The following is a 136498-nucleotide window of genomic DNA, read 5'->3' as shown; positions in this document are numbered from 1 at the left end:
TCATGGGGAGAGGGACCTTTGCCATGGAGCTGAAATGAGGGTGCACGCAGGAATTAGAAGTGAGCAGCACCTGCCTGCATGGTTGTTGGCCAGGAAAGCAGAGGCTCAAGATGAAAAGTGAGCTGGGGAAACCAGAAGAGACAAACACAGACTGTCTGAAGGAGCTGGCCTTACATCAGAGAACAAGGTGATTCTCTGTAAGGACTCTTTGCCACTTCTGAAGCAATGCATTAGGCAATCAAATCAGTTTTGAAGACATACCCTGCCGAGATCCAAAACACCCAGGACAGAAGGTTCAAATCTTAGTGGGAGTAACTCCCGTGAATGTTAAAATTACTTGCCAGGACATGGCAACAGTAGGGCACTCACAGTGCCCATCACACAGATTGCTCAGTGCTCTGGGGTGCTTTGGATATAATTTCAAAGCAGCTCCAGGCAGTGTTTCCATTAGCAAAGTGCAGTTTCAATGCACTGAATAGCGTATTATTCACCCTTTGAAGAAAAAATGTAAGGAGAAAATTATGGAGTTGGGAAAATGGTGCAGGCTGTCCTTGGAGCTTTTTAATAACAGTGCCCTCTTTGAGATTAATATAAAGGAGCAAATAAAACCTAATCAAAGAAACAAAAAAGCTTATCTGTAAATTGTTCAAATAGTTTCAAGTAAAAGTAAAGACAGAAACAAACTCTCTTTATTGTATGTACATTTCCATTTGGGAATTAGCAGGATAGGAACATTCAGATATTAGGCACTGACACAGCAAGCTGTACCTGCTCCATCTGATAGACGAATCTTAATTAAATGACTGACAGGAAAAATGTGGTTCTCAAGCCTGGCAATGCAGCCTGGAAGAATGTGAACACTTTTCCTGGGCCCTGGCACAGCCTACCGAGTCCTTGGGTGGGTATTGTCTTTCTGACAGCTTATACAAAGGCAGGAAATTGCACACAACAAATGGTCATGTTGTGATTCCTTCAAAACCCAAGAGCTACAGCATGTACTCTTGAGCACTTACTAGAGCCTTAGTACTTGTTATTTAACCACACAAACAACTTGCTGCTCTGCCACCCACTCTCCTTCCCATTTTGTGCCAGCGTGTGTTGGGCAAGTGTATTAATTTGTTGCTGATAATTGCAGTCCCACAAACTATGGAGCAAACAGAGGGAACCACAACTCTGTCAAACCAAATGTTATCTATTCTTATGTGCCTTCCCATGTGGTGCAGTGTCTCCTTTGCCTAGTACAGTTCACTCACTCTTAGAGCGAAATCACTGTCTAGTCACAATTCCTATTACTGACATTTCATTTTCTTTACTTTGGATGCGATGAGTTAACAGCAGTTTCTTGTGACGAATGTGATTGTTGCCAATGCTCTGAGGTGTGGAGGTGGTGAAATGAATGCATAGCAACGCGTACTCTGCAAACACAAGTACAGCTAGTGAAAAGATTAATCAACTAAGGATGGGAGTAAGAATATTTGTCACAGGAAAAAAAGTGGCTCCGTAGAGCTAAAACCCAGAGTGATGGACACACAATGGGACAGGAATAAAAGACTGGAGTAGACTGTCGGGGTGGATGAGCCTTGTTCTCTCTGCTGCAGCCAAGCACGTAATACAGCCCTTTCAGACGCTGAGCAGGGCTATGGTAACAACACAGTGATAATATGGAATCTGACAGTCAGATGGTAAAGGTGTCTCAGATGAGATACATGCAATTAAATTTAAACCATGCTCTGGAGCATCTTGTAAGCGCTCTTCAAGTTGGCCAACTATAAATGACTATGTGAACTAGATTTACATGTTTTTGTCACATTCTCAGTAACCTATGGTCACTGTAAAACTGGAAGGAAGCTTGTGAAGAACTAAAAGCTGTTTCACACTTTCTGTTTGAAGTCTCACTGAGGGCCTGACCAGACCTGAAGCTTCAGAGGAATCAGGCAAAACTGAAACAAGTTTTCTGAATGATGAATCCCATCATGGTCTGGTAGAGGATAGGTTTTGAGATATTCTACTTGCCATCACAATTCACAGATTTTTCCAGTGTTATATGGGATCCTCAGTGAAGCATTCCCCTAAACATTTTTATTCTTTATTTCTCTGTCTTATGTATACAGAGTTCTTCAGTGATCTCGTTTTCACAGAATCTTCAATTTGTTGCCTCGCAAGTCACAGGACCTTGGGTTTCCAGTGGTCCTTGTGCAAGTGTTGCAAGACTGCAAAACTTCTAAAATAAAGGGGCACTCCAGCCAGTGTGGCTCAGAGAATAATACATTCAGAGAAGTCTAGAGAGAATATTGCATAAACTTCCCATTTCCACTTGAATAGATCATACTGTTGAGTAAAGTTAGAAAGCCAATAAAATGGGGCTGAAGAAAAATTTAAAACCTATTAGAGAAATACATGGACCTGTGTACTGGTCTGTGAAAAACAACAAAGGTAATAGATGCGAATGAAGAGGCAAAGCTAAGTTCATACATAAATGGCAGAAGAAAAAAGTGACACAATTCTTTTTTGACTTACAGAATAAAAGTATTGTTAGGCTAGCAAGCAAATATTTGGACAACTCACAATGAAAATAAAAATTCACCATTTCTGTGTGTTTAAAACACATTACTGTCACAGATCAATAAATGTCACAGATTAATAGAGCAAAAGTAGGCATGAAAGCAATTTAATTCTACTTTGGTTGATTCACTAATGCACATCCATTGTGCATTAATAAAAGACAAAATAAGTAAACAATTTTACAGAGATACAAGAAACCAAAGATGTGTAATATGATGTTTCAGAATTGCTACAAATAGATTACATCCTTGATGCAATCCCTGTGCTTCTCATGTCTGAACACGTGAAATCATGGTTTGAGTATATAGAGCTCCTGAGGATGGACCAAAAAGAGTCAGTCTCAGTCTCAGAGCAAAGGATCATCTGGAGGAGCAAAGGGCCTGTTGACCACTTGGAAGACACAGTAGTTGTAGCCCCACTCAGGAGCTAGTGAAGGACAGGTAGGAATTAATGAGCTGTCAGGCTGAGGTCTCCTCCCTGGCACAGCACATGTGGAGCCTTTACTGGCCTGCAGTCACCAGGAGGGAAAGGGCCAGCTCCGGATGTCCCTGGGCTGCTGCTTCCCACCTGCAGTGCCCACACCAGTGACTCAAGCTGGTGACCTGGCCGACCCCACTACCACAGGTTTTACTGGCCAGCCTTCCTCCCCCTTCAGGAGCTCATACTATGCCATTTTCCCTTCTGAATCCCCGAGCACCTGAGCACCCCTGAGTCAACAGGCCTATCCCTGACTGTGCTTGATTGTTCTAGGGTCCTGCTGACTCTCACAGCTGTCTCAGCAGTCTGGGCTCAGGCTGTGCAGTGGGACATGGCTGAGCTGGCCCTGCTCTGCCCAGGGCAGACTGGCTGCTGGGTGCCAGGCACCTGGACACCACTGTGGGTGCCTAAGCTTTGGACACTGGGGTGGAGGAGACACCTTGTGCCTCCCTGTGTGCCCCCACAACGCTGAGCACTGAGCTGTGTGATCTGAAGGAGCCTTGACAGAGCCCATACAGCTCCTCCCTGCTGTGGGCTTGGGATTGCCACGTCACCACAGGTTTCTGCCCACTGATGGGCACAAACCAGCACAGTACCAGCACTGTGCTGTCACCATGTTGTGAGAGCTAAAGTTACCATTTATTTCCCACCCTGGTCATACCTGAGACATAAAGGACATGTTTCTCCCTTCATCAGCCCACAGATTGAAGACTACAGCCCTGAAACCTCTGTGGCTGCTGAGTGCCAGGTGTCGTGCACATGACTGACTCCTGACATTGCCTTTTTCAGGTGTTTTCCTGGGTTGTTATTCTCTTCACTTTCTTGCACGCTTGCATGGAAAGACAAAATCACCTCCAGTAATCACACATCAGATCTGGGAGATGTAGTACACCTGTTATTCTGTACAAAAAAAACCTAGAAATACTAATTATAGAATGAAGGTATTTAAAGGGAAAGTGAGATAATAGACTACCCTGGAGGGATACCCTGTTCACCTCTATGAAAAATCCTGAGAGAGGGAGAAATGTGCTGCCACAGAGGGAAGCCCAGGTGAGGCCACTTAGGAGAGAAATAAAGAAATCACCAAGGAGATTTTAAGCAAGGGATTTAAAGGATAGAGAACAGTGCAGGAATAAAAGGGAACTGCAGCATAATATGAGGAAATAATAGCTTGATCCATAAAGCTGGGGTGGGGGGGGGCAGTTATACTGAGTCTGGAAACAAAAATTACTCTTAGGTCTTGCAGTACACATAAAACCATGGGTGAAAGAAGAAAGTGAAGGCTGCAGTTTCTGACAAGGCAAGGACACACAATCTTCAGTAATATATATATTGCTGGTGACAGAATGAGGTTTTATAGAAATTATCAGGAATAGTACCCAGGGATTCTATATTATCAGCATGCATTAAAGAGTTTCTTCAACATAAACATCAAAGATGTGTTCACATTAGAGAGGTAATGCTGATAATTTGTGGAATTTGCCTGTGTTAAAAAGACTAAACTTAAAAAAATAGTAAAACCTTCTTCTCTTGGTAGCACTTTATGTCTACATACTATAAAGTACATTAAAAAGCTGAAATCAGTATTCCCATTTTAAAGGCAAAGAAGCTGAAACATAGGAAACTTGTGTATTTGTTACAATCTAGGCAACACAGAACCAAAATCAAGGCACCAAAATTAAGATGAAAGAATTGAGTCTTGAGCCTTGTTCCTCATTCCACCTGTTTTAGCCAAAGGCCAAGCAGTGACTTAGGAGGGAGCTCAATTCTTTTCTTCATACCTAAGGAGAGAACCACTGGTATGAGGGAAGAGAGACGTAGAACTATTTTAAGCTCATAAATCATAGCATCAGAGATGTGCCAGGAAGGTGTATCAGTGGGGCTTTGAAGCAGAGCTAGGGTCCATGCTGATTTCTTGTGGTGATATTTGTATCTAAATTAGCAGCCATAGCAGCCCATATTTGAGAAAGTTCAAGGCAGAGCTCTCCTCCATCTCTTCCTCTCTTTAACAGTCCCTTAAGCTGACTATCATGCTGAATTTATGTGTGGAGGAAAGCCTTGCCCATGTGTCTAGTCCTGGCCCCATCACAATCACTATAGCATTTTTGCAATCAGCTTTAAACAGGCCAGGATTTCTTGCTGTCCTTCCTCCATCCAATGGTGTTGAGGTTCCTTCTAGAACAGTGTCTGCAAGGAGTTGTAAAAAACCCTGGTGGAATACAACATGCTAAAACCTGGGTAGATAATCCAAATGGGAAAAGTAAGACTAATCACAGTAATACAGGCCCTGACAGGTCTGCCTGACTCTTCCAAAGGCAACATTTCTTCTACAATACTGAAAAACAGTGAACAAAATGCTACAAAACAGTCTGCAAGAAGCAATCCTTCTACACGGTCACGTGAATGAGCTAGACTATCTATCTATGCATTTTCCTCTCTGACACCCAGTGATTTGATCCTGTTTACTTTCCAGGGGGCTGTGATCAGACTGAAACTGGAAGGAAAAATATTTGATCTTTTTAAACAGTCAAACCTTTAAAGTCCAGCCTGTCGCCTGAATTTTGAGGTTTTTAAACAAGACCTCTATTGATGTTAGTGGCAGGCATTGCAGACCAAACACCCACAGAGCAATAAACATTTAATTCATCAGATATGGCTAAGGCTTTTAACGTTCTTTTTCTTGTCACGTAGGCACTGTCCATATTCCTAAATTCTACTTGCTGTCCTCCTTTGATTGACTTGGAAGAAGGAGGAACATTCTTATGGCTGAACTTAAGAGAGGTATCTGGAATCAATAGTGAAAAATAAAACCTGACCTGATGGTTTTGGTTTTATTTTAGTTAGAAGGCATGGAAGGAAATATGATGTCATGCTCTATATTAAACCAGCTCTCTGAAAGCTTTTAATTGCAGTGGGTTTTGAAGCCATATATTCAAATGGTGACAGCACACTGTGTTGGCTCCTTCACAAGCAGAAGTCTTAGAGAGTCACATGCTGCTAAAGAAAATGTTTTACACTTTTCTGTTCTTGACACATCAGAGTCATTTTTATCTGGTTACTATGTTATGCATGCAGCAGAACTGCAATGATAGTAAAATCTGTGACGTGCAGGCAGAACTGCAGGCACAGTATGATAAAAAGGCTGTCACTTACTTGAGCAGTTGAAGAGTTCCTAATACATTATTTAAGGGAAATCAATATTTTTTGTAATAAATACATACATGCATCTATCTATCCATTCAGGAAAACAAAGATGTCTCTATCCCACAGTTGGTGAAAAGCAGAAAGCAAAACCATAGAGACCTTAGTTCACATTGGCTAATTACCAAGTCTTCCTCTGGCAGTGTCTGAGGAGCCAGCACAGACAGGTTGGGCTTTGCAAGAAGGTTGGCTCTTGAAAAGAGGAAGATAATTTTTAACTTAAACTTTTAACAAAGACCTGGATCCTCAGCAAACAGGTCTCCATTACAGAGCCCTGAATGCTCTCTCCATTGCAATGGGATTTATTTTAGTGTGAGACAGGGACACGTAGCTGAGTGTCTGGTGAGAAATGCCTTGGTGTGAAACCTCCTTGAATTGAATCAGAACAGGAGTGTTGTTGTGAAGGAGCTAAGAAAAGGTCTGTATTGATCCAGGCACCCCTGGGGAGTTCCTAGGGTTGATCAGGGCAGTGCCTGATCAGGTTGAGCAGGCAGCTTGTGGGTGCAAAGAGATCCCTGCAGATAGATAACTTCTGGACAATGGGCATCTGGTGGTGGATGAGCAAGTAAGGAGGATTTGTTCTTACTGCATGCTAAATGTATTACTGTTTTGTCTTTCCTTGAATAAAGATTTACTTGTTTGTACATTTTCTCAGTCCTCAGGAGTAGGTAGGTCAGACCTAATGAGGGCTTGTGGTTTTCTGGCACTTCTTAGGTGGGGATTAAGCTTGGTTTAATAATTTGCTTTGAGAGATGTCAAATACATTGATGCTACTGGTTTCTGTTCTTATTAACCACCTGGCTGAGAATTATATGTGCACATTATATTGAGGTAATAGGAGTTCTTTGGTTGATCTTACTTCTGAGGCATCCAGGCATGTATACACACATAGGTACTCACAAATAGCTACGTGGAGTTTTTCATGGAGAGTGGGAGATTTGGAAATGAATTTACACTCCTTTTACTCCAAGTGACACACTCTCCCCCGCACAATATTATACATAAAATGAACCATGGAGAGCTATTTTCCCAAGCAGACGGAAATGATGTTTTTTTGAGGTGGGTAGCTGCATTTCAAAGCCAGAAATCTGCATGGATGATATTTGTGCAGTGCCATCTGGACAAGTTTTTAATTAACGTGGAAAATGAAAAATTAACAGAGGGACTAACAGTTTCTTCATGTTCAAAGACATAATCCTGCAGGGAAAAAAATACCCATGGTTATACTTCCATAGGATTAATAAAGAGCTTCTAACAGGGGTATATAAAAGTAAAATCAGACTAAGAGAAAAATATTTAAAACATTTATCATTAGTTTTATTAATTTATTAATTGTATTAATCTAGAAAAAAATTCTATTTCCTTTAAGAAAAAATAAAATGAAAGGATAATGATAAGTAGATAAAGATACAATTCTGTGTATTATGAATGAGGGATTCTTTCCATCTAATAAAATAATAATGGTAACATTAGAGGAGGAAAGAGGGAGAGGAGCATCACTCTGATTTGGGGCACATAATAGGAGTTTCCTATTTGATTGCATTTACAGTGCAATCACCCTTTTTGCTACTTGAACAGACAGCAATAAAACATGGTAAAACTGGAGACTGAGTTTTCTGCCTGTCTTCTGAAGTTTTGAAATACAAAGTGTATGAAGACTATTTAAATTGCATTGCTTTTCAATCTTTGAGAAATGTTGTCACTTTTAAACAACTGATCTGCTTCTTCATCTGATTTTCTGGTGATCCTTTTAAACCAGTAGCATTAAAATCATTATTTTTGGATGATAGGAGAAATCAAACAGATATAACCTTCCATAGCCATATATATCCACATATTCTTCTTGTCTGCTGAGACTTGTTTAATGAGTTCCAATCTAAGAGGGTGTTTTTATATCCTGTATTAAAATTCAGCAGTTTTGTGCCTTGCTACAAATCTGTCTTGTCCTTTTCCTTCCTCATCATTTTCTGTAAAGATTTTATTAATGTTTTAATGATTTTGAGATCTTGTAATAATATTGCAACTCACAGTTAAACAGATATGATACATTTTTTTCATGTTAGAGAATAAACAAGCAGCCAGTAAATCTGCAAGTGTGAACCCAAAGGCAGAGAGAACATATGTCTCCCATGGGAGCAGGAGTTAATTGATTCAATGTGAGTAAAGGATGGTAAAATTTCATCATGAGGCAACATCTCGACTTAAAGTGAATCACTCCCCAAACTGACCAGAAATTGGAGCAGAAGGAGAAAAGATTATGACTCTGATATTTAGGTTATCATGAAGATAATTCTTTATTCTGCACTAACACTATTCTTTAAATAACTTAATAAGCACAAGCATCTATGGCAAAGTCTAAATTTAGGAAATGTACTTTAAGCACCAAGACAATGAGTGTTCAGGAGAAAAATCTAAATTTATTTTTAATATGATTCAAGCTTGAAAATGACATTGTGTTTATTTAGTATGTTAAAACCCATGAAATGTAGTCTATGGATTAGTGCAAGAAGTTTCCGTGGCCTCCAGTATTTCCTACCTACTTGGGTATCTTTATTCTGTGCAGACAGCTAAGACCATCTTCTGTTTCCTGCTGAAATTTTCTGGCTGTATTTTTAAATGCTGATTTTTTCCTGACTTGCTCTGCTTCTCAATCTCAAAAATGATCTGGATCCAGTGGAGTCAGGTTTGGCAGTCATCTGACTAAATGTGGAGCTGGAACACAGACTTCTACTTTGAACCAGCTGTCTTGATGGTTGTAACTGGGAAGACCAACACAGTCAACAGAGTTAGAGATGAGGTTCATCTGACCAAGGGTAGGCACTTCCACTGGGGTGAATAGTGCACCTAACTGACTGTGATTGCTGCTCACGTTGCTCTGTCACACACTGTTATTCTCACTGTAGACAGATGTGTTTAGATCAATCCCACCATAATTGGGTAGTTATAATTAATTTTCAGGAGACTAGGGTAAAAATCTCATTTTAAAAATGCTGCCTGCCTGCTTGCCAGTAAGGATCCCCAAGCCTCATGCCTGATCTGGAGTGAGGTGGCTTCAGTTTCTCTCGGAGCTTCTCCTCTCTTTCTCATGGTTCACCAGTTTTCCCTCTTGCTCTCATCTCTGCTTCTTCCATGCTTCCCTCATATGTTGAATATGACTTTACAACAGAGAAAAGGGAATGTTTCCACCTCTGTGAACCACCACATGAGAGATGTTTTGCTGAATTTAATCTATTTGAGCCAATATCTGAAGCATTACTTTGAGGAAGAGACCAAATCTTCTTGTGAAACCCCACCTGGAGTACTGTTCTGGTATCCCCAGCATAAGATGGACATAGAATTCTTGGAGCAAGTCCAGAGGAGGGCCACAAAGCTGATTGGAGCACTGGAGCACCTCCCATATGAAGACAGGCTGAGAAAGGTGTGATCTGTTCAGCCTGGAAAAAAAAGGCTGTGTGGGGACCTCCCAGTATCTGGTCTGGGGACCTCACAGCACCTTCCAGTATCTGCAGGGGGCCCTTACAGGGTTGCTGTGGAAGGAGTCTTTGTTTGGAACTTTTGCCCAAAGTTCAAAAGAGTATTGGGTACAAATTGAAAGAGAGGAAATTTAAGTTATGTATTAGGAAGATATGTTTTACTTTGAGGGTGGTCAGACACCCTTCTGGGAACAGGTTGCCCAAAGATGTAGGTGCCCCAATCCTGCCACTGTTCAAAGGTTGGAAAAGGCCTTGAGCAGCCTGGTCTAGTGGGAGGTGTCCCTGTCTATGTCAAGGAGTGTTGGGGCTAGATGATCTTTAAGGTCCTTTCCAAACCTTTAACATTCTGTGATTCATTCTGTGAGTCTGTGATTCTGTGAAATGGGTATGTGGCAGTTCCTCTAGAATCTAGAATTATGCATAAGAAATAGCAGTTCCACTGTTTTGCAGTAGTGAATATATTTTATCGACCCATGACTTGTGTCCTACTCACTGCCTGTTCCACTGTTGAGCTTGTAAATTCCTCAGGGCGAGTGTAGGGTTTGTGTTCATCATCACCTCATCATCCACACCTCCCTCTAAAAGATGGGTGGGTGGGTGAAAGATATATTACCTGACTACTTTGCTCTCTCTCTGTATATATTTATTCATATTTGATCCTTATTCTGGAGAGCATAGGTGCAACTAACTAAGGAGGTAATCAGTACTTTCACAAAGGCACATGTGACTACAAATTTCCATTATTTACTATTGCAACAAAAATGAGTGAATGGATTTTGTAGGTGCAGAGATGCCATTTTGAAGATGTGAGCATTAAATAATAGAGGTTGCCAATTAGACAAGGTGTTAAAACATATGTATAGTTGCCAGCATATGTATAGTCTCACTCTACTTATGTGTTTATAGTGCCTTTTGGATATGAGCCTAGAAATTACATTTTAAACTAAATGTATATTCTTATACTAAATTGCATTTCTGCTTAACAATATTTTTTTCTGCTTACAACTTTAGCTTTTTATTTTTTCCCCATAACAAAAACATAAAATTACCACTTTGAATTATGAATATATATTGATGGGAGAGCACCACATAAAGCTTACTTACTACCCAGGCCATACTGAAGCTTGATCTTAAATTTTCTATATGTATGGACAAATGGTGATTTGATCTAGATGCATTGAAAACATGCTTGAATCTTGCAGATTATATTGAATTACAAGAACATGTAAGAAAATGTTTAAAATTATTCTTGGAAAGTATGAATTGTGAAATTAGTTTGGTATAGATGGTGTTACATCATAAATATTGGTGTACATTTAAATGTGCATTCACTTTTGTGCAGGTGTGGCAAGGATGATTTATGCATTTCTGGAAATGCAGACATTCCAATTTTTTTTGAGTCTGGAGGTAGTGCCAAATGCCTGCTCATTCCAATACATGCTGTTTGTGTCTTCAGCTGCAGCAAAACAGCAGCTTGATTTAACTTCTCTCTGCAGGGTCCATTCTAACACCAATTACTGGAGAAAATAGCCTTTTTTTCAGATGTTGAATTTAACTTTGCAAATAATTCTTCACAACTAGAAAGTAGAGGTATGCAAGTAGTTATATTGTTCTGCCTCTCTACTCTGTGTAATGTCTATCCATTCTTCATTTAAGAATAAATTCATCTGCTATTGTGGAAATATGCTATTAAATAAAGCTGATCTTGGGGCCATGAGGTTATCTGAACATTGTTTGATAATGTTCCTGTTGTTCTCAGTCTATATAAATTGTAGGAATTTATTTCTAAAATTGTAACCTGGAAAAAACTGCAATATAAAATTAAGCCACTATCTTTGATTTCTTCATTTTAGGTGATGCTTCTCTAGAAGCAAGAGATGTAATTTGATGGAATAATTGAGGTTTCAGAAAACAAAGTTCTGTAGAAACTTACAGAAATACTAATCATATATTTAGGTAGATGTTAAACTATGATTCTTTCAAGCCTCTTAGATAAAAAGTTATTTTGTATAGATTTTATGATGTTTAATAATAAATAATTTATTTAATAAAGAGGCCTTTGATACTTGAATATTGTCACAAAGAATATATTTTATAAGGGAGGGAAATTGTAACCATTCTTTTGTTAGAGTTCCACTGAGAACTCTAACCAGGTTTTTACCCTTTGCAGAGGCATGCTGAAAATAAAGTGGATCAATACTAAACAATGAAGAAAAAGAACAACCACACAGAGATACAGGGTTAAAATAGCTTCACAGTGATGTTCAAACATCTCTGAAGATGATGTTAGAGGAAAGGACAGAATGACTCATTCAGGTATCTCAACAGACTTCTGTTGTTGGTTTAGCTACCAAATAGCAGTCATGACAGCAAAACCCAAAGTGTCTAGAACAATTGCTAGCTGTAAAACCCTATAGCATCTAAAATGGCACTAGACATCCATATGGCAACTGAATCCCACCCAGAGAGACTACCTTGATATGACAAACAATTCCAATGCCAGTTTAGAAAACAGATTTAAGTAGATAAAAGATCACATTTAACCTGGAGATCTCTTTTGGTCAAGGTATAAAACAAGTTCTTGAATTCATGTGTCAAAATGATTATCATTCTCTGAAGAGCTGGAGGAAGTTTGGAGGCTGCAAAACCAAAAGATGAATTTAACCATGATGCAAGACGTGCCTGGGGCCTTGATAGCATCCCTTTTCATTGTGACTGAGTGCCTAAACAGGCTCATATTCATCTAACAGAGCAAAGACCTCTTTTTCCTTGAAGAATTCTAAATTATTATAAGACAGGGAGAAAGCAAAATGTGCTCAGAAATGTTTGGGCAGTTTGGTGGACTAATGCAGTGAAAGGTCAAAGAATGCCTAAGAGAGAGGAATTAATCTAGCTAAAAGTTTGAACAGGTATGAAAGGTTCTCATGTTGCTGGTATTTTTTGGATGTATTTTTTAAATTATGCTTTTAAATTTTTGTCAGTGGCATTTAGAGCACTCACAGGATATCCTACAGCATGGAATTTTTAAATGGGAGTAAGTAAACACTACCTTATTTGATGGAGCATGGTGATGTTTCAATAAATGTGACAAAGCAAAGTAAGTCATCTCACAAAATGTCGTGCTGGCCTCTTATGCTAAGGGAAGAAAAAAATTTCCTGCAGAATATCCTTCTTAACTATTACCATCTTCTAATAGATGATAAATCCCAAGTGGAAAAAAACCAATACATTTTAGCCAAAACAAGGGGCAACCCTCTAGGACAGCATGTGATGTTGAGGTCAGCTGGAAGCCAGATGTGAAGGTCTCCCTAGATTTTCAGTTGTAAAAGACTGGGGAAAAATCCCTATTGGAGAAGATGCATTGGCTAGCCAAGAGCACCTTTAATTGATGCAGAGAAATGTCCTTCCTTGGACCTGCATGGCTTAGAGAAGCCCCGTGTGCTTCCAGGAAAAGAGAAGCCAGTGGATCTTTAGCAGTGGTGATCCAAAATCTGTGGCTTTGAAAATTCCACCGGGACTTAACTGATGCCACAGAAGTTCCCCAGGGCAAAGTTAGATTTTGTTGACTGGAGACAGCCTAGCTGGGCAAATATGAGATGATGGGAGAAGGGGAGAATGGGAGAAAGGGGAGAAGGAAAAAATCCATGTGCTTGCTGAAGGGATCAATATGGGAATGGTAGATGGGAATGGTCTCTTCACCCTTACTGAGACCCTCATACTTTCTTCATTTCTGTCTGCCTTTGACTTTAGGCCTCTGTCTGATAACAGTAGCATGTTTCACAAAAGATCCTCCTGCTTTGCTTTCCTACTCCTCTAAAAAGGAAGAATTAAATGTGAATGTGTATTTTAATGTTATTTGGTTGTTCCAATGCCACTACCAATTTAGATGCAGTATATTGTCTTTTTTAACGTTTATGCAATGCTATTGATGTGTGGATTTCTGGTTGTAATTTACTTAGTATAATGAAGACAAATCAGGATAGAAAAGCCCAAACAAATGACTAACAGAAAATTTAGATTCCAATTCTAACATCTGTATTAATATAAATTCAAATTATTTCACTGCAGCCATTGAGTTATATGCCTATGTTTGTTAAATAACCAATGATTGAATGACATTTTGATTTTCATCAAGAGAATGTTATTCCACTGAAGAAGATATGCCATTACTACCATTTAGTGTTGCAATGGATGGAGTTTTTCCAGTCCAGAAAATTTCATGCTGATATTTTTTCAGGTAGAAAATTAATCAGATAGAAGATAGAATGGAATTTTTAAAACCCCAAACTAAACATCTGCTAATATTGTTATTGCCAGCATTGAAAGTGTATGTTTTTCACAGTGGAAGATTTTATTTTTCAGTTAGTGGATGCTCTGAATGAGCTCAGAATGAAAAGCTGAACATGCATTGCTGACATCCATTCTGAGCAATAGAAATAAAATAATGGTACTTCTACATCTCTAATCCCCAAATCCACCCCACTGCCTGAACATTGCTCCACAGATAAGCTTGCTGATGCAAAGTGCAAGTATGATCATCCTCTCAGTCACATGGTGACTTCCATTTGAAGTTTTTTAAGGATGTTGTCTGTGCTGTGAAGCAATCCCAAGGCATCACAGGAAAATAAGAGATTGCTTTGACAAAGTGAAGAGATTATTTGGTCTACCTGCTCATTTTTCAATTTCTCAAACACATTTGATAATTAATAGCCTCCTCTAAAGCTTGCAGCTTTTTTTTTTCCCCACTGGTATTCTGACAATGGGTTGTGTTAAGACCTCTGTAAAGTGGCATCATAGACTGACTTGCTTCTAATGGTTTGAGGATCCTGGGCACACACAGGCTCAGGTTCTGTCTCTAAGCCTTTCCCCCCTGCCTGCAAGTACCTCCTCATTTTTAGAGTCAATCAGTGAGTACTGGTGTTTTGGTAGGGTTTCAGCTGCCTTCATCTGGTCTCCACTGTCCCTGTTGTGCCTGGTGGACACCTCCCTGATTTTACTGTGTGCCTTAGCTTCTGCCAGGAGCACCCTGTGCTGTGTGCTGGGGAAGGGGTGCAGCACATGCAGCTGTACAGAGGATCTGTGGTGCTGAGCAAGGATAATCTGAAGTGGAAAGGAAAGCCACACTATTGTTCAACACTGGCCTGAGACAATTCATGTTGGATTAACTGGAGAGGAAGAGAATTGTTTAGCCTAAGTTCATAAGGAGCACAAAATAACAGCTGGAGATACAAGGCATTCTATATGATAGTGCCATTTTGAACACATGCTACAATTATTTCTGCCTTTTTGAGTATACTCATGCAAGCCTCAGAAGGGACATTGTTAAGAAATTAACTTACACTGGAGTGAGGTGATGTTATGACCATGTCACTCTTCAGCTCCTGCATGGTGCACTATGCAGTCTTCACACAACTGTTCTGCAGGGACAGGGCTGCAGCAAGCAGCAGATCTGGTGTCCAGGGACTCAGTGCCAGCTCTGGAGTAAGCAGCTGGTAAGGTAGCATCACCATGTCATTTATGGACAGGTTTTTCTCTACAAACATTTGAGAGATACATACAACATGTTGGACAGTACCACCACATTTAGGCCTGAAGTTAATGGGTGCTGTCATGGCTCAGCATCCCTGAAAAGCAGCAGGTTGAGGGAGCTACCGATGGGCTTTGGCTGGTGTACAAAAGCTAGCCTGTTGGGGAATATGAAATAGGAAAGCCTTATAAATATGATTGCCTGGCAAAAGATTTGGAAAATACAGAAACTATAAGTGAGATTGAGATGAGAACAAGTTTCGAGATACCAAACCTTGGTCACTAAACAACTAGAAAACAATAGTACAGCCAGTTGAAGGCAATCCACCCTTTGATAAAACAATGATCTCTACCTACAGACAGGTCCATCTGTCCCAACTGTCCAGGAGTTCAGTGTTCCCTACACTAGCCCTGTTTGAAATAGCCTTTGTAACTTACTTGAGTGTTCAGGCAATGTGTATAGGCAAAGAAAATACTGGGAAATGCAGAAAATAAAGGTAAATGCTGAAAATACTACATTTATGAGTTAATACACTAAGTAAAAACAACAATCAGTTAGCATATTAATTAGCTAAAATTATACATTTCTTACTAAATATTATGTATTTTTTTGGTGTTTGTTCTAGAAAATACTAAATACCAGCCTTTACAATGCCAAAGGAGTGGGCAAGCAGACCCAGGCAGGACTGTGCTTGCAATGGCAGTGGGAAGGTGGGGCTGCACAGTCTGAGAAATCTTTGTGAGGAGAGCAGGATCCTGACAGCAGCATCCCAGGGCTGTATCTGCAGGGAAGGATTTCCCAGCCTCCATACCCGGGAATCAGTCATCCCCACATCCTTAAAGCACTGCTCCTCCCGTGGGCCGTGCCAAGCCCAGCGTGCCACCCTGTGCCAGCGAGGCGAGCCTGCTCCCAGGCTGGGAGTTCTCACCCCCAGTGCATCTCAAGGACCTATGCCATTTCCAATTATTTGAAGCAGATGACAACCAGATGAAAACCAAGGGAGGGAGGCTTTTAACACTGCATGCTGAAATTGTGCAGTGACTTGTGTGAGGCAGTCCCAGGCCAGAGCCCCCACTGGCACTGCCTGAGACTGGCCAGGGGCTGCAGAGACCTCCACAGTGGCCAGGGGCCAGCACCAACTGGAGCAGAGATGGGCTCTCCTCTTGCCTACAAGCAGAACTGAGATATTACTTTTCCTCAGAGGATGGCATGGCTTCAGGAGTCAATGTCCAGGGTAAAATGGTAATACAGAACTATTTGGAAAAGTTCTGTAAGAAGAATTGCCTGCTTCATGTGTTTAATCCATGAAGAAAGTATCTGTGATTTATTTAAGATTCTGGTCTCTTTTTAATTATGTTTCAATTAGTTTGCTTCATGAGTACTTATAAATAGATTTTCCCTGAAAAATGTAATGACTTCAACTGAGTAATAGGCAATTCACTGAAAAAAAAATTAATGGTGCCTTAAAAGAATAAACTGGTAATGAAATTCTTTTATTAAAATCAGATATGAGGCATGATTTATATGTATTGCTACTGATGCCAAAATAATATGCTTTTCTTCTCTCCTGAAAACCTTCAGACTTGTGACATGGTGTCCAAATGCAAACTTTACAGTTATTGCAAAAGGGAATCAATGGTAGTTCCAGCTTTTTTGATATTTTGAGATAATTATTTTTTTTTAAAGACTATACAGACTCATAGAATAGTTTTAATTGGAAGGGGCTTTTAAAAGTCATCTAATTCCAACCCCCCTGCAATGAAATCAAGATCTTTGTATAATCAGCTGAAATTATGCAAATATATGCATATGTTTTCTTCAAGCAAAATCTACAGCTAAGTTAAAGGTTTTTTGGGATGAGAAAATTGTGAAATAACACTTGTCTTTTTGTAAAAAAAAGGAAGACAAAATTGTCACAGCTAAAGATTATTTTCTGTAGCTGGGTAAGTTGGTTATTAATTTCTAAGTGACAACCTTCAAATGGTTTTAGATACTTCAGAGAACTCACCTGATATTTAAACTCTCTCTTAAGGGAAGTCTTTAACACTTTTTTTCATCAAGGTTCATGCATTCTGGCTAACAGGGATAGGCATAAAAAGCCAAGTCAAAAACCAAACCAACATCCAGCAATTGCTAAAAGTTTACTGAATTGCCTAAGCTACACAGATGTTGTGTGACTGAACACCACTGAAGTTAAAAAGATAGTTTAGCTGAGGAGTTTATTAACAAGACCTTTCTGTGCTGCAGAAAACCTTGGAAGTGCTGGAATTGGTTGAATTGCATGGCTACCTTAAACAGAGTACATCTTGTCAGCAGCTTTTCCTTCAAAACTAATTGAGCAGGGGATACCAAGAGGCTTGTATTGGCCTTCAAATTATCTACTTGTCTCATTCAAACTTATTTCACATGCTGATTTTCTGGCATGGACATGCTTAGACCCATCTGCTAGAGTGTCTTTTTGATTTTTTACATCATAAACTGATGCAGCAGTTGCAGATGAGCAAAGCACTAAGCCCACTTCAATATATGTTTTGGGATAAATGTGCAAAATTGCATATACAATCCTGTTAGGAACAATGGGCTGTAAATTTTGCCTGTGTGCTTCCTGAAAAGGGTCACAGCAGTAGCATTTTGGCTTGTGCGATTAGCAAAAGCTTTTATCCTTAGCTGCCTTTCTGCACATTTCTGGTTTGGGGTTTTCACAGCAATGAAGCAGTTCTCTGAATTCACACAGTTATTTGGGAGCTCAGCCCTCTGCACAGCCACTCTCTGTGACAACTAGAAATAACTGAATTTTCAATGCAGTTTTCAATATGGTCTTTCTTTTTCACTCTGCAGGATCACTTAGAATAGCAAAGTTTTGACATTTTTTGTCAAAAACAGAAAATGCCAAAACATGACTATCACATGTTTAGGATGACTCATGCCCAAATCTATGACTTCCAGTCCCAGCTACAGCAGAAACTTCCTTCTTTATTCTCTCTCTCCTGTCTTCCTAGAAAGAAGGCAAAGTATTATTTTTCCTCTCTTCCTCTCCATTTACCCAATATAAATGACTGTTTCACTAATGGAACACATCTGCACCTGATCAATATTTCCCCAACACAAAAATAAGACTTGGAGAATTCTGAATAAACTAGCATAAAGACAAATTAACAAATAAAACTGATTATCCTGAAATGCTTCATGGAAAAAATGAAAACATAAGGAGATGGAACTATAATTCAAATGGCAAGGAGAAATGTCTATCTGCTAACTAGTTCAGAGTTTATTTCATCAGACTCCAAACCTGTGTATGGAAACCCATCCCAAAGCAGATCCTAAGATGGACATTCAAGTAAAAAGGCTCTTTAGATAACCCTTCGAGGCAACTACTTTCTATTTGATTCTAAAGGCAAAGATTGGCATCAGGACCTGTCAATATGCACCCGGATGACAGCTGAAAATGTGTGTGAAAAACTCTGTGACAGAAAGGATGGCAGTGGATGGATCAGGGAAAGAAGTTCACATATTTTTGCCCAAGCATAAACCATGCTTGGGTGATACAGCCCTGTTTTGTGTCCTCAGTTCATTTTGCTTGTCAGGGGGATGATCTGTGCCTTGCTGCAATGGCTTCCAAGAGGAAAGGATTGCCACCCCACCCAGGGACTGTGGTGTAGGCTGTGCAGCACATAGTGGGGGGTGTCCCCAGGATCAACAGGTGATGCAGTAATATGGCTCAGAAATCAGTGAGAATAAGCAGAATCCAACTCCTGAGGCATCTAAAATCCCACTTTTGCTAACTAAAACAGTATAAAAGGGATAGAAAATGTGATCTGGCTCCAAATATGTTTTCTGTGAGGTCCAGAGGGAATGATTCTGGTAAGAGGGGAAAATATAAAGGATGTTTTTCTGAGTTATTTGTTATATTGAAATATGCACAGGGAAAAAAAATAGCCCCAAAGAAATAGGGGGATTTTAAAAAAAAATATTTCAGCATCTGACTGAACTCACTAAATTCCCTTTAAGACCCATATAATTGGCAGTGGAGTGGCTTCAGATGTGCCAACTGAAAGACAGTGAAATTCAACATCTTTATTAGGAATCATTTGTTTACATGAGGAAAGAAAATGGGACATGGTATTTCACTTCATTTGCCTCTAAGAGAGATGGTCTGAGCCATGAACTCTAGTTCAGGCTCTGACATTTTTCACTGCCAATACCTGTTCCAATGGCACAACAGACCAGTTACTGTCACATTAGTGAAAGAATAGATGAAAGCAACACAGAATGTAGGATTCAGTCACCTTTGTGCTTGTGATGTGTGACTACAGTTCACTTTTTGCAGAAGTCATGCAATGTTGTTCCTGCTCACCCATGGCTGCCATAGTCACTTTTAGGCACCAGCTCTTTCTAAGGCACGATGATCAGAGAAGGCTCATTAACTGAAGATGTAGCTAATGACCACAGAAGAAGCTGTTGCTGCCTCAGGTTTTAGTCTGGGATGTGCCCCATGGAATTCTGATCTCTTTAGCTCAAATGAGCCACTTTGGGTGCTCAGGGTGGTTGGTATGCCTAAACAGGGGGACGAAGGCCCGCAATGGGGTTAATAAACCCAACATGGAGCATGAGGCCAGTGCTCTTCTCCTCCTGATCCCATCACCACCTCCATGACCCAGCTCAGGGAGTACAACCTGTATGTAACATGTAGAACTTATAGTTGAAGTGACAACAGCCTTCAAAGCTGGACAATTAGAAAACTTGCACATGACAAGGCTGGAAAGTGCCCAGGCATAAATTCAGCTGATTGCACAGACTATCTGTCTAAGGAAGACTTTGAAATCCATGCTAGGTTTTCATCCTGGGCAGAACAATACTTCTTAACAGCATGTTCTGGCTCTGGGGCAAAATACATTTATATTTACTGAACACTAAGAAGTATTGAGCTAGCTTAAATTATATGAAAGAGAAAGATGTATTTATGCCCTAAGGTTTCACTTCTCTTAATGTAAGACTTGTATTAAAAACACCCTCCACCTGACAGTTTCCTGCATTTTGGCCCAGAGATTCACAGCTTGGGGGTTTGTAATGAGCTGGAGAACAGGAGAAGATATGCAGCAAATCATGCCTTTCTTTCCTGATGATCACCACTTGCACAGAGAGCAAGGAAGGCAGTTTTTTTTTGTTTTTTTCACAATTTTGTCTCCTTTCAAATTCCCAGGGCCCATAAAAATGATGATGAAGAGATCAGCAATCCAGTTACTGGATTAGTTTTGGGTTTTTTTCCCAGTAAGTGACCCTCTAGCCCTTTATATTTTACAAAATAGAAGAGCAAAAATATTTAAAAGGCACAGTTAAAAATGAAAAGATGAAAAATAAAATAGATGTTTTCATTTAACCCCTGGGGTTTATTATTCTTAGAGTGATCTTGAACATATATATTTTCTTCTCACATTGCTCTCACTAGTATCCACATAATGGAGAGAAAAAAAAAATTATTCCTGCAACTTTAAAAGTGCCTCAAATTTGCAATGACTTTTGCAAAAAATTAGGAGACTAATAACCATTAAACACATGACCCCCATTTGTCTACTACTCCTTCTATGTGAAGAAGCTGAGCAGCAGGTGGTAACTTCAGCTAGTCTTTGTTAAGCTTGCTTTATTTACATATAAATTAATGGTTTCTTGTGTATTATTTTTTTGTCACCTTCTCTCCTCAGATTTGGCAAGGGGAGAAATACGAATGACTTTGCACTACTGATATTGCTACCATAAATTAAGCCTGCTGTGAACCCCACCTTTTTATTCCAGATCAGACATTGAAAAGTTAATTAGATCTCTTCCCCCTTCCCTGTAAGAGTGCTTGTCTTTCTGTGAAGGATGATGCATGCCCAGATATTTTAGTGGAACATCTGAAATCAAGAACAGAAATTATTTTAAGATCAAATATTAAGCAAAGATAATAGTGTAACAAATATTTTCTGTTTAGAGGGAGTGAGCCTGCCACTTCTGAATGTGAAAATGTTAACTTGTTCTAGTGATTTGTGCCCTTATTTTTTGGACTGATGCATGGGCCACATATTTATTCAGAAGTTTCTCTGCAAGGAAATAAGGTCTACTGCTGAGCTGATATCAAAACCTGAACTAATAAGGCACACAATATGTCTAACAATCCTATACAACTACTTGTGGTTTGGTAGCCTTAAAATGCCTCAGAAAGAGAAAAAAATATATAAATACAGAGTTGAAGCATTCTTCCCATCATGTAAAGTAACGTCCAGAAAGTTCCATTCTCTCCACCTAGTCCAGGTCATCTCTGGTATAGATTTTTTTGGTGACTAAAGGGTTGTTACCTTTATGTTGTCAATTGTTCCCAATCTGGAGTTTCAGTATCTGTGTGGGTCAGATATGACTGTGGATGTGCACCCTCTGTATTTGTACCAAGGCTACATCTTTTGCCTCACTGCACCTCTCTGAATGTTTCACCCTCTTTCCTTCTCTGACATCTATTCCAATTGAAATTTTTAGGACAGCAGCTCTCATTTGAATGTGTATAGATGAAATCCACAAGAAGGTTCTTTTTTTTTTTTTTTTTTGTAGCAGCAGCAGAACACAAATGCAGAAACATGCTCCAGCATGAGATTACTCTTGTTTCATTTCTCACATTCCCATTGAGCCCTCTAACAATTGCTTGGAACAACAATTTGTTTTAACACCTTCCTTGTTGCTGTTTTAATATTTTCACCTTTAATATTTCAGTATTAAAATTCTCTCACAACTGTAGTTGATTGTGGCTTTTTGAACTCTCTCTCATCTTGCTATTTTATCTGTTAGTTATAGATATATATTGAAATTATAGGTTTCCATGTCAACAAGGTTTCTCTCTTTCCATCCAGCAAGTGAGCTCTTCTTGAAAGCTGGCCAGCTGGCTTTGGGTTTTATACCTTGGCCTGAGTTTGTGGTGAAAGTAGAAGGCTTGTATTCCTTTTTAACTGTGTGGAGGTTGGCTGCAATTGTAATGAGTGTGAGCATATTACCTCATATTAAATATTTGTAATAAGCCGAGGACAAAGGCAGCATCTTTCAGCCTTGGCTGTCCTTGGCTTCAAGTGTGTATTTTGTGTACCACTGTAGTAGAGAAAAGAGGAGCAATCTCACACTCAAGAATGTGTGTGGGGAGCTGTAACTATGACTAGGTTCTTCATAAAAAGTGAGATGCATATAGAGAGAAGGTTCAACAAATCTGTCCTCCCTGGTTTATATAATTCTAAAATTTTGAACCATCTGTCCCGTAAGAAATGTTCACAATTTCAGAAACAAATCTTTAAAAATACCAAAAGAGTGGTAGAATAAAAAGAAAAATATACTTGGAAACAAAAAATACACTCAGAAAGATTTCTTAGGCTATTTTCCTGAGTTGGGCAGCTCTTGAAAGGAACCTGTTTCCAGTCAGTGTCAGATCAGGGATTTCCAATCAGAACAATATTCTGTTGGGTCATGTTTGCACCCAAATGGTTTATTAAGACAGAAAGGTGGCTGGCAAGGTGGAGAGCAAGGCTGAGGGCAGTCAGAGGTGGGGCCAGGGCGGTTTGGTGGTGCAGCAGATCATGCTGGGCATCCTCTGTGACACCAGAGGCCATGTCCAGCTCCCACTGACCATGAAGCAGGAGGAGCACCGGGACACCAGAACCCATGGGAAGGGCAGTGGCCTAGGAGGGAAAGTGTGTGGGGTCACCATCTAGAAATGTGAAGGGTGACACTCAAGCAAAAGAAAAACCCAAAACTTGTAGTCCTTCTGCGGTCTTGAGATTTGATTAATTTTGTTACATTTATGAAATGCAATCTCTGTGTCTCACACAGCCTATATATATGTAGCTCTTGATATAGGTTTTGCCAAGTATCCAAGTGAAAGGCAGTGGAAGTGTGGGGCTTTCAGAAGTATGCCTCCTCCTCTGGAGCATGCTCAAGGACAAATGTTTTCATTCCTGCCTAAAGGAATACAGAGAGTTAATAGATTAGCACTCATAAATGCAGGATGAAGCCTATGAATAAACTCTATGCCAATGCATTTGTATGAACAACTAATGTAGTTGCAAGCAAAATACATCACAAATTAGAAGTGCAGGGCTTACAAGGATATTCATAAATGTAAATAGCTGTAGAAAAAAAAATGAAATCTTTCAGAAACACAACTGAGGAAGTAAAAAGATACAAGTAATTCAAACAAGCATCAAAGGCCTGAATTTCTGAGGAGCTGGTGCTAATGAAGAAACAATTGTCTTCACAGAGCAGCCATGTTAATGAACTGTGTTTTACAGATGATAATGAAGTATTTTTTATGAATGCCTAATAAAGACAAAACTGGTGAGACAGTGAATAATAATGGAAACTGAAAATCTCTTAGAAATTAAAGGAATTGTTAACAAATATGCTTATGCTGTACTGAGAGCAATAATTACTTATGTTCTTTTTGCATTTTCAAAAGCAAGAAATATAAAGTCCTAATTCTTTACAGTATTTAAAAATAAATTTAAAACAGAGCAGCAGATTAAATTTGGATGTTAGCAGGCAGAATGGCTTGGTATCCATGGAGAGTAACATATATCCATAGATAACCAAGTGCAAGGTCTGATATGAATAAGCATGATGTATGGTTGCTATACTGGACTCTGTGGGAGGCCAGTGGGCAAATACACTGTGCTGCATGGCTGGCACTGGGCAGGTCTGCCCCAAAAGTTTGGTAACCACAACTGCTGCAGAAAGATGCTGCAGACAAGGGTAGGTAATGGTCTGAAAACTCACAAAATACAACATGGTGTTTCCAGTCAAGAGGTTTACAGGATTAAAATACCAAAATACCATGCTCTGAACACAGGAGGAATCATGCAGACTCCTGATCACAGATTATGGATTTTATGGTCAAAAAATGTGGATTTAGGAAATATTAAACCTGCATACATTATAATTTAACTTTTTTAAGATTAAAGTCTTTTGCAGTGCATTTAAGGATATTTTGTCAGCATCTGTAATCATGGGAGCAGTTACTTGGCATTTTTTTCCCAGAGTGACATTCAGCTGTATACTTAATCTCCTTGCATTGTTAAGGCTTCCTACTTTCGAACTTCTAGTAAAAATATTGTTCCTTATATCAATGTTGGTTCCAAGCACTCCTCAAAAATAAAATAAAGCTTATCAAATGAAAAACCTCACAGAACACAAGACCAGAGACTTGATGTGCTACCACCAGGTGTCAGAGTCTGCCAGTGCTGGCTTCACAACAGCTGCCACAGCTGGAAACAAGGCACGGGGCGAAAGGAGAGGGAGTGGGAGCGCTGGAGGGTTTGGGGGTGGAGGGAGCTGATGGATGAGATGGGGGATTTTTTGCAGTCTTTTCTGTAAAACTACTATTTTGTAGACACAGCTGTAGCATAAATACTGAGGCATTCAGTATTCTTTCTTAAACAGTAAAACCTCTTATGTGGAAATAATCTTATATGAATTATTATGGCTGCCAAAGTAAAAACAAAAATGTGTTTACCAGTTAAATGTAAAAAAAAAAATCTCATGTTAACATGGAATTTAAAATGTCTTTACTGGGAAGCCAGTAAGCTTTTTACTTCTTGTTGATGAATCATAATATTTTTTCTCCAAAAATCTCTAAATCCCTGCTAGTTTCTGGATTTTTTTTTTCCCGTGTTATCTTGCAATATCATTTGGAAAGTTTATTTGCTCACAGATTTTTACTCATCTATTGATATGTTTAAAAAAAAATAAAATAATCTTCTACCTCTTCTTCCTATAAACATCTTTTCTGCAGAGGAGAGCAGTGCTCACTCTCTGGGTCCATTAATATTTTCTCCAGCTCAGCATTTATCCTGTGCTGAGGAATGTAGGACAGCCTGTGACAGAGCTGTTGCAGCAGCAGGGTCCTCGGGCCTCAAGAGGAGATGTAGGTACTTCTGTAGGTTTAGAAGGAGAAATTTGTTCCACCCAGAGGATGTCATGCTCACCTTATAAGAGAGGGATGAGGCACTAAAAGAGCACTCCTTTCCAGAGCACCTTTGCATGGACTCCTGCAGCTGCAGGGATTCCTGTTTGCCACAGGTGCTACCAGCTTCTCTGAGCACATGATGAGCTGCAGGAGCACACTTGGAACCCACCAGGCACACGCCCGTGTCTTTTTAAAGATGAGAAAGGTTAAATTTGACCACCTTCTGAATCAGCTGTTTATGTTCTTTGCTGTCCTGGAGTCACAGGTTTGGTGTCTCCAGCAGTGAGCTTTTTAACTTTTATTTCTGCATTTGATCTAAGCCATTTGTTGGTGCTGTTTAAGTGATCAACTGGGAAATGTTTCATCTAGGAAATAATGTAAACCTTTTTTCTCCTGTATTTAGATATGGCTTCTTTATGCAGACAATGAGGGTATCAAGTATGTCAACAAGATATTGACTGCTACTCTAAAATCAATATATGCCCTTTGTCACATCACTGAAATATTTGTTTATCCTAGATATTGCTCTCAGCCATTTATGCTTTAAATTTGTCCAAAAAAAAGTTAATATTATTCTGAGCTTCTTCTCAGCCTTCCAGCTGGATCAGCAGTCACCCATCATGTTCTCTGTTAAAATCATATTGGATTGTGATGGGGTGCAGGGGGGCTGTTCATTTTAATCTAATGAAAGCATCCTATTAGATATTCACTTTTCAGTCTGAGGGCAGCCTGGAAATGAATAGATGAGACTAATGGAATTCTAATGGCCTGCAAAAATGAATCTTCTATTGTGATATTTTAAAGTTCTAAATGTGTTCTCTTGCTTCTCTTGCTCTCTGGGTGCAGAATATGGGCACAGTGCTTCAATATGTGAGTGAATTTGGTTTTGTTTTCTCAGTATGCATTATGCAGGTGCCTTTAGTCAGACTGCATTCATGGAAGTTGGTAAGCAAATAAACAGAAATATATTTAAGGCACATATTTACACTCTGAAGAGTATTTATGGCAGTTGGGAGACTAGTAGAAACCAAGACTATAATTGCTAGTTACCTGTGTGTGTTCATGCTTAGGATGAGTAGACAGGACTTGGGACATGCTCACTATATGCCCAAAAAAGGATTACAAGTGACATTTTAGAAGTTGACAGCTTAAAAAATAGAGCAGGATAGCCAAGAATTACAGTGTGACTTCAGTTATTTAATTTATTGACTGACTTGTCTAGTGCCAAACTAGAGCAGTAAAGCACTTAGCTGAAGTGAGACAGATGGTCAGTGAAACAACATTTCTGTGGAGAGTGTTTTTAATCCACTTTTTCATTTCTCTTAGTTTTATTATCACAGTATTGATCCAAACATCGTATTTTGTATCAATTTACATCCCCTGATACATGATCAGAATAAGAACAAATGTAATCTTTCTCCAAGAAAGATGCAATTTTAATAAGCCTTCTGGAGAAAACAGATATGGCAATTTTCATGGAAAAATAGAGGTCAACCCACAGTTAAATACATATTTAAATCCCTGAAATGCATTATTCTGCATACACATTTCTGTTACATTACCTTTCAAAACATTTTGTTCTTTGTTGCTTAGGAAGATACTAGTGATCCATAATGCAGAAGCTCCTGTTTTGAGTTCCACTGTACTAAATGGTACTAAACACGTTGCTGCTAGCCCTGTTTTACAATCTTTCAAAAACAAAGCGGTTTAGAGTTTGGAGATATTTTCATCAGCACAATGAAACTTTGGTATTCTTTTGAATAAGCTTTTAAGATGGAAAATGTTACACTATATTTTTGTGACCAAGTTTACTACTCTGGTTCTAATGAGTAGATAAGCTCAAATGGGTTTGTTTTTTTTTAGTGTTCTCCACATCCTGCATCTGAGCTCTGGGGCAGTAAAATGGGAGTTTTGGATGCCTATGGCAGCTGGTGGGAGTGCACCTGCACCAATGGCTCCCCTTGGCCTGCCTGGAACGGGCACAGACCCAGTCATGGTCTCTGAGATCAGCCAAGGTACAGCACACCATGATATTTGTGCAGTGGGTTTGACTGCAATCTTTATCTTATCTCTCTCCTCTACAGGCATGACAGTTCTCAGTGCTCAGAAAACTCAGGGCTTCAGAAAAGCTCTCAGGGCTTCAGAAAACATGGACTAACAGATTCTGGTTGTGTAACTTTAACAAGATATCAAAAGCAACTCTTCTAAGTCTAAGAGGGATGAGATAGTGCTAGAACTGTTGCTTATACAACAGACCATGTCTCTGCTTTGACTAAAGTTTCCTGAATTGAAACTCAAGTAAAATGATAGCAATTATTTAAAAATTACTGTACTATAGAAAGAGTTTCTTGAGAAACAATGCCAACTGCATGCACAAAGTAATGACAACAAAAATTCCCTCCTCCTTATCATAAATATTAAGTTTTCCTTTTCTTTCCCCTCTAAAAGAAAAAAAACCACAAAGAATCCTAAAAGATTTCTTTTTTCCTTCACTAATATCCATTATTATCATTTAGATAATTCATTTTTCCTGGTATTTTTTCTTTGCTTATAGTTTTTTAGGTAGGAAATTTTTGAGATTCAGAAAGCATTTGGTTATTATGTTCCTCCTCTGGCCAATAGATGGGACTCTTACCTCTGATATCCCTTCTCTCTTTGATCTAATTGCATCGATAATCATGCAAAAATCATTCTTCAAATCTGAAACATGAGAGATATGTTTCATCTCTGAAAAATGTATCTAGAAGGGAGCTCTGCAGTTGTTGACATCTCAAATGAGCCAGACATGAAGGAGATTGGAGATAGCAGAACTTGAGGTTAGAGCAGGTTTATCTTTCAGACAAAATGTTTCATTTACAAATTAAACCACTTATTGTCTGGAGGTTTTTTCCTCTGAGAAAGATGCATATTGTAACAGCCAGGTAACATAATGAATAAAAACCAAACCACCAAAGAGGTCAAGTTAATTAGGGGAGTTAGTCATGACTATGTTCCTGTTGCTTTTTACTCTCAGACACGAGACTGACACACAAATTCCTAAAGCATATTAGGAACTGGCCTGCACTGGAATTGCAAAACTGGATTTTGTTGGAAACACTGCTTTGGGTGATAGATAGTTCCAAGGTGAAATGGTTCATGGAAATAGCTCTTTCCTCTTATTTCTGGTGAAATGTAGGTGGGTTTCAGCCTAATTGGAAATGCACCAGCTCCCATGATAGACCTAAGGACTCCTGTGTTCCAGCTTTCCTGACTGAGAAGTTATTGGTAGAAATACTGGAATATTATCAGTGACACTTAGAATCGGTGTCCTAAACTTGATGGCAGGGAGTCTGGGATCTCTTTGTGGCTATTGTGGTGTGTGGATAGTTCTTTTGCAGACAGAAACATGAGGGCCTGGAAGACCTGCTGCAATTAACACTGTGTTCAGAAATTTGCCCTTCAGATTTAATTTCCATTGCTTTTCCTTTTTCCAGTGAAATGTTTTGATTAACTTATCTTTCTAGGTTTTGGAATAGAAAGAAGATGAAATCCTAAAGCAAAGCTGCAGTGTCCCACAGTGGCATGCATTTTATTTTATAGCCCTCAAGATGGCTGTGAAATGGTGAGCAGTTCAAGCAGTTCAAGGCTGTGTTGCTGTCTGCTGCCCTTGCTGCAGCACTGTCCCTGCACATTTCCTTTTACAGCGTTCCGTGTGTTTGGTTTCCCTGTGGATTGTGCCTTGTGCCTGTCGCCTGAGCGCCTTGGGGGATGCTTAGCAGTGGCCTGGAAAACACCACACATTAGGGCACAAATGTGAGCATATGCAGCAAACACACAGCAGTGCCCCCGGGGCATTTGCCCAAAATTGATCACACGAACGGGGATGAAGCCATCAGGCCCCATCCAATGGTGCTGAGGTGTGAGGTGGCCATCAGTCAGACTAAGCAGCAACCAGGGAATTGTGCATGATGTTTGGCACAAAGGAGTCACACAGAAAAGATATGAAAGGCATGTAAAAAGTTGTGACAGAGCTGGGTTTGACACAGCCAGAAGCTGCCCCACCAGCACCCGCAGCTCTGCTCAGCCACACAGAGCACCATTCCTGGGTGCCCTGTCCAGGACAGCAGCACCCTGGACAATGCATACTTGCAGCATGCAAGCCTGTAAATGTGGAGTGCTGGCATTTATGCATTTATTAGCAGTTCCTTATGTGCTGAAAACTGTGGATATTACTGATGTCATCCTAATTTTACAAGAGACTGTCAGGAGGCTTTGCCTCAGTGTGTGCGTGGCTGGACCTTGTGCTTTGAACGCCCACAGGCAGCTGGAGAGCAGTAGCTGCACTCCTGGAGTGTCTCAGCTTCCATTTCATCCAGATGGAATCAGTTCCACACAGAAAGAACTCGGCAGTCCAAACCTGTTCCCAAAGCATGGGAAATAGGCAAAGGGAAGTGTTGCTGACTCACCCAGCAGGGCGCTAGGGCAGTGTGTCCCCAGCTGAGCACAATGTGTTCCCATCACATGGATGTCTTGCCACCAGGTCAGAAGCACGAATGAGCTGCAGCAGAGGGGCATTGAAAACCCCAGGGCTGAGCTGCCTGAAAGCAGCACAGCTTTTCAGTGGTGTGTCTGACTCTCACACCCATGTTTCACTGGCAAAATGAATAATGATGTCATGTTTTCATTCTGTTCTGCAATAAAAATACTAAATAAACTTGATGGGTATTCAAACTTATTAGAATTTTATCTATTATTTTTTAAGCTAAAAGCCATCCTATTTTTAATTGTAGATAATTCAAATCTTAAAAGGCAGGGAGGAGTATTTCTTGGCTACAAAACATGGCAATCCCTTACTGAGCCATTGTCACTGCTGTAGCTCCCCCCAAAAAATCTTTTTTATGTTTTTTTGAGATAATAAGGTATGTCAAGTTATCCTATCTTTGTGCAACAAATGAGCTATTGCAGTTCTGCACTACAGGCAAACCTGTCAGCTGGTAAAAAGAAATATTTCTATTTTTTTGAGTTTACAGTCTCAAAAGACTTTCCTTTGAAGCAAGCAAACTCCAGCACCTGCAAGCTGTCAGGTGTGCCATTAGTCAAAGGGCTTTTGGCAAGTTGTGCAGCATCCCTCTCAAAAGCACGTGAAAAGGAGTGGAGGTTGATCATCTACTGGTTATAAAAGGGAAATAGGAGAAGGGCATTTCTTGATCATGTTGAAATTCTGCAAGCAAAATGTGTCATTCTCTTTAACAAGGACTTTCATTTGTCCCCAGGCTGTCAGCAGGCTGACCAGACTGCTGAGTCAGATCAGATGTCATCTCAAATGATCAAAAGTTGTGTTCGTTCACGCTCTCTGCTCTTGGTTTCCCTTTGCAACGCTCTCTAAGTGTTGTTTGCTTGGGAATTGCTTTAGTGAGCAAATGGGAAAGTGTATGTTCTTTACAAGACAGCTCAATGTCCAACACATAAGTACTGCACAGCAGTAAATTAGAATAGAATAAGCACAGCATGTTTAGGAAGCACACATGTCTCCCCTGTCCCTGTTAGGTAGCACATGTATCTCTGCTGTGGAGGAAATGTGCTTCCAGCTCACAGTAACACCTCTTCTTGTCACATTTTGTCTAAATTATTTTATTCATTTTTTAAACCAAGTCAACAAGGTTACAGAATATTGAGTTTTCCTGAATTTTTAGGTTGTTAAATATTTCTCTTGTGTCCTAAGTGATGGATTTGTTTCTCACCTCCTACTTGCCTCCCCTGCATTCCCCAAAACATGATGAAATTTATGACCTGAACATTTAGAGAGATTAAAGGAAATGTCTCCTTCTGTTTGACATGATTAACCTCTATCTTCAGCAGCGGAAGACAACATTACTTCAAGCACTACAGGTGTACTTTGAAAAGAGCAGAACAATTTAAATGCCTAGTAGCTTCACAAACAAATTCAATTAATTGAGAGTAGTCTGTCATTATACTTTTAAATGCTGCATGGCTGTATTGGAAGAGAAGAAGCAATCGAGTTTCTTCTAGAGAGAGAACTGCCCAACATATCAGTGATTTTTCTATTATACTTTCTCCAGAGTATAACTGTCAGTGTTGATAGCTTGAAGCTCAGTTTATTGAAAGAATAATCTGAAATGTAAGGAAAACCAGTTCTGCTTTTCATGGCAACTTGAAACCATAATGAGATGCTTCTGACCTATGATGCACCTGTGTGTGCCTTTTCTGGCCTCCATGCCTGAGAATGATGAGTAAGAGCCTCAATAAACTGCTTGGAGTCTGTGGCTGTTTGCATGAGGGGTTACTTCTGTACTGTAGCTGTGAGTCTGGCAGCTTAGAATTCAGGCAGGCTGCACTGCTTATCATCCTCTTGATTCTCTGTGCCTTTTGCCTCCCTCCAAGAGCTCCACAATAACCCTCGGTGTGCAGAATGTGAGGATATTTTACAGTGTTTTGCATTCCTGGGGAAATGTGAGTGCTAGGTCAAATGATGTTTTCAGCTCCCTCTGGCTAGATATATTGATTGAAGTGTAGTCCATTAATATAATAATTATGAATTCATGACCCAATGTTTTGCTCTCCTGTACAGAACAGTTACTGTTTCATAATGGCTTTTGTTGTTTTCCAAGCACATTTAAAACCCTTTGCACTATCTACTAGAATGGATGACCTTCTTTGGCTCTGAGTTCAGATAAATGATATAACCAAACATTTCTACCCCAATTCTCCAAAACTGGTAAGAGCTGAATCAACCAAGCAATGACAACAGAAATGCCAAATAAACTAAGGACCCGGGATGTCCTTACACAAAACTGAAGCTGATCTGTTTAATCCAGGATAAGAAAAAAACTTTGTCAACTTTATTTTTGAGAGCTAGAAGAGACTGCTGTTTTACCATGCTCAGGTGGTGAGGTATGCAAGGATGTGCTTCCAAGAGAATGACCAAATTTGGTAGGAAAAGAGGGCTGAATTGCCCACCTCTACTGGCCACAATAGCTGGTGATAGCATATTCAAGAAAGGTAAAATTGAAAAAGATGAAAGCATCTTTTCTGAAGATTAGAACCCACTGGAGGCAGACTGTTAAATATGTCTGTAGAGATTTGGCCTTCACCAAGAGAAGGCCACCCACTTTCCCAGGTTCCCTGATCTTTTATCAGTCTAGAGGGAAGGAGGAGCAGGTGGGCTTCTGCTTGCCCTGGCAGCCAGCAGGGAGGAGCACCTGCAGGTGGAGGCCACCTCGCATGGCTGAGCCTCCTGTGCAGCTGGTAGCTCCAGCCCAAGAGGGAAAGGTGTGATCAAAAGTACAGAGTAGGAATCAGATTTGGTGTTCTTCTCCATGCAGAACAGTAGGGAAATTTGTTTCCAAACCCAGGCTTCTCTTCTGACAGTGGGAATAGGAGATCGCTTAACCTGCAGCCTGCTGCCCCTGATGTGTGCCCAGTGTGCACCACACCTGCATTGCTGCACCCTAAGGGGTCACTGGAATGAAGGTGAGACTCAGAAACACTAATAATTTTTGCATGCAAATGAGCTAAGAAGAAATTGCTCCATCTGCAATGCAGAAATGTTTTTTTCCTTTTTTTTTTTTTTCACTTGCTCAACAAGCCAGCAGTATAAAATAACTTTGGAAGAATATGTTGTTATCAGTTCTGCACAGCTGTAGTTTAAAAGAGAGAAAACTCCCAGCTTTCAAAACTGGCAGTCCATGATATGGTGGAGGAACCCACTGCAGAAGGTGCACATCCTGGTGTGGGTCTCTACCCTGACCTCAAGAAAAATCCTTGCATTGCAAGTGAATCCAAGAACTGGAACAGTTTCACTGAGCGGGACTAGAAAGGACTGTCTGTGTCACAATAGCTGCTGTGCAAGTTTCTTACACTGGTGTCAGGTCTTTGGGATGGAAAGAATTGATTGTTTTTTCAAAAGAGGGGAACAGAACAGCTTTACATTTTCACATTTAGAGGAAAATATGTGGTCTTTTCCACTTTCTATAACATAGTTAGTTTAATTAGCAAATTTCTTGAACTTTTATTTTCCATTCAATAGACTAACTCTTACAGCATCCCCTCTTAGTTCTTGGTGCTATACAAACATACAATAAGTATGAATACCTGACAGAGGGTGGTCTAAAGAGGCAACAGAGACAAAAAGTAGGACATAATATCTTCAGTTATAGCTGGGTATTAAGGCACAGAACAGCTAAGTCATTTGCTCAGGTCATGATTGGTGTGGATTAATGTTTCTTGGTCTGTTTTAGCTCTTAGTCCAGTGCTTTATACATTGGCATTATGTACAAATTGAAAAAATGCTCTTGTTAGATTAATTTAGTATGATGAACAAATTAGATTTAATTGTCAGATTTGGGACCAGAAGTATCATTATTACCAAATCATTTTTTTTTCTGTGGGTATGTTATAATGGGACATAGTCATGAGCAGTCATATATTTGTCAGATATTCTCATAAAAGCTGCTTTTGTGATTAGCACCATTCTCCTTAAAGCAAGGAAAAGTATTTCAGCCACAGCTATTCTTTTCTAGGAAGCAGAACATTATAATGAATGTGTCTGTCTTATCCTCCTGTGAAAAATCAGTATGACATAAAATAGGGACATATAGTACCGATAAAAAAAACAGCAGTGCTTTTTAGAAAAAATAAATTATTACTTAGGTGGATTTTCAAAAGCATCTTACTAAGGCAAAAGAAAATTAAAGTAGCCAAAACTATTTAAATATTCAAAACCAGTGTTCAGTCTCTTCTGAGTTATATAAGAGAGCCCACTAAGAGAAGGAAAGCACAATTTATTTGAGAAAACATTTTTTCTCTTTTCTATTTTTTCTCCTACTTTTTTCTTCTTTCCCATGTCTTTTTCAGTATTTCTGATACTGAGTTGAATGCTGACGAGTCAATACTTGAAATAAATATATATGACCAAGGTGAAATACTTGACATTTATCACCACCTCTGACTTTCCTGGCTGGAAGCTGGGAAATTTAGCAAGGTCTGCGGTTTTTTGATGAATTATAAAAAATCAAGGTCTCACTGCATGGCAGCACAGCCTTCAGGTGTATCGGCCCCAGTTTCATAACATCAGGAAACTTGCTGAGGGTACATTCTATCTGTTTGTCTCTCTTGTGTATTCACAAGTTAAAAATAAAAGCACCAAATCATAAAAAAAAAAAAAAATATGTCTCTAAAATCATTACATTGGCAGTGGAGCCAGAAGCAGGTGAAATACCTTAAATTAGTTCCAACTTATTTAATATCTTTTTCTTTACATCTGTGGTAGACAATTAAATAAATTAAGAACATGTGGGTGCAGACGCGAACTTGTTTTCATGCATTGGTCATTAAAAAATTGAGGTCTGCCATAAGAAACAAAAAATAATTTTATGTTCTTTCAGGCTCTTTTCAATTATGCAGGTTATCAAGTTAGCAGGGAGGAAATCCAAGTTTGAAGGCTCTGAACTGGCTACTCATATTCATGAGGCAGATTTGGGAAGTATAACAGATCCTTTTATGTTTTGTTTCAGTAGTCAGGAAGAGTTAACCAGATGAAAGAAGGATGTAATATATTTCAACAACTAAAATAGCAGTTGAAATGGGATGTTATAAGTCTGTCTGATGGCTAACAGAAGGCAAGAGATAAAGGAAGAGTTGTTCAGTGCCTTTTCTGCAAAGAGAAGAGGATCAGATGAAGCAAGAAGCTGGAAAATTAAAAACAGGAGTGTGGACATATTTATTTTCATGATGGTCTGAACTAGTATGGCTGTCTTATATTAAAACCTATTTCAGCACAAAACATCCAAGCCCAGTTTCAACTTTTAAAGCATATCAGGAGGAAATATTTTCCAATAGGGTAAAGATCCTGTAAATCAAACAGAAAGGCAACCATGTCCTGGCTGCATCCACAGCAGTGCAGCCAGCAGGGTGAGGGAGGGATTCTGCCCCTCTGCTCTGGTATGACCCCACTGGAGTTCTGTGTCCAGCTCTGGGGTCCCCAGCATAGGAAGTACATGGACCTGTTGGAGTCCCAAGGATGGACATGAAAATGGTCAGAGGGCTGGAGCACCTCTGCTGTGAGGAAAGGCTGAGAGTTGGTGTTGTTCAGCTTGGAGAAGAGAAGAAACAAAATCCCACAACAAAAGAGGTCTAGTTTAAAATATTTGAGTAAATTTCAAATCTTCCACAAGATATTTCCTCCACGAAGGAATTCAGAATGCAGAAACTACATGTAAAACTGTTTTGTTTTGGGAAAAAATTGAGAAAGTAATTGCTTCCTTTCATTAAACTGACATATCACATGGAAAAAATATCAAGATTAACTTAAAATCATATGTTATTCCTTATTCTCCTTTGACGATTTTGTGTCATTCACATTTTTCTTTGAGGGACATTTTACTTATCTGAATTTTTTGGATGCATAAACATCAAGTCTGATATTACTGCACTTTTAGCCCAAAAGACCTCTATTCTGTTTTAGGAAAATAACAAACTAAGAACTGCCAGCACTGACTCCACTTAAAGATCCCCTGATCCTTACAAGATCAGGATCAATGGATTTCGTCAATAGTTAATGACAGATGAATACCATTAGGTTTGGATATAGAAATGAAAGCTTCCACTAGAGCAAGAAGCAGCTATTTCACTTGGTTAAGATGTAATATGTGATAGAACTGCACAAAAAATACTGTTTAACTCCAGTTAAATATTTAGACATTCCTCTTGTTACTTCCATTTTACCTCATAAATAGACTGCTGACAGCAAAACCCACTTCTCCTCGAAGTCAAGTGGAGGAGTGACTAAAATCTTTGGATTTTAGGGAAAAGGCAGGACCTAGTGTTACAGTTAGTGAGTTAAGAAGAGGCAGTAAGGAGAAAACTGGTGGGTCTGTCTCCCTGGGGCTGTTTTTTATTATGAACTTCTGCAGCCCACATGAATAGAAGTCACATGGAGAAATTCATATCTCTGTGGGGAGCCTCAGTCCGACTCTTCAACATGAGCCCTGGCCACACTCTTCCAGTACATTTTCATATTATGTTTTGTTTAGAATAAATAAGCAATTTTTTGAGGGATATATGTGTCATTTAAGTGTTTCCAAACCCTTTGATACACAGCAAAAAAAAAAAAAAAATTAACTACTGCTTGCATTTTGACAGGTTTCTGATTTTTCTGGCAGGCTGTGCTTCTCCTGTAAAAGAAGAGGTGTTTTAGAAGGACATCTCTTCATTTGTGACTCATTCTGCATAGTAGTATCTTCATTGTCTTGAGGCTGATAAAATATTCTGTTTCCCTTTTATGGCTCCAGGGCTTATTTCCTTTTCAGAACTGGTTTGGGTTTGGGCTTTTTTTCTATAATACCATGAACCCATGTTTTGTTGTTCGAATGGGTTTTTTTACCTTGATGTGGGAACTGCTGTCTGTTCAACCACTCTGCCTCTTTCTTCTCCTGCATTTTTGGATTGGAACCTTCAGTGCAATGTCATGGAGGGATGTCTGCTGTAGAACCTTATTTTGCCTTTTGTCTTTTCCTTATTTGCTTTGAGAGCAACAGAACTACCTGCATTTCCTAGGTATGAGATGTTGATGCAGACTGATCAGAGCAAACCTACAAATTATATTCTGGAGACTTCTCTGGACTTACTATCAATTGATTCTGATACCTGCTTTTTGTACTCAAACAAAGCACTATCCTAATCCACTTATTTTTCACAAAAAGCATCATGAAATGGCCTTACTGATGATTTTTAGTAGCCATTTAAATTCCTCTGAAACTATTTTATCACTTTGGTCTGAAATTACCCTTCTCAAATAATTTATCCTGTGAAAGTAATGATATATTTACCATAACTGGCTTGCTAAATAAGTGTTGAGTCCTTTATGATGAATGTGCTTATTCTTGTCAGCAGAATTAAAATGTAGTCTATGCAAATATATCAGACATACCATGGAGCAATTTCTATAACCTTCTGGAAATCCTTTTGGTGCAATTCTGACCTGCTCAGAGAACTTCATCTAGGTTTATCCTTTTTGCCATGCAAGTGATGATATTTGCAGTTCTAAGTTAGTGAATGTTGTGATTAAGGAATGTTCTCCAGGTTATTATTCCTGCTAAAAAAACACTGCCACTTGCAACTCCCCTCCAATGGGAAGAACAAAAAGCAGAGATCAGGGGTAAAAAAGAACAATTTACTGGAAACAGCAATGACAGAAGAAAACAAGCAATAACAACAACAATATTAATAACAAAAGTATACAATAGAGGGAGTGATTCCCATGCAAAAATGTCTCCCGTGAGCCCTGAGACAATGAACAAATGGTAGACAGTTTCCAACCTCTGACCACCTTTTTCTCTATTGAAAGCCACACCTTTCTTCTTAGAAGCCAGACAGTCCCTTAGCTCCTGCCCTGGAAATGATGTGAGTTATGGAATAACCTCCTGGCCATGTACACACAAGTCTGGGCTGCACCAGATTACTGCAAAATAAACACCTGGAAGGAGCCAGGACAGACTATTGGCTTTGTGAGGCAATAGTTTGGTAACGGGGTCTCTTTGGCAATGGAGGGAGCTACAAAAGTGGCTTCTGTGGGAGGTGTTGGAAGCTTCCCCCATGTTTGACAGAGCCAATGCCAGCCAGCCAAGACAGAGCTGCTGCTGGCTGAGCCCATGGCTGTGATGGTAGCACCTCTGGGGTTACATATTTAATGAGGGAAAGAAAGAGGTTCAACATTAACTGAAAGAGAGGACTGAGAATATGTGAGAGAAACCTGCAAACAATGCTTCAGGGAAGAAGAAGGTGGAGAAGGGACCCCAGGCACCAGAGCAGAGATTTCCCTGCAGCCCGTGGTGCAGAGCATGGTGAGCAGCTGTGCCCCTGCAGCCCCTGGAGGTGCACACGAGCAGAGATCCACCTGTGCTCCATGGAGGACCCCGTGCTGGAGCAGGTGGATGCCTGAAGGAGACTGTGACCCTGTGAGAAGCTCATGCTGGAGCAGGCTCCTGGAAGGACCTGTGGCCCCATGGAGAGAGAAGCCCACGTTGGAGTGGATTTGCTGGCAGGACTTGTGACCCTGTGGGTGACACCTGTGCCTGAGGGACTGCACCCCACAGAAGGGACTCTGCTGGAGCAGTTTGTGAAGCACGCTGGTGTGTGAGAAGGATTCATGTTGGAGAAGCTTGGAGGAACTTCATGCTGGAGCAGGGAAAAGATTGAGGAGTCCTGTGCCAGGATCAATGGTCTCAGGTTCCTTGTCTCTACTACCAAGACTGGCCTTGGGTGTTCACCATGGTTTTGGGACAAGGACTTTTGGAGGAGTACACTTGCTGAAAGGGACCAGCACACACACTGCTTGCTCTTCACAGTGTCAGCCTGACTATTCACCACAAGCACATCATAATTTGGACCAAAATTATGCAGAGATGTGACAAGGGAAAAAAGCCCAAGTGTCATCCTGTTCTTTTTATAAAGTTCTTTTAAAAGTTTTCTATTCTTTCTGATGTTTACATATTTCTACTGGAGTTTCTCATGCATGTTCATGTAGATAATGATTGTTTTGCATTCTTCTTTGTGGGAGGAGAGAATTGATGGACTGTTGGTTTGACCAGTGTGGTTGGGGAGGTGGCAATTTCATCTTCCAATCCACTGTCACTTTTGGAATTCTGTATATTGCGAGGTCAGAAATAAAAGTTGCTTCCTTTTGCTCTTTTGATCTTAGTGTAAGTGCGAGAGTTATTTTGTGTTGTAGTGCAACACCCAAGTATTTTGCTTATTTCATTACTACAGACTCCCAGCAAAGGCAAAGAGTCACAGAAATTCAGATGTATGAAGGTTGCTGGCTCTGCTCCAGCTTTGAGCATCTTTCAAACAGCAGCATGCCACAGCAGCACTGTGCCCAGTTACACTTCCACACAGAGTTCATCTTTATTTTGAATCCTTTTGGTAGCTCCCACAGATTTTAGCTACTGTTTGTCTGGTGTTCAAACAATGATTAAAAAAGAATACCTCCAGTTTTTGCTATAACTTCAATCATAAAAAGTCTTCATGTAAAGAAAAATGGCTGTTTCTTTGTCTCAGAAAACTGAATGACACTTCCAGAAAGAGACATAGCCTTTTTCAAGAAGATTGATTCACTGTGAATGAGGAGAGCTTCCCTGCTCTGCAGGGCCAAGTAAGATGTCCTTGATCTGCATCACCATCAGAACAGAGAGGGGAATTCTGACAGATAGCTGCTGCACTTTTATTTTTGAAAGATAAGAGATGTCGTGCCTAAAACTATTTTATCTCTCTTCACATCCATTTCTGTCTCAATCTTGAATGTGCTGCCTCAAAGCCCCTGGATTTTTCAGTTCTGCTGTTGTGAAAATGCCTTGTGAAGCAAGATTAAAGCTTCTGGTACCTGCTGTCTTCAGCCTATATAAATTGCAGAGGATGCAGGTTTCAATGTATTACAGGTATTTAGAAAATCCACAGAGCCTCCATGTGCCTTAGCTGTATGTATTTCAATATTTAACATAATTTCAGCTGTGATAAAATGATCTGGCTACTAATGCTGTGTTGTCAAGGAGATTATCTGACCTCTTTCAGATGGAGTTCACTATGTGGAAAGCAAAACGTTCAGCATAAACAATTTTAAAAGAGCATCCATGCATAATCACTGATGCTGTACAAAAAGCAGTATGCATTAATTCCTTCTTTCTATCTCCATGAAAATCAATTATCCTAGATGAAGTTTTACAGTCCCCAAACTGAATGGGGTTTGACCTCCTAGAGAAGATATCTGACAAATTCTTCTAGGTTTTTTATGACTGAAGTCAGGAGTAAAAGATGGGAAACAAATTGTGACTGCAAATTATTGCAGTGGCAACATATGACAATTTATGAGAATTATGTGTTATAAGAGCAGTCCAGTTAAAAAGTTCTCATGCCTAAGAATAACAGGACAGAAAGACTTTCTTTGTGTTTTTGCAGTCAGGCTCTGATTTGATGTCTTCTTGAGTCAATGAGGAAAGCTCCCTCATTTTGAGTCCAGTCTGTGTAAGAAAAAGGATCATGACCAAAAAGAATAATAAAGACCCATTCAAGAACAAATGTCTTTAAAATCTGTAAAAAGAACAGGCTGTACATGCTCTCAGCATAACTTGTTCAATTTGAGGCTTTATAAGAAATTGTGGAAAGGACAGGTAAAATGAGGCTGGAAGTATCCCAGCCACTGTTTTGACATGGTTAGCCACTCTGTGCTTTTCCTGATGTATAAGGAAATGCAAAATCAGTTTGAGACACTGTGGATATTCTGACATATCCAGATTGCAAACAGTTGAAAAACAGGTGAAACAGGAAAACAAGGCTTAGAGACACAAGGCACAACCTCTGAAGAGAGCCAGGCCTTCATTTTGAAAGAAAGAATTTCCCCTGGCATAATATGAAACTGATTGAAACAATTAGCAATCATAGTAAAGCTCTCCAACTGACACCCTCCAGCAGTCTCACTTTTCAAAGTTACTATTTTGTTACTTTATCAAGACTAGACATCTCCAATGGAATTGGACTTTATGGGCACTTGTCAACACAAAGGGCTGTGGCTGCATGTGTCCTTCTGGTGTAATGAAGCTGTGACAGGACATGCAATTCAAAATGCATTTTCTCAGTTACTCAGTATATGAAAAAATTGCCATCCTATAAAAGATCATGATTTAAAACTGTGGTGTCAAAGCTGGAATGCTGAACAAGAAATGTACCTGTACAACCTGCTGTGCTGGGCATAGATGCTGAGGTAAATGTAATCTTCTTTATGTGCTTTCCATCCACAGAACACACACAGTGTTCAAGCATCAGGGTGAATCACTGAATTAGTTTTCCTCTTTTCTTTTGGCAATGCAGGGAAAAAAAAGCTTTTATTAAAAAAATTGAGCTTTGTTTTAAAGTGTAGATATTCAAAGATATTTGCAGTTCATAATTTCCAATGCTCTTTTTTTTCCAACTGAAAATCATTTGCACAGGATTTGGGCCTGTAATTGATCCAGGAAAATGTGAGCACTAAATGGATGCAAAATTAGATTGATTTGATCTGATTTAGTCTGTGTTATATTTTGCTTTTATGCAGTTTGGACACCTATTTGTAATGATAAAGCATCAAATAACAGTGAATACCAAATGACACCCAGTATGTGCTGACACAGACATGGAGATATGAAGAAACACTTTGTTCAGTGTGTATTATGAATACCCATTCTTATTTTCTGAATTCATCATGTTTCCAGACATCTTCTGATGCATATATACCAGACAAATAGCTTATTTGCTTTGAAACAGTTTATAAAGTGCCTATTGCTAGGTTAGCTGTACCTTTTTCAGATATTTGTAAGGATGGAAGCTTCCTCCCTATTTGGTGTTTCAAAAGCAGTTAAAAAATGAGGACTCTTTTCCTCAGTGCACAAAGGGATGTGCACAGCATTGAAAATCACAAGCCTGAAAAATCACAAGCCTTAGAACGTTTTTAAGTCTGACTTGCTGTATCTTCATTGCTACATGCAGCCAAGTACTGATCCAGCTGAATGTATATACTCAACCATCCTAATTTTTAAACTTAATTTTTAAATATCTGGGGCCTCAGAACCTTAGGTGTTGATTTGATACTGCTTTTACGTTCATTCTCTGTTTTACACTGTTGGGATCCATGTGCTTTGGTGCTGTTCCCTCCAAAGAGCTTATGACCCCTCCCCTGGACACCATTTCAACAAATGGTGTTTATACCATGTCTCTTCAAACTCAAGTGCAATGCTGTGTCTTGTGCAGCCATTTCAAGGTTTCCTACTACCTTGATGAGCTAGTTCCATCAAAAAGTATTACAGTGAACTGAAGGACTATATCTTTTTCCTTAATAACCTTGACAATGGTGGAAAATGCAAAGGAAGATCAACAACTTCTATGGTTGCAAATGGCCATGGCAATTAACAAGCTGGTTGAAAAACTGAACATGTGGCAACATGAAAAAAATACTATTTTAATCCATGCTAAAGAAAAAAAAAATGTTTTAGAACTTGTGTCTTTGTGTTGTCCAGTTTTGTGAGCGTGAAGTGATTATAAGATTCAGAAGAGCTGTTTGAAATTGGCTAAAAGAGCTTTGTTTCTTGGAGTGTTAAATGAAGACATAAATATATACAACTCACACTTTACCTCAACATTCTTGCTGCTGCTTCACCTCAAGGTTAGCTGTTCAAGCAATGAATGTTGGGGCCAAGAGTCACAAATTCTCACCTTCTTTTAGCAGTGCTTATTCTGAGACATATTTTGTCCTTGTGTAGTTTAAGCTCTGGGCTTGAACTCCTTGTTTATATGAACTATATTTCACATTTTGTGGTTTTGTGGTTTTGACATTCTTGTTGAATGTCATTTTCCATGATCCTTGCATCTTCTGTGTGTGTGTGTGAACGGGGATACCACTGAACTGTCTTCCTAAGGTAGAATGTGGTTTTAAAAAATGACCAAGCCTTGTCACCAAGCTGCGACTTACCTGCTATTAGCAATTACATAAAAAATTGGAGAGGGAGCCAGGGGAGGGGTGGGCACCTATGGGCTGCACCCATGGGACAGCTGAGGCTGTGTCTAGCACTGTCCCCCCCGTGTCCAGCACAATCCCTGGCTGTGTCCCTCGCTGTGTCCCTCGCTGTCCCTCGCTGTGTCCTCGCTGTCTCCCTCGCCCTGTCCCTCGCTGTGTCCCGGCCTGCCAGCGCGCAGCCCGCAGCAGGCCGGCATGAGCAGCGTGTGGAGCAAAGCTGCTCCTCCTGCAGTCCTTTCCCGTCTGTAAAACACTTCCAGATTTCCTCTAGGGCCTCCGAGAGGAAAAGCAGGAGGAGCTGGAGTGCTGGATTGTATAAAAGCACAAGTGAACAGGACTCTCTGGCATGATGGGGAGATCAGGACCCTTCCCAGCCCTGCTCCAAGGGCTTCACACTGGTTTCTAAAAGCCTGTGCTGGTGCTCTGCCAGCAATTTAGATACTAGTGATCAGCCAGGCACAGGATTAGCATTTCTTTCAGACTATGACATCCATTTTCACTGCCACTTCTGTCCTCACTCACTGTTTTTTGTGTCCTTCTTCCTTGTTTTATTCCATTCCCATTTTTCTCTCTGTCCTCAGGAACAGTATTAACCCTTTTAGACACCACACGTGAAGCAACAATCTGCAGTGTGAAGCATCCCTTCTGTGGTATGTCATACCCTCTGAACCTGTTCTTGATGGTTGCTTTTTCTCAGTAAAGCCATTTATTCTCCCAAGATACTGGAAAACAGTAAGAAGTGCTGCTTACATGCTCTTAGGACCTCATTGTCTTGGTCTGGAAAGACGCGTCTGCTAAGGAAGGCAGGAGCCTCTCCTGAAATGGAAAATATGAATTGTTATAGATTTGAAATTAAGGGGGGCTGTCAGGCAAAAATATGGGAGCAGGAACAACAGTTCTTTATTAGGAAAGAAAATAAAAAGATAAAATAAACAATGCAGTGAACCAAAACAACACTGACAGAGTCAGAGTACAACCTGACACCCTGTTAGTCAGGGTGTTGGCAGCAGTCCAATTGGGAATTATGGCTGCAGTACTCATGGAGTGTCAGGTGTGGTTCTGTTGGAGCAGTAATCCTGTAGAAAAGGATGTAGTCTTCCTCTGAAGATGCAGTGGAAGAGGCAGCTCTTCCTCAGGGAAATCCAGTGCAGAAAAAGCCATGCTGGTGTTCCAGAACTCAAGATTATATCCAGGTAGAAATGTTTGGCTGAGGGCGGAGCATCTCACAATGGGATGTTACAGTTCTTATCAGTCACGAAGTGACATTCAATAGCCCATTATCAGCATATGTCTCCCCTGAGAGAGGAGAGATAAGGAAAACTGCCCACGTAACAGAAGACAGCTGCCATACAGATGGCAAAGGGAATGCATCTTGCCTTGCAATCTGGGACTCTCACTCGTCAAACATGAACAGTGTGCAAGTATTACCACCCTGTTTGTATTTATGGAGAGTTGATTTTAGTCTGTGGTTCTAACAAATTTTTCTGCTAACAGTTCATTACTAACACAAGACAGCTGAGTCTGGCAGTTCACCTTGAAGATAAAACCGAGAGATAACAAGAAACGAATGAGGAGAAGCTCCACTGAACTCTGAAATCTCCATACATTATAAAATTACTGGAATAGGTGCTAGGGATTGCACTGATGCTCATTCATTTCAGTGACTGAGCTCTGGCTCAGGCCTTCTTCACTTTCTGTCCCATTTGAAATGTTTGGCTGCCCTGTATTTACCTTCCGCGTTGATGGGTTTAAGCTACACCTGAGCCACTAACACGCCACTGTGCAACTGATCCCTTTGGGAATAAAGGTAGAGCACTGTAGTCAGCTAAACCTCCACAGGGGGTGATACCAGGCTGAAGTCAGTTCAGCAGGTATTTTTGCCAGCTGTTTTCACTGACTTCAGCTTTGCAACCGAAGAGGTGAGAACCTCATGTGCCTGTTACAGCTCCCACCATGTCACATCAGGGGCTGATGGAGTGGGTGTGGGGTGAAACCACGACAGACTTCTCCCTTTCTGCTCCAGCCTGCTGGGCTGAGAGCAGCTGCAGGAGAGGGAGAGTTCTCCAGCTGTCAACCTGTCTCTGATAGTGCAGCCTCTGATCCTGCCTGCTAAGGTAATTATGAAACATGCCCACAAAATGTAGCAGGCCTATGGAAACAAGGGCAAGGGGGAAAATCTCATGGAATTGTGTGTTGTAGCACACACAGCCATAAAGGGGTTTATGGGGAAAGAAGGATGAGAGAAGGTGGGAGAAGAGGGAAAGAGCTGTGTGTGCTAGGAAATTGTCTTTCAAGCTATGCTATCCATTAACAAAAACATGGTTTTACAGTCTGGTAAACTAATACATCAACTCTTAATTATTAATTCCATAAAAATCTCTAGAAATATATCCAATTAATCCAAAAACTTTGGTCTTGCATTCTCCTAATGAAGATATTTCCTTTGCATAAAAGATATTATTATAGCCATGGTGTAATATAATGAATTAAAGCTATTTTCATATGTTAGATACATGTTCACTGCTCATTCCCAATACAATTATAGCAGGAGTGAATGAAGTCCAAAAGGACCAAACTTGCCATTTTTTGCCTTACTGCATTCTAAGCAATAAAAGATTAAAAGTGAACAAAATCAAACCTCTAGGAAGGAAACAGCATTTTTTTGCTTTTATCCTACAGAGTTACTGCTTGAGTAGGTTTTGATTCAGACCTATGTGCTCATCTCTAACTAATAACTTCAGTCATTTTTTTCCTCTGATCCTCTGATATCATTGTGGTGGTTTTAATTAGCTGTTTCACACAGATAAGTCACTGCATTGCCCTTAGAATTGCACATCTCATCAATTTTATCAAACCTACACTTACAAAAGTGAGGGAGCAATTGTTAGAGCAACAGAAAAAAGTAGCTGTCTCTTTACAGAAATGCATCTTTTGGTTAAACTCTCTGGTATCTAATGAGCCATGAATTCTGATCCAAGTTTCTCCTATGTTTTATGGTATATGTAATGGATTTTCCCTGTATTTTTTTCCTAACACCCTTGTTCTCAACTTACTCCATTCCAGACACATCTGAAACCTTCTGACCTTTATGTATGTACTGGTAATATTTGCCAGGCTTAATTTATTTGAGATTGATAGCCTGTCTGTCAAATGTATCAGAAGTCCATTAAAGCCTCTGAGAACTACTGAGGGTGAACACAGGAGCAGAAGAGGCACAAGCCTCACTCCTTTCTCATAGCAGACTGAAAATCAACTGGCTAGATTCTGATTTGGTACAGACCCAAGAGAAGGCATTCCTGCATCTTTTGCCATGGACTCATCCTAATTCTAACAACCACTCACTCACTGGTTGTACTCTACTGCATTTCCAATTCTACTGTTTGTTCTCCTTTTAAATCTAAATGGGTAAATGATTTTGAGATTCACTGTTACCATTAAAGAGCAAACATGCCCAGAAAGATTAACTGAAGTGAAATAAAACCAGCCGTTTTCAAAACTTTTATGAAGCTCAGATGTTATGAACAAATAGATTTACATTTTCAACTGCGGAACATGATTCTTTTCTGAATTACTAAATTTTTTTCAACATTTTGAAATTACAATATGCAACTGCTGATTTTTTTTTCTTCCCAACAAAAGTACTTTATTAGGTTGAAAAAAAAATTGGAACCAGTCATCCTGGTTCTATTTGTTTCTACACTAAACATTCCTAGAGATCACTTTACTCAGCCATAGCAGTAGTTTTGTATCCTTCCAGCAATGCCTCCATTCCATGATGGAAGTGGTGCATGCAAGAGATCAGGGTATAAACCAATTTTCCACTGCCTTTGTATAATAAATCACACAATAGGGAGCCAAGGATGTACAACAGCATATTGTATTCTTATGTTTGAACAAACAGCTTTCAGCCTGCCCCAGGTTGTACTCAAACAACCAGCCACCATAACCAGCCATCTCAGACTGACAGAAACCTTCCCTAAGACTTTTTGCCATGCTCCAGTAAAGTCACTGCTGGGATAACAACTCCCATCTTCCACAAGGGGATCTCACATCTTCTGCCATGGATACAGGGATCAACAGCGAATAGCTGAGCACACCTGGTTAGTCAGACACCAGAGGCTTCCATGCTGCTTGGTGTTATTCAGCTTTTCATTGCTGGTTAGGGAGAAGTAACCAAGCTGTACATCAATTAGGGGTCTGGGCCCAGAAGGCTCAAACTGATCTGATGTTCTCCCTCCGTGCTTGGAGAGCTGTGGTGGGGCTATTGGACTGTGCCTGGTCAGGACTCATCCTAATAATGCATGAGCTAAGAGTTGCTGTCCCTGACACTCCTTTTGTATTACTTCTTTTCTAAGATTTTGTTGAGTTATTAATTCATCAAGGAAAAAAAGTGCTTAGCTGTCAATTGCTTTGCAATACCAAGTGAGTCAACCTCCATCTCAGCTCCCAAATTATCATGCTGAACTCACTGAAAATCTCATTATACATATGCCAAATTGCCTGTTGGTGATCAAGGTGCTCAGGTGAGATGAGTAATTTTCACAGCTAGGAAGAATTTGCAATAACATTATCAAATATATAGTATGTTAATGAGTGAATTAATATCCTTGTGTTGCTTTTTTCCTAAGTATAAAAAGGTGGCATTGTGCTGAATTATGACAAACCTTTCTACTACAAATTTAAATTAATATCCTGAAATTCTGTCCTATCATTCATTACTTTATCCCCTAGAACAATAGACAAGCAACTACATTCTTTATGAAAAAGCTCTGTTTAAGGTCATGGTAGAATTAGTATTTATTCTCCTGTCTTGAGGCTGTCTAGAGACACAAACAGATGAGAGAAAATTGGTTTTACATAGGAACTAGGAAGTTCTGTCCTTCAAGTAGAACTATTGGATCTGTGAGACCTGAAACTCATAACCACCAAAGACAAGAGCTCTGCTTTGATCTTTTAGGCAGTTATGTTTTTAATTTGTTTCAAATATTGTATGTCTTGTATAGACAATTGGTGTTAATGCCTACAACATAGTGCACTCATAGAATCTGAACCTTAAAGAATGAGATTCCAGCATAATTTAAAAATAATTCTATTTTTATTAAGAATTTGGAATGATAATCTTAATTTTATCCATAATCACAGAAGACTTCCTGTGGTGTTTTTTAAAAATAGAGGCAACAATTTTAACGCGGACATATATGAAATAGATGCATAAAGCAGACTTTGACCATATACATTTTCTTCTCTGAAATTATGCATTATCAAATAGCTTTAACATTTGTGTTTAAAGGATGGAAAGACATTATATAAGCTAGGAAGGAGAATCCTCAGCTTTCTGCTGAAACACTTTGGGTGAAAGTTGGATTTCACATCAGCTTCTCATCAACCTTTATACCAATGGTTGCATGGCTTGGGGTCAGATGAGCAGCTTCTACAGAAGGGGGTACTTGCTTGCTCCTGCCAGTGTACCACTTTGTGTTTTTCCCTACTGAACTGCACCTCCTCTTTCTTCAGATCACCTTTCAGCGATAATTATGGTTTAGCTGATAGTCCCTTAAGAAACAAAGTTGAAGGGAATACAAATAATTAAGTGATTAAAAAAACCCATAAAAGCAGTTTTCCTCACTCATTTTTTAATTTTTGTATTGGGCCATCTTTCTATATTTATTCTGGAAAATTTCCTGCTCCTTCATAAGACTCGTGTACACTTTATCTCCACCCAAGTTGATAGAAATCAGTGAAAAAAAAGAGCAGCCCTCTTAAATTTCTTCCAGTCTCCTTTGCCACATGATCCCAGACCTGTCTCAACAAACCTCAGTATCCAGTGATCTTGTTGACAGGCAAAAGATAAACCAAATTTTCCATGTGAACCAGCTGATTGCTTAAATCCATTTTTCATACTTTTTGTGGCAACTGTTTTTTCAGAACAAGTAAATTAAAGATTCCTTATCACTTGCCTTGAGCCAATACCAGTCCAAGATAAAGAAGAAAATAAATATGCAAAACCCCTCACCTTTGAAACACAATTTAAACTCTTGCAAAGATTAAAAGCCCTTAAATCAAACATAATTTGTCAGACACAGTTATGATCTCCACCTCATCGTAAGTCCAAGACCACTTAGGCTTGTCTGGAAAACCCACCCAGGCTTTCAGCAGTAGTTCAGTGCTTTCCATTGGTAGGCAACAAAAAATAAGTCAGAAAGAAGGATCCCTGCCTCGGGTAATGAGATTTATCTCACAGAAGATATGTTTGGTTCCCTCACAATCTTTACTTACAAAAGGTTTTGCCAAGTGCAGGCTTCTCCCACAAAGCAAACACTTATCCATGAGCTCACTGCATCATCACAAAAACACAGCTACATGGCACAGCAGGTGTAGGACAATAAATTATAGCTGACCACAGTATTTAACCATGCCAAGTGCAAATCTCCCAAATGCATTTGGAGCTGATTGTTTCAGTAGCTAGTATGAACTTTGAAAGCCAGCCTCTGGATGGTAATAAAGCAATTACCAATGATGGCTTCTGTTCTCAAAAAAAATGCAGCCTTGGAAATACTTGTACAGCAGTAAGTGCTCAGAGGTGGACACAGAGTAAAGAATCCATCTTAGCTGAGATTTTTTATGGACCCTGAGTACAGGAGGTAATAGATTCTGAAACTGCTTTTTTTTTTTTCTTTTTTGAGTTGTTTATCAAAAGAGAAAAAGCCCACTGGGGAAATGATCTGAGTTAGAGAAACAAAATTAAGAATAATTTATAACAAGTTGAATGAACTGTTCATAATGATTCACTGTTCCACCTCAGTGTGCACTTAATGTTATCAGACAGTCTGTTGTGGGTTAGTTGTGACTCAAGTGAGCAGAGACACATTTTAATTGAGACAAATGGGAAAACAATTTGGACAAGGATACTGTTGGCTATGTGCATGTGGAACAGGTGGTGTCAACATGTCTTCCCCTCTCCCTCCTGCCCCAACAGTTGTACTCAAAGAGGTGCATTGGCAAAGGTGAGCACATTTCTGGGGCTTGTTTTTCTGCTTGCTGTTATTGACTTGCAAATTGTGTCTGTCCTCATTTCTACATTCAGTGTCAACTGATGCTGGACCAACAAGTACAGGCATAAAATGGAGTAACAAATATGCAGTAAAAGTTGCACAGCAGTCTCTGGGCCACCTACTGTCAAAATGTCCCTGGCACAGCTGCTGGGCCTGCATGTATTCATGTTGAGCTGCTTTTGAATCTAGCCATCGTATTTTTAGAATTGCATTAACACAGCATCAGCTGGGAGAAAAGATTGGTCTTTTACTGATTCCCAGATTCAGTATCTGATCTCTGATGGATAATCATGCTGAAAGGATAATTTGAATGTATCAGGCAAAGTGTATCATATGACGTTTCAATGAAATGCACAGGGGTAGATGCTCTAATTACACAGAAGATATATTCCTAGTCTTGAAATTCCTTCTGCAATTACTGCAGGTTTTACAGAAATATTGTAGGTTGTGGAAATATTTTATGAAAAGAAAAGGGAAATGTTTCCTTATGCTAATACTGGTATGTTAATGTTTCAGTATGTTAATACTGATAGTATTTTCATCAAATATTTTTTGATAAAATACTTAAAATTTTGATTTTGATAAAATCCTCTGAATGCCTACTGTAGATTGACTTCCTTATAGCCACACCGTGACAACTCTACAACTTTTTCACTACCAGAATGCAACACATGATAAAAAGTCATAAAAAGAGACTGAGACAAGACAATCTATCCTCTTTCTGATACAGACCAGAAGCAGATGCAGAGGAATGAGGCAAACATCAGATAATACATGTCTTGCACATCTTCCAGAGCTCCAATATTCATTTCAAAGTCCTGGCCTTTTAAACACACCACAGCTTCTCTGCAGTTCCTGCACTGCTAACACTTACCTGCTCCCAGATGTGCTGATTCTCAGGCCAAATCAGAACACACACGTTGCCTACAAAAGCTAGCAGGATACACAGAAACAGGAGCAGCAAGAATTCACTGTGTGATGGTGTGGCAGAAAGGCAACAGTCACCCTTTAAAGATAAATCATTCTGTGGAGGTGCCAAAAACTTTTCATTCAGCTGAGGTCCCTGAGGGTTGAGGAGTTTATCCACAGAGCTATCTCACTCCTTTTCCTGGTTTGAATCCCTGATTCAGTGCCCTGCTGGATTTGATCCCTGCTGGGTCCCTGAGTGCTGACTGACTGTGATCTCTCAGTCCTGGGCTCCCTCGTGGTACATTTTATGCTATGGGCTTGAACATCAGGGGCTACCCCTGCTATGGTCCCACAGCTTTAAAAGCATGGATTCCTAGGGGCAAATCTGTTCATTTTGAAGGACAAAACGTTGTGGAGTGTAGAGGGGCTAGAAGGAATATTTTTTTATGACACCCAGGCATTACGGTAGCACTGACCTTCTTCCTCTTTTAGCTGTGTCCAAAATAACAGGATCTGCAGATGGTATGAAGGAAAATCAAGATAATATGTTTCTGCTGATATACCCTTGGTCAAGTAATCAAAAACATGCATTTTTCTCCAGGTAACTGAAAGACCACTGGCAAAACAATCTAATTCTTTTCACCCTTGTTTCAAAATCTATTGAACAGGAATAAAGATATTTGCTTTACTTCATTAGGTATTTTTGGATCTAGAGATAAAATATGATCACAACAGGAATGTAAAAAGGCAAATGGAAAAAAATTACTGAAAAACTTAACTGAGTAGCTTCAAACCTCTGGAATTGTTTAAGTCAGATTTTCAGCTCTGATTCAGGTGATACTCTCTTTTTGTCACCACCTCTTAAGTCTACTTAAAATCCTAGTTTTGCAAACATATGCTAGTGCTAAACACTACAGACTCCTTTCAAATCCAAGATACCTTTCCTCAGTTGTGTGACATTTTATTTTCTTGAACCTTTCCTAAGCAAAGAGCAAAAACAATTGCTCTAAATGTAGAAAAATAAGGGATTTTAAGAAAAATTTGCTCTTCAAATTTTTAACACAAGAGTATAAGGAGAAATGGTGAGCTGAGGGACTGTGATTGGGAGTTGACGAGGGCACTTTCACAGAGCCTTACAGAAGGGTTTGCTATTGTTTCTGTCACTAAAGCATTTAGATACCAAGTGAGACAGGAAAGTGCAGTCTCCAGGTGCAGCTGGGCTACTGAATTGGTAGGGTTTCATCTGCACTGCTCAAAACAGTTATTTCCACCAGTCTTTGGGTTGTCTGTGGTTTGACATAACCTGACTGACCGTGGAGTTTACTCAGCCAGAGAATCTACACTGAGGAAAGAGTGGTAGATTGTGACACTGTGTGCACGTGTGTGATCTCCTTAAGAAGCAATTTGTGTTGTGATCATTTTATTGTTGCTCTGCCGCAATTCAAAAGAGTTGAAAGGACTCAGGAGTGATGACAGCAGTAGAGGTTTTGAACAGAACTTTCTATTAAGTAACAAAGATCCCTACACTTTTCCCTGCTGTTTTCAAAGGCTGGGATGCATTTGTTTCTGTAATGCCCCGAAGGGACTGTTACATCTCCTTGCAAAGCAGGAGGCGAGTGTAAATCGCCCTTACCTTCACAATGGCATGGCGGCAGTCAGGATTTTAAAAACCAGTGCAATTTTGTTGCCAGTCAGCTCTCCTTTGTTTGCCAGCGTGGATCAATGTGATCGATGCTGTCATGATAGCTGCCTGAGAGCAGAGAGGGAGAGCGGCGTGAAGCAGAAAAACTTCACGATTCCGTCTCGTTTCACCTCCTGCTCTGTCTCCACCCTCGGAGCGCGGCGGCTCCTCCTGGCGAGCGGCGCTGCGGGAGCGGGACGGGGATGGGGCCGGGATGGGGACGGGGATGGGGGCCGGGATGGGGACGGGGATGGGGGCCGGGATGGGGACGGGGATGGGGGCCGGGATGGGGACGGGGACGGGCATGGGGACGGGCATGGGCATGGGCTGAGCCCGGGCGGCGCTCAGCAGCTGCCAGGGCAGGGCAGGGGCTCCGCTTCCCCTGCCGCTGCAGGCAGGAAACTCCCACCTCCGCGGGCTGGGTGTCCGTGAATGCCTCAAAGCAGCTGTGAGAAAACAGCCTTTTAGCCTGTGCAAGTGAACTGGGGCCTTAGAGGATTAACCCATCTGATAGCTGACTTTACAAAGACTGGAAGTCCAGGTGCCTTAGGGGAAGTGGACGACGGTACAGGAATGGGACTGTGACTACATGGAGAACAAATTCTGGGGGCGGCAGTTCACCCACGCTCTGCTCCAGCGACCCTTTTGCAGGGGACCATGGAGAGCAGGTGCTGAGATCGAGTGCTTGGAGAAGCAGCAGCGGGCTGGTGAAGATGGAGAATGGCACAGGAGACGAGCAGAACCAGACTGGGCTGCCACTGTCAAGCCAGGAGACCATTACAGCTGAATACCAAGTGGTTACCATCCTCTTGGTCCTCCTCATCTGCGGGCTGGGCATCGTGGGCAACGTCATGGTAGTTTTGGTGGTCCTCAGAACCAAGCACATGAGAACTCCCACTAACTGCTATCTGGTGAGCCTGGCTGTGGCAGATCTCATGGTGCTTGTGGCTGCAGGACTGCCCAATATCACAGAGAGCCTGTACAGATCCTGGGTGTACGGCTACGTCGGGTGTCTCTGCATCACCTATCTCCAGTACCTGGGAATCAACGCTTCTTCTTTCTCCATCGCTGCCTTCACCATCGAGAGGTACATAGCCATCTGCCACCCAATCAAAGCTCAATTCCTATGCACTTTTTCAAGAGCCAAAAAGATCATTGTTTTTGTTTGGGCTTTCACCTCCATATACTGTATGCTCTGGTTTTTCTTGCTAGACCTTAATACAGTAGCCTACAAAGAGACTACTGTGGTGTCCTGTGGCTACAAGGTCTCCAGGAGCTATTACTCTCCTATCTACATGATGGACTTTGGTATATTTTATGTTGTGCCAATGGTATTGGCAACTGTCCTCTATGGCCTGATTGCTAGAATACTGTTCCTGAACCCCATCTCTTCAGACCCAAAAGAAAACTCTAAGACCTGGAGGAATGATGTGGCTCACCAAAGCAAGTCTGTGAATTCCAAGATGACTAGCACAAGTTTCAATAGCACTATTGCTTCTCGAAGGCAGGTAGGAACAAGTATTTGAAATGGCTTTCTGAAACCTAAACAATTTGTTTTAAAGCTCACTTGTCTGCAGCTGTGGAAAGAGGTAAAATATATTCTTCCTTTTTTCTAAGTAGTCAAGTTTAAAATCAGTGATACACATACATAAAAATAAATATTTTTTCCTTGATTGTACATTATTACTTACTGCAAGGACAAAAAAAAAAAAAACAAACAAAAAAAAAAAACCAAAGAAGAACCCAGTATTTTATTTCCTATATCAGAAAGCAATTATAAAGTGTCAGATATGATGGAAACATTTTTAACTATAATTTCTTTACATTACAGATTGTTAGTAATCTTGTCAGATATACAAAGTGACTCTTGACTTATTTTTGAGATTTAAAGGGAAGGAACTATCCTGGGAGTCTGGGACACTTGAGGTTGAGTCCCAGCTAAGGCATTCTGTCACTTAGCAAATGCACTCAAGCTGTAAATTTTCCTGTCTCTAACTCTCCTGTGAAAAGTCTGTTTAAGGAAGTCTTTATATAAATTGCTTTGTAAGTTCTAAATATCTTTGTTTCTCTGTCTCTCAGAGAACATTTTTTGTACTGATGTCTCAAAACTGAGGCATAGGTTTGACTAGCTTCTTTTTGTATTATTGAATATGTATGCTGCTGTGTGTAACATTACCAGTGGAACATAGCAGATTAATTGCTGGCTGTTTGCAGTAAACCACAGCTGGTGCAGTGATGGGAAACACAGAGTGCATCTTTTGCAGATGGCTCTGGAAATAGTCTTCTTATTTTGCTTCAACTCCTACTGTTTATGAAAGGGACCATGTTCTCTTATCACAGAGATGGCAAAACCCTCAAAAGGTAACTGAGTTGCCTTCTAGAGCACCAAGCCCTCAGAGAGCACTAGAGCTGTGCTTGGAAACACACAAAAGAACTATGAGGGCTAGGTTAAATTTAATTATGTTGCCAATAGTTAATAGTCAGGAAGTGTGTAATGTTGTTTTTCTTTGTCTATGAATTAGTAGAAGATAACCTGCTCTTCAAGTTAATATCACTTTATACTTGATTACATGTGCATAGACACATAGACAAATCTTTTACACTGAACACTGATGAATATGGATATATACTTGATTACATGTGCATAGACACATAGACAAATCTTTTACACTGAACACTGATGAATATGGATACTGTTATATCATAAAACCAAAAAGTGAAGATTATAATGTGATATCTTTTATGTCTTGTAAAGACAGCAAGACTTTCTCTAAAAAGCCTAAGCAACCTGTTTGCTTAAAGCTGCTTCATTGTAAGTAAAGCTAGAATTTGTATATAGTACAATACAGGAAGTAAAGCAAGGACAGCGTGGCATAATTAGTAATACTTTTTGTATAATAGCAACATGCAAAAGATAGGCAGTGGTGTAAAAAACAAGAAAAAAAAAACCAAGTACATATTTAAAAAACCTAGAATCTCAACAGTTAGTAAGACACAAAAAGGAAAATTTCCTGCCACACTTACAAGGACACGTATAGCTGACAATACAGTCTGGCCTGACAGTGAGTCCTGCTGAAATGTGAAACTCTGTGTCTTCCTGGACCTGTGTTTGCACTACAGGGATTGAGCAGTGTACAATATCCAGCATGTAGAAAAGGTGTCTGAAAATGTGGTGTGAACTTCCTACTTCTGTAGCAGTTCTCATATTTATCCAAGAACATTTCTATGAAATTAAATATATGCATGTTTCTGTAGGGGGGTTGTCTCCAGTTGAGAATGGGAGAGAAAATGGGAAATGCTCTTATTCTTCATGATCGAAGGCAAGGACAGGGAAACAAATTATCACTTATTGTCATGGGCAGTGCAGACTAAACTTGGGGAAAATTAAAATTGCCAATTTATTGTCTGTTGTTGTAGCCACGAGTTACATTCAGTCCCTTCCCTGCAGCAACCAGGAGTGTGGGGCCAGAGAGTGCTGCAGCCAGGTTGCAGAGGTTGGTCCCTTGTCACTCCTTCTTTCTCACCCTTTTCCTCTGTTTCAGTGTGGGTCCTGCAGCCCACAGATCACAGATTTTTTTTTATTTTCCATTCACAGTATGAATATTGAATTACATGTTTGCATGTGAGTTTCATACTTTCCCCAAAGGAATTCCTACTTTCCTCGGATATCAAGGTGACTGAGAAAAATAAAATGCAGCCTTACATAGCAAACATGTTGGTTTAAACTTGAGATGGAATCCAGCTCACCTAACGTTATGTGTATCTCACAGAGTTAGTTGATTAGTCCAAGCAAATAATCTAAGGTCATCATGGCTATTGTGTCAGTAATAGCAGGCAGATTGCCCTCTGGAGAAAGTCCTCTCTTAGACAGTGCTGCTGTCATGACCTGCTCACCAGAGAAATCCTCTGTTCTCTCACAGCACTGCAAGCACAGATTCCAGCTTGCAGTGTGAGATAAGTTTTACACAGTTTACATGAAATCCTCAATCTTATCACTTGGTTTCACTTGTGGTGTTAGTATATCAAGACCTTAATCCTTTTATTTATTTAATTCTCCTCCTTATTGCACAACTTCTTTTTGATTAGGAAATAATGGACTGGGATATGCAATCTCTGTGTGTTGCAATGAACACGACCAGGCACAAGAAGAAAGATGTTATTACATGGCTTTAAAACACCAGAGTGACTATTGCTTTTACCTATCAGTGTAAGAAAGATTAGTACTCAAAGGAGAAGTAAGCAATACTAAATTGTTTGTACCAAGATAGTGAAAATGTTTAAGAAAAACCCTTCCTTAGAATAAGAAGCTTTTGGAGCATGAAAGAAAAAGAGGATACTAGTTCAGAATCAAAATATTGAGACTCTGATTAGTAAAATATGTTTTATATATTCTTTAGAACATCCTCAGAAATAAAAAGATAAGGCTTGAAGAATGTTTATATGCAGGCAGAACCATATTCAATCTCAAGCTCTTTTGTTATCATTCAAACTACACTTAAAATTTGGACTAAGCTGAAATTGTTCAATCTTCCTAACTAAGAATAATTTGTACCCTGAGCATAGGACATACAGTGCACATCAACAAGAAAAGATCAATCTGTGTATGCTTACCTTCACCTGAGCAGTGAATTGAGAATGTAATGCTGCTGCTTTCAGGGAGCTTTGGTGTATGCTTACAGCTAATAAAAATCATGTTCTTTTAAAATTTGTCCTCTTAGCACTCCACTAATGTCAAATAATTCGCCTCTTTCCTATATATGTTTAGTTCTGTTTCATATGAAGTGATTTTAAAAAGGATGTGGCTTTTTGCTTAAACAAAGAGGATGAAACTTTCTTCTAAATTATTTATGTTCAGCTATAATGACTTTTGGTGTGGATAAGAATGGAGCTTTGGCCTCAGTTATGCATTTAGATAATGGGTTCACCTATAAAGCAAATTGAGGTGACTTTGTGTCAAAAGCCCTAAGTGGTGCCTCACCTTGCAGAGGGGTGACAACCCCCATGCTGGGGCTAAGTCAGTCTTGCCAGAGCACCCCATCAGACCTGCACACAGGTCATGCTCTGAGGCAGCTGAGCATGAAGAGCCCTTCCAGAGCCAGCTTAAGGAGGCAATGAGCAAATCACTACCTGAATTCAGGGCCTCGTTGTGTGTCTCAGAGACAGCCACAGCCAGTCAGATGGATCAGGAAACTGAGTTTCTGACAGGCAACAGAGATCTTGTGGGAGTTTTGTTATTTTTGGCAGCTTTGGAAGGATACGTACTGCAGACAGTACATATATATATATATATATATATATATATATTGCAGTGTATGGGATACAGTCAACTGAGGAATAAAAGTGGTTTTTTCACTGCTGTACAATGTTAATTGCGTGACTCTGAATGACCCTCCTTGACAGTAAGAATAATTTACTTCTAGTCCAGATTCAAGTTGATAGCTGCAACACTGCAAATGATCCTCTGAGCAATTTTTCCTGAAAGAAATGTAAATGGCCAATGACTGGTAGGTACCATAATGGAGTGTCCTGCTGAGCTTCTGGTAGCAAAGTACTCTGATGCCTGTGTAGGCTGCTATGCCCTGAGTGCCTGAGCTGATGGAATACATCTGGTATGGTTTGGCTCTGTCCCATTGTTCACCCAGGCTCCACAAATCGTGGCTTTCTTCCTTTAAATGTGGATTATTTCCTACAGTGAATGATTGTTCTCCAAGGAATGGATTTGCTCAGTTTGGAGGCACAGGCTGTAGCTGAACTGAAGGGATGAGAGCCAGAGTGGGCCAGTACTGGGTCAACCCTCTCCTTGCCACCGTGTTCACAGGAATGGTCCTTTCAGAAGTGGAGATAAAGAGAGATCATCCTTTGAGTTACCTGGAGCATTCATGTTTGTATTCTGTCTATTACAACAATTGTGCACTGAAAATTAGAAAAGAAACAGTGTAGAAGTCATAATGAAATGTATCAGTCAAGTGACAAAAAAGGAGATAGCATTTCTCAGTCTTATTTTTTACTTCCATTGAACACAGCTGTAGAGAAAACAAAAGTAAGGGTGAGGGAAGAACTATAAGATAAAATGGCAGCCTTTGAATATGCACATTTAAAGACCAATAAATAGATAATGATATATCAATTTGTAGAGTAACTTTGATTTTCATCACATAGTTTATTGTAATACTTATAACAAACCAAACAAATTGGCTTAAAAGTGTGTCTTTCTAGAAAGATAGGAGAAAATACATCCATGAGGCATTGTGATGGCAGGTTTCTATGTAATGAGCTTATCTGGTCAGAAGACAATAGAATTATATACTCACAACTTCAAACTAAAGCCCACTTCTAAAACTAACATGTGTGAGTGATCTTAGTGGAGTTATCTCCTATTGAAACTCTTATAAATCTACAATCAGAAGAAACAGTTGTAGCTCATCAAAATGTGTGCCAATACTTTCTATTTCACATAGTTAATCGAGTCATCTCCTGACTTCCATGAGGCTGTACCAACATATTGTCCCATGTCACATTTCTGTGTGCCTTCTATTTTCTTTGTTAATAGCTTTCAAACTTTCTTTAATGTAGAGACTGTTGAATAGTGTCTACACTAGAATTAAATTATTTATAAAAGAAAGATTAGTTTTAAAGTGGGTTTAATTTTTTTTAATTATTTCTCGTTCACTTCATTTCAGCTATCCTGGGTATTCCCAATGGTTGCTCTTTTCTTTTTTCAAAAGAAAATTACATAATAGAATAAAGTTCTTATAACAATCAAGTTTGACTGATAATCCTTTTTTTCCCAGGCTCTGTAAACTTTGACTTTTCAGAGTAAACATCAAATAATAAAGACCTAATTAAATATTGAGGATTTGAGGAAAATAAATGAATCTAATTGTTCTCCTTTTTTCCTTATTTTTGGCTTTGGGAAAGTGTTGTAGATGATTGTTAAACCAGATAACCTAAAAAGGCCTTATGCTCGATTACTCTACAGGTTATACTAGTATAAAGGTAGAGATCTAATGTGTTGGAAAAAAAAAAATTACTCTCTATCCTTTTTTCCCATTTGAATCAACACCTCCTTCCAGCATATGAAGTGGAAAAGTCTAAGGTCTACAACAGTTGGCTTACTGTGATATCATATGGAAAGAGTAATTTAACAAAAACTAGGAAGAATTTGAAGCCAAGGTTTTTGTACTCCCTACTGTAGAAAACCTTTCTGAATCAAATATTCATCAGAAATGCCCACTGAAGGATCTGTCCAGGGGTTTGGTTTGGCCCTAGAGGGTAAGAATGCACATGTTCATTCCAAGGGGAGTACTGACCCTGTGCCCCTGTCTGTCTCTTTCTGTGTTCCCTCAGGTCACCAAGATGCTGGCCGTGGTTGTGATCCTGTTTGCGTTCCTGTGGATGCCCTACCGCACCCTGGTTGTTGTCAATTCCTTTCTTTCCAGACCCTTCCAGGAAAACTGGTTCCTGCTATTTTGCAGAATCTGTATTTATTTAAATAGTGCCATCAATCCCGTAATTTATAATCTCATGTCCCAGAAATTCAGAGCAGCCTTCAGGAAACTGTGCAACTACCAGCAGAAACAGGAGAAGAAACCTGCCAGTTACAGCATGGCCCTCAATTATAATGTCATCAAGGATTCTGATCATTTCAGCACTGAGCTAGAAGATATTACCAACACCTACCTGTCCTCTGCAAAACTGTCCATTGGTGATATGTGTTTGTCATCCAAGGTAAGAGTTAACACCTTTCAGTGCTGTGGGTCCCCAGGAGCAGAGCACGTTGCTGGGCATGGGGCTGTGCTGGGGTGGCTGTCAGCCAGGGCAGCCCTGCAGAGGGCTGGAGAGGCTGCCAGTGACAGGGCCTGGCAGGCAGGGACAGCTGCCCAGCTCTGGAAAGCTCTGTTTTCAAAGTCCCTGTGCCAGGCGTGGGGGGACTTGGAGGATCAGAAACATGCAGAAGGATGGGGAGAAACCATCAGGTTAAGCCTGAACAGTGAGCTCCAGTGGAGCATCAGAAAGTGGTTCTCAGGTGTGGTGCCTCAGGTGCACATCTGGCAGGAAGGTGGTGATGGTGTCTGAGCTCAATGATTCCTCTGGGCACGCTCTGGCTGGCTTCAGGGAGGGCAATGGGGCATTTTCTTGTGCCTCCCCCTTGACTCCAGCTGGGGATTAACTAGTCCAGTGCCACCACACAGCTGGTGCTAAGGAGGCTCTCCCACACACCAGCACTTTCATTCTGTACTGTGAAGCACATCACTTTAACCCACTTTTCTTGATGATGCATATTACTGTTTTTATTATGCTTTTTTTACACAATACTACCTAAATTCTGCTTGTGAACCCATACATTTAGATCTTAAAAATATAGATGATCTACAAAGAGACTTAGTTTTCATTTGTTTTTGCAGATTATATGAGAGTGTAAAATATTTTTTCTCAGTTTGCTTCTTCTCTCCTCATTTCCAGGCCTGAGGCCCACCTTGTTCTGAGTGTGCAGCCATATAAGACGTTTGGATGCTCTGTTCCCACCAACTGTATGAATTTTAAGGACATTTCTGCTCACAGAATTGCAGAAGCTACCATAAATCTTTACATACCTGCCTGTGCCCTACAAGAAAATGCAGCATTTTGGGGAGTAAAGAGTATATTATTGAGGCTAAGTAAATGAAGTACTTAATACAACCTAACTTTAGGCAGGGGAGTTGTCTCCAGGAGAATGCCTAAGTCCTTCTTCCCATTGCCTGGCCAAAGAGTGGTCTGATCTCAGAATGAGCAAGGCTTGCCAGGACATGTCCATGGACACAGAGTGGGGCAGGGGATGATAATCCCTGTAAAGATGAGAGTTGAGGAGAGGAGCTGCTCTAATCTGTACCTGCACTGGGCACTACCTGGGGGACCTTCTAACAGCAGCCAAAATTGCTGCTAATAGCAGTAATTACCTGCCGGTGACTCCCTCATCCCATATCAGTGCAAATCTCATTGCAGCCATCACAGCATGCTTCAATAAACAGGTATCTGATGGCAAAAAGCACAAAATCTTTCCTTTCTTTTGTTTATTTTTACCTTGAGCAGTATGAAACAGGAAGAGTATTCAATGAATTTGCAGCAGGGAACAAACAAATTAAAAAAACAGGAGCATTCAAAATATCTTATTTTTTCAGTGATCAGGTTTATAGATGTACCACTTTAAATGTAAGTCTCAGCTATTACTGAATCCTGTTGGAAATTGACAGATATTGAAGAGTATGTAACAGGCTTTTAACAGCTCCTTTTATCTTGGTTCAATACCAATTGTATCTAAGAGCACTAGAAGGGGTTTAGAGATTTAATATCGATAATATCTAAGGAAAAGAGGAGAATTCAGAGAAAAATGACACTGTTTAAATGTTTAATATTTTTTAAAGTTTATCTGTTAAAATACTTTAGGACATAAAGTGTAGTCAGAAGAAAAGTCATCATGGCTTTTTACTTGCCAGCACAGCCCCTTCTCTGCTCTTCCCACACAGGCCCATGATAAGCAGCCTGGAGCCATAGTCTCCCTAATGTAGCTACAGACAAAATATCAAGTCGTGCTTTGGCTTTGCTCTAGACCAGCTCTTGTTCTTGCTAGAAGTACATTTTCTCACTTCTGTGCTGCCGAAGCCCATGAAAGTGCCTGTGTATTCCTGTGTGCCATGAACATTTTGCACAGCTTTTATACATGACATTCTAAAACCTGTAAAAAGCTGATTCACAGAATTGCAGAATAGGCTGATTTAGAAGGGACCCAGAAGGATCATCGAGTCCAGCTCCCAGCCCTGCACAGCCCATCCCCATGAATCACAAACCTGCCCAGTGTGGGGGAAAGAGGCAGCCTCTACAGCATTGTAAGGCTTTCCTAGCCAGTATTCTTTTGCCTACACAGCTACTTCCCTAATTCAAGCCCCTTTCCCTAATATTCAACTATATTTGCAAACTTAAAGAGAACTAAAAATAGCCTGATAGGCCTCAGATTTAAATGCTAAAACCATGAACCTGTGTCAGATGCATCCAAAGGACTCTATTGAGCATTCTCTACATGGCAAGGAGGAAGGAAATTAATTGCCCAGAGAGGTTGTGGAGTCTCCCTCACTGGACATATTCAAGAACCATCTGGACTCAGTCCTGTGCCATGTGCCCTGGGATGACCCTGCTTGACCAGGGAGGTTGGACCAGATGACCAATTGTTGTCCCTTCCAATCTTACTCACTCTGTGATTCTGTGATTATGCAAACAGTCTGTATCCTGCTCTGTCTGCATCCTTGCTTTAACTCCTGTTTTACCTTTGCAGAGCTCCACAGGCACTTTCCAGCTTGGCAGAGTGATGGCAAGGCATGGGAGGGACCAACAGCAAGGTTTTAACCAGCAGTGCAGGTGTGACAAAATTTCAAAGCTGGCAGAGCTCTGTCTGGAGCAGAGCCAGAAGCGGGACCCATGCAAGCCATGTTGCAATTTTCCCAAATCCTCTGCATCTCCCAGCTTGCCAGGTTGTCTAAGCAGCACAGGCCACCAGGCAGGCACATACAGTGGGGTCTCTGTCTGTGCAGATGTCTGAACCCCCACAGGACTGGAAGGGCAATGTCCAGACTGCTTTAAAAATAATAAAGAAGAACTAAAATGACAGTGTAAGTCATGTGTCAGCCAATAAAGGAAAGTTGTCTAGGGCTCAAGAGTCAGAGAGAAGGATACCAACGTATTCTCAAATTAGTACCTAGCTATTAATCTCATAAATACAATTCTGTAGCTGTGACATACACTTTGGGCAAACCTTTCCTTTGTATGAAGATGTGAAAAGATGGAGTTTTATAGCATTTTACTGCTTAGACTTGCTTAAAGCTACAGATTGCCATGACAAGGGAAAGTCAAGGAGAAATACCACCACACAATGTTTAACATTTCCTCCAAAGCACCTGTCACAGAAAAATTAAATTATCCGTGGACCTTACACAGGAATTTATGGTTGCTTAGCCAAGAGTCATTCCAAGTAAAGGCACATTCCTGTGTCTGACTGAGCAAAGTCTTTGTCTGACTTTGCAAACTCTTGTGATGGCTGGGAGCTGATTCCCAGGGGCAGAGGCTGCTGGTGCTTGGAAATCCCTTTGCCCTTCACTTGCTGTTTTCAGCCAGGCATCTATTCAGTGCTTTCAGAGGAGGCCCTACCTTCCAAAATTTCTCAAGAGGTGCTAGAACTAATTGCTTTTCTCACTTAAAAAGCAAGATGTGCAGGTCTAGCAGCAGGCAAAGAGGGCATTCCATGGAAACCTGACTCTCTGGGGAGGAGCACAACTGGCTGGGTAAAAACTGAGCTCAGTATTTGTGTAATAACAGTAAAACTTAAACTTTTATCTCAATATTTTCAGAGCACAGGCTGAACTACAGATTTTATAGACCAACAGTACCAGAAGTGAATTCTCTCCTTTATTTGCCTTTTTGCTCAAAAAGTAACTGTCTGCTTTCTCAGCCTCTGCTCCACCAGATGCTCAAGTGAGATATTTAAGCCCATATTCTTTGTGATGCTTCATGAAGGGTTAAAATCTGTGAAGTTGACTTTGTATCCACCATCACTGGGAATAACAAAAATGAAATTATTTCTTTCTGATATGTATTTGTGCTAACAGAAATTATTATGATAACAAAATTGTGTGCAAAACCACAATATTTATAATTGCATATTTAAGCTAAGGTGTGATTTTAACTGATATGTGATGTGACTGTATCTTTATAGATGTTAGTTGTGAAATCCATGCTAATTTTATACTGATATACACTAACACTACAAAACTTTGTCAGATATCATGCTGATGCAACTGTTTCTGTTTGCCCTTTGTTTAGAACAGCAATCAACCTTTTTTCTTGTACCCAGATGTTGTAAATTATATATGTGAGAATGTATTTTTTTAATTATGTGGGTTTAAATTTATTGATAATTATATCAATTTTTTTGCTAGAAGTGAAAGTGGCTGGATGTCAACTACTGACTGCAGTGATATAACTTTGTATATTTATTTTGTGGATAGCAAAGTTCCTTGCAACACTTAGTCTGAAATAAATGTCTGATTCGTAGCAATATTGAAATCCATGCTTATATCCTTATTTAACATCTTTCCAGTAAGGGATTGCATTCTTATTGGACTTTTTTTTAATAGTTTATTCAGAATGTAACAGAAGAGGTGCTGCTTTCACATCTGGCTTGGGGAGCTGCTTCCTTTCTGAAATGCTGAGATTTCAGAACCTTCAGTGAAAGTAAATTGTGCAGCTGAGAAAGGTCAGGTGTATTTGTAACACACTTTGGTTCAAATTATCACATGACCTCCCTGAGTTCAGAATAAAGGATATATCAGAGAAGCTCCAGTGTGCTGTATTTTTATACAAATTGCAGTGAAATTTGAAAATTATCTTTCTATATTTTATATCTTCTTCAAACACAATTGTTTATTTGCTCTTTTGTTCTTTTCAGTAAAAGTTTATTTTCTCATTATTTTTTCATTACTCCTGGGATACAGAGATACAGCAAATGCCAGTGCATTGGCTCAAAGTGATTTGGACTCCTGAATTCATTTATCTGGGAGCTGAATCTTGGAAATTTTTGAATTCTAACAAATTATGTAACTATGTAAGAGCAACTGGTTTGGAGGGAGTCTTTTTTTCACCTACCCAGATTAATTCTGGTTTCATTTTGTCACTTCATGTGATTTATTTATTTATTATAAATAGTGTGAAATTATTCAGAGAAATGTAGAACAATTTTTGTTCAAAAGAAACATTTTGTAATTCTTGGATGCATGCTACTGTGGGGATTAATTTGTAATGGATTTTTGTTGCTATTCTAATAAAATGTTGAGCAAGATAATTCTACTGCAATTTGATGTTTTTAACAACTGCTTGAATACAACCTATTGTCTTGCTGTCCTTAGCAATGGACAGACAATATAACAACATCCTTTTTCATTTGAAGGAGAATGAGATCCTGAAAAATGCAGTCTTTTTTTCCTGAAGGAAGAGCAGTGTGCCAGTAGTCTAGCAGCAGTTACAGTGCTTAAATGGGAGGGGATTCATAGAATCCTTGTCCCTGTTACAAGGATTATTTATGTATTTTACATAAATTACATTGGACAGCATTAAACAAAATGAACAAACACATAAAAAAGAAGAAAACCCCCCACATCTTGGGAGTAGGGCAGAGCCCAGAAGCCACGTTGGTCACTACAATCAGCATAGCTGGTTTCTGTACTCTATGGGTACTGCTTGGCTTTTCTGGTGATGTCAGCCACTTGTGCCTGAACCCAGCCCCAAGAGGATGAGTGGAATTTCTTCATCTGCTGTTTTTCCTCAAGGTAATGCACAGAAATCTGAGTCTCCTGAGGATCAGGATATACAGAAAAGGCAAAATCCCTAGAGCTAGACTAAAGCCCAATTCATGTCTTTCATTTTTTAGGTAAGTACTCTACCATTAGTCCTAAAGACAGAGGGCTCCCTCTCCAGTCAGATCCTGCTGACTCTGTGAATCCCAGGTAACAGGTTTCTTAACAGTTTCATTTGTACCCAACTCACGTTGTCTCCACGGGGCTGGATAACTCCATACACTGGTAGGTGGTGGGGATGAAGTCAGAGCAGCTCTGGGACATGAGGCACTCTGGATCCTGGTGAACAGACTGACCACGAAGCAGCAAAAGCCACCTGCAGCAAAGACAACTATTTACAGCCCGTACCTTGGTTATATACAAATATGGAATAATGAAAATAAGATTATAGTAATATACTTTCACCTAAAATCTTCACTTAACTCATAGCTTCTAATAAAACAAAGCACAGAAAACAGGTAATGTCTAAAATAAGTGTCACCCATCCAAAAAGTGTAATTTTTGAGATGAGCTCTATCTATGATGGGCATACTGTGATCTTATATTAATTTCAGAATGCAATTATGCAACTCTACTGCCAGCTCCACATCAGAAAGAGGTCCTGTAACAATGGATCAAATCCCTGTTGATCACAAACAGGTTCTTCTTTCAAGTTCTAGACAATAACTGAAAGAAATGTTTGAAAGAAAACAAACAATAACACAATGCAGCTTCCAGTGTCTGGGGAAAGTACAAACAGCAAATTGGGATAACAGATTTGTCTCATGCCACTTATTTATATCTGAAATTCAGCAAAGCACATTTAGAAGGCAATTATGGGAAGATCTAGGGTAGCTTGAAAGACAGGCTGTATTATGTTCAGGCAGACATTGTCATTCAGGAGAACAATGAGCAGAAATTACAAAGGGTTAATAAGTTATTTAGTATATAGGACACACATTTAGGAGGGAAACAGGAAATGACAGCTCTGAAAGGAGTAGGCGTCTTCAAAAATTGACTCTTTATCATGTAAACATGACATTTGAAAATGTTATATTTTATCCTACTCTGTTTATGCAGAACAATTAGAAGAGTGAACAAGGCTGTGAGAGGATACAGTGGATGTGTGGGAGAGGCAGATGGCCATGTCTGCTGCAGTGAGAACAGGTTAGTCTAACGTTTTGGAGATCATGTTTAGTAACAAGTTACACTCCAAAGAAGCTTCACAAGTTGTTGCTGTTACACTAAAATAGCATGTGACAAGACTGAAAAGAGATGTTGTGTCTGATATTCTAGAAAACACAAGGGGCCATGGACGGAGCTCACATCATAAGAATGCATTTTTCTAAATTACAAATGCTAGTTGCCTTTCCCTGGTGCTATGACATTCTGGACTGTCAGGCTGAAGTTCATCAGGCTACTCTATTATGACTTCTTAATATAAATGTTTTGGTGCTAAGGAATACTATTCTGCAGGTGAAAATTGCCTGTAGGGAACAGTAGTGAATGAAGCAGCAGCTCAGGGTGGGCACTGTCCTGCTGCCACCAACACTGTCAAGCTGTTGCTCAGCCTCTGGAGCACATCTAACCCCCAGCACAGTGACACTCACAGGGAGATAGCCTGGCCTGGCAATACTCCAAATAAGCACTTTGGGTGTTCCACCCTCTTTGTGAGGGTAAAGGAATTTCTGTGGTACAGACACAGACCATGTGGTGCCTGTTGGGTCTGGAGCTGGCAAACAGATGGTGGTCTAGTTTGAGAGTTAGCACAGGCACAGCCACTCTACCCCATGGGAACTAAATTACTTTACTATCCTTTATTTATGACTCCTCTTCTCCCAAGGTTTCCACCCAATGTCCATAACAAATTTAAACTCAGAGCAGTCATTTTTTTTTTCTCTGCCAGCAGTTTCATCCTTCACATCCAGATCTGAAACTGACTTGTGCACTAGAAAGAGTGTCTTCTGCCTGGAATAGGAGATAAAAGATACTGCTTCTCTCTAATATTATTCTTCTATTATAAACAAGAAAAAAACTTTAATATGGAACTATGTTTTTCACAGAAAAGGTGCTTTACAGTGTTTGCAGATTTTGTTGTTGTTCACTAGAGCCTAATGAAAGGATAATATAAATGAGTATTACAATGCAAAGAAAGACCAACTGGACATGGCTAACAAGCAGTATAGAAGGGGTAAATACCATCTAATTACAGCACTAAATAATCACAGTCTTGTAAATGCCTGTCTCAAAGATTCTGACTGTGCTGAAGTGCTATTAAAATTCTCTCTACCACCAAATTCATCAAACACAAATACACTCTTGGTGACCTCTGTGTGCTTAAAAGCTTTGCAGAACAGCACTGGCTAATTAATTACAAATTTATTTTTAAATAAGAAGACAATGGAATGGATTTTCTTTTCCCACTTAATGAGAGCTCTCTAAAGTCAGATTTTTCTGATATGGTTTCAGCAGTATAGCTGGATTTCTGTGAGTATTTCAGAAATCTAATCTCTAAGACTGTGCCAGAAGCAGCAAGTCTACATGAGCATATTAAATGCACAGTGGGAAATAAAGACTGCATCAAAAATACCTCAAATGGGAAATACATTCTTTTAATTCTTTCTACTTCAATACTCAAAAGACAGTCCTTGAAGGGATAGCCCTCAGTAAACCCAAATGAACACTGTGGATATGTAGGACAGCTGCCAACAGCGAAGAAGCTAAATGCAAATTTAGAATGTATATCTCATAAGGATAAAACCTATGTTTATTAGCAGTGGGTGTAATCCACGTACATTGACATCAGCAGAAGAAATGAAAAACAGGCAATCTCTGAGTTCTGCAGCACGGATTCAGTCTCCAGACTTCTGGGTGAAGATGCTTTTCTCTCTAGTCTGCTCAGAAGGATTTATTTTTTATTTTTCCACCAAAGCATACTATCTGGTGCATCCTTTCCCTTTTGCTCTAGGCCATTTATTATCCCTAATTGTGTTGTTCATGCTGCAAATCTCATTTGATGATTTTGGCTGGGAGGAAGAGTTTGATTTCTGACTTCAGATGGTTTTCTTTGTTCACTAAGACAAAATATTGAAACACTTGGGACACATTAAAATTAGCAGGAGTCTTCACAATCTAAGTGTCCTTTCAGCTCTCCAGAACATCTGCTTTGTGGAGCTGCTGACTTTGTAAAAGGCTTACACTTGACAGGTACGTGTCTCTGGTAAATCCTATGCCTCAGTTTCATGGAAGATGCTACCCTCTTAATTCTGGCATCAGTGAGGACATCACAGGGACATTGTCCTGCAGTCAGTGCACTCCACCATAATGGTTGTAAGAATCAGTGTGTCTTTATGGGGATACCCATGCAAAAATGTCTTTGAGCATTTATTTCCATGAGTGCTGCTCTGATGTTTTGTAACCTGGTTATCCCAGTTTCTGGGAAGCTCGTGATCTTGGCTGCACTTATTGCCACAGCACAGGCAGAGAGGGGCTGAGACTGTGCCCATGATGAAGGCATAATACATTTATAAACACAGAATCACAGAATAAGCTGAGCTGGAAGGAGCCCACAAGGATCAGCGAGTCAAATTCCTGGCTCTGCCAGGACCATCCCCAAGACTCACACCACGAGGCTGAGAGCACTGTCCAAACAACTGAACTCTGTCAGGTTTGGTGCTTGGTTCCCTGTGGATCTGTTCCAGGGCCCAAACACCCTCTGGGTGAAGAACCTTTTTCTAATATCCAACCTAAACCTTCCCTGACACAGCTTCAGGCCATTCCCTCGAGTCCTCTCATTGCTCACCACAGAGATCAGTGCCTGCCCCTCCTCTTTCTCTCACAAGAAGTTGTAACTACAAGGTGTCCCCTTAGTCTCCTCTCCTCCAGGCTGAACAGACCAAGTTACTGCAGTTGCTCCATATATGCCTTCCCCTTAAGCCCCTTCACCATCTTTGCTGCCCTCCTTTGGATGCTCTCTAACAGTTTAGTATTTCTCTTATACTGTGGCACCCAAAACTGCCCCCAGCACTCGAGGTGAGTGCCCCAGAGCAGAGCAGGACAATCCCCTCCTTGCCCAGCTGGTGATGCTGGGCCTGGTGCCCCCAGGACACCCTTGGCCCTCCTGGCTGCCGGGCACAGACCCACAGGCAGCTCCGGCAGCCATGCTCAGCCCAGGTGGGGTCAGGCAAGGGGGGCTGCACTGGCCGGGCTGCAGTGACCAGGCTGCAGTGGTCGGGCTGCAGTGACCAGGCTGCAGTGACCAGGCTGCAGTGGTCAGGCTGCAGTGGTCAGGCTGCAGTGGCCAGGCTGCAGTGACCAGGCTGCAGTGGTCGGGCTGCAGTGACCAGGCTGCAGTGACCAGGCTGCAGTGGTCATGCTGCAGTGGTTGGGCTGCAGTGGTCAGGCTGCAGTGGCCAGGCTGCAGTGGTTGGGCTGCAGTGGTCATGCTGCAGTGGTCGGGCTGCAGTGACCAGGCTGCAGTGACCAGGCTGCAGTGGTCATGCTGCAGTGGTCAGGCTGCAGTGGCCGGGCTGCAGTGGTCAGGCTGCAGTGGCCGGGCTGCAGTGACCAGGCTGCAGTGACCAGGCTGCAGTGGTCAGGCTGCAGTGGGCAGGCTGCAGTGACCGGGCTGCAGTGGTCAGGCTGCAGTGACCGGGCTGCAGTGACCAGGCTGCAGTGGTCAGGCTGCAGTGACCGGGCTGCAGTGGTCAGGCTGCAGCGGTCAGGCTGCAGTGGTCAGGCTGCAGTGACCAGGCTGCAGTGACCAGGCTGCAGTGGTCAGGCTGCAGTGACCGGGCTGCAGTGGTCAGGCTGCAGTGGTCGGGCTGCAGTGGTCAGGCTGCAGTGACCAGGCTGCAGTGACCAGGCTGCAGTGACCGGGCTGCAGTGGTCGGGCTGCAGTGGTCAGGCTGCAGTGGTCAGGCTGCAGTGGTCGGGCTGCAGTGGTCAGGCTGCAGTGGTCGGGCTGCAGTGGTCAGGCTGCAGTGACCAGGCTGCAGTGACCAGGCTGCAGTGACCGGGCTGCAGTGGTCAGGCTGCAGTGGTCGGGCTGCAGTGGTCGGGCTGCAGTGGTCAGGCTGCAGTGACCGGGCTGCAGTGGTCGGGCTGCAGTGACCAGGCTGCAGTGGTTGGGCTGCAGTGACCGGGCTGCAGTGGTCAGGCTGCAGTGGTCGGGCTGCAGTGGTCGGGCTGCAGTGGTCAGGCTGCAGTGACCGGGCTGCAGTGGTCGGGCTGCAGTGGTCAGGCTGCAGTGACCAGGCTGCAGTGGTCGGGCTGCAGTGGTCAGGCTGCAGTGACCGGGCTGCAGTGGTCGGGCTGCAGTGGTCAGGCTGCAGTGGTCAGGCTGCAGTGGTTGGGCTGCAGTGACCGGGCTGCAGTGGTCAGGCTGCAGCGGTCAGGCTGCAGTGGTCGGGCTGCAGTGGTCAGGCTGCAGTGACCAGGCTGCAGTGACCAGGCTGCAGTGACCGGGCTGCAGTGGTCAGGCTGCAGTGACCAGGCTGCAGTGACCAGGCTGCAGTGGTCAGGCTGCAGTGGTCAGGCTGCAGTGGTCAGGCTGCAGTGACCAGGCTGCAGTGTCCCTCAGCCCCGGGCTGCAGGGCAGAACCTGCTGCTGAGGCACTGACACAGGTCTGCACCGTGGGGTAGGTGAGGGGAGCCTGTTGTGCAAAGATCCTGAAGAAACAAACTTCTTGGAGAATTTTAGTGATGCTGGGTGAGGTAATTGCATTGGAACACAAATTCTTCTTGCAGTTAAAATTTCCTATCTTCTTATTGTCTTTGGATTGTTTCTGACAGAAAATTTCTCCCAGTTCATTTATTCATTTTCAGGGAAGTTTCCACTACTTAGAGAAGCTGTATAAAGCATTTTTTTATGTCCTGGGTTCTATTTAACTTATTTTTTTTCAGTTTTTCAATTGTTGTTTCCCCAGTAATGTGTCTGGAATAGGCTAATGCATGAATTGCAAAATGTGTGGCTATGCAATGGGTTCTGGGTTCTTTGCATTACCAGGGACTGTGTCTTTATGAGGTTTGACTCCTTAACCTTTGCAAGGTTCGTTTGGCAAAGGATTAATAGAAGTAATGTTCGGATCCATCTGCTTATTTTCCCCAGGTAACTCTGTAAAAGGGAAACAAGTTATGAGGGGGAAAGGGGAAATTTTATCTTTAATTAAATTATAAACCACTGTGAAGGTTGAAGTGGCGTGTTACTGTGGGATCTTTTACAGAATGACTAAAGGGTTCAAAACTTAATTTTTGTGACATGAAGAGAGAATGTCACATGAATCATTCCTTGTCAGCATGACTAGGAGCTGTACCAAACTAATCCATCATTTGTACAATCTTCAGAATGTCATTTTTCATAGTCACTGATTTGTAGAAATTAATTGAAAATTAATTAGAATTAATTGAAAATTGCTGTCATGTTTTACTGATTAGGAATGGAAGGACAAGGCAAAAACACATTCTGCTTCTTCATCTGTTACCATCAATCCCAGCAATAAACAGGTCAAAAATTTGTCTGGTATTTTTTCAAGTTGGTTGAAAAATAGAACATTAATTACTTATACATAGAGTAATTTCTCTGACTGTTATCCAGCTGGTAATAAAAATGAAAGACAGCAATGAAAACTTGTGTAGCACAGAATTTGCCTTTCAGGATGAGAGTTTCAGAATTGCAGTGTTGGACCATGGAAAACCACAGGATTGCACTATGCTGTATCTCCTTTAATAATGCCACATGAAATTGGAGGATAAAACCTGGCTAGAAATATTTTTAAATCTGAATTTTATATCAAGAATGCTGTTTGGAACTTGCAAATTGAGGAGACAAGTATGTGAACCAGAGATAAAAATACCAGATAAAATTAAAGATACCAGAGTCCATCACATGTCCCATTTCCAGCTCCTTTTCCTTCCCTTCAGCTGCCACTGCTTCTTGAATAAATCAGCACAAGGACTGATCAAGCAACATCTTGATTTTACACAGGTTAGCTGTTTTCAAAGAAAATATTTGCTAAGATTCCTGCAAATATAATATTTCTGTATTAAAACTAAACTATTCCTAACTGGATGAGTAATCAAAGCTGCAAAGTGCTTATGTTTGGGTAGCTAATCAGAGCTGCAAACTGCTCCATTGCTTAGAGCTAGACACGCTTTCATGTTAAGCTGAATAATTAAAATTGAATATTTTCCTGTGCAAAATGAGATACTCAAGGCATAATTTGCAAAATATTTTAGTATGAGGAGCTTGAATCCTCTCTGAAGCTAGAGAGGAAGAACTAAAGAGCCCTGTAACTATCTAGGCTTTGAATTAGGATTTTTTTCTGCCAGTGGAATTTCAGCTTTTCAAAGTAATCAAAGTTGGGGGAAGATATCTCTTAAACAGTGAGTGTCTCAGAGATTCCTTCTGTTTCAGCTAGGAAAGATTAAAAATAAATCTACACAATTAGATGCACCTGCTTCAGTCACAGTAAATATTAGAGTAATGGAGGACTTGGTAATTTTTGTCACCAGTGCTGGTACTTGTGGGAGTGCTTTTCAATTCACTTCAGACACAAAACAGGGTCAGCAGACAGAGTGAGTGTGTGTGGGGAAGGGGACCTTCAAAGCAGTTCAGTGCATCACCCAAGACCTGTAAGAGAAAGCATGCAACATCTGGATATGAAGTGACAGAAAACAGATAAGAGCAGCATGGAAGGACAAAAACTCAACAAACCATCAACAGGCATCTTGGTCAGGACTTGAAAAGGAAGAAGTTTAATTGATTTCAAACCCAGATAAATAGCTAGATTTTTAGCCATGATAATTTGGAGTGTAATTTGCGATGTCTTCCTGTCATCATTGCTGAAAGTGAACTTGAACAAGCCCACTCTCTCCCTAAGAAAATGAAGGCAATCCATCTAATTGAGCAAAGAGGACTTGGGTGCTGCAGCTCCTCTTCACTACATTTAGCCAAGTACTAGCTAAAGCAGATGTACTCATGTTTTCCAGTTCTAATCTCATCTGAAAATCCCCTTGCATTTTGGATGTGCCAGCACAGATGGAGAGGGGACAGAATTCCACCTGCATGATGGAATTGCTTCTGCCCATGGGAACGACTCCCTGCCTGTGCTCCGTGCTCCAGAGATGCAGGTCCCCGTCCGGCCGCGTTCGCTCCCAGCGTTGCCTGTGCCAACCACCAACAGCACATGTCAGGCAGGGAGGTCCAGCTCCTGGGCAGGACTGGGCCCAGGGATATCATATCAAGTGTTCAGCTTCTAAAATTTCCAGACAGCCCGATTGCCAAGGCTGGGTATGGCCAATCCTCACCGCCATCCTGTTTGAAACTCTCCTCCAGGTCCATGCTGGTGTCCTTCCCATCCCAGGCTCTTCCAAGCTGTCTCTGCTATTCAATCAGACTCCAGACTGGACACAGATTACACCTAGGTGTATTTACATGTTTAGTTAATGATATGCACACTCTTTGGAATAAATTGTTCCACACTTATAAGAAGAGAGAAGTCAATCCTGTTTCATAGCAATTTCTTTGAGGGACTTCTGACACTGGTGTGAAAGAAAAGTAGCTCTGACTAAAGATGTCAGAGTTTTGCCTCAGCTATGGCATAACTAGGGTTTCTTTCTTCTTCTCAGGATCTTATTTTGGAAAAATTTATAGAAAATATATTTTGTAAAATTCTTCATATCACAGTTGAACTTTCTGGAAATCAATCAATGAAGAAAACCAAGCAAAAACTAAATTAATTTTTCATTTAGTAAGAATGTATGTTTTTTAATTTAGTTGAAAGCACAATCAAACTGACAACATTCTTTACATTTAGTGAAAAAATATATATCTTCCAAAAATTCAGTGAATAACAATTCTAAATGGCACTTGAATGCCATGGCATATCAAAGGATCAAAGATTTCTTTCACAGAGAATGAATGGCTAGTGTGCAACATGCTAGATATGGTCTTTTGTGGTGTCACTGAGCCTACCACAGAAAACACATCAATTCCTTTTTGCAAAAAAAAAAAAAAAATTGAATAAGAGACAATGGATAAACCAGGCTGCCAAGATCCATCTTTACTGATGTAGTGAAAACAAACTCCTGTCAACTAGAGTTTCTCCAAGTGTCACAGAAACAAAGGTAATAGTTTTATTCCTACAGAGGTGATACTTCTAGGACATAAAAGATCTCTCTTTTGTGTCTCTTCTCAGGTTCAGAGTGATCTTTTTTCCCTTTCACCCTCAGGTGTTTCTAGTAGCCCACTGCAGGTACAAACCTCAGGCAGACAAAAAGCAATCTCTCATGGGCTGGTTTGCTGCCCCTAAAGGCACATGAAAACCACAAAAATTATATCTCAGTTTTGACTGTCTTCAATATTTTCTTCTGTTCTGGCAGCAGAAAAGGAAAATTCTCTCCTACCAGAGAATTATCCCTTGGTACAAATGCACACCTGATGGTGTCTCAGCAAAGGTCTCAGAGGGCAGAACAGAGCTGGGAGGAATTTCCATGGCCCCACAGCAAACAGCAGCAGGGACAGGTCAGAATCCATGCAGGGAGAACAACACACTGAAAAGGAGAGCTTTACAGAATAACTGCACTTTCAGATTTCAAAAACACTGAAAAACCCCAAAGGTTCAAAATGTGCTGTTTAACTCCTCTCACAACAGAACTTTGCTGTGAGTTTCCAGAGCTTTCTAGGAGAATAGCACCATCTCTTTTCAGCTCCTTAACTGAGGAGAAATCATAAAGAAGCACCTAAACCCCGCCAGGAGAACCAGGTGGGATGAAAGTTCTCCTGCTTCCACTCATAGCATAAATTTTAGCACAACTTAATTTTATGGTGGAGTTGGGTATTCTCCACAAGAGTAACTGCTCCACTAAGAAATGTTCAATACTGTAAATCAAAAACCTTTAAAAATGTGATTTATTGAGAAAGCAGAAATCTTTATCTCTCTTGGCTTTTGTCAAACAGTTCTTCCTCTTTCTTTCATATACAGCTGCAAAGATGAACTCCAGAACTCGTCTCTTAACAGTGCTGACCTATAGTCAGTTCCTTAGTGCTCCTTTAGCCTCATCCTAGAAAGGCTAAGTGTGTCTGTGAGTAAGTCTGAATCCTTTCCAGGAAGGAGAAACTCTAGCAAAGGACTGTAATCTGGGATATTGACCCTGTGTTAGGTGTGTCTGAGCCAGCATATGCCAGGGAAAAGGCAACCCATGCATCCATTTCTCCAGCTGACTCACAAGCACTTACACACTGCTCATCTCAGTCAATGCCAGAGCAGACTAAAAAAAATAAAAGTTCAGCATTTTCCTTTGGGATCACTTTTTAACCCTGCATCAATAGAATTTGAGCGCAAGGGAAAATCCAGCAAAATACAACTTAGCATGAGAGCTGTGCCCAAACAGGTGCCACTTGAGCTACCTCTGTAGCAGAGAAATCTTGTCATGGTCTCACAAATCTGTGTTTAAAACCCTAAAATGAGAAGAAACAAACAAGCTCTGCCAAGCAAGACACCAATTCCATGTTTATCAGCAAGCAGCATAAATAAATGGCTCTACATAAATAGGAATCACTAAACCCTCTAGTTTAGGTAGCCAATTGGAAAGCAGTGTGAAGATGTAATTAACTTGAGGTATTAATCCTCAATAAGTGGTAGCTAAATCATTTCTATTTAGATATAGAGCTTGGTGTACAGAGTACTTTACAAATACATGGATCCAAAACAGCTGATGATGTGAAAGTCTGAACCTTGCCAATATTTACTTTCTGGTATGTAAATGAAAGCCAGACAAAATCCCTAGCAGCAAAAAGGAGTGAGATCCATACAGAGAATACGAATTGAACCAAATAATTGATGATTTATGTCATATCTTCACAAGCAAGAGCTTTCTACCCATGTTGAATCTTGACCTATATTTTCACACTCTTAACCTGAAGATTTCTAATGGATTTTGAGTCTTTAGTTTGTTGAGGAAGTCACTGGGTTCATAAGTTCCTGGGATTCAATGTCAAGAAAGCAGCTCAAAAGATTAATCTGTCTAGTTATATCATGGGCAAAAAAAAAAAAAAAAAAATCAAAGTTGAAGCAACAAAGAATGTGTTTCAATATCTCTACTTCCACTCAAATTTTTATTGACTGGCCAAAGGACCTTGAAGTTTGAGGGCATCACATTTTGTGGGGTTTTTTTCCCCCCAACTTACTGCAGTCCCTGTTGAATGATTTACAATACATGGCTGCCTCTCAGGTGAAGGCAGACACATTCTTTTCTCTTGATTACAGTGAAATTTGGAAGGTAATACAGATCCATGCTGTGATACTTAGCCTGGCTAGGCACTCCTTAGCCTGCCACACATGCTACTAAGCAGCTGGAATGGTAAAAAAGTGTAATTTAAAAACAAACAACAAGAAAAACATAAGGTGGCATCTGTACACAATGGCCGCAGAGTATGTCTTTGCAAACAGGACAACTCAGAACTTGATGTAAAAGAATACAGGTAGAAAGGGAAGTCAGAATGGATATGCACAGTTATTTCATCTAAAGATAAATGCATCCCCTATCCTCTCCCTAAGAAAAACAAAAACATTAAAATGCCAGATATGTGCATCTATGAAAGACTGCTTTTGAAAACAAGTTATTGACAGTCACATCAGCAATGGGTTTGAGCAATGTGTTGAGACTAGAGCACATTTTTCACATACACCACTTAGACTCAAGTCTATCCAGGCCAAATTGGAGCTGGCAGAGACACTCACCAAGAGCATCAACTCTCTTGCACTTGCAAGAGCATCAACACTCCATCATTTAACAGCAATCCTGACTAATCCAGGGCATCTCAGTTGACTAGAGATCAACAAATGTGATAGCCAGGGAAAAAATGGGTGGGAAAGAGGATCCAGGGGACTACAGGCCTGCCAGCCTGAGCTCAGTGCCAGAGAAAGTCATGGAGCAGATCATCTTGAGTGGCATCACACGGCACAACAACCAGGGGATCACTCTCAGCTGGAGTGGGTTTGTGAGAGGCAGGTCCTGCTTGGCTAACCTGATCTCCTATGACAAGGTGACTTGCTTGGTGGATGAGGGAAAGGCTGTGGATTTTGTGTGCCTGGACTTCAGAAAAGCCTTTGACACCACTTCCAATAACATTCCTCTGGAAAAGCTGGCTGCTCATGGCTTGGACTTCTTCAGGTTACTGGAGACATCAAATACTGCTGGTTGTCAGTTAATTAATACCTGATTACATCTCTTTATAAGTTCAGCAGTACCACCCTCCAGTCTCACATGAATATGATGTGATTTTTAATATTCCTTCAGAGTAAATCTACACAAACAGTGTGATGCACTACTACTATTTACCATGCCTGTTTCTTTTCTTTCCTAGGAAAGCACAACATTAAGAAGTCCTACTTTTGTGGGTTAGGGTCTATAGGCCTTGCAAAGTCTCAGCCTAAGTGCAAAGAAACCACTAATGAGAACCTTTGCTGGGCTGTTTGTGTTCTGCTGTGGAGAATTTACCTTTGTGCAGTTTCCACTGCATGTCTTTCCTCATAAATATTTGTTCTTCTGACAAAGACACAGAGGAAAGGAAGGAATCTCATATACATTTTTTTTAATCTTATATGACTTTCAGTTTAACAGAAGTCCCAATCTTTTTTTCTAAGTCCTTTTTAAAGGTATCTTCTCTGAATTTTTAAGCTGGATGCTGGCCAAGTGTTTTGTCTTTCAAATGTTTGTTTATTCATTCAGCTGGTTTCTTAAAGCACCAGCATGAGAACATCTCAACCCCAGCAGACTCATATATACCAAAGCTTAGAGTTATTAACTTCCCTAAGCAGTAGAGCCATTTGTAATCCACTGCCATATGGCTCTCTTCTCTCCTCATCTTCTGTGCACATTTGCATGCATATAAACACATATGATACTCAATTTATTTAACATGCACCCTTGTCTTCCTCTGAATAATTGTCTCAGTTGGCAGTAATCATATACCTTGTTGCTACTCAATTTTAATGGGAAGAATTTAAAACAGTTTTAAAGACAATGTACCTTCCTTGCCCTGGCTTTTGAAAAATTTCCCTGAATCTGGGCTCTGTGCTGTTATCACAGAAACTGTAACCCACACCACAAGTGAAGGCACAAAAGTTTTCACCATTAAAATAGAGAAGGAAGTGAAAGCTGGCTCAAAAGGGACATTAAAGCAACGCAGCTTGGCCATGGCTCAAAAAACTGCAGTCTTTCACAGAAACCCTTTGGACCAGACCTGCTCATACCTATCATGCTTCCTTTGGCCTCATCTTCTTATAACTCTTCAAACATCTCTTAGCCTTCATTCTCCTGGCCCTGTTTAGAGCTTACCTGTGCACAGAGATGAGGAAATCCTCCAGCAACCCCACAGTGTGCAATTCAGCATTTCCCTCTGGGCTGTTCAAGCACACACCCATTGCCTGGGTGTGCCTGGGATGGACAGACCCACTGCCTGAAGACCAGGAGGGCTCAGTTTTGCCATTGTCCTGGTTTTGGAATAGAGTTAATTTTCTTCCTAGTTGTTTGTGCTGTGGTTTGGATTTATGATGAGAATAATTTTAATAATGCACTGATGTTTCAGTTGCTGATGAGCAGTGCTGACACTAAGGCAAGAATTTTTCAGCTTCTCACTCTACCCTGACATTAAGGAGGTTGAGGGTGCATAAAAAGCTGTGAGGGGACACAACTGGGACAACTGACTCCAAATGGCCAAAATAATATTTTATATCATATGGTGTCATGATCAGCATATAAATCAGGGGGAAATATGGCAGACCATTGCTCAGGAACTGGTTGGGCATTAGTTAGCAAGTGGTGAGCAACTGCATTTTGCATCACTTGTTCCATACAACAACAACAACACACCTTCTTCTTCTTCTTCTTCTTCTTCTTCTTCTTCTTCTTCTTCATATTATTATTATTATTATTATTATTGTTGTTGTTGTTGTTGTTGTTGTTATTATTATTATTATTATTTTGTCTTCAGTTTCTATATTATTAAGCCATTTTAATCTTAAACCACAAATTTTACTTCTTTTCCCCTAATTCTCTCCTCCATCCCACTGGCAGTGGGGAGTGAGGGAGGGCTGTGTGGTGCTCAGCTCCCTGCTCTGTTAAACCATGACAGCCACAACCACACAAGGCAAACCGTGGCTGTGGAGTGCAGCTGTAACTTCGAGCACATGACAGTTTCCTCTAACTAAATGGCAGAGACATCAAGAGCTGGGCACAACCTGACTGGTGACAAGGAAAGCTGGAGATGTGCCACTTGGTACCAGCACCACAGCTGGCTACAAAGCCAGCAGCCCAAAGCTGAAGGGCTCAGGACAGCACTGGCTGCCTGTTTGCCCATGACAAAGCACAAGGAATTTTACACCCAAAAGCAGCTGCTTAAGGGAAATAAGAGATGGACAGATTGAGCTTTGGCCTAACCACTGTATTATGTTTCATATCTCACATCCAACCACGCACATTTCAGAGAAACGTGCTGTGGGTATGGACACAGCTGGACATCACTGGTACAAAGACATTATTGTTTTAATTTATACATTCAGAATCTCTGCAGAGCTGTAAAGCAGGGAGGGTTGGTTCTGCAGGATGCTTCTTCCTAGACTATAATCTTGCTTTGGAACAATGAGGGCTGCTAAACTCAGGAAGTATCCAGAAGTGGTGGGATTTAAGCATCTGCACTCCCTTTGCATTGGTAGGCTGCTTTTAAGGCACCATGAAGTTCTTCCTAGTCCTTCCTTTCTGGCCTTGTGGACTTTGACCCCTGCCAGTCCTTAGGAGGCAAAGTTCCACTTTCTTAGTCAGCATCACTTAAGATTGCAAGGCAAACTAGTTCCTATAGGTTTCAAGAAATTTAGTTCATATAATGAAGGCAGAATAAGCAACTGAAAACTAAATGAGAAGTTCTAATTATCTCCCGTTCTGAATTAATGTTCTCATATGTTTGCTTAAAAATCTGTGAATAATTCCACCAGAAAATGTGAGTTGTGGAAATCGATTAACTGTAAATATTAATTGACTTGTAGTCAAAACCAAGTAACTGATTTGTCATGGTATAAATCACATTAGATATAGAAATATATCTTCAAGAATCTACTGTGTGCTCTTTCCTTCCACAGCAGACACTGCAGTCAGCAAGTTAACTTATTTCTGTTATCACAGAAAACAGACAATGGAAAATAATTTGAGATGGCAGGTAACTGAGTAAGAGCACCAGACTGTGGATACATCAGATGGGTTCACGCAGTGAAATGTGCTCACAGCTCCCTGTTTGGGCACCTGAACCTTCCAGTATGTTGAATTATATGGACCTCAGAGAGTGCAGCCATGCAAACAAACACAGTGAACCTATTAAAATAACCTGACTTCACTTTTCCCCAATTCCTAAGGGAACAGCTGGCAGTCTAACCACATTGCACACTAATTTGTCTCTGAAACTCAACTGAATCGGTGACAGATATCCTGCTGTCCCCATGGCATTAAGAGATATGAGGCTTAAACTTTGAGGATATTGCATCTTTCTTTATAGCACAGGAAAACGTTTCTAAGAGCAGAAAGAAAAGCATTATTGGTGTACTTCCCTCTAAAAAAGTGAAAAAATAAAGCAGTCTGAGTTTTAGGTATTTTGGGGTTTGTGTATTTGTTTGGGTTTTTTGATATGGGTTATTTTTGTTTGGAGGTCTTTTTTTGTCTTCCTTTTTGTTCATTTGTTCTATTTGAAAAGGTAGATTTTATTAGATGCCACAGTGGATGCAAAGAGGCTCAGAACTGTGTTGCTAACACCAGCCAGTTCTTACAGCTTATAACTATTAACTATATATTGTGTAACCATATTTATATAACTATATATATATATAGTTATATATATAGCTATTTCTATAGTTAATGTAACTACTATGTATTATAGGATTATTAACTGAATTTTTCAGACAGCAGCAACCACCTGGATCTACACCAGGTAAGAAAGAGTACAAAAAAAGTGACTCCAACCACACCAGCATCCAGGCAGTTTTACTGATGACTTACTCTTGCCACATGCAAAGAAAATGACAACAGAACAGGTCTTGAGAACTTCTCTTTCTGATTGATCCAGCTGCTTTGAATAGAGCATTGCACATATCCCTAGATTTTAAAAGGGAACCTGTGTATGTTTTATCTTGCTAAGCAAGCTTATTCTCCTGTGAAGACATGCAGTATCAGAGTGTTCAGCCCAGAGAAGAGATGCTCCAGAGGTATCTAAGAGCACCTTCCAGTACCTAAAGGAAGCCCATGAGAGAGCTGGAAAGGCACTTTGGACAAGGACATGCAGTGCCTAGGACAAAGGTGAGGATATTAAACTGGAAGAGGCAAGTTTAGATTAGGTATTAAGAAGAAATTCTTTGTTGTGAGGATGGTGAGGCACTGGAACAGATTGCCCAGAGAAGCTGTGGCTGCCCCATCCCTGGAATTGTTCAAGGCAGGTTGGACAGAGCTCTGAGCAACCTGGTCTAGTGAAAGGTGCCCTGCTTATGGCAGGAGTGTTGTAACTAGGTAATCCTCAAGGCCCTTTCTAACCCAAACTACTCAAGGATTTTGTAATGATTCTGCACAGACTCCCACATTTTTACTCTTTTCAGAATCTGAAATTGCAACTCATGAAAATGTCTTCAAAGCATCCATTTTTTATTTCTGCTCAGATGATCAAATCAAGAGCCTGAGTTCCTGGTCTCTATAACTGGGCACATCCATCTTGTGCCTCATGCTCATATTTTAGATACTGCATGTACAAGCATAATTCAGTGTTTCAGAAAATTCCCACAAATTGCTTAACCTTACATTACCATAAGTTACTCTACATTTATTACAGGGGACATATGCAACTGAAAAAATGAGTAACTTCACAGAGAAAAATCATTAAAGTCCAATCAGCTGCAATTTCAGTGCTGAAAGTGACTGAATTAGCATTCAGTGTGTCTTATTTATTTTCCTTCTAAGCATCACTTATTTTGATAAAAAGAAATACTTATCACATCTGCATCAATTCTGCCAACTGGAGGCATATACTTAATACTTGGCCTGTGAGATGTTTAAGTTTGGGTAGAATGAAATACTGAAATATCTCATATTTAATCCTGAGCAGAGGAAACCACCACAGGATTCATGACTGATGTTTTCACATAAAGCAGTTATCATGACATTACAACGTAAGTATGGCAGACTCATGAACATGTTAATAAAGAATCCAAGCTTTGCTGTCACTAAAGTTAGAAGATTCTCCTCTCCAAAAGCCACCCCACCCTCCCCAGTACCTCAAGGCAGTATGAATTCATACAGATGAAAATACAAATGTACACGCACACAAGTCCTGCAGATTCAGAATGTAACTAATACATTAAGAAATGTATTATTGGAATACACTAAAGTATATATAGAAAGTGCATATTCATCACAGAATAATGAAAGTAATGTCCCAAAATGAATAATTTTTTAAAATTTGCTCTCCTGTGGTTTTTCTTGAGAATTCCTTGCAACTGACATTAGATTGCAAAAATGCACTGGAATGGTGAATAAAGGATATTTTGCATAGAGCTTTAGATTGGTAAAGACTATGACAAATATTTTCCAGGTTTGCATCTGAAACTGTTAATTAGATCTATTTTAATCAATATCCAGCTACCACTTCATGACAAAGATCTTTGTGTAAAGAAAGTTTTTCAGAAGGACCTTAAACATTTTATAAAGGAAAACTCTTATTCCAGCAAACACTTCTATAAGAAAAAGGGACTACACCTTGAGTTTGAAATTATTGCAATAGTCTTGGTGTAAAGGCCTGCTTGATGCTTGGCTCTTCTACATCAAAGACATCAAGTTATCTTTAGACCTTGCAGATTTTTATCCATAGCACAAATGAACACGTATTGCATAGGGACAAGGGGAAACAAATCCCACCAGATTTCCAGAAATACATTACAAATAGCAAATAGGACTGACGGCACAAAATTTTAAACCAAAAATTTTATTACATGGCTAATATGTGATTGACTGCAGGCTTCAAGTTCATCTAATCTGCATAATGAGAATAGAAAACATAAATTGACAGAAGGCAAGGAAATGAAAAAGTTATAGCAGCTCATTATTGAAACAAAGCACAAAAAACTGCTTTAACCTTACTTGTTACTCTCATAGGATCTGTTGTTTCACTAATGAAGAGCCACTTTTTGACAAAGGACAGACATACAGACCAAATCCTTCCTATTTTCCTTCACTTTCCTGCAAAAAAGCACCCATGTTGAGGTAGAGGGAGAGGAAGGAAGGAAGGACAGATCTGTCTCTTGCATCTAGAATGGTTTTTCCAGATCATTTGAATTTTGTACTTAAAAAGACACAGGATCAGAGGCACAGTGTGCACTTTAAGACAAGAATACACCTGAATACTTATCAACCCTCTCCAGTAACAACCTCTGTAAATTTGTGTGTTGGCAGAAATGGAACATTAGCAAGGCTGTACAGGGGATTTCACAGAGATAAACAAGGAGTACAGTAGCGCTTGTTTTGGCAACAGCCCCGCCGGCCCTGCAGTGCAGACACCTGCTAAAATTTTGCCCTAGCAGAAATCTCCTTAAAACAAGTTTTATTTTAAGGAATTTCCTATCTCTGTTTTTCTATTTTACTTTAGTAGCATAGGAAGATTACACATTTGAAATTTATATAAATATTTTAAAATAATTTTAAAATTTTAATTTTCTTTCTATTTATTTAAACTTGTAGAATACATGATGCATTCCAATCATGCAGTCAAGGAAAGCACTGAAAAAGAATACTAAAATCAAATAATGCAGTAACAGCCAAGTAAGCCTGTAATAGTCAAATATTTTTTAAGAAATTCTATAAATGGATTGTGATTGGGACCTCTTAGGAAGAATTGTGTGAAAAAGTAAGATTTCAAGAAACAAAATCCTATAAAAATTGAAGTATGGTGTCAGAAAACCATCTCTTTTAAATATCCACATTTTATACTTTGTACTATTTAGGATATACTGAACAAATGAGCCTTAAGAATAATTCAACACAGAGTCTCCTGGTGACTTGCAGCCCCTTTAATCATTATAGAATGGTTGGAAAGGGACCTTAAAGATCATCTTGTTCCAACTCCACTGTCATGGGCAGGGACACCTCGCACTGGATCAGGCTGCTCAAAGGCTCAAAGTCTCATCCCTTCAGGACAGGACATCCACAACTTCTCTGGGCAACTTTGTCCAGTGCCTCACCACTCACACAGTAAAGAATTTCCTTCAGTATCTAATCTAAACCTACTCTCTTTCAGTTTAAAGGCATTATCCCTTATCCTATTAGTACATGCCCTTGTCCAAAGATCCCTCTCCTACACTCCTGGAGACTGCTCTAAGGTGTCCCAGAGACTTCTCTTTCCCAGGCTGAACAACCCAAACTCTCTCAGCCTGTTGTCCTAGACAAGGCTCTCCAGCCTTCTGATGATCTTCGTGTCCCTCCTCTGGATTTTCTCCAACCATGAATGTCTCTGTTATGTTGGGGTCCTCAGAGCTGGATGCATTTCTCCAGGTGGGGGTCTCACCAGAGCAGAGGGGCAGAATTACCGCTCTGGACATACAGGCCATGCTTCACATGATGCAGCCCAGGGCATGTTTGGGTTTCTGGGCTGCAAGTGAACATTGCTGGGCCATGTCCATCCTCTCATCCACCAGCATCCCCAAGTCCTTTTCTCCAGGGCTGCTCTCTCTGCCCAGCCTGCTTTTGTGCTTGGGATTGCCCTGCCTCAGGCACTCCAGGTTCCTCAAGGTAAAAAATAATTTAGATTATAAAATATCCTTGACTCTCATAGAAACAAAATAGGAGAGAGACTACTTGATACATTGTTCCTGGAAACCATGATTACAAACAGATGAGTAACATGGAAAAGGGAGGAACCATTCCCTGTGTTCAGTTATTTCCAGATGCAAAGAACTCCCCTGAAACAGACACACATTTGGAATGTGAATTCTAGTTACTGCATATTGTAATACCTCTGAAGAGGTCACCATTTTACTTGACTTTGTTTCCTCTGTTGCAGGAGACAGCAGAGCATGTTTCTAAACAAGTAACTCACAGCAAGAAGAATTTGACAAAGAACAGCTGAAATTCTCATCTATATTGAAGCTGCCTGCAGAGAGGTGTAGACCAGAGGTGACAAAGGCATGTTGACTATGATTCTTTTACTCTTTCATTCCTCTGTTTCCCAAGTATCACGTTAATTCTGTGTCCCCAAAGATTAAACCTCAGGTTACTAAGGTTTCATATACATATTCATATACATCTTCAAGCAAGTTACCTATTTTTTTTTTCTATAGGACCTCTGCAGGAATTCTACCACTTTGATGGGTATTATTGGACAACAAATAAAATTTAGATGCAAAACAGTCATGCAATGGTAATACATTCACTGAGCCTTTCCAAAAAGCATTTTCAAGATAGTTGTAAAAGGACAGAATGAAAAGATATTTACAAATCCAGTCTGTTTTAACTCACCCAAATAATAGTAAAGAAAAGCTTTTCAATATTGGATATAGAATATAATCTTGCTGTGAGAAGAAGGAAGATCAGGTTCCTTGAAAAGCTTCTGCATTTGGATGATTTTTGCAAGCCACAGCTGCTTGCCTGTCTCCCTCTTGTTATTTAATCAGTTCACTGATACAAATCTGGAGAATTTACAGGAGTCAAAACAATCACAACTGGAGAAATACTTACTCTTCTCTCAATAGATTCTTACAGAGTTCTGAAATAACATTGGTAGGAAGATGCAAACTAAAAGGGTGCCTGTATTTGTGTCTCTCTGTGCACTTTGGTACCACAGATGACAGCAGCTTTCCTGTCAGTACACAACACATTAGGCATCCTTTGCTATGGATTTGTAAGCCAACTGTGAAAAATGCCCAACCCAGGGAAGGAGCTGTCATAACTGACTCTTTGGTTTAAATGTATTGACAATGCCAATTTAAAATAGGAAACAAAAATCTTCAGATACAACTATTCAACTCAATTAACCTTAGCAGTTTGTTAAAGCAAAGCATCCTCATTGGCCTGAGTGCTCTTACATTGCAAATATACCACATTTTGACTTAGGCATCACAGACAGAACAGTTAAGTGACAATGCAGCATTTACAGTGGCATCTGAGGGAGAAGCAGCACCTCTGAGTGTCCCATCCCAGCTTGCAATACCAGTGCTTTTTCTGTCAGCCATTTTCTCATTGTAAATGGGTCACTTGAAATGAAGTATGAAGTCAAATGAAAATGGCACAACTGAGAGTACGACAAGACCTTAACTAACAGCACTTGATCTATAATTGCCAGCTATATATTGACCCTTACTTTACTTCTTGAAAAAGCTACTAAAATGTATTCTAGAAATGTGAACAGACTTTACTGCAAGTATAAACAAGTCCCAAACCAATAATGTAAAATATGCACATAAAGTAAAATGGCTCCATTTTATTACCTGTATAAGAAACATAATACCCCATTCATTTCACTCATATTTCACTCAAAACTGCTGAATGTCAAAATATCAAATCATATTTTTGGTCAACCATATTTGAACTGGAGATTTTTTTTCTTTATGATACATTCTACTTGGCATATCATATACTTGTAACTGTTTATCTGACTACTTTTTTCATAGGTAAACAGTGGCATTTAAAAACAGTACTGAATACTCAAAACTCAGAAGTAGCAAATAAAGTCACTTGGAAAAAGCAATGCATAAATTTATTCACCTATGCAATAGCAGCATCTGACTTTGACAAAGATGTTAATGCAGAAGACATTTTCCCATAGCTCTGAAAAAGTTTACTTCCATGGCAGCAAAGTCAAAAAATGCACTTTCTTACAGAAAAATTCTAATGAGGAAATTTGATTCCCCTGTAAAACATCCCCTTTTTGATTTTCAGCAAATTGTACTGAACTTGTCAGATCATCAACCTATTCACTTCTGTAACAAATTGTTAACACAAACTACAGCAGAGCACACTGAATAATTAATTTCCAGAGTTCACCTTTATTAAAAACAAGGTTTTTGTTGTGAGGACAAATAATCTCTCACTCGTAGCTTGAAAGCCTAAGATAGGATCATTGGCTTCCAGGGTTGCTACCAGCTGCTTAGCAACCTGTCCTACTTGTCTTCCTTCCTTCCTGTTGTAGAGAACTGTGGCCAGAGGAGTCGGCTGGCGATAGATGAAAACTCTTCGCATGCACTCACAAAGAGCAGCATAGGAGTAATCTGGAGCACAAGCCATGAACTTCTTGTCTTGCTTTGATGCTTGGACATAACCTGTATAGCCCAAAAGCAAGTAGAAGGGATAAGTAATATATGGGTTTCAACAGAACTTTAATAGTTAATACTATAATAATTAGTTTAACTGACTGATAAAAATGCAAGCTTAAGTTAAAAAATAATATGCAATTTGTAATAGAAAAATCCCTAAAACAAACAACAACAATCAACCAAAAAAACTCCAACATCAACAAAAAAAACCCCAAACTACCAAACCACACTTATTACATAAGCCAGTACTTTCTGAAGAGATGCATTAACCAGTTTAATAGCAATATACAATTCTCATGTACCTCATCTTAACTGGTGTTTTGGATACATATGTACAGCAAAATACTCTTCCTACATCTGGCTCCTTTCTGCCTCACAAAGTCCTTCATTTTCTCAGCAGGCCACAGACATGGTCCATATGGGCAATCTTGGCCCAATATTAGCGGTCTAAGTAGAATAAATCTCTTCTCTCTCCTCATCTCCCAGTGCGTAATTACATTTAAAAATTCGGATTTCTGAGCCTACCTTATCTTGAACAGACACTTAAAACTTGTCTTCTGTTTAGAACTGACTAAAAAAAAAATAAGTTACTTTTCAATACACTGTAATTTCTGTTAATATTCACTTGGAAGAAACCCCCCCCTTTTCCACTTTCATTACAGGACTCTAGTATCAAATTGACTAATTTCAGACTGATCTCCTTTTACAATTCTGTAAAGAGAACTAAGATGCAATTTTGCAAAGTGATCTGCCATATTTCTGCAAGGCTATTTGTTTCACTTCTGTTGAAAAATGCATGCCAATAGTTATCACATGGGTCAACAAGACAAAAAAAATCTAAAGGCCACTTACTAAAACTCCTTACCATACATTACACACACCGAGAACACATAATCAATTAACTGCAGCTATTGCCTGATGATGTCTGTGTGAGTGTTATGGTGGTAATTATGCTTTTCAGTCTCTAACTCAAGGTCACTTATCCAAGGAGTTCTCCTTTTTACTAAGCAGTTCTGTGCTTACATCCTATACATGGTCTGAAAAAGCTTGTCCTCCTCCCAGGGCATAACATCTCCTTTCTATGTTCTTTTATTTCTAAAATTAAGCTACTGTCACTGTTGACTTTGTGTTAGAGATAGAAATAAGATGAGACACTTCTTTCTTTGTCCCCAAGAGCCGAATTTTTACTGTGCCCAGCTCATTTTTACGTGGTATCAGAGGGCACCGTGTTTGCCTCTAACTGGTTAACAATCCACTGAACTCACTTCACTGCTAGGGATATGGTCTGTGTATGGTCAGTCAAACCTCCCCCTCTCTAGACAGGTTACAGATTTCCTTCACGGATTCTCATGGGATAGACTTCTTGTTTTTATAGGTGCAAACTCATTTCTTACAAAAATAGATTGCTACTCAAACTAATTCTCATTCTTATGATTCTTTTCTTATGGGAACTTGACAGGCTAACAGCAAGGCCTAAACCATGTCTTACAAGGCCTCTCTCTTCTATAAGGTTTTACCTATATGCAACAAGCTACCATGCTGCTTTCAACAGAATTATATCTTTCAATTCAGATTTAAGTAAGTGAAATATCAACATAAGCCAAACCAGCAGTGTTCATATAGGAAAGTCTCAGAGGTGTGTGACACAGAAGCTAATTTCTTACCTAAAGCATTAAAAGTTGCAATGTGTTCCCACATATTCTCTGGCTGGTCAGAGTGAGGCTGCCAGAGAAGAGCATCAACATCATGCCTCAGGCAGAAGCATGGCATTTCTTTGGGATTCACAACAACAGAGAAAAGATACTGGTTGCTTCCAAGATTAATCTGAAAACAAAACAAATACAACATATTGATTCAAAGCATCAATAGCAGATTCTGTTATACATATTGCCAAAGTCAGATGATCAACAGTTTTATGTTTGTTACTTGACAAAATGTTTGAAATCATTAAGCTGCATCCCACTGATCAACAGCTCAATACAACACAGGTACCTTACACATTTCAAAGAGATGCTATTAAGATTGTTGGAATAATATTCAGAGAAACATTATGTCCACTACACAAGCAAATGGGAAAGTGTTTTGGGCAGAAATGGTTCCCTAGGATAGATCCTAACCTGCAACTTCTCATCTTAGGAAAAGATTCTCTCTAATTAATCACATCTGGTTTTCTGCAGGGCTAAGAGGGAAGGAAATACTGTCCCTCTCAGCTAAGAGATGGCAAGCACTGAAACAAGGATTAGACAGAATACTAAAATTATGAAATGTTGACATTTTTTAATTTACTTGCAAACAAATAATTACTAAATTTCAGATCAGCACAATAAAAATATTTGTAGGATTTGTGGTTAAAGAGCTGTACCAGCCCCATTTCTGAAGGAAAAGGCCCCATAATTGCTAACAAGAAACCCCAGTCAACTTGAAAGATTTTCACTAAATCAAAGTGAAAATATATTCCTGTATGCTGAAAAACCTCATATTTCTACATACACTAACAAGGACCAAAGCTGCAAGTTCCCATAGAAGGGGCTGAATTTAGTTTTTCCTACCCGCAGCAACTGTCCTTTGACCGTAACATTTTAAACACATTAAACTTTGACTTACTTTTATGCCACCCATTTTAAGAACTCTTTACAAGAACCGTGGAGTTTAAATTTGCTCTACTATTACTTGCTGCTTGCTAGAAAGCAGCCTTTTGTGATGCACAAAAGCATCCCTTTTGTGATGAGCTTACATTCCTCCTGGTCTGTGGACTCTGGGGTATTTCTTACCCTTCAGTGTGAGAAGCAGTAGTTTAGGCTGAGTTATTTAGAACTTTATCCAGTCTGGTCTTGAAAATCTCAAGGACAGAGGTTGCACAATTTCCTAGACAACCCCAATCATGCTACAACCACAAGGTAGTTTTTGCTTTCATCCAGTTTCAAAATAAACCCCAAAAACACCATGACAATGAGTTAATCTGTAATGTTTTCATATTATTTCGTTGTTGCCAACTCTAGGCAACAACCCAGATCAAATCCTAGCTTCCTGTTAGTCAGGACTGCTTAGAACCTAGATGAAGCCTGCTATTGAAGCATTTTGCCCCCAGTCTGCTATTTTTAGTGTGACTGACAAAGAAGTATTATGAAGTGATCTATGGTCCAGCTTCTTAGTAAAAACTGTAAGGTTTCTACCAGGCTGTCTGAAAAATTACTGAGGAAGATGCAAACTAAGTCATCTGAAGAATTTTATGCCACTGAAAAATACCCTTTCCTTATAATTACTTTGATATAACTTTGTTTTTTCAAATGGCTCACTTGTGAAAGTGCATGTATTTTTTATGAGAACAAAAGGAGCTTTGTTTTTATATTAAAATGACATTGAAGGACACATATGAATTGACAATTTCTGTTGCTACAGTGATTTGATATTATGGGAGATACTATGTGATTTCAAGAGTCTACAAATTTTTGTATTCATAATAGAGGTCCATTTCCAAACAAAAAATATTTTAAAGTATTTCTATAATAGTTTGCAGTACTTACTATATGAGTGACTTTCAAGGTATCACCATCAAATCTGCTCAAGCTTGCACCATCTTCAAGAAAAGCATCGCATTCTTCTAACTCTTGAGCATTACAAGGTGGGTTTTCTTTTTCAGGGTTTGGATTCTGAAAAAAAGAATGAACTAGACTGAAAATCGAAACTACTGAAAAAAAATCCTTTTTATAAAAAAAAAAAACAACTCAAAGAACAATTTAATGTGAAGAATTATTTGCATATCTATACATACTGGAAAATTAAGGTATTATGTACTTACTCAAAATTAATAGAATGATTTCTGCTCTGGAGGACAGCAGAAGTGGTAAGTACAATAAAATCAATTTCAGTTTGAAGAAAGGTGCATAGGCCACTAAAACATGGACAATAAATTCCCTTCTCTAAGTGGCAAAAGCACACAATCCTGAAAACATATGCACATTTAGTAAATGTACATCAGTGTAAGCTTGCTTCATCTTGCCATCAGTAATGCTATTAAAAAATAGATTCATTAATTTGATATGCAGCTCTAAATACATGAAACATTTTAGTTTTGTTATTAATTTTAATTTATTAAAATCTATTTTAAATTAATGAAAACTTATGATTAAAAATCATCACTTTAAGCTCAGTATGAAGTACAAAATAAAAGAAATTTAAAGTTCAAAAAAAATCTATGGTAAAAAGATACACTACAATATCTTTCTCACAAATACTGAGGGAGAGAGGAGGGAAATCAGTCTGGAGTACTAAATAGAATTTATTTTAATAACAGTTTTGAGCCTTTTTAAAAACAAAGTAATAATCCAAACCTAATATATCAAAAGCCACAGGGAGGCACACTTCACAAGTTTCAGATGAGATGCCATTTTTTAATTAATCCAAGTATCAAGAAAATTTCAGCTAAAAATTACATTTTAGTTCAAACAGACTTCCTGTATAACAAAAATGCCAGAAAGAACATGAGTCATATTTATAGTTTCCTAAATTTTCCTTTTAAACATTTAAGTAATCATTTACACTCTGAAGGTCAAATACAGTAACCCTAGCAAGACAGTAAAAAAGTTTTGCTAGCCTATTGATAAACAAGAAACACACATCTTTCAAAATCATTTAATTAATTGCTTTAAAACAAACTGGCACATCCTAAATGGTGGGAACAAAATTTATTTTCAGTGTTAAATCAGGCTTCTGTTTGGTGTACAGACACCATCACAGAAGTTAAACTGAGTTTCCCTTGAAGATGGTTTTACTGTTCAAAGTGCATTCACAACTCTAGTGCCATTAGTTTGTTACAGTTTCAATTAAAAATTAATAAATAGTAAAAGAACTATTGATGAGCTGGGTCAATGCAGTGCAAATAAGGGTAGCAAGAAAAGACAACATGCAAAAGCACAAGAATTTGAAGTGTTTGATTCTTGACTCTTTACCATTACTTCAGAGGTAAGATGCATCAGGCTTTCAGCTATTTCAGAGCACTGGGAGGGGTCCATAATGAATTCCCCTCTTGTGTCACCAACAATTAGCTCTGTCCACCGGCATCCCTCATTTTTCTTAATCAGAGAGATTTCCAAACTGAAATGCAAAGAGAAGACAAAGACTAGCATGTGAAAACACAACATCCATTTGTCAGATTAGTTAAAAAGCTCTAAGTGTACATAAGAACAGTTCTCTTCAAAATGAATTAATAAGGAAAGTCACATAACAGAAACCATTAGCATTCAAATTACAAAATAAATTATTCTAGAGAAAAACAGACCAAGGATGTGATTTCTAGTACAGAAACCTCAGGGTTTTCAAGGTAAGTGTAGTTTATCCTGAAGCAGTCTCATTAAAATATTTAAATATGGCAGGAAATCACTTGTAAAAAAATCTGTTCCAAGAGTGTCAGAATTTTACTACAGAGGTTTATTTGCAACATAATCAGTAGTTCTTAGGGCTACTTAAGTGCATCCTACCTCTATATAACATTTGGGACAAAAAGATTTATATTTTATAGACCTCAGAAATAATACATCAACTAATTATCTATACTGTCTATCTAAAATAATACCTTAGAAGAGATAAGATTTTCATAACAAGTAAAAAAAACCCCAACAACAACAAAGAGAACCCAGTATAATCACTAAACTATTGGGAATAACTAATTAAGTAAATGAAATAGAAGACACAGCCTGATGCACCAACATAGTAGTTCTATTTAAATACTCTGTTGGACAAACACAAAGATATAATGGTAAAACTGAAGTCAGTTTTATCATACTCACTTTTTAGATACATTTACAGGCTCTGCAGCAATGAAAGCTGTAGTGTTCCTGACAGAAAACCATCTAAGTTACTCATTACTGCACCCTAGCAGTAACTATTTAGTGAACTCTGAAGCAATGACAATGGTATTAGGAGCATCATACTTTTACAGAAGACATTTGGAGCAAGTTTTTGACTTTTAATCAATAGATTTACATCAGTGTTGCAGTACAAGCATTAAGAACTGAGTGCAACTTATTATAGTGAAATATGTAATTACCCTTTTTCATTAAAGAAAAAGCCTGATATTCATGCAATAACACTCACTGGAATGAGTAATTAAAAATTAACTTGTTCAGCTTATAAAACATCAAGATACTCAGTTATTTTTCAGCAGCAGGTTTTATTAAAAACCAACAACCCCACATATTTTAATCACAGTCAAATTTTAATAGACAGCAATAGTATAGCCTATATAAAAATATTAGTCCCTCTAATTTTTTTTTTTTTTGAGAATTACTGTCTTTTACAGTTAACCTTTTGGAAACTGCAAAAAGCCAACCTTATCACAACGTAAAGGGCAGCTTTTGTTTTAGATAAACAGCTATGAGCTGTTGAGTGGATCACCTGGTGGTGTTCATGTTTCTTCTTGAGCTCATTAAAGAGTGTGAATATCTCTGAGATAACCAGACCAGCATGGGGGAGTGAATACATGGCTCAGCCCAGGCAGAGTATGAAAACTAGACAATGCACAAAGAAAAATCTGACTATGTTTTATGGAGCTCTGAATTCTTTTTTTGCACCCTCTCCATTCTTTCATATTTTTATTTCAGAATGAGAAAAACACCTAAAAGTTACTTTCAAAATAAAAGCAGGAACATATCTATTTGAGGTCTACAGCATGTTAAGTTCACACAGATTCATTTTCTATAATGTACATAATATATAACTTTTTAGAAAACTATCTTAAGGAATTTATAAGTCAAGACTAAAGAATTTTGGTTGTATTATTACTAAAATGCTTGTTTGTGGAAAGTTGAAGAGAAATTACATACAACAAGGTACATTCAGACTAATCAATCCTGAAACATATGTTGAACCTACAAATCTATGTTTAGCATTTTGATGCTAGGTGGGTTTTTTTCCTGGAAAATAACTGCAAAAGGAAGGGATTACTTTCACAATTAGATAAAGAAACAGTACTATAACAGCAAAAGCCAGTGAACTGTTTTCAGCAGAGGAGGCATTCCTGCAAGAAGGGACATGGGGTGTAGCATTAAATGAGACCATCCCAGAAGGGCCAGAAGTCAGATATGGTGTCTGTTTTAAAATCAGTTCCTATCAATAAAAAAACTAAAACATATAGAGAATACCTTTTGTCCTCTTTAATTATCCATGTGCAGCTTTCGTGGTCCACAGATGAATGGAGCTTCCCTTCCATCAAAGGAGGCTGGTCTTTCAGTGTAACACATATATTATCAGGGGAAAAATGTATTTTTATGTCATCTCTCGTGATGTCTTGAGGCAGGTGAACTGTTATGGTCACATCATCTTCCGTCTGCTGCCAGTAGTAGAGAGGGTCTACAATTGGAAACATGCAGCAAAACACAAACTAAGTTACAAGGATTACTGGATTCCACAGCATTCAGTGCTGAGACACACGAAATGTTCTGAAAGTGTGTTTTTGAAAAAGTGGAAATTAATTTTTACTCTTGAACAATTTGCACAATATATATCCTGAACTTAAAATGGAGAAACACCTTTTTAGTAATCAAGCCTGTTTGTGTCCCTCATTTGGAAAGTAATTTATATCATGTCTATATTCAAATATGTTGATATATAATGGGCATTAATTATTACTGTTAAGTTTACTGTAGTATTATGAAATTGAAATGCAAAATGTACTTAAATACAATGAAACAATGATTATTAATTTGGTTGAGGAATCAGGTGCAGTATACTGAGACACTTGCATGCATTCAGAGGAGGCAACGAGGCTGGTGAGGAGCTTGGAACACAAACCCTGTGAGGAACGGCTGAGGGAGCTGGGAGTGTTTAGCCTGGAGAAAAGGAGACTCAGAGGTGACCTTATCACTCTCTACAACTTCCTGACAGGTGGGTGTAGTCAGGTGGGGGTTGGTCTCTCTCCAGGCAGAAGCTGACAGAATGAGAGGACACAGTCTAAAGCTGTGCCAAGGGAAATATAGGATGGATAGGAAAAAGTTTATTGTGGAAAGAGTGTAAAGTACTGGAATTGTCTGCCTGACGAGGTGGTGGAGTCACCATCCCTGGATGTGTTTAAACAAAGACTGGATGTGGCACTCGTGCCATGGCTCAGTTGAGGTGTTAGGGCTGGGTTGGACTCGATGATCTTAAAGGTCTCTTTCAACCTAGTCATTCTGTGAAAAGCTACTGCATGCTAGAAGTACAAATCATTCAGAGATGTGAAAACTTCTTTCTTATATAGCTATGCTGACTACTCAATAGAAATGATTTTATAAAACTAGGTAGTCTTAATCTGCTTCAGCTAATGGAGATGAAATAGAACTGCTTGCCCAGAGGTAGTGGTTCGACTTCTACTACTGTGTTTAGAAGCTGTCTGATTATTAAACTGCTAGAAGAAATGGCCTTTTAAGAGAAATGTTTATACAGAAGGAAGGCTATGACAGCCATGAGTGGGTAATGCACAGAAAATACAAATACAGATGAATATATTTTCAAAAGAGCAATCTTGTAAAAGTTACCTTTCTATTTTGAGAAAAAGTAAAGTATGGGTTCCCCTTGAAGGCCCTCAAGTTGTCACAACCCAACCCAAGATTCCACTGATCAAAACCTCATTCCAGCAGCTGTGATTCTGGAAGGACTCTTGCACTGTTTCCTGCTGCCACAACTGCCCTGGTTGCAATGGATCAGTCACAGATGCTATCATTATACTTCCCCAGAAACTATCATTGTCTGAGACATGAGAGCCTTTAAAATTGTGAACACTGACACAAACTGTATCTGATATTAGAAGTCCATTTTACCTGCAATTTTATATAACTGTGCAAATAAAACTAGAGCCTACATTAGGTTCAGCAAAAGGCAACTATATCATGGTGCTCAGTGCACTGAAGAACTTCTTCACCTCAAGATTTATATGTACAACTATTCTTAATAAAATTACAATATAATATAATATAATATACAATAAAATATAATAAATATACAGTGTAATATACTGTATATTTATATACAATATATGTATATATAAATATAATAAATACTATATATGTATATATAATAAAGATGTGTGTATGATATATATAATATACATATATGTGCATGTAATATATACAATATATGTATAGAATAAATATAAATATAAATATATATAAATAAACAAACAATAAAATATAATAAAATATAAAACATCACATTTGTCACAGTGTTTGACATTAACATATTCCAGAAATTTGATCCTTTTGAATTGTTTTCCAAATAGATTTTCACACTATTGACAAAGATTGTGCTACTATTCTTCAGTTAGAATTTGTTCACTAACCAATGCCACATAGGCAGAAACAGAAACCAAATGTGAAACAATCCAACATAATTACATAAACATAGACATTATGCAGCTTAGTGATACTTAGGAATAAACAACTATATTAATAGATTTTTACATACTTTGTTTTGACTGCAAAGAAAAAGTATGAATGCATTTCGTTGAAATTTTTCTGAACTGCTTTCCCACTGGAGAAAAGAGAATCTTTTAGAGGAATCTCATTCCTTAAAAATATTTTTCAAAATAATTATTTAAATTTTAAAAAGGCTGGAATAAATTACATATCAAAAAGCTTTCTGATGAGTAACAGTTTGGGGAGGTCCAGGCACCCCTCCCATCTAGGAAGACTGTCTTCTTAATTTGAGTACTTCACACAGATACCTAAATTTAAACATTAGCAATCCAACTAATACCAAAAACTTATTATATGTCTGTCTGCAAAATATCCCTTTCCTTAAGACAACAAAATTCTTTAATGGTCTCCTATCCATAAAAAAGAACCTAATATCGGTTTATGCACAATACAACTTGCAACAGCAAAGGCAAACAAACAAACAAAAGTCAATCTGTCCATAAGACAGATATTAAAACATTTATTTCTGTAGTTTCCAAATAAATGCTAAACAAGATTTGTCCTGAGTCAAAGAAGAGAGCAGCCTAAGTCTTACCTTTCTTTTCATTTGATACATTTGCTTCATCATTTTCTTCTAATTCATCACTTTCACTTTGCATAGATGTGAATGGTTTGTGGGAAACAATCATTAGACCATCCCCACTTGGCTCTATTGCTGCATAATGGGGGACTGATTTTCCTTGCAAAACTCTCCTTTTAATGATTTCATATCTATGATCACCTATAAAATAAAATTTTAAAGTCATAATATATTTCTAGAAGACACATTATTATCTAAGGAACTCATTATATTTAAAAATATTATGCACTCCTACCTGTTAAATCACAGTACCATGGTTTTCCATATGCTAGATTAATCTAAGACTGCCTTTTATTATTATGATGTCTTTGCTGATCACAGCTAGCTCAGCACATCCTCTGTACAAACAGTATTCCTAAAAGTCTGGTTAATAAAAGAAAACCAACTTTGAAAGGGTATACCTTTGTTACAGTTCTCCAAAGTACCACAGAAGATATGAAAAGACTTAACCACTGCCCCCATTCTGACTTATTTTCATGCTTCCTTTTTTTTTGTTCTTTGGTAAAACAATAGTGGTGAGTGTGATCCCCTTGTCCAGTGTGCCAAACAGGGCAGAGATCTCACATTTGTTGGTGTCAAAGAGACACAACCATGTTTTAAAGCTTTGCTTTGATGAAGCATAGATTTTGATAATATAATAAATGGCTTGTTGATTAACTATTTACTTTTATTAAAATCTGTTTTGATAAACTGCATTCATAGAAAGTTTCAAGGAAAGGCAAGCAACAGTAAATGACTACTGATGAAAGAGATTATAGAGTATTTTAATTCCTCAAAACAACTTTTATCTTTGAGACTGGTTCATACAGCAGTCTGATTTGTGCTATGTTTGTTTAAATGAAATAAAAATTTATTTCTCTCTTCATAATTAACGATTACTTTGAATTTTGTTATTTGCATCTCTAGTGACAGTAATTTCAAACAATTTTTGTTCCCTGGAAATGCTGGAGAACTGGCAAGACTTTCTGAAAGATTTTTAAATCCACTTTAATGGATTCCAAGAATATTTGTCATAAGTTATAAAACACACAATGTAAAAAAGAATTTTTTAAAAAAGAGTACAGTATTAAAAATATAATAAAAGTCTGTGTTGGTGCTCTCATGAGTAACAGTCTTCAGTTCTATACTGGCCATGTTATTGATTTAGTTTTTCTTCTAAGTTATAAACAGTAATGTTCAGAGGTTTCTTTCTATTGTTAGCTTGCCACAAAAGCATAAGGCAGTTGGTCTCATGTGGCCTTCTGAGAAATATTTCCATCATCCAAGGTTTCAACAGCAGGAAACAACTAAAGCCACTGGGGGCAACACAAATGGTGAAAGGTCTGGAAAGAATGTCCTGTCAAGACTAGGTGAGGACTTGAGGCTTGTCTAGGTTGGAGAAAATGCGGCTGAGGGTCAACCTACAGTCTTCCTAGGGAGGGGAAGTGGAGATGGAAGTGCTGAGCTCTTCTTCCTGGTAGCCAGGAACAGGACATATGGGAATGGTTCAAAGCTGCACCAGATGAGGTTCAGACTGGACATCAGGAAGCATTTATTTCCTGAGAGAGTGGTTAAACACTGGAACAGGCTTCCTTGAGAGATGGTCAAAGCCCCATCTGTCAGTGTTTAAGAGGCATTTGGACAATGCTCTTAACAACAGGCTTTAACTGGTCAGGCTCTTGGACCAGATGACAGTTGTAGGTCATTTCCAAATGAATTATTCTGTTCTATGCTATGTTATCCATAACATGTATGTTGGAGATGGAAGAACATTTGGCTAATAATATGACAGTATGCCTCAAATACTTTAGTTCAACTAGTTTAAAATCTTGTTTCTGTCAGTATCAAAATTTTATTTCTTGGAACATAATGAGGAAGACCATATCACAGTCATACTGAACATATAAAGTATCATTTGTAAAACTTCATTACGATAAAATATTAATTAGTAGGTATTAATATACTAGTATGTTTTCAATGTGTTTGTCAAAAATTAATGGAATAACTTCATACTCTTATTGCAGGAAACCCTAAAATATGCAGTATTTACTTTTTATACTATAGGTCTTTCATTTATCTCATACTACTTCCAATCTCCTACATCATTAATTGGAAGCTAAAAAAAAACAACTAAAAAAAACTTAAGACCCATATCCAGCTGTACAATATTTTAAAAAATAGAATTAGTTAGAAATAGTTCCGTATAACCTCGATTTTGCAAGACCAAGCTAAACAAAAGTTGCATTTCATAACATTCAAGTAAAGTGCTATCTTGCTTTCTAATTGTCTTAATGACGCAAGTGCAAAACTTTACTTCTTCCTGTTTTCCAAATGTCTGTCAAAATTTAGGTCCATAACCAATAACTTGATCTCAAAATATAAGAAAAAATTACCTATGTAAAATCTAAGCTGTGGAAAAGAAATATCAGAACCCGTGCAAAAATAACTTCTAAAGCAAAGAATAAAAACAACATTTTTATTTTTTTAAACATTACTCACCAGTAATATAGATGAAAAACACTTACCCTCTTTTCCTTTTGCAATTGTAACCCATTCCAAAGTAACATGAAATCCACTTCCTTTTGTGTCTAGTTCATCTTTTTCTACCCTAAGCAGCAGCACAGCTACTGAATGTGCATCAGATTTTACAAATGAAACACTGTGTGCTACAATAAATGGACTTCCTAGTTCTTCATTAAACACAATCTAGAAGACAAAAACATAATTAAAAAGTCAGACAATTACAGCTGGAAGCCTTGCTCTTTTACAGAAAGCAGGGGAGGGTTTCAGGAATGTCAAATCAGTAACAGTTTGTTTCCCACAAATCTCTCTGCCAATATGAACCCACAAATGTCACACATTTCTGGTTCTCCTTCTGTGGCTATCAGGCTGCTGTACTGAAATATTTTTAAACGTTATTGTTTATATTGAACAATCACTGTAATAGCCCATTAAACAAAGCACAAAAATCCCCAAACCTGTCTGCATTGTGGCTGTTTAGCACTGCAATTAACAGAGGTACAGCAACTAACAAGAACAAGAGGGTCTATAAACACTGCCTATCAACTGGGCAAAGAGTCTCACACTCAAGGTGAAAATGCAGGCATTTCCCAAGGCCCTCACTAATTCTCTAGATACTTCAACATTCTGAAAATCTTTGTAGACCTTGACATGTGCAAAGAAGACATAAAGGTCCAAAACATCATTGCCAGTGTTCAATCATCAAACGTGCCATTATTTAGCTTTGCAAAGATATCTCATTTTCCTCCTCTATGAAGTAAGAAATAAAAAGCAAAAATGAAATGAAGGAGAATAATATTCATGTTCAGGAGAAGCTAGGGTTAGAAGTTCTTAAGTTTTTATTTATGTACATGGATTGGAAAAGTCCATCCAATATTTGAGGTAGGTAGGCAGAATAAATAACTATTACTGTCATACTGAAAGGCTATTAGGCACCACTGTGAATATAAAATGTCATTAATTATGATATTAAAGTTATGCATTTCATTAATTAATAAAAATATTTCTATTATATGAAAATTATTTCATACAGAAAGACTCTGTATCTTATAGCATGAAACATTTTGTACCTATAGTTGGAAGTTTTAAGTCTAAAAACCATGTATTTCAAATTTTTTCAAAAAGTACTCATTCAGCAAAAAACTAAAGAAGATAAAACCAAAATGAATCCAAATAACAGAGAAGAAAAATAAGAAAATAAGCATTATTTGCTAGAAGATTAACACATAAAAATGAAAGAACAAATCAAAGAATAAATTACAAAGAATTCAAGCTGCAGCAGTTGAATGAATATAGACTCAATCCAGCTGTTGTTATTGAAACCTGATAAAGTTTGAGAATTTATAGGGTTGTGACTAAACATTACTCTAAACAATTCTAAACCACTGTGTGCTGTACATACTCAACAAATAAATTTAAATGATGACAGAACCTCAGATATAAATCTTGTATTTTTGTTACACTGACAACTTCAGTGTAACTTATTAATGTGTCAGCATTCTCACACAGAATAAAAACTAGATGTTATTTATTACCAAGCATCTAGAAAAAGGATGATTAATTTCCTTTACTGAACTCTCAAAAGATGTAGAGAAAGGAGCTAATCCATCATGTTGAAATCTTCCACTTCAGTATATACACCTATGTTTCTGTCAATACTAAAACATCTGTGATTTCTTAGGAAACTACCCTCTAATAAAGAAAACAGATACAAAATGCAGGCACTTTTTACCAGCTTCACCTTCATAAATAGAGGAACTAACCACAGAACACGAGACTCACAACTTCAGGCAGAAATGCAACAATTGTATTTGTTATGTCCAAGCAGGATAACAAATATCATTATTAATGCAGTTAGATAACTTTGATAGGGATATGTGTAGACCTCCTAAATATATTATTTATTGCAGGACATACCTCCCACTTTTCAGTTGCACTGCTTCCACGCTTGCCTGATTTAATTAAATACAGTCTTCCTGTACCATCAGAAAGGGTAACCCACGTGGAGGATGAGAAATGCATTGAGGCACAAAGGCGATTATCACATGCAGTCAAGTCTGTTGGTAGCCTGAAAACTTCTCTTGGTTTTTGCAGAGCAGTGTCCTATAAACAAAGAGTCATGAACTAAGCCTTTATGAAGTATTTATTAATTTCAGTAAATATTAGAGGCAAATTAAAAATAATAAATCTCAGTAGCAATGTACCAGTGTTGTGTATCATTGAGCATATTTGGAAAAAAGTGGGCAGCAAGCATAATTCCCACATATGCGGAAAAGGTGGTGGAAATTCATCAAATTGGCTCTGAGTGTTTTCGAATTCATATTTCAGTGCTCTTTTTCTTCAATTTTAAGCAGTAACTATATTTTGCATTATAAAAGGCTTTTATTTTCCCCTAGCATTCCTATATAATAATCACTTACCTCAAATAATTCTAGTCCCAGGAAAAATGTGGAGACTTAAAAAGAAATAAAGCCACACAGAATTGTACTCAAACTGGTGAGGCTGCACCTCAGGTCCTGGGTTTAGGTTTGGACCCTGCACTATAAGAAACACACTGAGGGGCTGAATCGTGTCCAGAGAAGGGCAGTGGAGCCAAGAATGGATCTGGAGCACAACTCCTATGAGGAGCAGAGCAGCTGAGGGAGCTGGGGTTTTGCCTGGAGAAAAGAAGGCTCGGGGGGACCTTATGGTTCTCTACAAATACCTGAAAGGAGGTTGTAGCCAGTTAAAGTTTGGTCTCTTCTCACTAATAATAAGTGACAGGACAAGACGAAATGTCCTCAAGTTGCTCCAGGAGAGGTTTAGACTATATCTGGAAAAATTTCCTGACCAGAAGGAAAACAGGCTATAAAACAGGCTGCCCTCACCAGAAGGAAAACAGGAAAACCTATAAAACAGGCTGCCCAGGGTATATCAATATATCAATGGATATATTTCAAAGATGTGGATACGGCAGTTAGGGACACAGATTAGTGATGGACTTAGCAGTGCTGGGTGACTAGTGGGACTGAATGATCCTAAAAGGATTTTTCAACCTAAACAATTTTATGATTCTACTACATGTCAGGATAGCTTTATATGGCATTCCATTGCAGTGCCACACTGCAAGCTTCTTTAAGCTGAACTACAGATAGCTTTTGAGCAGGAATAAACAGAGACACTGTGGTGAAAAAAATGCACAGATGATATAATTCTACAGTAAACAATCAAGACATACACATTTTTTTTTAAATTATGCATAACATTACATTTTACAAAAAAAAAAAACAAACTTATTTTCTACTCTAATTTTGTACAAATCAGCTTGATTCAATAACAGTGCAAAATGGATGTTATATTAACAATTTCATCTATATTTCTAGTAACTGTTCCCATAAGTCCTGCTTTAGTTCTGTGTTGTGTTCCTAATTTCCTGATAATTCTAACAGAAAAAAAACTGCTTTCATGCTTAAAATTGGATTTCCAACTGTTTTCATTAAGTACAGTGGCACGTCTTCCAGCACATCTTTTAGGGATTATACTTTATCTTCGGCCTTCACTCTCACATACAGCTCTTTCTTTGCTGAATAAGGCTTTGTGACTGACTTTCTGATCATTATTTGGCTAATTGAATGTCAGCCATGCTGCTGCCTGCTTAGGACTAAGATTTATTTCCATTTGTTTGTTGAAGTAATCTCCAAAAACCCAAAAGGCTTGTTAGGTTAAAAGAAAACTCTAACAAAATCTTTATGATTTGAAAATAATTTAGTGTCACAGTTTAAAAAACAATCAGGACATGCTTTATTAGCAATACAACTTGTTCAGCTACTTATGAAGTAGACCAGGCTGCAGCATTAAGAGCACAAACAAAATATTCTCACAGAAAAATATAAGAAGCAAACTGGAGATTCAGCAACATCACAGTCACATCTCTATAATCTGTTAAATAACTGAAATAGAACGTAGTAATTTGAATTTTTTCAACTGAACTAAGAAGCTGTTAAATAAAATGGGCTGGCAGTCTGTCACAAGTGGGGTCCCCAGGGATTGATACCAGGCACACACAGAACATCTTCATGAGGTACCTGGATGACAGGATGGGAAGCACCCTCACCCCATTTGCTGATAACACTAAACTAGGTTAGACATGTACCCTCAAGGGAAACATGTGGCACAGAGAGCCAGAGAGCCTGGAAGAATGAGGCAGCAAGAATACTGGGAAAATAAGCAAAGACCAGCATGGTCCAGCACCTGGAATGGAACAACCAGAGAGCTCAGAACAGGCCAGGATCCATGTGGCAGGAAGAAGCCCTGGTGAGGGCAACAGGGATAACAGGGATAACAAGCTGACCATGAGCCAGCAGGGCGATGCTGCAGCATCAAAGGTAAATGGGATCCTGGGCTGCATCTGCACAAGTATCACTGCCAGAGATATGAGATGTGATCATCCACTCTACCCAGTGCTTGTCAGGTCCCACCTGGAGTAATGTTGTAAGAAGACATGGAGAGATTGGAAAAGGCGCAAAGGACAGCCATGAAAACCATCAAATGACCGGAGAAACCCCCCTTTGTGAGAAGATTGAAGGGGTTAGGCCTTGTCTCCCTAGAGAAGATTCAGGGGAGACACCACCACAGTGTTCCAGGGTAGCCACAAGGAGGTCAGGGGCTCTCTCTTCACAAGCAGCCAGGAAGAGAAGACAATGGACAACAGCTAACAGTTGCATTAGGAGAGGTTTCATCTAGGCATAAGAGAAGTTTTACAGTGACTGGATAATAAATCAATGACTGGAACAACCTCCCCAGGGACATGGCAGAAACTCCATCAGGTTTTCGAGACAGAACTGGAGAGAGTGCTAGATAACCTCATCTAGGCTCCTTTCACCATGAAAGCTTGGCCTATATAATCTTTTGAGATCCCTTCATCTGGGCTGTTCTAAGATTCTAAAATAAACAAAAAATATAATTTAAAAAATCCAAACCTACACCATATTCACCACCTTGTCCCTCTTATAGATTCATAGACTGCAGAATCTGATCTGCTGTCTTCAAACAGGTCTTTCAGTAGTAACAAAGAAAAGCAATTCCTGTTCTTTGCTGTATCTTTGGGGAAACATTTCACAGGAAGTTATCGTTGTTTCCCCTAATTTACAGTGTTTATATATATATATGTATGTATGTACATATATATATATATATATATGTATGTATGTATCATATATGAAGTAAAGTTAGATAAATTCATAGGTACTTTACAAGCTAGTGTAACCACAGGTATTTGAATTTCTGAAAAAAAAGAGGTGCCTGACTGATCTTTAGAGATCATCCCTTTTTAAACCCAATCTATCTTCTTAATCCAACAACAGATAGACAATGTTGAAAACATAAAAAATGTTATAGAACCAATGAAACTATATTTTGTTTTATTTTACTAGGGTCATTTCGAGTCAGTTGATCTACAATTATTTCTGAAGGTCCACAAATCAGAAACCTCTGTTTAACAAGAGGGAAAATTTTCCCTCATTACTAAAAAATCAGCATTGCTGTCACTAAGATGAAAATATATTTACAAAGAAATGTATTTATAAAAATAGAAAAACAAATTTGAAAAATGTTACAGGGACAGTTTTGAAGATATTGACAAGCATGTAAAAAGAAGCACAAACAGAAGCATACTTTTGTATTGACAACCTGGGTGGGAAACAAATAATTTTTGATTCCCTAACAGAAAATGTTTTTTAGTCTCAGGTCCATCCTTAACGTAGTAAGGCATGAGACTAAGAAATAACAGTGAAAACATTCAAGATAAAACTGTGTCTCATTATAGACCTCAAATATTCAGCCACAAATAATTTAAACATCTTCTGTCCTTCTATTTTCATTCAAATAATCAGTAAGTAGCTTGGGGGGAATAATCTACTTCTAGCAAAAGAAACTTACTCATTCTGCCCTGTGAAATAAAGCAGACAAAAATATACATACAAAGGACCATCTGCAGAAGAGTCCTTTGCACTTGTGCACGTCAATGCAGTACAGAGAGAGCACACTGCACGTAAAGCGTTCAGCAGCCTCATTTATTGAGAACCCTGCCTTTGAGGGCATTTCAAAACATTCCTATTTTCCAGACGTTAGTAAAATCAGATGTGCATTTAACACATCCTGAAAGGTAAGCAAAAGATATTGCATTTGGGTAAGTACCATTTTATAAGCAACAGCAAAAAAAGACCAGATAACAAACAGATAGTCTGCCCGCCACCTGCCTTTTGGGCCTACTTAAATTGCTATTAGAGATTACTGTATGCAACAAGATGATTGTGAAACCTGCAATGGAAAATTCACAAATTTTTAATTATTAGAAGCATTCAGAGTCAGTTTCTGGAGTCAGTTGTGTCACCTACACCCGTTGGACTATTCTGCTAATTTATAACACATTCAGAAGGAGAGAATGAAAGAATTGAAATGAAAAAACCCAAAATAAACCAAACCTAAAACCCAAAAAAGTATCACACAATCACTAGATACAATGAATTTTGGCTTCCTCATATTTTATTTAATTTTCACATTTCACTGAAAGGCTTTTTTTTCCCTACAAAGTAGAAAATTCTCCATTGTAACTAGCAATGATTACTGACCCGAGGGAAAAAAAGTCAAAATCCTGTGTATCTTATCATGGAAAGAGGAAGCATCATTCTTCTTAACAGTGACTTATAGGGACATACTATATAATATTACAGAAGACCACACTTTTATCAGCCTTCAAGTGCATTTTAACAATAAGCTTCAATTAGTTTTGGATGCAATTAGAATAAAAAATTATCAACTCCTTAATTTTCTAAGGCTCACATCAGAATTATCAGCATTGAGCAGGAATTTCAGAACTCAAATCTCCTGAAAAAATTATAAACAATCTTTACTACAAACCTTTCAAATTTTCTTTCAATAGGCAAGAAAGGAAATTATCTTCTTCACAACCTTTCTGTTCACTAATTTAACTTTAGGCATTTATTAGAACAGTCTCTAATCTCATTCTGACAATGAAAATAATGGACTTCCCTGAAGATGAAACAAAACCTCCTCTCAAATCCCCTTGTGTCAGATTAGCTTTCTGACTGACTGTTTCCTTGTTCACTAGGTGGTTAACTGGGGTCATAGTAACTCCCTGCTTTAGAAGCATGAGGGGATGGTGAGAGTCTGTAGTCATGTATTATACCAGCAAGAACTGGCTAAAACAACTTGACACTGCTCGGGCATCGGTCAGCACTGGTGAGCAACTGTATTGTCCATCCCTTGTTTTTCCTTTTTTTTTTTTTTATCTCTCTTTTTATTTCTCTCTCTTTTCACTATAACTATTATTTTTGTTGTTCTTATTATTAAATTTTGCTTTATATAAATTATTAAACTGTTCTTACCTCAGTGTGTGGGTTTTACCTTTTCTGGTCTCCTTGCCAACCTACTGGGGATGGAGGAGCAGCAGTGAGCAAGCAGCTGCATTGTACTTAGTTGTCAGCTGGGGCTAAATGACAATACTGTACAAATATGGGATATTTTGTAAAAGATTTAAAATAAAAATTAATTTTTTCAAGGAAATAACTGGGAATAAGTAAGGAATAAAGGAATAAAAAAGAAAGGGAAAAAGAGAAGTTTTAAGTCATGTGGCAATTCCCACAAAGTAGAAGTAACAAATACAAGACAAAGTTTTTATGAAAAATCAAAATACCTAGGCATTTGACACATCTCTTTAATTGAAAAAAAATGTCCTTACCCAGCATTCTGAATAACAAAGAGACAAGTATTTAACACTCTGAAACACAACAATGAAAGATTTTGTTGTTCTCTATTTGCTTTCTTATCCTGTCTTGTTTCAAGCAGAATTTCCACATTGTGTCTGGTGCCACTAACAGTTGTTCTGAACTGAAATTAACTGAAAATTACAGAAACAGTATTCCATAGCTAATTCTTATTGGAAATTAAAGAGATGAAAAGATTATGCCATTAAGGATTTTGATTAAGTGTGAGATGAGTTCCTATTGCCACAATTTTTCAATTTGATTATCTGAGCATAAAAAGAAACCAAGTTGTCTTTGCAAGAAGAGCTTAAGGTCAAGAAACCAAGTCCAGCTGCTAAAGGAGAAAACTTTGAATGTTCTGCAGCTATATATGAATGCTGCAAACACCAATCAAAAAAGTTGAGTCAGATGCATAAAAACATGACCAATTAAAAAATCTCAAATCAGTAATCCCATCACTACCCTGCCCACTGGGTGTTTAAAGCAAAGTATTGATTGCTGCTGGCATACCAAATGAAAAAAGTCCAACAGCTGTAACAGGAGAAGGTTAAACCTATTATACAGCATTTCCAGCCAAGTAAGAGTAACAATTTCCTCAAGCTGGTATAAAAACCCACCTAAATACTACTCATCCATCAATACAGAAGAACTGCTTCTGTTGATCACTTCTCTTTTTTCAATTTTGTGTGATTTTAAGTGCATGATGTTATGTGCACTTCTTTTCCTTCACAGATGACATCTGTTTAAACATCTAAGTTGCAGGGATAATTCATGATATACGGATAGCCAACACACTGTCATATTAGAACCAAAGCTACAACCAAAATAAGAAATAAAACCAGAAATAATGATGTTAGAAAGCCTATGTGTTCTTTCACTCTGATTTTAGGATGAACACATTACCCTGTTTCATCTTCTGTTTTAAAGAAGACTGACATTAATTTTAATTGTAAGCTGTACTTGGCCAAAACCAATGCTATTTTTAATATACATTTGACTAATATATGGCTGGGCACATTTGTAATGAGACACCTTGTTGACGTTTCTGAACACACATTCCTTTTTATTCATATGCAAACATGTTTCCTTTGCAAAACAGCACAGTATCGTATATTAGGACAGAAGATGGTGCCTATTTATTTCACAGTTTAATCAGTTTTATTTCCCCCTTCAGGTGGAACCAAAACTTGTGACCAGATATTAATCAAATGCCATTATCACGAAATAGGTCCTAGGGAAGAATAATTTTAAGGTCAATTTATAGGCTGTTGTAAAATCTTTTATCTGCTAAGAAATAAATTTAAACAGGTAGTGCCCTTCTAATGAAGGAATGTATTGGGTGTCTGTGTTGTGCAGGCAGAGGAGACCTGCAGGGGTGGCCTCAGTGAGGAAGGGCCAGGGCTGCCCAGTGCACATTCCACTTCCAGCTGGCTCCACTGGACTCTCCATTGGAGATAGCTGAGCTTGTCAGCTAAGCCAGTGGTGTGGAACAGAGGTTTGCCTGCAGCCCTTGGAGCAGACCATGGAAAAGCAGGCTGTCCTCCTAAAACCCACAGAGAACAGATATCCACACTATTGTCCATGAAAAAGTACACAGTGGAGCAAGTACAAGTTTCTGAACAATGGAGCTTGTTCCTGGTACAAGCTTTGTGTGACCTTCTTTCTTGCCAGCCTACACTAGTACTAATTGACAATAAATTAAATAATTTTCCCCAAGCTCAAGTCTGCTTTCGTGGTAACTGGTAAGTGATCTCCCTGGTTTTATGCTCATTCACAAGCTTTTCTCTCTCTTTTTCTCACCATCTTGTTGAATAGGGAGCGTGAGAGAGTATTCGGGTGGGCATCCAGCAGCAAGCCAGGGATAAAAGGATAAAACAAAAAATGAGATTATGACAAGCCACTGGTAAGAGAAGGCTTTCTTTTAGATGTTTCTACTAGGAATCCAGATAATGTCAAAAGTTTTGGAAGAAGTCCTAGAAGATTATTTTGTCACAGTAAGAGTCTGCCAAAGTCTCCAGCTGCTATATACTGTGAAAAGCAAAGGAATATCTTGCAGCTACAGTTCTCACCCTACCATCCTCTGGAAACCTTTATTTCCTGAAAATCTAAAACTATAGTTGCAGAATTTCTCTTAGTTTAGTCCTGACCTAGTAATTTCTGTCCCCAGAACCTTGCACAGGCTAAGCCACATGCTCTCAAAAACCCACACATAGCCCTGTGTTTTCTTTTGTCTGACAGGGTTACAAGTCAAACTCTGGCAGTATGACAATGTGTACTTTCCTTTCCATACAGTCACTTGTTTCTTAATGCCCAAGCACTACAACTGTATGTGCCAGAAACATGGTGTCCATAGAACCATGTCCTCCCCTCTCTGAAATGAAGTATAGTTTTGTAAAGGAAATAAAAGCATCCATGCATTAAAATTGCTTAAAAGAAATACAGTTTGATTACTTAGGACCACCAGTATAAAAGCAGAAATTTCAGACTTAGTCTAGCTTGCTTACAATATTTTAACTTCCCTCACAGCCACCAACATCTTTTTACCTCCAACAAATGATGTCTAGATTAAGCATTTCTAATTCTAACATACATACAATAACTGGGTTTTCAAGCTAACAAACAAATATCAAGTAATGTCAGGGAGAAAGAGAAAAGCAACTAGAAAAAAAACATCTTCCCTATCCTTCAGCTTGTCATGTCCATCTTGCCCAGAATGGAAACAGATGTAACACTATGTACAAGCCTAAAAGAAAAGAGCTAAGGTGATGTGTTCAGCAGTGATAGCCATAGGCTGTGGACTCAATCAAGGTTTGTCAGCAATACACACTGTGAGAAAGAACAGGATGTGGCTGGAGACAGGAGCCACACAGAGGTAGGACATCACTTTTCTGGGATAAATGTCCTTGTTCTGGCTCCTAGAGATAAGCACAGCACTGTACAGCAAGCATGCAGGAACAATGTGGAGAAGTGGATGTGGACAGGGACTGCAGGAAGAAGGTAATATCACCAGAGACCCCCTAAGCCCTCCAACCTATTTCCAGAAGGGACTGAAAGAAAAAACTTTACATGATAACTAACCTGTATAGAAAGTGGCTCGCCTATTTTCCAAGTGTAGAAAATAACCCATAAGCAGGTACCCCACGACCAAGCCCAGGCAGCACCTCCTGGACCCTGAACATCCCATCAGCCCACTGCTCTGTGCTTGTAGTAAGGGGTCAGGGACTAACATTTCAATTTCCATACCAAATGTGAAACTCACTACAAAACTCTGTAAGCTTTTGTGAACTCTCTGGCTTTCGTTATTCCTTTTGGCCATAAGCATCTTCCACTCCTGAGTGCTGCTGTCTCCTTAAGCAGCGGACAGGGCTATTGCAACACAGACTGTAGCAACACTAATGCAATAGTATTAACACAAGGAAGTCAGAAACTTCACTTAAAATATTTTTATTCTTCCTGGTGAAATGCATTTTTATTGAAATATCTTCCACTTATCTTCCTGACAATAGCTTCCCCCAATTTCTGCATTTTGATCTTACTTGCAATATTTTGTATCTCATCTGCTCCCATATTTTCCAATTCAGTGGTTTAAAAACAGATTTTTTTCTTACCAGAGTCACTGATAGGTTCATAACCCTTCCAAACTGATCAACATAGTAGACATTATCCTGGTACCAGGAATCAAGGTGAAGATAATTATACATGCCAAAAGCACGCATGTGGTCAAGGGTATATTGATCATCACGAAGCTGCACTTCTGCTACAGCTGGAGGGAAGAGAAAAAGACTATTTTAACAATTATTTATTTACAACTTAGTAATTTACAATTCAAACTAATAATTTAAAAAGAATTCTTCCATTTTCATTTCATAGTTTTGCTTTATTTGAAGAAAAATACATTATGTATACGTAGTTTAAAATTTCACCATAAACTTGGAAAGCAAGTCATCCACCCTGAAAGCCAATGCAGTAATTTGCTTTGATTATCTCATTACCATTTACAGCGGCCTATTGTGGTGGGTTTGCCCTGGCTGGATGCCAGATGTCAACTAAAGCTACTCTATCACTTCCCTCCTTAGCTGGACAGGGGAGAGAAAACATGAGGCTCATGAGGAGGATGAGCACAAGGGGAGATCACTCACGTATTACTGTCACAGGCAAAACAGACTCAATCTGGGGAAATTACTTTAATTTACTGCTAATCAGACTAGGGTAATGAGAAATAAAAACAGATCTTAAAACACATTCCCTTCCCAACCCTCCCTTCTTCCCAGGCTCAACTTCACTCCCACTGGTCACTCCTTCCTCCCCTCTCCAGTGGCACAGGAGATAGGGAATGGAGGTTGAGGTCAGTTCACACCTCTCTGCTTCTCCTTCCTCCTCGTTCTCTTCTCCTGCTCCAGCATGGAGTCCTTGCCACAGGAGACAACCCTTCACAAACATCTCTAAAGTGAGTTGTTTCCACAGGCTGCATTCTTCACAAACTGCTCTAGAGTGGCTCCCTTCCACAGGTCACAGTCCTTCAGGAAAGACTACACCAGCATGGGTACCCAGTGGGGTCACAAGTCCTGCCACCAAATCTGCTGCAGTGTGGACTCCTCTCCCCATGAGATCACAGGTCCTACTGGAGCCTGCTCCAGCATGGATTTTCCATGCCATCACAGCCTCAGTCAGACGCATCCACGTGCTCCAGCCATGGGGTCCTCCACAAGCTGCAGGCAGATCTCTGCTCTGCTGTGGGCCTGCATGGGCTGCAGGGGAACAACCTGTCTCACCGTGGTCTTCACCACAGGCTGAGGGGACTCTGCTCTGGCACCCAGAGCACCTCCTTCCACTTCTGCGTCACTGACCATGGTGCCTGCAGAGTGGTTTCTCTCACACATCCTCACTCCTCTCTCTGGCTGCAGTTCTTGTGCAGCAACTTTCTATACTTTTCCAAGTACTTTTCCATGCTACCACCATGGCTGATGGGCTCCACCCTGGCCAGCGTCGAGTCCATCTCAGAGCCGGCTGGGATTGGCTCTGTCAGACGTGGGGGAAGCTTCTAGCAGCTTCTCCCAGAAGCCATCCCTTGTAGCCCCTCAGTACCAAAACCTTGCCATGCAAACCCAGTACCGCCACCCTGTCTCTCACCAGCATGTGTTGAGGTCCAATTTATCAATAACCCTCACAGGATGAAACACACCTCTACACTCATGCAACAACAATGTCAAACCTACTTTGTATTACAGTAAGGGAAAAAAAGTCTGCTCTATAGTTACTCTAGCAAAACAGCAGCCAAAAGAAATATTACATAAAACCACATGGATTTAATGGTCTTAAATTCTGAACTACTCTACTAACACTTGCAAGGCAAAAGATTAAAACTGTACAAAGCAGACTTAGTTCACAGTAATTACAAAAAAAAAAAAACAAAAAAAACCCAAAAGCACAAAACAAAGTAGCACCCTGAGGTTCAAATTTCTAGAATGTCCAAGATAAAATCAAAATTTCAGACTAAGTTTTTCTAACTGAAAAAGGCTGCGAAGAATGGCTGTTCACTAGAATACTACCTTCTTCAAGGCAAGAAGCATGCTACCTACAGTAATTCACTTGAGCAAGATTTTTCTGAACAGAAGACATCTACACAACTACCAGTAATCACAACTGGATTATCTGCCAAAGACTAACCAGGATTTTATTTAGATTACATGCAGCTTTTTTCCTCCTATTCCATATCTATACAGAGATGAAGCAGCTGTAGTCCAAACATCTCAAAATACATTAGCAGAGGTCTAGTCTATTGTTCTGTAAATAATCTAAGATAGACCAGAACTCCATTTCATTCTCCAATACAGTCAATCCAGGATTCTTAGCTTTCCTGCAGGAAACTTACCTTGAACTTCACACAAGAAAAATCCTATAGAAAGTTACACTAAACTCTGTCAGTCCATGATGATTAGTGCTCAAGCCCAGAGCATGGGGAAAGCACTTCAGGCTAATCCTGCTCATAGAAGCAGTTCACAGTTATTGTAGCTCCTAATCTTTCAACTTCTACTTTTTTCCCTTTTCTGCACAGAAACAGAGCAAATCTACTTCCAGTATTTCACTTCCAGCCCACCCCCTAACAGGGACCATTCACAACTCTCTGCAGCAGCATTCAGACTTCTTACTTTTCTTTAGCATCTACTTAAACCCTACTGCAGCACAAGTAGTTTACTGTGGCAGAACACCAATTCCTGCGAAGAGCAGCTCATTTGGCAGTGCCATCAGTGCCATTGGACAGCTATCACAAACTCACCAACCAGACCATCCCTATACGGTTCTGAACAGGCCCCATTAGAGACACTGGCTATTAACATAGCAGTGGCTTTAGGAAACTATGCAAGATTATACTGCCTGATTAATAAAAAAATCCAATCATACTATACAAAATGCTTGCAAAATGCCAGCATAATTAGCAATTAGTCTCCTAATCACTGTTGATATTTGCAAAACATCAGTTTTAATTCCACCCAGATCAGATCAAATCATTATTCATATTCACCACACAGGAGGGATTTCCGTACCTCTGCAATTAATAAATTACTGTTCCACAAGCTATGGCCCGTCAAAACAAGCTAGAATATCAACAAAGGATTGAGAAGAAAATACACCTGCCTTAATAGCAGGGACTGCTATTCATTCCAACTCCTACTTTAATTAGAATATTTTACTCTAAATTACACTGTAAAAAAAGAAGAATATATTGCGAAAATGCGTTTTAAAGCTGTTTGTGTAACTGAGCTTTATCACAGAGATATCTTCCCCAACACAACAAGAAATGATATGAATGTTTGTAAACAATTAAAGACCAAACCAAATATAATCTAGGATATTTCTTTTCAGTGAAACCAAGTACATATCGTCTACTTCCTGTATAGCTGATCCTATGAAATTAGAATATACATGTAAAAACATGTAAAGATTTTTTAGCACAAAACCCTTCAAATGGTAAGGCTTCCTTTCTCCACTTCTCCCTCCCCATTCCCCTAGTTATGTTACTCCTGTCAGAACTGTAACTAAACAGTCTTGATACTACAAACTAGATGATTCCTGAAGTAAATGTACAATTTTTCATGAAGATTATTGGAACAATAACTTATTGATTAGCAGATTGTAAGGTGATAAACTTTATAAAATCTGGAAGAATATGAGCCCTCTGTCCTTGAGTTTTCTAGACTGTAGTTCTGATAAGCCCTGAATAATAAAGGGGGTCAGGAATAGGAAATCCAAATCCCTTGTATTATTGCAACATGTAATTAATTCCACATAAACAGAAGTCAGAAACTATATAAAACATAGGTGATTTTAAACTAGGAAATCTGACAAATGTGTCCTGTCTTGTCACCAAACCCTTCAAATGAGGTAGCCAACTGCTTTCAGAACGTATCATACACATGTGTAGCTCTGCCAAGATGAAGCAATTAAAGAACCTATTCCATTTTCCATTAATTGAAACCCATACTGTGACCGAGTAAAATCTGTACACAACTACAATTTGCTATCACATACCATGTACTTAACACAGTTTATAGAAAATTCTACACTAGGGTGAAATTCATTCCTTCCTTTCTACAGCCTTCAAGATTCAAGGTTTCTTGATGGTCCTTCAAAAGAACGAGAAAACCAATAGAGCTGAGTGCAAAAAAGTAAAGGAGAAAAGAGAAAAGATATGGAGACTTTTAATAAAGTAAATTCAGAGAAAGGTAAGTTAATATAAATGGAAAAGAAGAAATACTTTGATCAGATCATCACCTTATTCAATCTCACAGTTACACAGTTTTATGAGTTGTAATTTGGTTGCTCTATCAGGATTTTTTTCTGATTTGTTGTTGTTTGGTTTGGGTTTGTTTTAGGGTTTGTATTAAGGTTTTAAATTTTTTTCCTGTGTTTTTGGTTTGGTTTTTTCTTTTGTTTTTTTTTTTAATGTGATTGCTAAGAGTCAGACTAATGGCACCAGTCTCAATGGGTTCACTAGTCTGTTTGGGTTCAATTAAGAAGCAGCAGTCAATGCCAGCTATTTAACAGAACATGGTCTCTTTCAAATTTCTGATAAACACACCTGCACCGTGATAACCCAGCAACATTGATTCATACACTGCTATTCATACCAGAAAAGAAAGTAAGTATACAGAATGTATAAACTAAATCTCAGCTTTAATGTTATTTCCCAACAACCCTAGTTGCATGGGATATTTTGGACCAGTATAAAGAAAACTATGCTATTTTCTAGAAATGTATTTATCTCTACTAGTTCCATGCTTTAAAAGAATAATTGGACTCAAATTAGTTTAAACATAAAGCTTTGCACTCACAATTCTTTACTTAAATGCAAAAGCACTAATAACAAAGCAATTCATGAGAACCAACAGAAGTAACCTATCCCTAACCTGTTACTATAAGATCCCTAGCTAGATCTTATTATAATTACTAGTCTGCAATGTAAAAAAAAAAAAACAAACAAAAATTCTTCTCTGAATAAAGAGCACCTTCAAGGAACCTATACTTTAAATGAATAGAGAGGTCTTACATCTGCCACCAAACACTATGAAGCAGAACTGGGATGAAAAAAAAGAAACGTGGAGAAAAAAAGGATGAAGAACAACCAAACAGACCCTCCATTTTTAGATGTTTTCCTGAATACAGCAAAGCAACTTTACAAAACTGCAAAACGTGCAAAGTAATTATACCACCATATTTTGTGGCATCAAATATATGCTTGTATGCCATGCTTTATTTTGCACTGCCACCCAGTGGAAGCAATTTTGTATTGCAGACACACTGGTCTATTAGTGGAAGAGATAATTTATTTTCTAGTATCAGCATTCAAAGATCCTTCTAACCCTGCATTAACGCCTTTTCTTTTAGTTATAAAAACAATGTTTTTATGTACCTTCATTGTTAAAGGCAGCATCTCGTTGTTGTTGAGTAAATATGTGCCTGAGACCTAAACTTCTATGAATTACAGCTGCAAATGTGTCAAAAAGCTCACCATTTCCTACTATTTCCCATACATTACTTTAAACACTCTTTTTAATATTTAATTTTTCAAATGCAAATGTAAAATGCAAATGAAAATCTCTGTAAATGTTTGAAACATACCAGTGCCTTTTGCTCCATGAAAAGTCACAAATATGTTTTCCATGTAGCACTACTAATGGGCAACTTTTCACTGAAGCAGGCCTTCTAAGCAGCATGAATTACAACCTATTTCAAAAAAGGGGACAAAACTGACAAATGCACTTTGTGATCAAAGGAACATATTCTCCCTATATGCTACTGGCCTACATCAGCAGCTCAATCTCTGAGCCAATGCTTACTCTGCCTTCCAGCTGAAGCGATACTGAAAAGCATCTACTACTACATTAGAGGTACAGTGGTCCTGCCAAACAGACAAGATAGAGAGGAAGGGGATCAGGGATATCCACATCTGAATAAATTCCAAGACTCTTGAAAGGAAAAGGAATTATGAGGCATCTAACCAGTAAACAGCAAAGGCCTCGATCCTTTAAAAATGTTGTGCAACTTGGACATGTTCCTTGCTGGAGAAAAGCATTTGTCCCACAATCTCTGCTTTGGACTCTGCTGAGCTCGGATTAGAGCAGAAGAGATAACCATTTGTACCTCCTAAATGTTCAGTGACCTAAAAAATAAGGCTTTCCAAAACTCAATGCAAACGAAACATTTGAAAATAAGGTATGGAAGTAATCTTTAAAAGGTAAGGAGAAAGACAAAATTTACAGTGAAGAGCTAGGAATTAAAAGCATAATACAGGACTCATTACTAGTTGAAATATATTACCAGGAAGAGAGATGAGAAAACAAGTGACAGTTTAGCATTAACTAGGTCAGAATGGGATGGAATAAGGAAGAAATAAAAGAAAAACATGCAAATCATAGTATTCAAATGAGAAGGGAAGGTATCTTACTTCCCCCAATCTTCTTCACTGAGACCATACATTTTAAGAAATTTACTACAGAATCACCTTCTATCACAGATCTAATAAATAAATTGTTTCTTAAAATGTATTTCTTTGTCAGCTGCACATCTGACCACAGCAAATTCCTGACAACCACAGTCAACCAGCTGAAGGCATATTAGAACTAAACACTAAGCTTTTCATGATGGTCAGAAAATGAAGCTCACTGTAGTCCTCAGGAACATGACATACACCACATGCTGCTATCCACCTGCTCCAGAGGCTGAAGACTGCGTCAATTCCACAGGATAGTTTTTTGGTCATTTTATTTAACAGCTAGCAGTGAAATTCATGAAAATAGATAAATATAAAAAGAAAGATAGAAGTATTAAGATTGATACGCCCAAGTCCACTATGCAAGTTTGTAATAACTTCAACTTCAAATACTTCAACTACAGCTGAATTAAAACTCACTTCTACTTAAGAACAAGCACTTATTTATTTTTATTGTTATGTATTCCAAGTACTCTAAAACTCACATTATTCCTCTTCTCCCTGCCACCAAATTTGGGATGCCACACAGGCAGAACTACAAATCTCAGGTCATTTGAGACAAACACTCATTCAATCTTTTTCCGTAAAACAAACAAACAAAAAATGTCATTCTGTTTTGGTCACTTTCTTTTGTTCAGTGAATGACACCAGCATTTGTCGAAACTCTGCTTTGCTCTGTGTAGGTTTGTGGAAAACCCAGATTTCCAAAATGAATAAACATGTGCAGATGAGAGCAACCATTAACCAAAAGCTAATAGAAACAGGAGAGCGAGAACGGTAAGTTGACTTCCTACTCCATGCCGTGAGAGGCTTTAAATACATCAAGACTGCACTACACCTAGAAGTACAGTAAAGTCCATAAAGTAAACTTAGTTTTAAATGCTTGCACATGTAAGTCTGGAGTGTTATATAAAGTAGCTTAAAAAATGCCTTTTGAACAGTTTTATTTTAGTTTTCCAATTGAAAAGAGATAGTGGGGAAATAAAGGATGGGATAATTGGCTTATGAACTTTATGAGCCTTTTTATATTAATCTTCCAGATTCTACTGTGTTATTTCTTGCAAACAGTTGTGAATAAAATCAGAAATACTTGTACTGACAGTGTTCCTAAACATTTGACTTTTTTTTAGCTATTGCACTCAGTCCCACTTTGAGGAAATTAAATGAAATTCTTCACACAGTGGCAAATATTTAGTTAATAATCCAAAAACTACCAACTATCATGTTCTAGAAGCTTTGAATCTGCACACAAGTGTGCTGGAAAGCAGAAGTTCTTGGCCTTCCCACACAATACTGGTCTCTTCTCCCACACAGTATTTTGAAAAAGCCACAGCCTACACATCCACTACCGCCCACAGTCTCTACAACTCAACCCATTACTCCTGCACAACACAAAAATCAAATTTTGGAAGGATACCCTAAATCTAACATATGTATAGACCACTGGCACTAGGAAATACAAAAGTCAGGTACAGAACACCTCTGCACTGTGAGTTAACTGCCTTGAAGGACACAAAAGAAAACCAGAAAGGAGAAAGAGACAGCTGTATTGCCGAAGAGCAAGCTGCAATCAAAACACCTGGAACACAGATATAAGGCCTGATACATTTCCTGTTACTAATTCCAAAACACAAGAACAACAATGAAAGCTTACCATTCTTTAGAAGACCAGTATCTATATCTATATATGCACACACAGAACAGGAAGTATAAGTTAGCATTAGTGACTCTGTAGCACAGTTCAGTAAGTTTGACAGAAACAAGTCAAGGTCTTGTGCTGTGGATAGTGGGAAAAGAAAAGAACACAGTCACACTTATCAATCCTCTATAAAATATCTGTACAGACAAGAACCGAGTAGATCCATCTCTCCATTAGCAACTCCATTGTTCATGTATTTTCATGAAGATTTGTAACCCTCACCTATTTAGAACAGGTGCAACTGACTATCCAAGAACCACAACGGTTGCTTGACCATAGGCAGAACAGCAAATAAGAGACAAACTCAGGGAGTGCACCAATGCTACACTGCTGCTATCTGACACAACTGCAGCACACTCACCTGCGTTTTGGCTGTCTTTTGAAAGCTGACCATTACAGCAGTCTTACAGTAAAAATATGACTCTTGTTAAATTTTCCAGTCCTACCATATATGCACTCACAGTCTCATTCACTTAACCGTCAATATGAAATTTATCTAAAAACTTCCTACTGCTGACAACTCAGCATGGCAAACATACCTTTCTGATCTACTACAAATACAATATGTTCTACACAAAACTAAAGTAGCTTGTAATAGGTCATTCTGTAGACAGGTATATTATTTTGTAAATATATAGATATAGATTAGTCCACACAAATTGTGTCTCAGCTTTACAAAGAAAACCAAACTAATTTATCCACCTTGCAAAAAGACCTGAATTTCTCAAATCAGTAAATGCAGATTGCTGAGATATTTCAGGGCATGGCTAAGACTGTAGGCACATACCCAACAGGACTTTATGCTAATGTACTCCTCAGTGAATTAGCCTGTTAATGGACCAGCATCTCAAATACTAATGATGCTTGGCAGAGAAAGCAGGGCATGGGATGCATGGCATGAAGATCCACCTCTGAACTCTGGGCAGAGTAAGAAAGAAAACCAGCTAATTTGCTGAAGTTTGTACAAGACGTGAATTTCATACGGATTTCTCTAAAACGCATGTGCTCCGTCACGCTCCGCTGTGAACTACCTCAGCCGGTCATCTGGCCTCACCTCGCCTGTACACGCAAGAGCAGATTTAGGACAGGTTTCCGTACTCGTTTAGGAGCTAAGCGCAGCAGGAGCAGGCTCAGGCAGAGGGGTGACAAGGCAGACCCCTCGGTGCACCGCGGAGCCGCCAGGCGGGGGGGCCGCCGGCCGGCCCGGGCCAGCCGCAGCAATTACACCGGGGAGAGCCGGCACGGAGCGCTCGGGCTCCGGCTGCTGCGGGCCGGGCTGCCCCAGCTCGGGGCCTCCTGCACCTCGGGCCGCCGCAGGGAGCGCGGCGGGATCCGTCCCCCGCGCTGCCCGAGGATGCCCACGGGATCAGCCCCGCGCCGCGCCCTCTCCTCACCCGCGTCCAGCCCCAGCTGGTAGCAGGCCAGCGGCTCCAGCGACAGCTTGTACCCCTCGAACTTGGGGTCCAGCAGCAGGCGCTTGGCCTGCAGCGAGCAGTGGGCGGCGCCCGCCATCCCGCGGCCCCGGGACAACTCCGCGGGCCCGCGGGGAACGCGGCGGGGAACGCGGCGGGGAACGCGGAGCACCACGGGAGGAGGGCGCGCGGGAGCCCGGCCGCCGGAGTGCATGCTGGGAGCCGTAGTCCGGGCCAGGAGGCGGCCGCACGCCCGGGGCGCGCCGGGAGCTGTAGTCGTCGAGCCCGGACTGCATTTCCCGGCGGCACCCGCGCCCAGGAGGGCTGAGGGTGGTGGCGCGCGGCGCGTCCTGCCGGCGGCTCCGCCTCTGCTGCACGGACCGGCGGCGCTGCGGCGGGGGTGAGCCGGGAGCCGGGAGCCAGCCGGGAGCTGGGAGCCAACCGGGAGCCGGGAGGTGAACCGGGAGCCGGGAGCGAAACGGGCCGAGCCTCCCCCGCGCCGCTCCTCAGTCCGCGGCGCCGCTGGGCGGGCCGAGCGCCGGGACTGCCGGGCGGGAGGGCCGGGCTGCGGAGAGGGTGGGCCGTGCCCGCGGCGGCCCGGTGAGCTGCCGGGGCCCGGTGAGCTGCCGGGGCCCGGTGAGCTGCCGGGGCTCGGGCAGCCGGGTGGGTGCCGTGCCGAGCTCACCCCTGAGCCGGTCACACGCCGGTGCTCCGGTCATTAGCCGCGGGGATGTGTCAGTGGACAGAACACTCATGTCATTCATTCTGTTCTGGTCACTTTTTTTTGTTCAGTGAATGACATCAGCCTTTGTCGAAACTCTGCTTTGCTCTGTGTAGGTTTGTGGAAAACCCAGATTTCCAAAATGAATAAAGATGCGCAGATGAGAGCAACCATTAACCAAAAGCTAATAGAAACAGGAGAGCGAGAACGGTAAGTTGACTTCCTACTCCATGCCGTGAGAGGCTTTAAATACATCAGACTGCACTATACCTAGAAGTACCGTAAACTCCATAAAGTAAACTTAGTTTTAAATTCTTTAAATGCTTGCACATGGAAGTCTGGAGTGTCATATAAAGTAATTTAAAAAATGCCTTTTGAACAGTTTTATTTTAGTTTTCCAATTGAAAAGAGATAGTGAGGAAATAAGGATGGGATAATTGGCTTATGAACTCTCAAGCTTTCTCTTACACAGGTATTTTGTGTTGGAATCCCCTAGATTCATGTCAGAATCATCATTTCATTCAATTTGCTGCAGTTAAATCTTGTTGTTTCCTGACAAAGAGAAGGAAACAAAGCTTTACTTTTTTCTTTTAAGTTTTACTTGTATTTCTAGCTTTTCTCTTGTTATGTAAAGCAATATGTTGTGGAATACAGAATGTATAAAGCAGCACTTGTGCAAGTCATTGTAGAGATCCCAATCAAGGCAAACAAGTAAATTGTATAATTTGTTTGGCCCATTGTTGTCTCTTCAGTCTATTTTTATTTACATTTCACTAGAGTGTTTATGACACTCATTGCTTCACTGTGCTTGCAACGCCATGCACCAAAAGTTCTGTTTCCTTCATTTTTAAAGGCCTGTATGAGAATAAATTTTTTCCTGGGTCATGGCATAGCCTTGTGCCTGGTGTAACCTTTTGTAGCCTGACCTGGTGTCTGTGCTCTACATCTTTCCTGCTTGTGACCATCCCCTTGAAGATTGCACAGAACTAGAGAAAAGCAAGCAATTTCTTGAAATGGTATTGAGATCTATTTTATGCTAATATAAGAATAGTAAGGGTTTTATCAGGACATCAAAAGTTGTCTTATAAGCAGACTGTATCAGAGCTGTACCATGATCAGAGGCAGAGCTTGGATTTCTTGAACTGAAAAATATCCACAGACAGCAAATTTTACCTGTATTTTTACTCTGCTTTTTGTCATCAGTTCATCTGCCCTCTACAGAATTCACTGAGTAAAAGGGATTAGACCTACACGGTTCAGTCTCTTGCTACAATCCTTTCATTCATAAACACAGGGTTTTGCTAGAGTTGTTTAGGATAGTACAAGATAAGCAGGCTTCCTAGCTAATGGAGAAAAGGGTAAAAGATATTAAAGTTACTTATCATATCTTACTTTAATTTTCCCTTCTTTTTTTTTAGTACTAATTTTCAATTTTTAGCTAACTTTCAATATTCAATTTTGATATATGAGTAGATGCTTCATTGTAGCAGATTGTTGTGTCTTTTCCATTTATGTCTGAATCCTTGTTGCTTAAACTTACATAGCTAACCATGCTTAGGAAGATTAGGATATAGGATCTTTCATTTTCACCCAGAACAAGGTAATGTGTAACTGCTGAGATAAACCAGCAATTGAGTAGTGCAGAACTCTTCCTGAAAGGTGAGGGAGAAGGTTTTACTTATTTTAAAGACGTGGTATCAGGGGAAATATTCCCAGCTTTGAAAGTTTGCATACATCTGCTACCAGAGTAGACTGAGTCAGGTTGAGTAATTCAAGGGCTTCTCCCTGGCTGCAGCATCAGCATTGCCTGAAGCAGTTCTGTGAGTTAGCTCCAGAGGCACCAAATCCTCATAGTCCAACATGGTAACCTGAAATTGGAACTCATTTGGGTTTGGATTCACCTGCTCTTCAGCCATTTCTGCTGCTGCCTGGAGAGCTCTTGGGTAGTAATTGTAGGCCTGACTTTGAAACTGGAGCATATTTAAGCTCCAGAAATGTTTACTGTTCTAACAAGTTTTGTATTGTTTTAACAGCCTTAAAGAGTTGCTGAGAGCCAAATTAATTGAATGTGGCTGGAAGGATCAGTTGAAGGCACATTGCAAAGGTAACAGTGGTCAATTTATTAATTTCCTTTGTAGTCAACTGAGATTCTGGCCAAATAAAAGTCTCAGATGAAGGTTTTACTGACGGTTTAAACAAGACATGGGCAAGAAAAATGCATCCCTGGTAACTTGACATTTATGCTTTAACATGCCACTGAATTGAAATTCCTTTTCAGCTTTGATTTCTGTATTTTTCAGTAGTGTGAAAGGCACTATAAGTGCCTAAATAGCTGTTTCATACTGATGAAACATACTGATGTGTATTAATGATAGCCTTTATTTTGCTATAGATTTATTCCTCTCTCTCTGATATACTTTTTGACTTGGCTGAAATATGTACAGAAATCTTGTTTAAACCAGTTGGAAGAATAATAAGGATTTACTATCTATGATCTTCCTAAGTGTTTTTCCAGTTGCATCTTTCTTACTGCTGTGTAAATAATGTGTTTTAAGAGATAAGTAAGCCAACTTGTGAACTGCTCCAACACTCCAGTAACAGGCACATCTAGTAATGCTCAGATGAGATAAAACAATTTAATGTTTGTTTTTAAAATATGAGCTGATCAAGATGATCAGCAGTGACAAGTTCCCATCCTTAAACCTATGGTGTGAGTGAAAGACTAAAATTCACTGTTCAATGCAGTAGGTACTGAGCTAGTAACCCATATTTAGGTCCCATGCTACTTTGTATTCTCCCATAACTACGTAGGTAGGTTTTGTTTAATCATCTGCCAGGTTCTGACATTTTATGAATGGATTAAAGGACTCAAAGTATCGGTCTTGGTCTTCCCCAGATGTCATTAAAGAAAAAGGACTAGAGCATGTTACTGTTGATGATTTGGTGGCAGAAATCACTCCCAAAGGCAGAGGTAAGAAAATGCAAAAGTGGATGGAGTAGTACATCAATAAACATGCCTACCTCTATTTAATTAGTATTTTGAAAGCAGCATCATGAGCTTGCCTGTGTTTGATTCAAGGAAAAATGCTAATAGCTTGATATTAATGACAAATAAAATGTTAATAGCTTAATATTAACTACCAATGAAACATGTGAATTTGTATTGTGAAGCAGCCTTTAGATTACTTTTGCAGATTATTTAGTTATGTCTATATTCATTTTTATAATTGACTTAGTGGTCCTGAGTTGTGTATGCAACACAGATGTTTTAAAATTCCAGATATTTTAAGATGGAAAATCAGAACTAACAGTTCAAGTGTAATGGGAATGGGAAGAGTAAAGAACATAGCATACAGATACAAAAAAATGAAATCACTTAAGGAAACTGAAGTCCTCTCTATATTGTTCCTCTAGGCTCTCTAGCAGGGTTTGATGTTAGTGGTAGAAACTTCATTAAGTTCTAAATAAAAATAAGCCTTCAAAATAGCTTGCTGAAGACCCTTACTCAGAGACCAGATTTGAGATTTTTTTTTTTGTCTTAAATTTGTGAAGAAAAAAGTAGGATAATCACACTTGTTCTGGTGATTATATCCTGTTTCCTGTTAAATAATAATTTTTCTCAAACTTTGCAATTTTCTGGACTATGAATAGGCAAAAAAACTGACCAGTAACAACATTGTTCTCAAGAGATCCCAATTGTAGCCTATTTTATATGGGAAAAATATAGATGGGGTAAATGAAAATCAACTTGTTTCAGTTACTTTAGGTATTAACAGGATTGCAAGAACAATAGAATAATAATAATAAACAAAAAGAATAGAAATGGCTGTTGTAAAAGTATGGTTTTAGCATACTTTCTGTCTTTTTTTACTTCTTGCTTTCTTATTTGTGTTTTCAGCTTTGGTACCAGATAGTGTAAAGAAGGAGCTCTTGCAAAGAATAAGAACCTTCCTTGCTCAGCATGCCAGTCTTTAACTTTGACATTCATCTGGGATACAGTTTCCTGCATTACATCAGTCATGTCAGGATTGGAATGCAGTTTACATACTTAAGATGAAAAATCATTAATTTTTCTTTGCACTGCATCAATTTCTTAAAGTTGGTGTTATTTTAATAAAAAATTTTGTGGACTCACGGTTCTAAGGGGGTTCTCTCTCTCGGTGGACTGTAATGTGGTGTCACCTGTTCCAGTTTTTAGTAATCTGTAATTTTATACAACTGTGGAACCTTGCAAAGATTTTCAGAAAAGAAGCACAGTTAACAAGTATGTTGACCAGAAATGCAGAAAGGTGTAAAAAAAAGTGTGGAGAATGGGATATGACATACTGCTGAGCATAGCCTTTCTGATTTTGCCAGAGTAAGCAGGAGAAAGTTAAGACTACATAAAACTGTTGGTGAAATTCCTTTTGTACTTTTCTAGCAAATGAGTTGTTTGAAGTCTTTGACATGGTTTGCAAGTATTTACTCAGCAATTCATAAGAGGTTGAATTCTTTAAGAAAAAATCAGCTGTATAATCCCTCAGCAATTCTTTTCACATTTACTTTGAGTCGCTATTCTAATTCTGAACAACTGCTGTTTTCTAGCTTTGCCCATATTACTCGTATTCTTTGTGTGGATCTTTGGGGCCTTTTGAAACTGAAGTATAGTTCAATAATTTGCCACTCTAAGTCTCCTAACATGATGCAGTTTTAATTCTTGTATCTGGAACTGTAAGATCAGCCAGGTCTATGCATAACTGCAGAAATAAATTTGATGAATAGAGAGGATCAAGAAAGAGGCTTTGAAGTGAGAATGTTTAATTTTTTCCCATCTTTTAGAATTGTCTATAAAGTGGAGTAGAAGCACAAGCATGAGCAAAAACTGAATGAGCAGTCAGATACTGTTGTGACTCAGTGGCCATTTTGAAAAATTACTGACTCAACATAATATGCATACTCCTAATTAGAAGAATACTGTGAAAACTACCACTTAAAAAGCCGTTCCTGTGCCAGTGAGCTGTGTTCCGCCGCTGCTGCGGGCTCCGGCTGAGGCGCCGCTCGGGGCTCCGCGCCCTTGGCACGGGAGGGTGGCGGCGGCTCCCGTTCCCTCCGCCCCGCGCTGCGGCGGAGCTGCGGCGCTCGGGCACAGCGCAGGGAGCGCTCCCCTCGCTGCTCAGCCCGCAGCATCACCTGCGCGGGCCGGGCAGAGCGACAGCGCCAGTGCCAGCCTGAGAGGGCTCCAGCGCCGGCTCACACGGGGAAACAGGTCTGGCAGCAATCTGGCAACAGCCAAAGGTGAAGTCTGGCAGTAGATAGGAGTTGCTATAAACAGGGCAATACCAACATCAACGGGACAAGATGTAACTGGTCACCAACATCTTTTGTCTACAACGAGCAAGTTCCTGCCAAGACTGAAACAATGCTGGAGCCAAGATCGTGGGTCTGCTGCAGATACTCCTCCTGTGCTGTTTTAAATCTACCTTCATGTCAGTTTAAGTGTATTTCCTGTATGTCATTGTCTCTATATTGTTAAATAATGGTGGAGGTCGGAAAGAAGACAATTCTTTAACTTAAAGATCCATCTTGTTTTTTAAAATGTGTTTTTGCATTCAGTATATATCATGGATTAACCCCTGCTGGCAACTCAGCCCCTCACAGCTGCTCACTCAGTCCCCCCAACACCCAGTGGGATGAGGAAGAGAATCGGAAGTGTTAAAGTTAGAAAACACGTGGATTGAAATAAAGACAGTTTAATAGGTAAGGTAAAAGCCATGCACACAAGCATAATGAAACAAGGAATTAATTTACCACTTCCCATTGGCAGTCAGATGCTCAGATACCTTCAGGAAAGCAGGCTCCATCCCATTTAAGTTACCATGAAGACAAATGCGACCATTCCAAATATTCCTCCTTTCCTTCCTCCAGCTTTATGTGCTCACCCCCAGCTGGGGTCAGCTGTCTTGGATGGGTCCCCTCCCCAGTCTTTATGCATCCCCAGTCCCCTCACTGGTGGGGTAGGTCAGAAGGAGAAGAGGCCTTGATGATGTGTAAGCACTGCTTAGCAATAATGAAAACAGCCCTATCTTAGCATATTTTGAGCACAAATTGTAAACAGCCCTGTAATAGCTACTATGAAGAATCTCAGCCAAACCAGCACAGTATGTTAATTCAATGTTTGTAACTTTATTAGCTGTATGTTCTATTTGAATTGCATATATGTAAAATTTTTATGAGTTATTCATTCCAGACTTAATGCTAGTACTTGGGGTACATTGTTTCTTCACACAATCTAGCAGAAAATATGCTACCTGAGCGTGTTTTTCATATGTCAGAGCTGTAAATTAGCATCATTAGTCATACCCTTTTGTTCTTAGAGGTCTTTGCTAATGTTCTTCAGTATTTTGCACATAACTTTAAAGGTCTTTGCTTAATGAATGGCTGCAACATGTCATGGGCAGTCAACTTGCTCCAGAGCTACCGATTGATTTCCTTCACTGTAGTGGGAGAGGGCCAAATTTATGGTATTCATACCCTGAACTGTGGAAGACTTGTCTTATCTCTAAGTATTTGACGTTCCACCTAGAACATGACAGCTGAAGTGTAGTTGCTGTAAGTGCAACGTAGTCCTCTTGCAGTCAGCTCACACTTGGCACAGAATAAAGACTGAACACTGTAAAAATTTTCAGAAAAATTGTGCTGACCAATCTGAAGCTAAAGGCTTGACAACAAACTCTTTCACATGCTGCCAAAAATAAGCTGTAAAGTTCTGCCCAGACTGGTTTAAAATACAAGCGTGTTCAGAGACCAAGAAGGAAGAGGAGAGTGACTGCATTCCAGAGATACACCAGTGGCTCCTGTCTCAGGGTACCACTGGCTGCTCTTTGATGTAAGCAGCCCAAAGCCACTTGTTCCCCACCTGAGTTCTGTTAATCACATCAGGGCAGCCTCCATTAAGTAGCCAGGCAAAGAGCATGTTGGACAACATGTGCAGATCCATGGATTCTCCTGATCAGAGGTATCTTGATGAATCTTCCAAGAATGAAGTTCAATTTGGGGTGATATCAGCAATAAGAGATGGTTTCTTTGTGGCCTCCTATTTTTTTTTAACTGCAGGTTTATTCTCAGATGCATAGGCTGGTTTGTTTTGCAAACTGTTCCCTGCACAGGCTCAGTTTCTACTCATTTGTTTGAGTATTGAAAACAGTAACATTTAGGATTCAGTCAGAGCATTATCCTGCTGAGGTTTTTTTTTCCCCCACTGAAAAATACAATGATTTTTGTTTTTAAAGGTTCCATACTTCCAGCATATACAGGCAGATAGATGCATTAACTAATTTTTCACCAAAATTTCCACATTTTCAATGTCAGGAAATGCACTTAAAACCCCAGAACTAAGCAGCCATGAAGTGAGAATTCAGGATTGATGTGAATTAGCTCAGCTGTGGGAATATATTTCTTTTGGCTAGCCCAGTGCATATACATTCCAGTAGCTGGTTCAGCTTCATTATTTTGTAGACAAGTCTGCAAAAAATAAAGCAGCTTGTAAACAGACATGGAAATAATGGGTTGGATAACAGCTAGAGTAAATTGATATAGCTCTGTATGTGCACTACTACAAATTCTATGTGACAGCAAATTGAATATTTCTCCTGCTGTCAATGGAAGGCCAGTGGAAAAAATTTAGCTCAGCCTATCCCTTAGTCAGGCCCTGAGGGGTCTGAAATTCACAATGAGCTGAAATTTGTTTGATTCTAATTAGTTTGATTCTAATTTCTTTGATAATTATTCTCCCATTAATACTTTTCTATATTGACATAGTCCAGTCAAAAAATGCTAAAAAGCATTGACATCAATAATTTATGCTGGCATGTCAAACTTTTATTCACATCTTAGATAGAATGATTTTGCTATCATAGGTTTTTTCCATTTTTTTTTTTTTTGGGGGGGTACTATTTGTCTTCTTTACTCCCCATTCCTTCTTTTTTCTTGTTTACTGCCATAATATTTCAGTATGTCTCTTTATCACTTGGAGAACAAGTACATCTGAAGTCTTTTTAAATCCAGTAAGATTCCATCAGTGCTATTACAAAATATTTGCTGCTTCTCATTCCTCTTTTGAGGGTCCTTTGAGGTGACAGCTCTGCACTATCTCATCCATGCTATCATCTTATAGAATATGTTTATTGTAGCAATTGTGGGACCTTGAGAGTTTGGCTTTAATTTAGTGATTGGGTTTTCACTGGAGCAATGAAAAATATTGAGTGTTTCTACCTGCTGGGTCTCTTTGGCTTTATTTAAATTTCTAAGTATTTGCAATTGAAATTTGAGTTGTGTTCTACAAGGCTTGTTTTTCTCAGCTATTCATTTTCCAAAAAAGAAACAGCTGTGGCTCCAGAGCCAAATGTGTAATGACTGGAGCTCAAAATGAGGAAAAACAAATTCCTTTCCTCATAAATAATTTATATTTCACCACCTTAATGTAATAAATAGGTTAATTGATATTCTGCTTGGAATAATAAAAAGCCTAATCTCACTTTATATTTCATAGTTACCATGATGCTTTCCATCTGAACAGTATTATTCTCAAAAATGTTTTTTATGTTTAGTTTTTAACTAGTGATTTAATAACAGATCATAAAAAATGCCCCTCTAAGAAGTCCCTGCTAATTTCTGTTTGCTGGAGTCACTAGAAAAGAGGCATCCATTCTGTCAATCACTGATCCTGAGGTAAGATGTAAAGTTGTTGATCAAATCTGTGTTTGGCAGCCTGTGGGTGAACACTGACAAGGGCAGAGCAAACTGGCCTCTTCTGCTGCCTGGCTCTCTTCCACTGTCTGTGTACAAAGTCAGCACAGTGTTGGTTTTTGCAGCCAGTGCTCAGGGCAAAAGCAACACAATCCCCTGGAGAGCAATGACACTGGGAATTGCAGGGGGAAATTCAGCATCTGCTTCCAAGGGTTCTTTGAATACATATGAGCAGAGATGAGCACAACACTGATCCTAGCTTTGTATGCTGCATTGGTGAGTCTGATGCTCCACTTGCAATTTTGAAAGGAAGCAGGGAATTATCAAGGGGTAGCTCTGCTAGCTAAGCTTGAAAAATCTCGCAGTGTTATTCTATTGAAGAGAAAGCTGACACAAAATACGGTTGTGATGTGTCACAATCTTCTCAGGGAGAAAGAAGGAAACAAAGAAAACTTTAAGAGAGAAAGGATTAAAGAATAGATGAAAATAGAAGTCAAAATCCAGATTTAAAAGAACAACTGCTTAATCATTAGAACAAACAGTGAAGAAGTATGGTGGATCCTTCATTTTTCAATGCTTTCCTGAGTACAACATGCCTTTAAGAAAGAACTGCTTTAGTTCAGAGTTAATCCAGCTTTCTGAAAATACAGTACTTGCCTATTTATGCTCCCTGAGGCTGGCAGCAGTTGCTCAGTTTCTTCCAGAAGAAAAAGGAAAGCCAGAATAAACACTTACCACAAAGAGAAATGCTGCTTTAGTTGAACACAAGCACAACTTGTTAGCTCTCAAACAAGGTGTAGCTGGGTGGAATGCATTGTCCTTGGAAGCTACAATGGAAGAGGAAATAAAAGTTAAGCATTACAAAATCTTTAAATTTTTTTTTTTTTTTTTTTGTAACCGGGATTGAAAAATGCTGTCTCTAGCTATCTGTTAACATTTTCAGGCACAATTCACTCTGAGATAAGTTTCTGCCCAAACTCTGGATCAATTTGCTAATCTTTGAGTTGTTTAGCTTATATTTCAAAATATTTGTTGATGCATATTTTGCAGGAGGAGTTTCATGAAATAGTCAATAGCCAGAAGAAGACTGTTCTTCTTTTGCTGAATAAAGACCAAAAAGAGTGTGATCTAAGCCTGGTTGCAGCCTACTGACTGCTGTAATGACAAATATAACTTAAAATGCTTACTCACCATCAGAAAGTGCACAGGAAATCTTGATAATCACAGAATAAGCTGAGTTGGAAGGGATCCACAAGGATCATCAAGTCAAAATCCTAGCCCTCAAAAGGACCATCCCCAAGTATCACACCATGTGTCTGAGAGCATGCTCCAAATTCTTCTTGAACTCTGTCAGTGGTGCTGTGACCACTTCCCTGAGGATCCTGTTCCAGTGCCCAACCACCCTCTGGGTAAAGAACCTTTTCCTGATATCCAGCCTAAACCTCCCCTGACACAGCTTCAGGCCATTCCCTCAGCTCCTGTCACTGGACATCACAGGAAGTGGTCAGAGTCTGCCCATCCTCTTCTCCTCATATGAGGAAGTCATATAATGAATGAAAAAAGGTATTTATTTTACTTCCTCATATCCCTTCTTTGATTGCTCTTTTCTTAAGACTGTTGGTACATGAGGTTACACAGTTATATTCAAAATGAGCTGTTGGTTTTTTTCCCCCACATCAAAACAATGATCTAGTTTCCCAGTCCAAATTTTACAGAGACAGTAATGTTTGTCTGAAGTTGGCATTGTTTTTAGACAAATGTTGGGAACTCAACACTTCCAACATCACTTAGTCTTGGCACACTGGTGTTCAGATAAGAATGCAAGTTGAAGTTTTTGGGCTATAATATAGGTCTTTTTTGCTGAACTGATTTGTTTTAAAATGGGAAGAGTGAGGACTCATTATGAATATTTTTCTATCAAGTTCTTTTCCAGACTCCAGAGTATTCCTGCTTGAAATTAGACCATTTGATCTTGCAAAGGGCATGAATTAAAGGAACTTGAATTTTCTAAATTTGTAGAAATTCCTCTAACAAATGCTGAAATACAAAGAAACAAACAACTTCAAATACCAACCAACCAACCAACCAACCAATAACCAAAAACAGCTCTTGGAAGAAAATCCTTTGCTTTCCTAAATGCTTTTTCCAATAAAATTTCATAATGTTTTGTTTCCATGCTATACCCTGTCTCCTGTTTTCTTGCAAATAATACATTTGCAGGCATGCACACACAAACACATCCATGTAAATAAATATTTTTATAAAGCAACATGCTAGATACTCCAGTATTTAGAGGATTTTAATTTAAATGCTACCATGGTGCTTTGGATGCAGTTTCTGAAAACTTCAGCTTAATGCATTTTTTTCCTTATAAGAACAAAAGGCAGGCTGTGTAAGTCAAGAAAGATTACTTAATGGCTACATATGACATGATGGAAGGAAGATTTTCTGTTCAGTAATGAAGTGATAAATTATCTGTATAAAAAGAGGTCCCATTATCCTCTCCTGAATTTTTAGTTGAGAAATAGGAGTAATATTGCAGGGACAAAGAAAACTGGATTTTGGTACCACTCCTACCATCTATGCTGCATATTAACTCATCATATTAAATACAGAAACATCTTAGCAGATGTTTCTGTAGGAGCTGATGCTGTCAGCAGAGAGGAGAACCCAAGATAATCTCTTGAGGAAATTACTCAGCACTAGGCTAAAAATCACACATTCCTTATCGCCTGAGTTCTTACAACACTGAAAAAACCAGTCTGTTTCAACCTGGGGTAGGTATTCCTCTAGGCTGACTGGGGATTCTGCCTGTAAAAGGTCCTGTCAGCTGGCCAGGCTCCAGTGTGAACATCAGTGCCTCAGAGAGAGATGCTTAAAGGAGAGAGAACCCTGAAACATTCTCAGCGGTGCAATGAAACTGCCCAGTCCAGCAGAAGACCAGACCTACACAGCTGGTTGAGCTCAGGGAGACGTAGGCAGTCACTGCTACTCTTTGGTCTCTTTTGGCCACTGCTTCCAAAAAAAGCTGCTTGCAATGTGCTCCATTTCAAAGTTACAATTATTATTTTTATACATTATATGCTTGCTAAAAGTCAGTTGAATTTTCTTATAAAGGCCTCTAACCAAGATCACTGGTCTGGAATTTTCCTCTACAAGGTATATCAAGTCTGAGTGGGAATAAGGGAAGGAATTTAAGACATGCCAGCAGAGGCAGAAGAGTACAGTTTCAGCCAGGAAGACCTTTAGAGAATAAAATGGGCTTTTGTGACTACTTGGCTACTTACTTGGGTCATATTTTCACACTGGCTAGGATACATATTTGTCTAAACTTAGGCAAATTATTGGACAATACTTAGATATTACCCAAAATATGTATTCAGCAACACTACAAAGGAATGAAAAATGCATTGAACAATGGAACTGCCTCTTCTCATCTGAAGTCTCAAGACATTTTAATTATTAAATTTTTAGCAGCAGCGTATAATACTACTTCTAAAATTAACAATAAAAATCTGCCATTTTTTTCTGTGGTTAGAAAATTATAATCTGAGGTTAGAAAACTCTTACCAGAATCGAACACTTATTGAAGGTTTAATTTATTCTGTAAACGTAAAACTGAGTGTAGTTGAGGAAAATCTTAGCTAAATTGTAGCTTTAATAAACCACTTGAGAGAGCAAACAAACAAATGAAGCAAACATCCCATAGGAGGGAGAATTCATATAGAAAAATAGACTGTATCACTTTTAGAAATGGAATGAGTTTATTAAGTAGACATTAATATATCAGGATAATGGAACTATCAAACGTTGAAGTGATTGAAATTGCCATAGATGTAAAAGAAGTGACATTAGCACACTTGCAAATTGTCAAATAATGAGATTTAACATGTTTAAGTCTTAATACCTGTAAAAGATAGTTCTCTAACAAACTTTATTAGTTTACTGTAGCAGTACTGCATTCAATATGGCAATGAAATACCCAAGATTACAGGAGCTCTCTTTAGGAAAATTAAATGAGACAAAGGAATCCAAGTTTAAAACTTTAGAGCTGGGGGTTAATGACATTTTTGAACAATGAAGTACTTATCTCTGTGAACACTGCTTTTAGAAATTAAGATACTTTAATATTATTACTATTTTTGAGACTGCATAATTATGTTTTTAGGGAAGACTTATTTTCCATTAGTGGTCAGACAATTTCCAGCCTTTTTTCATTAATGCACCAGCCATACACAGGTCGGTTGTGCACTTAGGTGGATAGTGTAGGTGAGCCTTTCTGTCAGTTTTTATATTAAGTGTATATGTTTATATGCATGTTACCTTCTCACTGTGGCATATTCCTTACTGAATATATAAATTGCAATGCCAAAATCTGAATGTGTTCTCAAAAGAAATGTAACTGGGTATCTCCACAACCTGACCTTACCCAGTGTGTCACACTTGCAGTTTTGCTTTTCTGTGTGAACGCAGATGAAGATTCCAGTTTCTGCTTTAGACAGAAAGTTATACTGAAACCATTTGTGTAGCAAATTTTGAAATTAAAGTTTTGAAATTAAAATGAGCACTGCATATGGATTTCTCTCATTGAAGGTGGGTTCTGCAGGCATAAGGGTGTCAATCCCCACCTCAACAAGATCATAGGAATGCTGCCCGTAAGCTTGGCTACAACCATGCCCTGACTTGCTATGGACTCTACTGATCTTGGACCAGTGCAGACTCACTGGCTTGTCCTCAGATCTGCCTCATCACCAGAAACCTGCCTGGTAGTCTGGACTCTGAGCTGCCCCCAGATCACCCTGCTCGTGTCCTGGCTGGAAGGGTACTTGCCCTATGGTCAGCTGTATCATGTTTGGCTCCTTGTCCCTTTGGGGCCTGCTTCCTGATGAAGAGCTGTGGAACACGATGTCTGTTAGGACATGGGAAAAGAGAAATTAAGGAACTCTATCTGATACTAGTACCTCCTCACAAGAGCCATCACTCTTCATCCATCTTCTCACTGCCCTGATACACACAGGGAACACAGCAGCTGAGTAAATCCAGTGGCAGAACACGAAGTCTTTATTGGAAACTATTTAAAGACCACAGAGTCGAGTTGAACGGAATGCCGTGTTAGTGCTGCTCTAGAACTAACCGGATTTCCATGGGAGAAAGAGACAAACACCCCCTTTACCTCACCTACCGAGTGTAGCACAACTGGGGGTTTACACAGAGCTCTGGAATGCCTTAGCATTAACCTTAAAATCTCTTACCAGACATTAAAAGGGACATGAAGTTGGTGAACAAACCGGGACACTGGGGCAGCACCTGTCACAAGCAACTTCAAACAATGTTTGTTTTTCAGTCACATCCAAATGTACAGCTCAGCATTCCATCGGCCACAGAGGAACACCTTTACTGCCACGTGTGCAGTAACCCGGCACGGTTCAAGCCCACCGCCTTTCCCTCGCAGCTCCCCGGAGGCCCGAAGAGCCGCTCAGACGGCCCGGCCATTGGGGCGGGAGGGGAGCCCGCGGGCGGGGAGCGCCGCGAGCGGCCCGGCCCGGCGCGGCGCGGCCCGGCTCGGCTCGGCGCGGCCCGGCCCGGCGC

The 136498-nt window shown here is 39.5% G+C and overlaps 3 protein-coding genes and 1 long non-coding RNA gene across 6 annotated transcripts; 3 read left to right on the top strand and 1 right to left on the bottom strand.

Moving 5' to 3' along the window:
* Positions 1 to 52747: 52747 nt before the first annotated feature.
* On the top strand, positions 52748 to 62243 carry TRHR (thyrotropin releasing hormone receptor). Its single transcript, XM_021546424.3, has 3 exons — positions 52748 to 53896; positions 59736 to 60116; positions 60852 to 62243. Exons 1-3 carry the CDS (start codon positions 53102 to 53104, stop codon positions 60855 to 60857), a joined length of 1182 nt encoding a protein of 393 aa, XP_021402099.2. The 5' UTR covers positions 52748 to 53101; the 3' UTR covers positions 60858 to 62243.
* Positions 62244 to 85951: 23708 nt separating this feature from the next.
* Positions 85952 to 121613, bottom strand: NUDCD1 (NudC domain containing 1). The gene is made up of 10 exons (XM_021546568.3): positions 121447 to 121613; positions 111971 to 112125; positions 102517 to 102702; positions 100605 to 100785; positions 98056 to 98241; positions 95214 to 95421; positions 93024 to 93168; positions 91599 to 91724; positions 89739 to 89898; positions 85952 to 88080 (listed from the first exon to the last, which is right to left on the bottom strand). The coding sequence occupies exons 1-10, from the start codon at positions 121562 to 121564 to the stop codon at positions 87788 to 87790; spliced, it is 1758 nt and encodes a 585-aa protein (XP_021402243.1). The 5' UTR covers positions 121565 to 121613; the 3' UTR covers positions 85952 to 87787.
* A 158-nt stretch (positions 121614 to 121771) lies between these two features.
* Positions 121772 to 126315, top strand: ENY2 (ENY2 transcription and export complex 2 subunit). 3 transcript variants are annotated; one of them, XM_021546572.3, is made up of 5 exons: positions 121772 to 121864; positions 122302 to 122395; positions 124219 to 124289; positions 125082 to 125156; positions 126084 to 126315. In XM_021546572.3, the coding sequence occupies exons 2-5, from the start codon at positions 122328 to 122330 to the stop codon at positions 126158 to 126160; spliced, it is 291 nt and encodes a 96-aa protein (XP_021402247.1). In that variant the 5' UTR covers positions 121772 to 121864; positions 122302 to 122327; the 3' UTR covers positions 126161 to 126315. The 3 variants fall into 3 exon arrangements, with proteins under 3 accessions (XP_021402247.1, XP_021402245.1, XP_021402248.1); XM_021546570.3 differs by having other exon boundaries at positions 121797 to 121919; XM_021546573.3 differs by lacking the exon at positions 121772 to 121864 and adding an exon at positions 122040 to 122082.
* Positions 126316 to 131056: 4741 nt separating this feature from the next.
* Positions 131057 to 133089, top strand: LOC144246075 (uncharacterized). The gene is made up of 2 exons (XR_013339758.1): positions 131057 to 131185; positions 132832 to 133089. It is a non-coding gene; the product is annotated as an uncharacterized LOC144246075 (long non-coding RNA).
* Positions 133090 to 136498: the final 3409 nt, after the last annotated feature.

The sequence above is a fragment of the Lonchura striata genome, chromosome 1 (assembly GCF_046129695.1).
Source record: "Lonchura striata isolate bLonStr1 chromosome 1, bLonStr1.mat, whole genome shotgun sequence".
In the NCBI taxonomy this organism is placed as follows: domain Eukaryota; kingdom Metazoa; phylum Chordata; class Aves; order Passeriformes; family Estrildidae; genus Lonchura; species Lonchura striata.
This window is presented reverse-complemented; position numbering and strand designations above follow the sequence as displayed.

Coding starts and splice junctions, on each gene's coding strand:
- ENY2 (XM_021546572.3), top strand. CDS start 122,328: ATGAATAAAGATGCGCAGATGAGAGCAACCATTAACCAAAAGCTAATA. Junction 122,396..124,218: donor GAAACAGGAGAGCGAGAACG/GTAAGTTGACTT, acceptor TTGTTTTAACAG/CCTTAAAGAGTTGCTGAGAG. Junction 124,290..125,081: donor GTTGAAGGCACATTGCAAAG/GTAACAGTGGTC, acceptor GGTCTTCCCCAG/ATGTCATTAAAGAAAAAGGA.
- NUDCD1 (XM_021546568.3), bottom strand. CDS start 121,564: ATGGCGGGCGCCGCCCACTGCTCGCTGCAGGCCAAGCGCCTGCTGCTG. Junction 100,786..102,516: donor GTGCAACTGAAAAGTGGGAG/GTATGTCCTGCA, acceptor TTTGTCTTCTAG/ATTGTGTTTAATGAAGAACT. Junction 98,242..100,604: donor AATTGCAAAAGGAAAAGAGG/GTAAGTGTTTTT, acceptor TTTATTTTATAG/GTGATCATAGATATGAAATC.
- TRHR (XM_021546424.3), top strand. CDS start 53,102: ATGGAGAATGGCACAGGAGACGAGCAGAACCAGACTGGGCTGCCACTG. Junction 53,897..59,735: donor CTATTGCTTCTCGAAGGCAG/GTAGGAACAAGT, acceptor GTGTTCCCTCAG/GTCACCAAGATGCTGGCCGT.